This window comes from Notamacropus eugenii, chromosome 5, assembly GCF_028372415.1.
Source record: "Notamacropus eugenii isolate mMacEug1 chromosome 5, mMacEug1.pri_v2, whole genome shotgun sequence".
Lineage (NCBI taxonomy): Eukaryota > Metazoa > Chordata > Mammalia > Diprotodontia > Macropodidae > Notamacropus > Notamacropus eugenii.
In genome coordinates, this window is record NC_092876.1 from 219,304,640 (window position 1) to 219,406,958 (window position 102,319).

A 102,319-nucleotide genomic window follows, 5' to 3' on the forward strand; every position below is an offset into this window, starting at 1 on the left:
AGCTGTCTTAGGAAGATTCTGAAGATCACCTGGCAGGATAAGGTACCAGACACTGAGGTCCTTGCTTGAATTAAACTGCCAAACATTCAAACTCTGCTTCAGAGAGTGTAACTCCGACAGGCTGACCATGTTGTTTGAATGCAAAACGTACGCTTGCCAAAAAGACTATTTTATGGAGAACTCACACAGGGCAAGCACTCACATGGTGGTCAGAAGAAGCAATGAAAGGACACTCTCAAGGTCTCTCTTAAGAACTTTAGAATTGATTGTGTGACATGGCAGACATTGACACAGAACCACTCAGCATAGCGTGCCCACATTAGAAAGGGTGCTGTGTTCTATGAGTAAAGCAGAATTGAAACAACACAAAGGAAACACAGGCTGTGCAAATTTAGAGAATTGACTCCAAATGTTCACATGCCTGACCTGTGGTAGAGCATTCCAAGCTCATGTTAGTCTGATCAGTCACAGTCGGACGCACTGAAACTTCACTTCAGGGTAGTGATATCATTTTGGTCCTCTTGAATGAAGGACAACAACCAACCAAATCCTCCTCCCCAACCATCAGGGTATGGTAAAGAGATGGAAAAAGATAAGTCACCAAAGGAGGAGGCATTTTATGCTACACATGGAAAGGACTGTCATTCATTGAACGTTCATTGTTTAAATTACCATGTTTATTTAGATCAACACAAAAACACAACAAAATTGCTCACAAAAAAATCTACTTTCATGTAACTTAACTCTTCAGTCAACAGAAGTACTTCTTTTAATGTTTTGGCTTTTTCAAGGACCAGCCTTGGGACAAAACAATATTTGAAAATAGCAGAAAGACTTTATTTTATCCTTCACAACACAAATATACAAATACATGCACACATCCACACACATCCACACACAAATACATACATACACTCATAAAAGTTTTCTAAAGTACCTTCCTATAAATGAATTCAAAAATGTCTTTAAAATAGTAAATCCCATGTAGATATTGATGTATGATCAGTAAATATAACTCACACACAGAGTGAGACAGGTTTTTCCCAGCCTCTAAGTCAATTTTTAAGACAGGAAGCTAGACACTGAATGAATGCATGAATGAATGAGCATTAAGTGCTTACTGTGTTCTTACTGAAACACATCAATTTTATCAGGTTACTGTTTAGTAAGGCCTTGAGTAATTTTGCAATGGATGACACAGTAATGTAGCTCAATAAACTTCTAATTTACCTGGGTTACAGAAGTAATGGAGGGAAAAGAGGTCACTATGTAACGTGGCAAGATCTATTAAAAGATGAAGAAACCCATAACTAGTGAGCCCTTGACATTCCAATGACTATTTTTTTTATAGCACCAGCTGAGCCACTTCCTCTACCAATGCACATTTAGTCCTAAGTATCATCTTCATTCTCTCTTCCAATCCCTTGGATCCAATATCCAATCAGTTGCTAAATTCTATCAGTTCTACCTACCTAACATCTGTCTTATATATGCCTAATTCTCTCTTCTACTGCCATCACTGTAATGCAGACCCTTATCACACTTGGTAATTTATTGTCTTAGTTGTCTGGAGCACTGAGACAAGTTATAAAGGGTCACAAAGTCCCAATAACCTGTTCTATTAGATAATGGACAAACAATTAACCTACTAAACTGCTTCACTTGATGGTTAAACTCATGGTAATTGACATTGTGCAAGAGGAGCCTATAATACCTTCCCTGAATTCCAGTGGGATGTGTTTTCAATGCCATATCATTATTCTCATATACATTTTCATGTGTTGTACCTTTCACTCAACTGAAGCAATCTTTCCATCATTGTTTCAGGAAAACTATAGAGACCTTCACATCTGTGAATAATCCATAAATATCTCTATTTAGCCAAATGTATTTCTCAGATGTAAAGCAAAAAAAATCATTTTTGAATGGCTTATGAATGTTATCTACCACATCAAATTTATAAATTAAGACAGATATGATAAGAAATAAAGATAAAGAAGATAAAGAAAAAGCTATTCATGAAGGACTATGTTTGATTAAAAACCACGTTGGATTTTATCCTGTATAACTCATGTCCCTTTTTATATTGTTAGAACTCTCTGCCAGTTAAGTAACCTTTTGCTCTTAAAATAAACAATTTTTCCTTCTCACCACTCCTCCTCCCCACCCAAAATATTCACCAACAGATTTAGGAGTATAGAGGAGAAAATCTGAATTGTGGGGAAAGTGAGGATTTTATAGCCTTAGGTAGTTTAATACACTAATTAAATTCGAAGATCCCTTTATTTTTCCCTCTGTCTCTATATCTCTTTCTGTCCTCCTCTGCGTCAGTCTTTCTCCTTCTGGTGACTTCCTAATTTTTAAATTATTTGACTTCCCTTCCTCATGCATAAAACAAATAACAAAATCTTGCTTGCAAAGCATTGACATGAAGGGATATTGTTTGAATGCCAACTAGCAAGGATTTAGTAATGAGTAAAACTTTTGCTCTCTGCCTGTTCAGGCTGTTCCCAGTTCCTTCTTGCACTCACCAAAAAGAGGGCTGGAGTGATGTGAAACCCTAGCCATTGCAAACCCAAACTATTCTGGTTCAATTCATCTGCAGTCTTACAGCTGGTGATATTTTGAGAATAATTCCTTCTTAACTGGAATAATATCCAATCAATTGCCACTGGAATATCCCAATTTTATCATTTACAAGTGCCTTTGGACTTCCTCTAAGAATGTGGCCACTGTTTAGGAACATGAAGGTAATCTGTGCTGTATGGGTAGGTATTTGCAAGGTTTTATGGCTCTGCTAGGACAAAGACAATATTTCTAAAACAAATGAAATTCTAATTCTTCATATTTTTCACATGCAGATTTGATCCGCAGATACCTCATTCGGAGGATTTTTTTCCCCCAGGCATAAGCGCAATAGGTTTTGCATTCATTAACATGATCCCCAAAGTCAAGTCTTTGTTGTCCATAGGCCTTTTCTTAATTATTTTGAACCTGGCAGGCATCAGTTGCTAACCTTCCCACAAGTAAGGCTGATCTCAAAATGACCTATTATTATCTTGAGCAAACCTCAATTTATAGCAACAAAGAAATAAAAATTAAATCGTGCAGTTGACATTTTCTATCAGTGAAACAGACTTTTCCAGTGCATGAACTGCTAATGAGAATCTGCAGTAATGTCCATCTTTTGTTTTTCCTGGTGTTTATACGTTACATTTTTAAATGTACTTGTGGAGCCTCTGTACAACGGGTTGGTTCCCTGAAGAAGAAAAAGAAAAAAAAACAAGAAAGCTTCAATTGGAGGTACATAAATTTTGCTAGGATTCTATTTTGGTAGCTTTAAATAATTTCATTAAGTAAGAAACGTTTTGACAAGAAAAAAATCATTTTGAGACTTCATTTGGATCATTATATTATACTTATGTATTTTTCATGTAGACCTGTTATAAGTCAGAAATATACTGAAATATTCTGATGGATAGTTTAGGAAATCTTAACCTTCTTGCAATTGATTCATGGTAAGAAAACATCATGTACCCTTGAAGTATTATTAGACTTTAAAAAAATATAGAATGAACATACAGAGTGCTTTAATGAGGCTGAACTGTTCCTTGTCCAGAAACTCATCTTTTCTATGCTACAGCAGCATATTCTTGGCAATGCTATATGTGTGTCACAGAGCTCAACAATCTTCAGAGAAGCCAAAAGACAGGAAAGGCAATGGAGAGATGCATGGAAAGTACAAGGAAGTAGGAAATAGTCCATTACTAACCATGACTTGAATGCAAAAAATAGCTTGAGAGCTCATCATCTAGTTGATACGTGACTAGAGGAAGGAGGTAGATGGGTTATGTAGTAAGAAGGAAGGATAACAGAAAGTCTAACTAATACACTAGTATCCACAAAATATGAAATGATTTAGAAGAAGATTTCTAACATGAGTCAGTTCTTAAAGGATGATTTATGAAAGATCATGGTCAAGAAGCCTCAGAATGAAACCTGTGTATAGGTCACTATCCTATCATGGATGAAAAGATGAGACATTCAAGTTTATGAATACCAAGCAGTATACTAAATGAGTATTTAGTCTAATCTACTAGACTACAGCCAAATGTTGTAAAGTATGGCATCTTTCTCCAGGTTATCCAGTGTCAATCTAAGTATCCAATCTAAGTGTCATATTTACTCTCTCTCACTACCCAGCTCTAAATAATTTGCCAAGTCCTGTCGATTTCACCTGTATTACACTCCTCATATATGCTCCCTTTTCTCCTCTAATGCTGCCACCACTCTTGTCCAGGCCCTCATCATCTCTTGCTTGGATTACTGCAATGGTCTGCTTTTTGCTTTCCCTGACTTGTCTGTCCCCAGTCTAGTCTCTCAGACTAACTCAAGGCTAACAAAGTGCTCTTCCTAACGCAAACGTCTGAAAATATTAACCCTTCATATTCAATAAATTTCAATGGCTTCTTACTACCTTCTGGATCAAACAAACTCTTCTATTTAGCTTTTAAGGTCCTTCATAACTAGGGCCCCGCCTCCATTTCTGGTCTTTTTATATCTTGTTCTTATTCAGTCATTTTTCAGTTGTGTCTGACTCTTCGTGATCCCACTCAGGGTCTTGCCAAAGATACTGAAGTGGTTTGCCATTTTCTTCTCCAGCTCATTTTTTTTTTTTTTTTTTTTTACAGATGAAGAAACTAAGGCAAATAGGGCTTGAGTGATTTGCCCAGGGTTACACAGCTAGTAAGTGTCTGAAGCTGAAATTGAACTGAGGAAGATGAATCTTCCTGACTTCAGGCCTGGCACTCTATCCACTGTACCATCTGGCTGCCTTCTTACCTCTTACTCACCTCCATGTATAAGGTAGCTAAGTGGTGCTGAAATCAAAGGTTGGAGTGTTAGACTTGGAGTCAAGGAGTCCTTAGTTCAAACCTGACTTCAGACATTAACTAGCTATGTGACTTGGAGCAAGTCATGTAACCTCTGTCTGCCTCAGTTTCCTTATCTGTAAAGTGGAGGTGATAATAGCACCTCCTTTTCAGGGTTGTCACAAGGCTAACATAACATTTGTAAGGTACTTTGTAAACCTTAAGATTATTATTGTTTTTGTCAAGATGCCATAGTTATTGCTCACACTTTGGAGTATCCTTCCTGTTACACGCACAAAAAGTTCCATCTCCCTGCTCTGAGTATTTTCACTGGCTGTTCCCCAGACCTAGGGACTCACTCCCACCTCATCCTCACCTTCTGTCTCAGCTCAAGTTGCATTTTGGCAGGAAGCCTTTCCTGGTTCCCCTTAAAGTCTCGTGCCTTCTCTCTGAGATTTCCTCTATTTGATCCTGTATTTATCCTGTCTATTATACACAGTGGTTTGCATGTTGTCTTCTTTATTAGAGGATGAGGTTCTTTATGGTGGACACTGTTTTTGTTTGTTTGCTTTTTTGTTTGCTTGCTTCGCATCTCCAGCACTTAGCACCGTGTCACTGGCTCCTAGCAGGTGCTTATAAATGCTTGTTGACTTCTAGTCTAGGAGAGATATATGGGTAATTTGCCTTCTTTCTATGTGATCAAACTGGATATCCTGTGATGACGATTCTGGGTTGCTGAAGACACTCTTTAGTCATTTATTTTTTAGTGAATGGGGGAGGTGAAAAAGATGAAAACTTGATAAAATAAATAACACAATTAAATAATTTTAATAAATAATAATACAACTAATTAAATACATAATACAATCAAATACCTAAAATAAATAATGTAAAAATAATACAATTAAAAAATTTCCAAATTGGAAAGACCAGTATCTTCTAACTTCTCTGTGCATGTCATTGGGTTTGTCTGTGTTTTTTATCCTGGGATTACCCATTTCAAGTCAACAATTTGGCCCCACAGCACAGCACAGGCCTGTTCAGGGATGGAATTTTAGATTGGATATTGAAAAAAAATCATATTTCTTTGAACAGATTTTCAAGTTGCATATCTATCCCAGAAGTGTCTTTTAAAATCTGTCGCCTGCTCTCCAGTTCTGTTGCCAACATACCGGGCCAGACTCTCATTACCTGTCCTCTGGATTATTGCAATATAGAACCAACTGGTCTTCCTGTTTCCAGGCTCTTTCCTCTACAACCCATCCTCCACATAATTGCCAAAATAATCTTACTGATGCATAGCTTCAACCATATCACTCCCCTGCTAAAAAATTTCAGTGCTCCCTATTGCCTATGGGGGAAAAACACAAAGTCATTATGTGTTTCTTGAGACTCTCCGCAATCTGATCCCAATCTCATTTCATTCTACTACTTTTTACATACTTTTCACATACTCCCTACAGACTATTTAACTGTTCCCGGATATGATTCTGCCCCCTACCAGCTCTATAAATTCAGATGGGTCATATTCCATGCCAACAAACCACTCCCTTTAACTTTGTGGCAATGAAAGCCTAAGTCTTGCCTGTTAAGACTCATCTCATTGGCTGTTTCCTCGCTAAAGCCTTTCCTGATCCTCCTCGCAAGTCCCTACTTAAAATAAACTTTCCTCTCTCAAATTTCTCATAGTTCTTTGAAGATATTCATTTTATCAAATTCAATCTTGTGTTGTACTTTGTGTTTATAAGTCTTATGCCCCATTAGATGGTAATTCCTTGAGTGTAGATATTATATTGTATTTCATTTTTAAAATTTCATAACTAGTGTAGTGCCTGGCATAGAATAAGTTCATATTTGGAAAAATCAAATTTTAAGAAATCATACACATTTAGACCAAGAAAGAATCATACACATGGTTGAGTCTAATCCCCTCAACTACCAAAGGAAGAACTTGGGCCATATTGTTGCTTGCCCATCATTCTTGAAGAGCATCGTGACATCAGGAAGGTGATGCCATGACTTGCAAGTGAATTGGATTTGCATGAGGGAGGACCGTGCAATGTCACCAGCCTCATTTTCTTCTCCAGAGTCATCTGGGTCCAGTTACAAAACAGATCAGGATAACTGGAGAGGGCCCCAACCTGGGCTGTAAGGGTTTAAAGGCTCCCTAAAATCACACAATCAGCAGTGGATATAAGAGAAGTCATGTCTCCTGATGAACTCCAGGGTCTTTTTTTTGGCTGGGGGGGCAACATGATGTTACATGGGAAAAAGGCCACAAACTAGTTCTTTCTATTGAATAGTGATTTTTCTCAGCCTGTTTAATAGAGTTGCTGGAATGAATGGGGTCTAAGAGCCAGAGGAAGAAGATGCTTTGAACTTTGCTGTGAAGTGGGTCCAGACTATCTTGGAATAGGCAGGAGAGCTGAGGAGCCCTGTGATCAAAGTGGCAAAGATGACAAAAAAAGAGAAGCTGAATTTGAAACTCAGAAGTCCAGCTACCAGCTCTTCTGTCACATACTTCTCAGTACTGCCCTTTGCTAAGAATCACAATTATTAAAAGAGAGTTACGCGGTGAGACTAGAAGCACGTTTCTAAATTGAAAATATTCCTTTTTAATGTGGTAGGGTTTTGAAGAAATAAATGCAAAAATATTTATTAAGTGTTTAAAATTTGCAAAGCACTATGCTAAGCACTGGAGATATATGAATGTATACACACACGTGTGTGTGTGTGTGTGTGTGTGTGTGTGTGTGAAAACAGGCAACATATTCTCTTTCTTTCTTCCCAACCCCATGAAATTTACCCCATGGGTGGGGCAGGGAAAAAGTAGTATGACAGGTACCCAAATAAGTTTAGTTGTTTAAATGAGGCACAACCAATAAAATAAATAAAAGTTAGATTTTGGCTAAATAAATGTTTAGGAAAGAGATGTATACATATGAGAATGAGAGAGATAGAGAGTGAGAGATCTGAGACAGTATTGGCCAATTGCTGTGTAACCCTAAGCAAGTAACAAAATCATAGTCTTAGAGCTAGAAGGGATCATAGATGTCATCTAGTCCAACCATCTGACTGAACAAAGGAGATCTAGAAAAGTTAAATGATTTGGCCAAAGGCACGCAGGTAGAAAATGCACAAGTAGAGTCTAGAGTCTAGGTCCTTTGGCTCACAGACTCCAAATTCAGCACAGACTCTCTATCTCCAAATTCAGTGCATTTCTGCTGCACCATGTTGCTCCCTAGTCACTCAAACACTATTTGTCTCAGTCTCTTTATCTGAAAGAATGCTACTACCTATTCTTTTAGGGCTATGGTGAAAATGTTTTCCAAACCTTAATGATCCATATAAAGGAGCTATTATAAGTGTGTACGTGCATACTGCCCTCTTCAGTTCCTCATGAATAATTATTTTCCCCCTCAAAATAAGCTTTCTATTTGAAATACCACATCCTGGAATTTTCCCATTTTATGGAAAATCAGTAGTCTTATCTTTTTTTTTTTTTTTTAGATAAGATTAGATTCTTCTAGACCTTGAAGGTATGGCTCTAAGTTCATTCTTCATCAAATAGGGGTGAAGACACTGCTTTATAAAGGATGAAAGTTACACCCTTTAGGTTGCACTTCTCATTGTTGGTGTTGTTTAGTCATTCAATTGTTTCTGACTCTTTGTGACCCCATGGACACTGTGGTCCATGGGGCTTTCTTGGCAAAGATGCTAAAATGGCTTGCCATTTCCTTCTCTAGAGGATTAAGGCTAACAGAGATTAAGTGAATTGCCCAGGGTCACACAGCTAGTAACTATTTAAGGCCAGATTTAAACTCAGGTATTTCTGACTTCAGGTCCAGCACTTTGTGCCCTGAGCCACCTAGCTGCCTCTTGCATAGCTAGCAAAATGCAATTAACAGGACTTTTAGAAATGGGAAGAAAAAAAAAAACCCTGATAAATAGGAAAACTCTTTGTCATGACCCATTGATCCCTTAATGATTACCAAACTATAAAAAGCAGGCTTGATTTGCTTAGTGTGGCAGAAATCAATTCATGGCTAGAAGAAATGTCAAATGGAACATTTTTTCATCTCTCAGGTTAATAACTTGACAACCTTGAAAAAAAATTCTAATCAAAGATGAATTTAACCTCCTTCTCTTCATTTTTTTTTAATATGAAAAATCAGTCATAGCCATACACCAAGTATGGTCATGTCAAAGTGGCAAATTTCAGTCCTGTTTCTTCTATTCTGTTAAATAGACTTTTGGGACACTCCCTTTTTCTTCAGCTTGCTTTCACAGGCTTTGAGGCACAAACACCTTTGTCTCTAGAGGATCATAATAGCAGCTGGAGAAGGAGAAGTGATTGGTCACTGTCTTCCCTTGGGTTGCTAAGTGCCATTTTAAGACCAGATCAAATTCAAATTTTGAAGAAGAAATTGGTCTTGGGTAAAATTTGAATTGAATTGAGAACCCCAAAATAGAGGACCTGGAGACAAAATTCTGCCAATATGGCATCTATATTAGTGAAACGAGCTGAATTATGGGAAATAAATCTGTTTTGCATCTGAGTTGAGTAATCATTATCTAGTCAGAGCATGAACATTAAACATTTGTTATTCAAAGAAACTCAGTTTGGCAAGGAAATAATATTTTTCATTTCATTTATGCTTTATAATGTGTGGTGTCCCATTCTAGATGAATAAATAGCATAAAATTCAGCATTTGAATTTCAATCATGTCTTACATCCTGATTAAGAACAATGCATGTTTTGGAGAAAATTAACTGTTAATTAAAATATTATTTAAAAGATATAAATCTTTTGTTGGTACTTGTGTCTTTTTTTTTTATGAAAACATAAAACATGCTGATTAGTAGATATACATCATATAATTGCCCAAGTGTCTGTCTGCAGGACATGTGCTTATTATTTAATGGAGAAACCAATCAAAGGTTGTGTATGGAAGTATACACAGCGGGGGCTGGGCTTTTATGTTCCTCAAACATCCACCCCATGTGAGCATCAGTATTGAAAGTCCCAAAGTCTGAGCACAGGCTGCCTGTAATGAATCCCTTGGCATATTGTCCCATTACATGGGACATGGTGGCATAAGATCCTTCCTGTAATTATGTTGATGTCTTCTGCATATATGTATATAATCCAAGACTGTAGTCTTAAATTTTTTTGTTTGGGGGTAAATAAAGGCTGCCTTCCTCCTTTCTTTCTCTATCTCCCTAGGAAGAAGTAAACAGTTGTATGTTAAAGGCCAGTAGCATCAAAGGAAGCTCAAGTTACTAGAGAAAAGTAGAGGAGAACAAGGGAGAAAAGGTTTTACATTTATAAGATTTGGAGCAGATTTCTGGGGGAAAGACTATTTATAAAACTCAGTTTATATCCAGAAAAGCAAAGTAAAGTTTACTCAGAGAGCTCGACAAAAGGAGCCAGAATAGATAGGACTTGGGAGATGGTTAAGAATATCCATATAGAGGGAAGAATTCTAAGTTGGACAAGTCTGTACTCTGTATCTAGGTAAGCATATCTGTAATTGCCCAGGTGTATAGAGTTTCTATTCTTATATATTTTTGCTGGAAGTAGTGTACCAGAGATGAAGTGCTGGTTTTGGAGTCAGGAAGGCCTGGGTTCAGATCTTGATTCTCAAGTCCTGACTCAGACACATGTCCACTGTGTGACCTTTTGCAAAATTCTTAATCAACATGGTCTTCAGGCAACTTCCTAGTCCTTACAGATTAAGTCATAGAAGCCAGTGGAGAGAATTTCCACACACTCCCCCTTCCTCCCCTGTCAAAATTCCCAAATTCTCACTGAGAATTCCCTCACTGATGGAATCACAGGTCTGGATCAAAAAACAAAACACCCAACACTACAAATGCTTTTTAAACACAGCAAATCACTAGGGATAATGTGTTAAATGTAGGTGAGAGGTAAGCCCAACCCAGAGGTGGGACAACCTGGATTCAAGGCCTAGCCCTGGCATCTGGCTGTATGACTTTGGGCAAAAACATTCAACCTCTTATAGACTCCAGGTAACTAGCAAATACCTTAAATTGCAGAGTCCTTTTTGATCTGCATTGATAGAGGGAGTTTTCTATGTCAGCTAAATCATAGGATTGGTTTTAAAAAAAGATGGAGGAGGTTAGTGTGCTTTGCACTGTTGTTCTAGGAGTGGTAAAAGATTGATTCATGTTCTCTCACATGCTTTTCTTTGTGACCAATGCCAGGTGCTTATGAGGCAGATAGCTCAGGTTGGGACCAGGGGCGTGGTCATGAAGTCAACTGATGCTAACTGGCTCAAATCAACCACGTTGGTCTCTTGAACATGACATTCTAACCAATCACTCTCCCTATTACAGTTACATTTGGATGTCTAAGTGAATACAATAAACCCATTTACCATGTTCTTCTCCACATCCATGTTCTTCCCTACTGTGGGCATTTCTACCTGGAACATAAGATACTAGGCAAATCACATCATTCTGTATAAAACTGTATTACATATGGCATTGCTTGTCCTGTATTACATATGACATTGGTTTGAAATGATTACTTAAAATAGTCATGCCATAAAAATGTCCTTTCTCTCTTTATATTTATCTAATAAAGGAAATTCTACCCCCTTAAAGTATTAAAGACATTTTTGTGGTTGTTATTATTCAGTCATTATTTCAGTAATGCCCAACTCCTTGTGACCTCATTTGGGATTTTCTTGGCAAAATTATTGTAGTGGTTAGCCATTTTCTTCTCTAGCTTATTTCACAGATGAGGAAACTGAGACAAACAAGGGTCACACAGCTAGTAAATGTCTGAGAATAGACTTGAACTCAGGCAAATCAATCTTCCTGACTTCAGTCCTAGCACTCTATCCACTGTGCCACCATTAATGGCATTATAGTAGACCAAAAAGTATCAGGATGTAGAATTAAGGTGAGAAAGAAATATGTAGTATAAAGGATTGGTTGTGTTAACAAACCAATTGGAATGGAGTAAACTGTATGCTTTGATATTTCTCCCAATAATGTTATAGTGTTTTTTTATAATGTAAATTAATTGCTATTAGATAGATAGATGTAGTATGCATGGTACAGATAGGAAATTAAAGCCATGAAATTATTTCCATGGATCTCTAGAGATCTAATTATCTATTATAAGGAAAGTGTAAGAGAAATAAGTCAAAATTGAGTTCCATTAGATGCTTTTCTGCTGAGAAGTATAGCAGCTTAAATGTCACATGTACTTTTTTCAAAATTGATAGGTTTTCAGGTAGCTGTTTACAATATGTTATTCATTATAAACAGCTGGTTGATATCTAGAAGATTTTTAAAAATAACATTTCATTGTTTCATATTATGAGAAAAAGGAAAGCATTTCCATGGAGACTGGTGTGAACTGTCATGCCATTTACACACATGATAACACTTGCTATAATATAATCCCTTTGTGAAAACATTTATAAATGTCTTCTGTGCTATATCAAATGGAGTTCTGAGTCCTGAGGTAACCCCTTGGTGATCTGAAGATTCCTGCATGGAGCAAGGCCTCCACTTCCTTAAGGATTTCCTGAGACTCCCAGAAGGTAGAAGTCCCCATCTCACAAGAAAATAAGCAGAAAACATGAGAGTCATCTAGCCACTGGCTAGCCACTCAAGGGGATGGGATTTCCTGTTCTCCATACAGTACTGCAACAACTAAGAGAGATATCCCTTGGAATTTCTTTTGTGGATGCGATTAACGACAGATGGTTGGAAAGGAATAAGGGACTCTGTCTTCCTTACGTTAAAAAAACAAAACAAAACAAAAAACAAAAACCCTGAATGGGTTCTGGGATAGAGAGATTTTCCCACTACTTCCATTTCCCACAGGGCTTCTTCCCCTGACAAGGTAGAAAAAGGGACACTGTCAACGTGTTCCCAATTAACTGTCAGCAGCTCCTATGAAAAGTCACCTACCGTTTGCCATTTGGCTTTTGATCTTTCAGCTTCAAATTTGGCAACTTCTTTCCGGTCATGAAATGATACTAGCAGCTTCCATATGCAAAGCAGGACCACCCCAATAAGAAGAATGGCGAGAGATACTCCCAGCATGATCATTGGAATGTTGGGAGGTTCTGGACAATCTGTGGAAACAAAGCAAGTCACGTTTAGAATGTAGATTGTAAGTACATTTCCCCCGCTGACATTTCCACATAAGGATTTCCACTCAGCATTTCCAATTGTATTTTTCATAAAGTAAAGGGGAAAATAATGAGGCTCTGTCCTTCTGTTTCAGCTTAAAAATTTTTTAATGGACAGTTAGTTTGGGGAAGTATATCCCTCTATATTCAAAACTTTATCCTTAAATTAAAGAAAAAGCAAGAATTTATATATGCCAAACAATTCGAACATTTCCTTGATGGTTGACTCAGTGTTACTTAAAGAGTTTCCAATTGCCTATTGGCAATGCATTTAGTAAATTAATCATGAGTATGGCATGGTTCATAAGCTAAAATACAAATGTGTAATTCTAAGGATAAATGGACAAGTAAACAACTCAATATTCATTTTTCATTAATTCTTTGTTTTTCTTTGCCATATGAAAATCTAGATCATAGATTTAATGCTGGAAAGAAACTTAGAGACCAAGTAGTCTGACCTCTTCACTTTACAACTAATTTCAAGGATATGACAAAAATTCAAACAAGACAATACCTCTAAATATTTTGTTCTGGAACTATTAGTATCTTACAGCAACCATCTACTTAATTCCCTCATTTTACAGATGAAGAAGTAAGTTCCAGATTGATGAAGTGAATCCCTCAAAGACATTTAGCAAGGATAAGAACCCAAGTGTCCTGCTTTTTAATCCAGTTCTCTTCATATTATATAATTTCCTTTGGAGAACAGAGAGAAGATCATGTATTTCAAATTTTATTCAGTTTCCCCATTACAGAGTGCCATATGTATGAAGATACTCTTTAAATATTACTCTGGTTCTACTAATGACACCAAGGGTAATTTTAAATTCAAATAGCCCTTTCCCTCTATTATTCAACTAATATTGATGGCAGAATAAGCAATAATTCTCACAGTGTGCCTTGGAGATATGATACATTTCTTAATGAAACATTGTAATTAAACTCTTTTCCCGTTATGAAAATAAGATGTGAGAAATTGTCATGAAAAAAGATCTGCAGAACTCTGCAGAAAGTGAGATCAAACATGATAAATGGGGAGACAACTGTGCATGCTTTTTCAAACCTCTTGAACAATTCAATTGAACAAGCATTTATTAATAGAATGGAAAAGCATTTGTTAAGTGCTTACCATGTGCCAAACACTGTACTAGGTGCTACAGATGTAAACAGAAAAGTGAGACAGTCTATGCCCTCAAGAAACTCACATTCTAATTGCCCAAGACAACACATACAGGGTGTCAAACAGAAGAAGAATTTATGCTTTTGTAAAAATGAACAATTCGGAAAGCCCTCAGAACTCAGATCAGTATAAGTATCAATCATGGTTTCAGAAGATGTATGATAAAGAACGTTACCCAATTTTGGCAGAGACGTAGGCTAAATTGGACTAAATTGCAGAATGAGACATACGTTTTTGGATATCATATTGGCTAAATTTGGAATTTGTTTTACTCCACTATGCATATTTATTACAAAAGATTTAGTTTTCTTTTTTCTTTCCACCTAGTTGGGGGAGGGAAGGATATTGGAAAGGAAAGAGAACAAATGATTTTTATGAAAGAAAAATATAAGAAGGTTCAGCTTCATTGTTGATGGAAAGGCCAGTAGTACTTAGGGTCTGCCAGGCAAAACAGTGGACCTTGGGGATCAATGGCAGGGTAAACGATCCCCAGCTAAAGATATCAGGAATAGAATAGTGAAACCATAGGTTGGGATTGAATGGGACACTGGGTTACCTCAGGTGGAGGTTGGGATAGGATGATAGAGATTTTTTTATATAGAGAGGTTTTCCATATTTTATGCTCTCACAGAGCTCATAATATAACTTAGGAAAAATGAAACATGTACACAGTGACTACAATTCAAGGAAGGGTGTGATGACTGTAAAGGAATGATCCTAGTGGAAATTTTAGTAGAGAGAGAAAACTTTCACATGAGAGTTTGAGGGAAGGATTCATGGAAGAGGTCGTCCTTGAGGAACTCTAAGCAAAGGGAAGGATGGCAAAAGAAAGATATTGTGAGATGGCTGGAGAGTCCACTTCATCCATGGGAGATGACACAAGCAAAGACATAGAGGCAGCACATAGAAGATGAGAATGGGGCCAGAAAAGAGTTCAGTTTGGCTGTAATGTAGGAATTTAATGAGTAGTGTTATACATATAAAAGGAATATGTCATGCTGCTTGTATGAAAAAGGATCCATCGCCGTTCTAAATCTGGGTGGGCCTAATGACCCCCTAACAGCATGACGCCTGGTCTGTATCTTTTGTTCTCTAGCCAGAAGATTCATGTTTCCAGTAAATGCCTTGTGAGGGGATTATAAAGAATTAAATAAGGGACCTAATGAAAAGGTTTGGATCTGTATTGAAGATCTGAAGATTGCATTTCAGCAAAAATAATGAAATAGGGCTGTATTTAATGGGTTTGTGACACCACATTGAAGCAAGCTGCAGGTCTGTGTGTGCCACTGAGAACATGGGTACATCCAGCTGCAACACTACATCTCTGAATTAAGTAATGACTGGGGAGGAAGACACCATAGCAACTCCCAATAGTAGTAAAAACCCAGGAAGAATCGTACCTAAGCACCTGCAGTCAGAATATGAATTACAAAAGCTCTTCAGTACAGGAAAATGGGCTGGGGTAGCAGAAAATTATTCGTCTGAAACATCTAAAGTCAAAGGCAATTTCATCTACATCTTAAGAAAATATTTGAGTCTAAACATGGTTGTAGAAAAGAGACAGAGATATAGTCAAGTCAACAAGAATTTATTAAGTGCCTACTGTGTGCCAGCCATTGTGCTGAGCACTGGGATACAAAGAAAGGCAAAACCCAAACTGAACACTCTCCCCGACCGCCCAAAACAAAATAGTCACTGCTGTTGAGGAGCTCTCCATCACAGACACACAGAGGAAGAGAATTAGAGACAGACAGACACACAGACACACACACACACACACACACACAGAATGCACGTGCACAATACTCATTTCTATCCTTTATGTTTCCTTTTGCTTTTCAGAAACTAAGATTTAAGAAGCAAAAGTGTAGGGGAAAGAACACTGTACTAGCAGACCTGAGCTATAGCCCTGGCTCTATAACCTACTACTTGTGAGGCTTTTGAAGTATTCCTTCACCTCTCTGGGGCTTACTTTCCTCATCTGGACTATAAAATTATAGGTTTTTTTAAAGCTGGATAATCCTCAGAGAATATCCAGCTAACTATGCCATTTTATAGAAAAGTAATTTTCCTGATACCGCACAGGTTACCAGAGCTGACTGCTGGGTGGTACAGTGGATAGAGCACCAGGCTTGGAGTCAGGAATATCTGAGTTCAAACCCTGTCTCAGAATTTACTAGCTGTGTGACTCTGGGCAAGTCACTTAACCTCTGTTTGCCTCATTTCCTCACCTATAAGGGGAATAATAATAGCACTTGCCTCTCAGAGTTGTGGGGAGGATCAAAAGAGATAATAATTATAAAGCACTTTTTCTTCCATTAAGCAGCTTGTCTGAACATAAACACTGAGGTGGGTGGGTGGAATTTGTTTCTCAGGCAATGCTGTCTTTTAAGTTTAGATGTTTTTCTAAGGCATATTTTTCGTAGAATGTAGTTTGTAAATAGTTTTTAAAAGAAACTTCTTTTTATGAATAAATCTTTAGAAATTCCTTTCTATAGAATACTTCATTAACATTTATATGAGCTTTTTGCCGAGTATGATAAACTGTTATATTTCATTTGATTTTAATTTTTTTTCCTTTTTTATTTTGTTTTGTTTTTCCTTTGGGAATTAGGTATTGCCTGAAAAACACGTCATGTTGGTATAGTCTTATACAGAACCAAATAGTGCAAAAAGAAATCTATTTAAGATTAATTTGAAGATAACTCTTCAACTTTAATAACCAGCTCTTTGTTTTCATTCTTGTGTGATGTGTGTCTATGTGAGTGCATGCATAAGTTGTTTTTACTGTCATTTGTGAAGTGTTTCTGTGTTTTGTTATGATGTAATTTATTAATGTTTGTAGTTTTTATATTTGTATATTTCTTATGAGCTTTGTTTATGTAACCATTACCTGGATGAAATGTCCCTGAAAAGCAGCTACAGGAAACTACTAAGCCACATCCTGTTTGAGTGGGACATGGGCTAGGAAGACTGGGAGAATAGAAGAGTTAGTCTAATGTGGTCCGGACTTAATTAAAACAGGTGCTTTTAAAGCTTTCTTTGTCACTGTTCTTGTTCAGGATTTATATTAATCCAATCCAGGAATCAAGCTATTAAAAAGATTTTTTTTTGCAACAGGTACATTTCTAGCAAAGTTTATTGTAGCTATTACTGTGTTTTACCTACTGATTCATGCCAAATGGTCTTGTATCAAGTCCATGAAATCTAAGCAAACACATCAAAATTTTAAAAAGTAAAATATTTCAGGTTTTGTACAAAAAATAATTATAAAGCACTAAGCACAGTGTCTGACAATGCTTTATCAATGTTCCCTCTCTCTGCTTTGAATGATAGAGTTGTAGACTGCAGGCTAGAACAGACTTTGGGGGTCATCTCTTCCAACCCCATCATTTTTCAGATGAGGAAATGGACACCCAGAGATACTAAATGACTTTCCCATGGTCGCCCAGAGAAGGTAACTGAGCCAGGATTCATATCCACATCTTCTGAATTCAAACCCAATGCTCTTTCCCCTCCTTTATACTTCCAGAAGTGCTCTTCTTCCCCTTTGACCTCCTGGAATCCTTATTGCCCTCCAACACTTAACTCAATTCCTTCCCTGATCTTCCCCAATGGTTAGAGCTCTCCCCAGCCAAATCACTTTGTATAAAATTTGTATTTATTTATATACATTTGGGTTTATATATGTTCAGGTTTCTCTCTCCCCCTCAATAGACTGTAAACTCCTTGAAGACTGTTCCACTTTTTTTTGTATCCCCAGTACCCAGCACCATCCTATCTCCTGCCCTATTTCATCTACCGTCCACATTCCAGTAAATGGAGTGAGCCCAATGAAAAAGATGCCACAAAAAGTTCTTTCCCTCAATCCTCCTGTCAATTTCCCCCCCTTGTTTTCTCCTCCTGGCTAGATCCTGACACACATATCTCATGGGAAGCATTCCAGGGCCCCCATTCTGCTCTGTCTAAATTTCCTTAAGGACCTTGCTCCTATGGTTTTCTAGAGGGAGGGTGGTGACTATTCACTCAGCTAAAATGAGCAGGTACAATCCTTCTAGTAACATAGAAAACCTTGCCACTGTGCTCTATCGGCCATTGAGTCTTATTATCTATTCTGCCACATCCTTTTGTCCATCTGGCCTTATTATTCTCCCTGCTGCTGTGCTATTTCGATCCCTACATGTTATCATGGGGCCTACCAATGAACTCTTAAGAATCCCTGGCCTTTGCCATCACTCTGCTGCTGAAACGTTATGGGTCCCCAGGTCTTTCCATCCACTCTGCAAATGAACCCTTTACATATTGTCTTGCCATATTAGAAAGTGAACTCCGCAAGAGCAGGGATGGTTTTGCTTTTCTATTTGTGTTCCAAGCACTTAGCAGTTTTTGTCAGACAATAAATGCTCTGAGTGGTTTTTCATTTGCTCATTCATTAATTGATCATTCATTCATTCCTAATGTCTGGCACATAGTAGGTACTTATTGAATAAAGGTGAATGAATGTAAAAGCACTCAATCAGTGGTATAGCACTTATCTGTAGAATTAGATTTCTTAGAATATCTGATTTGAATTTACACACTAATTCATTTGTCTTTTGTATCATTGGTTAAGCTGTTAGTTATAATCAGTCCTTTCCTCACTGCATCTCCCTAGTTACATTGCCATTAACCAATACTCCAACCTACATTCCTATGGCCAACATTCAGGGTGGTACTCCTTATCATTTGACAAGTCGGACAATAGGGTTTTCTCTTCCTTCCTTCCTTCCTTCCTTCCTTCCTTCCTTCCTTCCTTCCTTCCTTCCTTCCTTCCTTCCTTCCTTTCTTCCTTCCTTCCTTCCTTCCTTCATTCCTCTCTCTCTCTCTCTCTTTCTTCTCTCTCCACATAGGGTATCACATCCTTACCTATGGGTGCTCTGCCAAAAGGAAATGTAAATTTTAATCTTATAAACTTTTTCGTTTTGTTTTTTTTCTCTTAAAGATCAGTCTTAACTCCAAATCACTCTGATCCCAGACCAAGCCCTACGTGGTCACTGTTTGGGCCCTGATTATCTCAGAATGAATGTAAATAGTAATTGTTTCTATTCTGGCCAGAAATCCTGGGGATCTTTCCCTCCCAGATCTATTTTTTTTTTAAAGAGGTCATTCTTCCTCTCATTTTTTTTTCTTTATTAAGCCTTAATCACTGAATGGGCACTGCTTCAGACAAACTGAGACCAGTTAAAGACCTTAGCGAGGTTGAAAAGACCAAAGTCCCCCACTGTATCCTGGGCCATCTTCAGTGGTCCTGATCTATATCTGGTCACTGGACCCAGATGGCTTCTGAAGAGAGAGGCTGGTAACTGCATAGCCCTCCCTCACTCAAATCCAATTCACTTGTATATCGTGGTATTACCTCCCTGATGTCATGGTCCTCCTCAAGAACGAAGAAGAAACAGCAGCTTTGCCATGAGAACCTAATCTTGTTAGCCTTTCTCATTAGGAGATCATTAAAAACATATCCAAGTCTTTGAATAGTGCCTCTCCATTCTTTGGAGGGACACATTCAATACAGTATTACACCAGAAATTTGGAAATGCTTTTCCTTGAAAGTGATTCAAAAATGTATACAAGTTCTTTTTTTCCTTTTGTAAATATTATCTCTGACCATTGACAACACATTTTGCGATATTTACCTTTCTGGTTTATGCTATGAAGGACTGTTCTTCCCTCTTTATCTGTAGTCATCAGGAATGTAATAAGACAGTCATTTTCCCCTTGCAAAGAGCAGGAAACAGAATTTTCCTTTGAGAAATCTGTAAGGAAAAAAGCCATCCATCAGGTCAAATGCAATTTAAAGGCTGATGAAGAATAACAACCCATGACATAGATGAGTATTAGATGAATACACAAAAGAGTTGCAGTTACAGTGTGGGAATAGAAAAGTTCCAGGAATAAGGGAGTTTTAATTCTACTTTCAACTTCCCTTTCTCTCTGATGTTTCAGGAAATGGTTCCAGGTGTCCCCCATCAGCACTGACCATCAAATGCCCCTATCAATCTGCTATATTCTGAATCTCAATGCATTGAAAATACTTCCAAAGCAGGTGCCACCATCTGCCTGGGGAATAAAATAGTCCTGATTACGGCAAAGAGTGAGCAGTATGTTCTCTTTGGCTGGGAGCTTCTGGAAGAATGCAATTCTTTGGGATTTTATTTCAGAGGAGATAATTCACTTATTAAACTGATACTGCTACTTTGAAAAGGGGTATCCATTTATTCTTCCCACAATGCAGCTCTAGAAGACCAGTGTGGCATGCACTGTCACAACAGTAAACATAAATTAATAACAGAAACCCGGGGATTGTGGAAGCATATGGTTCAAGGGCCAGTGCATAAAGGAGTAACCTGAACTAACAGTTTGCCCTTCATTTTAGTTGGCCCAGCACTTAATGCATTTCTGTAAGAGAATTCAATCCTGCTCTTCTCAAACTTCTCCCAAATGGTAAACCTTTCAGGCTGGGTTCATTCAGGAGAAAGGTACAAAAATTCAGTGCAGAAAAAGAAAAGAAAGTAATATGACTATAATCTGAGACCCAGGCTATATCTCTTTCTAGTTACAATATTCAGACCAATGACTTCTACATAGGAATTTTTTCTGAGAAACATTGTGTTAGATAGCTGTTTCCATATGACTGGCCTTTATAAACCAGAAGGTTATTTTCAATGTTTCTGTTACAAAATATGCCTTTTAGGCAACTTCCAATCTACTTCATTTATTGATTTGTCAATATGGTTTTCACTCAGCCCTTCTATGTAATTTTTTTCTGATGCCAAAGATGGAAGATTAAAATTTTTTTAACTTTGGATATTTATTTTGTTTGTAACTCCCAGACAGCTTAGAATGGATTTTTTTTTTCTTGCTGAATTTTTAAAAATATAAATATTCATTCTATCAAGGCTAGGGCATGTCAGGCACCATTTATCCCCCAAAGGACTTGATAAGATCTTAGGTCTAGAACATGATGAGACATGAGATGCCTTCATTTTACAGATGATGAATTTGAAGCTTGACCTGATCACACAAGTAGTAAAAACATCAGAGGGGCCAATCTGAACCTAAATCCTCCAAATTCAGTGCCATTTCTACCATATCCCACTGCCTCCAGCATGGTATAGTAGGAAACCCACCAAGAAAATTCAAAGTAAAAATAAGATTCCAGGACAGTGACTTCAACTTAGACTATGAACTGCTTTTGAAAACTTTAGAAACAATTCTTTACTTATGGGTGATTAATATTATTTATAAACTTCTTATATTGTCTTTAAAACAGAATCTAAGAAGCTTTTACCTTTCTTTGTACTTATAGCATGGAGCAAAGTACCTGGTATGTCATAAATGTTTAATAAATATATATTGACTGACTTTTCTAGCTAATACTTTGTTAACTTAATGGGAGCTATTGCCTGTACTGAAAAGTCACAGTATTGAATTAAGTATAGACTCTATTACTTCACTCATGTATGCCTCCATGTGGTGTGGAGCTGACCCTGGATTCTCAAAGGTTCTACCAGTGAACTACCAGCTTGATTATCAAAGATTCTACCAATGGAGTACCAGCTTGATTCTCAAAGGTTCTGCCAATGGAATACCAGTTCTAGCAAATGGCATCAAATTGTCAAGGATGTGTTTAGTGAGGAAAATGTCCTAGGACCAATCTAACTAAAATAGGATAGACTTATCACCAGATTAACTGAAGGGTGTTAAATTTTTTGGCCACAGCAACTCTTAAAGACTTTCTACTAAACGTTAGAAAAGTTGCCATCTTGATTGGCAGTGGGTTAACCAATATTGACAAAACTGTAGATTGCTGAAGTGTATATTCCATAATTCAGATTTTTCACTAATTTTAAATGGACACCTGCAATTATTCGGAAGCAGTGACATTTTCTTGTAATATAAGTTCTGATGAGTTAGTTAGTCACTCTCTCACTTACCATGGACCTGGCCTTCTTTCTATTTCGCTATTACATTCCTCTTAGTATATTTCATCTAAAACTAGGGAATTGCCTCATAGACTGGGTATCACAGTTCCCCTCAGTTGAGTGATATTAATCCTGTTTTTTTGTTGGAGGTTTTTTAAATGGAAAAATCTGAAGCAAGGGGAGGCTTAAATTACTTTGTCAAGATCATTTAGTATTAATGGAACTGGTAATATGACCTGTGAGTCCTTATTCCCGATAATGCTTTAATTATTCCAAGATTCTTTTTCATTAAAGTTACTCCTCCAGTTTTAGACTTTTTTTTAAGTGTTTGGTTATTGAAATGGGTGTAATTGAATGTGATACTCAGGATTCTAGCCTAGGCGTGGATTTGCATAATTAGCAACTGTTTTCTTTTGTATCTCCATGGTTTTCAGTCCTTTTTTCCACAGCTGTGACAGCCCTCTGCACTACTCCTGAATGTTACAGTGTAAACAAAATTTCAGGCAAGGATAATCAGGGGGAAAAAAGGGCCTATGGAAGATGGGTAAGAGGGCAGATATTGGGGAAGGGGTGTGTGGATGAAAAACTATGAAAATTTTGCTTTGCTGGATTACTGTAAACCTCCTTTAAAATCAGAAATTTCTACAAGGGTTTGGAGTACTATGGTAGAGGGATTGAATTTGAATTTAACTTCTGGTAAAGTTTGGTAAAGCATAAATAAACACTTTAAAATCACAATTATCCAGAATTAACAACTGTTGAAACTATAACAGCCTGTAGCAAAAAAGATACTTGTTCAGTGACTGTAACAGCACATGCTAGCTAAGAATGATGATTCAATTTACTTTATTATCTGTAAAAGGGTAGGAAACTGGGTTGCTAAAATACCTTCTGGGCTTTCAAATATCCTCTACCTATTTTCAAAGTGGATCCTGGTATATTTAGAGCTGGACGGGACCTCAAAGGGAACTAATTCAACCCCTACATTTTATTTATGTGCAAACAAAGGAGCACCTAGGTGCCATAGTGGATAAAATGCCAGACCTAGAGTCAGGAAGACTCATCTTCCTGGGGTGAACCTAGCCTCAGAAACCTACTAGTTGTGTGACCCTGGGCAAGTCACTTAACCCTGTTTGCCTCAGTTTCCTCATCGGTAAAAGGAGCTGGAGAAAGAAGTGGCAAAACAATCTTTGTTAAGAAAACCCCAATGGCATCATGAAGAGTCAGACATGACTAAAAAACGACTGCACTGAAAACAAAGGTCCAGCATGGTTCATTTATGTAATCATGGTTACACAAGAACTAAGTCACTGATGCAGGGTTTGAATCCAGTTCATCTGACTACAAATCCAGCTCTCTTTCTATGGTATTTCACTGACTCAGAGTAACTGTTTAGATAATTATATCTGTAACTTGAAAAAATATTCAGAAGAGGAACATGTTACAAAGCAGCCACTCAATTCATAGGCTTATAAATAAATCTGTCTTAAATTCATACACATTTCAAAGTGCTTTAAAATCCAGTTATCATTTCTACTTTAGGAGACAGAAATGAACATTAGTAAAAGGAATTCTTTTGAAGATTATTTGCTCCTTGTAATAAAAACTACACTCATATAGGACTTACATAAGCCTTATATCTCCCTTAGGAGCTTAATAATATGTTTGTTGCATTGAATTGAATTTACAGTTTCCCTCTCAGACAACTTAGAAGGATACTGCTCTCAAATTGAAGGATTTGATATATTAAACATAGTGAAATAACTTGTTCGATTACCACAATTTACATTTTTTTTGCAACCCACTATATTTCTTATACTGCTAATGCCTTGACTTAGAGCAATTTGTAGTGCATTTCCTGACATTTTCATTCATTTTTCAGAAATGGTATCTCAATTGTTTGTTGTGAAATGAACCTTGAAGAACAGATATTCCCTTATAAGGTACCGGCTGAAAGTCATGACAGCTGCTTTACTTGGTCTGGTCACATGCTTTGTCATTGAGGTTAAAGTAAGATCCAAGATATTCTTGCTCATTTATCCTCTCCCATTGTTTGAAACATCTGTCCTTCAGTCACCAGCAAAGTACAAGGGAGGGTTTTTTCCGTAGTTCTACTCTGCATTATTACTAATCCTAAAAGTTATTTCCTTTTTTTTCACCACCCAGGATCAGATGGCTTAATTTTTTTGTACTAAATATGTTGATTTAGAAACTCTGGAAATAGTTTTTGAAAGAATTTCTATGTTACTTAGTTGGTCCATCCCTCAAGCAGTGGATGCTTGTCTTTTGAATCCAGCTATTCAAGCTATAGTTCATAGATTATCATAAATTATTGGTCTAATGATTGTTTTTTATCATGAGATAAATTTCAGGTCCCATCTATCTGTAATGTTTTATGGTATTGCAACTACTCAGACTGAATAATATGTTAGCATGTAGGATTCATTACCATTAAAAATAAGATCTTCCCAGATTTTCCACTTAGAAAAAACCAACCACCTTACTTTTTTCCCCATCTCATGGAAAAAATACTTAAATATTGAAATGGATCTGTGATCTCGAAAGTGTGGGTATTCCTTCCAGTGATACAGATTAGAACCCATTTGGATCCTCTCTTCTTGTGTAACTCATGGAAATCCACAAAACAAAGATAAAAATATGATCTTGAAATGGCTTTCAACCTAATACAAAGACCCTTCAAATGTTTAGTAAAATGCTGCCTGGAAAAAAAAAGTCTTTAAATTTTAAATGATAAACCTAAGTAGAATCAGATTAAATAACAGGTCTGTTAAACCCTTGACCCTTGGTTTGTGGTCACATGCACTTTTTTTTTTTGCCCTTTATTAGGGCAAGGAGTATGAGAAGGGAGGCTGACAGACAGGGTGTATGAGTATACATAGTAATGGCTTGCCAAGTCTGGAAGCTGTGCCTCATGGCCTAGGATCATGGGAACTAATCCAGCTTTCTTTGTGTTCATTGCTGTTGGTCTGCCTTTGTGCAACCTTGAATCAAGGTCAACAGACAAAAGAGGAAGCTATCTGAACTTTGGGCTGAAATTCAGACCATATCCTGCTGCCCATCTGCATTTGCTATTTCCCATTAAAAGCAGTTTAGCATTTGCCAACAAAACTGATGCCAACTGGAACTCTCCTAGCCATGAGTCCATTAGACATACCAGGATACTGGGGTTAGACACACCATTTCCTTTCAATTTAAAAAACCCAAGTAAATGTGCTGAAGTCTTGGCATGAATTAGATCAAGTCATTGAAAATAGCACTATAACCTAAAATGTAGGCCCTGGTGTTATTTTCTAGGATTTAGAGCTAAAGAGGGCTAACTAGGCCAGTCTTCTCATTTTATAGATGAGGAAACTAAGGACCATAGAGGTTACATACTCAAATTTACATAGAATCAGGATTCCCATTCAGGTCCTCTGATGGCAAGTCTAGTAATTTCCCCGCTATATGATGTACTCTCTCCTTATGTGGCTTTAGCTATCATCTATAACCCGCATCAATTTTGTCCCTTAAGAATATTTGAAATACATGCAATGAATTAAAAAAAATTGAAACCTTCATCGCTGATGATTGCATCCACTAGTTTACATTTGTCAGTACATTCTCCTTTGGACCAGTCATCAGGAGATAAGTGACATTCAATGCAGCTCCTATAAAAAATATTCAAAAGAAATTATTTCGTGCTGGCTGACAATACTGATTAAACATTACTACACATACATACATGTATATATACATAAATTTATGCATGTATATATGACACACACACACTCATTGGAGCCTTACTATGATGCTGAGAATTCTTACCATGGATTTCCCTTACAATGACTGAACTAAATTTCCTCACAGGGAAAAACTCAAGTGGGTCCTGGTGTCTATGTTGTCCTTACATTAACCTTGCCTGTAACTATTTGCTTCATTGCCTACACCTAATAGTAGTTAGTATACAAATGACAAGTAGAATGGAATCTTTGTTAGGTGTGTTTTATTTTTTTCCCCTTGGTAGAGAGAAGAAGGCCCAGTCACTATAATATGATTGGGGTTGGAAAATGATTTCTGCTTCTTTGAATAAGAATTAACCAAATATTTAGTACCCTTCTTATGGTGGTTCTGAGATAGGTCGTGGAATCTCATAATTGGAGAGAGTCTTATGTAGGAGTGTGGTGTCATGGAATGACATTACATTTGGTATAAGAAGACTTGGTGTTAGCCCCAGTTCTGTGATTTGATCAAGTCATCTGCCCTTTATCCCCAGTTTCTTAATCTGTAAAATGAAACTGTTGGACTCCTATCATCTTAGTCCTCATTTTAATAATAATAATGATGATAACTACTATTTATACATTAAAACTTTGCTTGCCAAGTGCTATCTATACATGTTATTTCATCCTTCAATAACCCTGGGGTGCAGGTACTATTATTATCACCCCCGTTTTGCAGAAGAGAAAACCGAGGCAGACAGAAGTGACTTGTCTAAGACCGTACAACTAGTAAGTATCTGAGGTGAAATTTGAACTCAAGTCTTCCTCAGTCCAAATGCAAAATTCCATCTACTGCTCCATTTAGCTGCCTTCCCCTTTAAAGGAGAAGCAATTAATCTCCTATAGAGATATTTCTTGAACAAGGTTACACTGTTGGTTGAGGCAAGAACATAGTTTTCCTGATTCCTAACCGATACTCCATTGACTACCACATGTGAGCTTACAGGGTCCAGCATGGTCCTTTACACATAGCAGCCCTTTAAAAGTTTATTGATTTGTTATGGATTAAAAGGATGACAACAAAACAAAGAAAACCTCCGATCCAAACAAAAACAAAAAAGAAAGGACCTCTTATATTTCAACTTCCTGAAACTTCTTGTCTGTCTTCAGCCTCCTATTAGACATGGACCAGTGCCTTAAATAAAATGTCAGCCTTTTAATGAAAGATAGCTCAACATAGCAATGACATTTCCAAGGACAAAGTTTAAGAATCAAACATTCGAAGAGTGTTGATACAACAAAGGAATATTTAAAGCCTGAATTTATTTTTCACCAAAAAAAATAGGCTAACAAATTGTTTTCCATGTAACCTTGAAAAGCTATAGCTTTCCTAATAGGTCTGCACAAAGCAGGCCTAGCTTGTCTGAAGGTGCTACCAGAAGCACTGGATAGGGTAGCTGCTTAAAAGACTGCCCCTGTCTCCCCCCACACACCTTCAACCCATGTTAATTGTTCATTTCATACTTCATGAATCACATTTAAAATGTAATCACATTTAAAGAGAAGATGAAAATGGAAAAAAGAATATTATAGGAGAGAAAAACTTCAAAAGGAGGTACTAAGGGTATTTACAATCATTATAATCATGTCTCTAGCCTTTTTTTAAGTTTTCCTTGGCTTGGTGACAGAGAAGTTTTGACACGAGTCATATGTAGCTGCTGAGTCAATATTGGTGTTCTCCCTCTGTGTACATCAGAAATGCAAATGCCACCATTTGGGTTGCTGAGTTAATGAAAATATGAGCTGTATAAATATATTTACTGTGTAAAATGTGGCAAACATTTTTTTTCATTGTGTAATCTGTGGAAATGAGTTTGATTTGACCCACTAATTTTGTCCTGACCCCATTAAAAAGCTGGCTGGCAAGTAAAGAAACCATTCTGTGGTTGGAAGACAGGAAGATGGGCTTTGTTTGTTCATATGGTGTGAGAGAGTACACAGGGTTATGGCTATGTGCAGCGACTTCCTGAGAAAGGCCCTAAACAGTGTGTGTGACCAGTAGAACAGTGCTATTGTTGGGGAAGGGCCTCTGTCTCTAGCCATAGTAGTGCTATAGATAGAAGTGAATCAGAAAGGTCAGGCTGTAGAAAGTTGTGATAAGGAAGCAGCTTGTCTGTTTTGCTCTAAAAGGTATTGGCTACATGAGGGTGTTGTCAATCTGTCTCTAGGGCCTTCCTTATGTGTGGCTAGTATTGTAGCCCAGAGTGAATCTGATGTTATCAGTGTGGGACATCAGCTCAACTTCCCTATGTGAGCCCCTAGCAGAAATGTAGCATTGTGATCCTCAACAATCAAGACAGAGAAGGAGGAAAGTGAAAGGTAAAGCTCCAGGCTTAGGATCACAGGTGCATGCTGGCCACCTGCTTTCTAGTTAATATTCTGTGATCAAATGTTAAGAAAAACAAGCCGGGATCTGAGCCATTGAAATATCAATGTAACTTTGGTACCACATAAAGCTGACCCCCCAAGACTATCAGTGAATGCCATTACTCTCTAAATATTACCGTTTAGAATTACAGGGGTCACCACAGGTAGGGCATTGCTCACACCTAGACCCTGAGGCCCCAGGGTTGGTGCACACACATTTTCCGCAGGTACAGTTTCCTCTTCCACTGCAAAGCATGCCATCTTCAGAGATGCATGAATCAGTGCTGGTGGTACAGTTACAATATTCACCAGTCCATCCATCGTTGCATTTACATTCTCCACAGTCGCAGAGTCCATTATCTATAAAATATATCCAGGGACAACAAATCCTAATTAAACTCACAGGTAAGTGATTTAAAATGACCACCCATTCATCCTATTCAATGCTTGTGGTGTATGTGTATATAGTGTGCGTATGTGTATGTATATATATGTAATACATACATACATATATACACACACATACATCTATATACCAGATATATAGGTCCTTTTTGATAATAACGAGAAATGATCTGCCCTTTCATATTATTATTTCTCATTATTATAACAAGGGAGGGGGTAAAAAGGACCACATTAGCACACCCTCAAACAACAACAAAGGACAGTCACCAACAGGTATTTCCTATTTTTTAAAAAACTTTAACTAGGTATATGTCTGTGCATATCTATCCTGACATACTGCCAACTTCACCATTTGAGGGCATATGAGGCACAGCCAAAAAAAAGAAAAGAAAGGGAGAGAGAGGGAGAGAGAGAGAGAGAGAGAGAGAGAGAGAGAGGGAGAGAGAGAGAGAGAGAGAGAGAGAAATCAGACACTTCTTATCTTAATCAGGATTTTCAACTTCCCCCTAAAAGACAATTTGAAGCAAGATGATGAGTAGGTAACAAAGAGCCTGAGACAGTGCTGCTCACAGAGGTCCTGTTCAAGAAATATTGATGTTTTGCTCTGGCTTTGGCAAACTGAGAATTTGACCTGAGAATTTTTCACTTCCTTTTCTTTTTCTAACCCACTCTGTTATGAGGGTGCTCATGAGCCCTAAATGAGGGGAAAATGGGATTAACTAGTAGAAACAGGAAGACACGGCTAGTCTAAAAAGAAGTTACTAATTGGTCTTCCAGTTAAGAATTGAATGACCTTTTCAAGGTTAAGGTTATATTCTCAGCACACTGGGAGCACTCAGAGGTCGTGAAAAATTAATCATGACATTCAAAAATGTAACTAAACCTTTTCTACTCAAATTTGAAATATCAACTATATTTACTTCTTATTAACATGGACTATTTTTCATTTTCTTCTCTGTACCCCCAGAGCTGAACACGGTGCTTGGTGATAGCCCAAGGGTTGTTAGCCTTTTTTCTGTCATGAACCTTTTCTCAAAAAAATATGTATTGCCTAGATCTGTAATTGAAGGAAATGCTACATTTCAGTTAGAAGTTAGTGAAAATAAAGATGTAATTATATTTTTCTATCCAGTTTCACAGACCTTCTGAAATCTATCTACAGACCCAGGTCTGTAAATCCCAGCTTAATGAACCAATTTGATAATACAAAATGTTTATTGAATTGAATTGAATGCAAAATTTAAAATTTGTTGAAATTTAACCTTATCCAGAAACAGCTAAGTGGTTCAGTGAACAGAGTGCTGCAATTAGACTCAGGAAGACCAGAGTTCAAATCCTGATTTAATGACTTATTAGATGCGTGATCCTGGGCAAGCTATTTAATCTCTCTCAGCCTTAGTTTCTTCATCTGTGAAACGGCACCATCTCCCAGGTTTATTGTGAGGATCAAATTATATGGTATTTTATAAAGAATTTGTGAACCATAAAGCAGATTATTATTATTAACCCCTATCTTATTAAGATTCAGTTATAATAATAGTTCATCATATTTGTTTCTTTAAAAATAAAGTTGTTGTTAAAGATGAAGTTGTTCAGTCATGTCTGACTGCGGCCCCATTTGGGGTTTTCTTGGCAAAGATATTGGTTTGCCATTTCTTTCTTTAGCTTATTTTACAGATGAGGAAACTGAGGCAAACAGAGTTAAGTGTGCCTGGGGTGACACAGCTAAGTATCTGAGGCCAGATTTGAACTCAGGGAGATGAGTCTTCCTGACTTTAGGCCTGGTGCACTATCCACTGTGCCACCTAGCTGCTCCCAGGTCACATTAAGAAGTATAAAAATAATGATCCTTCTCAAGTGTGGAAACTCCCTCCATCAATGGGATCAGCACCACTTCTGAAATTTAGTCTTGAGACTTACTTGGGGCTACTTGAGAGGTAAAGTATTTGACTAAGGTCATATAGTATCTATCAGTCAGGACTTGAACTGAGGTCATCCTCATTCTATGATCTCAGCTGTCTCTCTAGCCTTTATTTAAGAAGTTAGAGAGTAGGACTTGGAGTCAGAAAGACCTGAGTTCAAATTCTGCCTCAGATACATTCACTTAATATTTATTAGCCTCATTTTCCTCATTTGTAACCTTATAAGCACTGTATATGATTATTGTAAGAATAAAGGAGATAATACATGTAAAGTGCTTTGCAAATCTTAGATGGTTATATAAATATAGCTACATCATAAATTTTTTCCTTGACTTTTCTTGACTTGTATTAGAGAAGCCAGAATTTTTTACACAAGTTACTTAAAACCATAGATTGTTACCTAGGATTTTTCATACTCAAAATGATTTCTAAAACCTGCTCAACCAAATGATTTTCAGAACAAATTATATACAGCATTAAATACGTAAAATTCTTGTGGACTAGGGACAACTACTAAGCATGATTCTCAAAGAGATGTATTTCTTGCCTCCAGGGGTCACTACCACTGTCTTAAGGAATAAGGATCCAGTGGCTCTTTCGTTTGTGGCTCTCCTTTTCTTTACTTGATTTAGCAGTTGCTGGATATTTTCCTTTTTTAAAATTAATTTATTGATTTTTAGTTTTCAACATTCATTTCCACAAGATTTTGAGTTACAAATTTTCTCCCCATCTCTCCACTTCCCGCATTCCAAGACACCATGCATTCTGATTCCCACAATCTGCCCTCCCTTCTATCACATCCCTCCCTTCCCTTATCCCCATCTTCTCTCTTTTTCTTGCAGGGCAAGATAGATTTCTACACCACATTATCTGTATTTCTCATATCCCTGTTGCATGCAAAAACAATTCTCAACATTTGTTCCTAAAACTTTGAGTTCCAGCTTCTCTCCCTTCCTCCCTACCATCCCCACTGAGAAGGCGAGCAATTCAATATAGGCCATATATGTGTAGTCATGCAAAAGACTTTCATAATAGTCATGTTGTGAAATACTAACTATATTTTCCTCCATCCTATCTGGTTCCCTATTTATTCTATTGTCCTTTTGACTTTGTCCCTCCCCAAGAGTGTTTACTACTAATTATTTCCTTCTCCCATTTGCCTTCCTTTCTATCATCCCCCACACATATCTCACTTATCCCCTTGAACCCTACTTTCCCGTGGTTTAAGATAGATTTTCATACCAAATTGAGTGTGCATGTTATTCCCTCTTTAAGGCAAATGTGATGAGAGTAAGCTTCACTTTTCCCCTCTCACCTCTCCCCTTTCTTCCCTCCATTGAAAAAGCTTTTTCTTGCCTCTTTTATGAGAGATAATTTGCCCCATTCCATTTCTCCCTTTCTCTTCCCAATATATTCCCCTCTCACCCCTTAATTTTATTTTTTTAGATATCATCCCTTCCTATTCAACTTAACCTGTGCCATCTCTCTATATATGTATATATAATCCCTCCAACTACCCAAACACTGAGAAAAGTTTCAAGAGTTACAAATATTATTTTTCCATGTAGGAATGTAAACAGTTCAACTTTACTAAGTCCTTTATGATTTTTATTTCCTGTTTACCTTTTCATGCTTCTCTTGATTCTTGTGTTTGAAAGTCAAATTTTCTATTCAGTTCTGGTCTTTTCATCAAGAATGCTTGAAAGTTCTCTACTTCATTGAATGACCATTTTTCCCCTGAAGTATTATACTCAGTTTGGCTCTGGTTTTAGTCCTAGTTCCTTTGACTTCTGTAATATCATATTCCAAGTCCTTAGATCCCTTAATTTAGAAGCTTGTGTTATCCTGATTGTCATTCCACAATACTTGAATTGTTTCTTTCTAGCTGCTTGCAATATTTTCTCCTTTACCTGGGAACTCTGGAATTTGTCTATAATATTCCTAGGAGTTTTCCTTTTGGTATCTCTTTCAGGAGGTGATCAAGAGATTCTTTCAATATTTATTTTACCCTCTGGTTCTAGAATATCAGGACAGTTTTCCTTGACAATTTCATGAAAGATGATATCTAGGCTCTTTTTTGATCATGGCTTTCAGGTAGTCCCATAAATTTAAATTGTCTCTCTTGGATCTATTTTCCAGGTCAGTTGTTTTTCCAGTGAGATATTTCACATTGTTTTCTATTTTTTTCATTTTTTTGGTTTTGTTTTGTAATTTCTTGGTTTCTCATAAAGTCTTTAGTGTCCATCTGCTCCATTCTAATTTTTAAAGCACTATTTTCTTTAGTGAGCTTTTGAATCTCCTTTTCCATTTGGCTAATTTTGCTTTTTAAAGCATTGTTCTCCTCATTGGCTTTTTGGACCTCTTTTGTCATTTTGGGTTAGTCTATTTCTTAAAGGTATTATTTTCTTCAGCATTTTTTGGGTCTCCTTTAGCAAAATGTTGACTAGATTTTCATGATTTTCTTGCATCACTCTCATTTCTCTTCCCAATTTTTCCTCCACCTCTCTTACTTGATTTTCAAAATCCTTTTTGAGTTCTTCCATGGCATGAGACCATTGTATATTTTTTTGAAGGATTTGGATGTAGAAGCCTTGACTTTTATATTTTTCTCTGATGGTATGCATTGTTCTTCCTCTTCTGAAAGGATGGAAGAAAATACCTGTTCACCAAGAAAGTAACCTTCTATAGTCTTATTTTTTCCCTTTTTTGGGCATTTTCCCAGTCAGTTACTTGACTTTTGAATCCTTTGTCAAGTGGAGGGTAGACTCTGAGGACCTGTAAGTTCTCAGTTCCTCCAAGATGGTACAATCAAGGGAGAGGAGCTTACTCCTCTCCTGGCCTGCACTCTGTTCTGGGAGCAACCACAAGCTTTTCTGCCCAGGATCTGGGAGTAAGATTCCCTCTCCAGAACTTCCACCAGCTCCACCAAGCCAGCACTCCTCTTTACCCCAGGTCCGCAACACAGGGCTGAGATTCAGATCAGCAGCTCAATTCCCCCAGAATCTTTAGGCCAAGGGCTCCAAAAATGGATGCTGCTGCCACCTGGCGTCAGGGCTAGGGCAAGACCCTGCTCTCTTCTCACCCAGGTGAAAGAGCTTTCTCACTGACTTTTGAAATTGTCTTTGGCATTTGTAGATTGATAAATCTGGGAATTGCAGCTGCTGGCCTTGATTCCACACCCTGAAGCCTGCTCCAGTCCTGTCCACGTGGTACCATGCAGCCAAAGCTGGGCTGTGCTCCTCTCCAAGCTTGGTGTGATAGACCTTTCCTGTCAGCCTTCCAGTCTGTCTTGGGCTGGAAATCTCTTTCCCTCTGTCATTTTGTAGCTTCTGCTGCTCTAGAATTTGCTTAGAGTCATTTTTTTACAGGTATTTTATGGGCTAGGGGAGTAGAGCTACACTAGGTTTGTCTTTCTACTCCATCCTCTTGGCTCCACCCCTGGCTGATATTTTCTTATCTTCCTTTCTCATCCTTCCAAAGGACAAAGGAGCAAGTTCAAACAGTAAGAAACAACTTTATTTTTTGGGATGGGTGCTTTATCTATAATTTTATTTGAGTGGAGAACAGCTGCTCATGTGAAAATTTCCCAACCTTTCTTGAACTGGAAGTCTTAAAATGTCACCTGAAACACTGAGAGGTGACTTGTCTATGGTGTCATGGCCATGTATGAGATGTAGGATTTGAACACTGGTTTTCCTGATTTCAAGACCTATCCCCTGATTGGGCCACACTGCCTCTGTGACTTTTGACATATAGTTTTATACAAAAGTCTTTGATTGCATAGTATAGTCATTTGTTTCAACAGAAGTCATATACCAAGAGCCTTTTCCCACTATTCCTTATCAAAAAACTCAGGAAAGGGGGAGAATCTGAAAACAAGATGGAACCTGGCTCTTAGTGTTAAGATCTAGAAAGATTTTGAATGAAAATATTCTCCTTTACAAATAGGTGATTACATTTATATTAATGTATACTAAACTATACTTTTGCTAAATTATACTCTAGAATACTAAATTATATTTTAACTATATTAGCCTATTTTCATAAGCTATGCAAGTCATAATTTAATTCCAACTAACTTGATTTGTGCCAAAATGAAGTGAGGCTTGCAGGGCTAGAAACTGTTTATCACTTACTCTAAGAGTATCCAATTATTCATATATACTGTACATGCTGTAGCTTAGTCTGAATATGCAAGCTAGTAACTAAATTAAATTTTCCTTTTCATTCCCTACAAAAGAGTGCTACTAAATTTTAGCTAATGGAGGAAGCATCTCTACACTGTGAGTGATTCTGATGAAAGTGATTTATAAATGCTATCAAATAAAAGTACTCAGGTTCTAAAAGGGACTTGGGAATAGCGACATATTCTTCTGGAATACTATTCTCAGTAACTGGAAATGTATATTGTCAGAAACTTTTTAAAAGAAATATGGAGGCCATAAGGCAATTTCTCCAGTAGAGAAATTATTTGAACAAATCTCTTTTTAAAGGAGAAAATGAAAAAACTTTAGAATGTCTACGAAAGAATCAAGAACGCTATACTTTTGTACTTAGAAATTGATGGACCAATTTACAGAGATCTCTGATATCCAAATCTCAGTCAAGATCTTACAGAAGTATTAAGGCAAGGAAGAACAAGGAAGATCCACTGAAGAATGTGTCAGGCATAAAATATGGGAAGTCCCAGAGAAGACAGAGCTGATTGATAGTGTAGATAGCATTAAAACAACATTAATGAAAGGTCATGATGGATGAACATGGACATGCTGCTTACTATGACCTGGATTCAAAAGTGACTTAAAGATTATCTAGTCCATTTTATAAATGAGATAATTGAGGTTCTAAAAGTGACTTGCCCAAGGTCACAATGACAGAAAGTAACAGAGTTCCTTAAAAATATTGTGATGTTCTCTGAAAGATCTGTTTATAGAAGAACAAAGGATGCTCCATAAACAACTCATTTGTGGCTGATATCTTCAAGTAGCAAAATGAAGAATTAAATTCTTAAGTGTAACTTGCTTGGGGTGGGATGGGGTGAGGGAATGGCAATATCCTTTGAGGGTTAATTAAAATAAAAAGAAATTTCTCTAGACGTATAAAGACAAAAAAGAAACCAACATGAGAATGAGTAGGGAAACTTGTCTTAATATAAGCAAGTCTTCAATTTTTACATGTTCATGAAGATAATAAAAATACTGTATTAGAAGAAACAACATCTTGATAATGGTAGTTAAAACAACCTTCCCTCCTTTGCTTCCTCCTTCCCTTCTTCTCTCCTTCCTTTCTTTCCTCCCTCCCTCCCTGTCTTTCTCCCTCCTTCCATCTCTTTTTCCTTCCTTCCTCCCTCCCTCTCTCCCTTCCTCCCTTCCTTCCTTTCTTCCATGTTTTTAAGTGCTTACTATGTCCAATTACATAAGTTCCATGGGAGACAAAAGTTGCATTTAATGAATTGGTCCTTTGCCCCATAAAGTTCTCTCTTAAAAGGAGCTCTTTTGTATTTTCTTGACACATCATGCAGAAAACATGACTTCCTTTGTTTTATAATGCTGTTAACATGTTTTTTTGTTTCTAAGATTTTGCTTGCCTCTCATTAAATGGCAAAAATGAAAAGATACTAGATGTCTTAAAATTAGTTCAGCTGCCAACAGCTCCATTTTAAAGCAATACTTTAAAACACTTAAAAAGAAAACTCAAGTAGTAAATTTTCCTCTACTGTCTGAATCAAATATATTTTAAAATGTAATATAGCAAGCCCAAAGTGATAGAAACTTCACATAGAGTATTGCATATATTTTAAATTTTCTCATCTTTTATATTGTTTTCTTGCCCTGTTCCTTTGGGGAAGAAAAAAAAGTGATTTGATTTTTTTTCCTGATAATTTCAAAATTTCTACAGACTTTATACTTTTGGACTTTGAAAGCATCTTTTACATGTAGATTTCAGAAGTATGTAATTTTGTTAATATTGTCATTTTCAGTCAAGCCTTCCTTATATAATAGCTCCTCTGTTTTTCTATTCAGGAGAATAACCCCTTAATTCCTTTCTCTTTGTGTTTACATTCCAACACCTGTCCTTGCCTCTTAGATGGAAAGCAGAGATTGAAGGGTAGGATATGAAATTGAACAAGAGGACCAAGATGGAGCTGGAAGAATTTAGTGTCTTTCCATTTCACAATTCTGTATTGGTTGGGTAATAATAGTATATTGATGATGATAGCAACGTTAATAATAGGTACATTAACATAGTATTTTTTGTGTGTGTTCAGACATGTCTGACTCTTTGTGACCCCATTTGGAGTTTTCTTGGCAGAGAGACTGGTACGGTTTGCCATTTCCTTCTATAGCTCATTTTATGATGAGAAAACGGGCAAACCAGATTAAGTGACTTGTCGAGGGTCATATAGCTACTAAGCATCTGAGGCCAGATTTGAACTCAAGAAGATGTATCTTCCTGTCTCCAGGTCAGGCACACTGTCCACTGTACCATATACTTTGGTTCATTTACACTGGATTTAGAGTCAGAAACCATTGTGCATGTGATCTTGGGGAAGATACTTATCTTTTCATGAATCTTGGTTTCCTCATCTATAAAATGTGTAATAATGTATGAGCTGCCTACCTCATAGAATTATTGTAAAGATAAAATGTATCTTTTCTGCACCTTTCAACTCAAAAGTGTTATAATCTTTCAGCTCTGTGACAATGGGATCTTTTATCTGCTTAAGCACCAAGAAATGTTAAAAGAGAAGATAAAGTGTAGAGTAGGGTAAAAATCAGAATGCCCAGTTGCAGTGGGACTGCTTTGAATTCATCCAATCAACCATCCCCACCCACCCAGGTATGCTGGCAGCTACTTTGTCCTGGGAACTGGGATAAGTGTGGTCGGGATACACTGACTTAAAACAGGTAAAAGACAACTTTAAAGGGAACCTACCTCCACATATCAGTCCTTTATGTCTCACACAGGAAAAATTGTCACATTCACAGTAGGTCCCATAAACCTGTCCATATGTAGACAGATGGCAAATGCATTGGCCACAGTAGCAGTCTCCTCTTCCACTGCAGGAGGCATGACCCAGGGTGTCTCTACATGAGTCGGTGCTCAGGGCATTCTCATCACATTCACAGAGAGGGCCCATGTAGCCAGGGTTACAAATGCACACCCCACACTGGAAGGAGCCCTTCCCTCCATTGCACCTGAAACTGTTCACTTCTATGTCCTTTTGACAGGTGCAGCTGCACTGGGGGCTAATCTCAATTTCTAGGGCATCTGCCAGGCCCACAGGCTTGATGGTGATGTGCCTGCTTCTTTTCTCACAAGTTGATAGGCTTACAGTCACATTGAATGTTGCCTGAAAAAGAAAATACTCATCATCTGCTTCTTTAGTCTCCCCCTACCTTATCTCCGCCAAAAAAATTATTTTCAGAAGCAAATGCTGTATAAGGATCAGCTTTGTAAACACACACATGGCACAGAATAAGCATGTTTTAGTTATTGCCTGGAAAACACTCTTGAACTTCTTGAAAGAAATTAATTAAAGACATTGAATGGAGAAGTCCAGCTTCAGCATCTCAAATAAAATTTCCACTTATCAGAATAGTTTTCAAACTGAAAATTTACTTACTGTGCCTCCTACTTTTATGTGAGAACATTTTTTTTGGTGTGGAAGAATGGTGCCATTATTACAGATAGCAGTGAATGACAGGCTGAGTCCCTCTGTATCTCCCAATACCTCCAGTTCCACTTCTGATCGCAGCTCCTTTGAGAAATAGACAACAAAACTGTATGAGTCAAAAATTTCACTAGAAAAGTGAATACTGATTTGTGGGCCTGAGGCTTAAATAAGCCAGGTTGTGGGCCTCACAAATTCACAAGAGCAATCAGTCGATGGACATATATTTTATTGAGTCCTTAAAAGTACTGAGGGGCAGGAGAGGCAGTGTATTGAAGAAGCCAAATAGTTAGGTAGACCTGGATTCAAGTCCTGCCTTTTGAGGCATTTGGTGGCTCGGTGAAGAGAGTGCTCTTCCTGGAGTCAGGAGGACAGGAGTTTGGCATAAAATCTGCAATTATGCTGTGAAATATGGTATTTAACCTCAGCCTGACTCAGTTTCCTCAACTGTAAAATGGGGACACCAATAACACTTGCATCCCAGAATTGTTGAAAGGATCAAGTGAGATAATATTTGTAGAGATCTTTGCACAGCACCTTGTCATACAACAGTCACTTAATAAATAAAACTTAATAAAAACTTGTTCTTTTTTTCTCTTCACTTCCCTCTTTGACACATATCAATGTTTGCCTTCCCCTCCTAGATCACTGCCTTGTCATGACAGAAGGGATTGTATAGTTGAATGAAATAATGAGCAATGCTGTATAAGGTTACCCAAGATGAACTGGTGGAGAGTTCTGACAAGAGATTATCCACTGGAGAAAGATATGGCAAACTACTCCAGTACCTTTGCCAAGAAAAACCCATGGACAATGGGGGAGGATAGAAAGACCTGGCATGCTATAGTCCATGATCAGACAGTGAACTACAGGATTTGCCACAGACAAGTCACTTTGCTTCTGAGGTCCCCAGGCAAATCTCATGAAAAGCTGACGGTCATCATTGTGGTAGGGAATTTCCATACCAGGGAATTCCCACACAGGGAATTTCTGACTCTTCCTTCTCTCCTCTTAAAAAAATGGTCTGGGTGATTCATGCTTTAGTTAAAACTGAACCTTTAGTACCTCCCATCATGAGCTACTCATTCAATTCAGTTAATGTTTACTGAGTGGTAATAAGAAGTGTGACACTGGATTGGGTAGGATGGGTCATGGAATGAACGTGGCTCATTTACATTTCCTTGTCAGATGGACAAGAAATCCTTGGAGCTTACTTGCGGAGTTTCATTAGGAAGCAATGGAATATCATTATTGCTTGACATTCTACTTTAACCTTGGTCACACTGAAATTTTTTCTTAGCATTCACTCTAGCTATTCTGTTTTATTTTATTTTTATTTTGAGCATTTAAATACACATTAAAATTTACATTTTTCCAGGTTATGATTGCTCTGTCATCAGAATGTTTTCTTAATTTTTTGATCCACTATTACTTAATTGGGTAAATCCTACATTTCTCTACCTTCTCATTTTCATCTTGCCCCAAATAAAAACACCTTCAGTAAACAAATCCCTGGTGTTTTTTTTTCAAAATGTGCTATGTACTAGAGATTTAAATATCTTTTCCCAGTCTTAATACATATTACTTTATACATAATTACTTTACATAACTGCTTTAGTTTTGCTTTTTAATTTTTTTCCTTTTTCTTAAAATATGTTTTATTGATACTTTTTGTTATTTAACCTCCTATTACATAAAACCCTCTCTTATGAGGAAGAAAAACAATTAAGCAAAAGAAAAAGTGGATATAATGATTATATTTGACTATATTTGACATATATTCTTTCCTAGTGGCCTCCTGCCACTTTGTCTTGGTGGGGCACGGGCATATTTCATAATTTGTTATCTTAGACTTTCATCATTTTTCCCCCAGTTACTTAGAGTTCAATTTCCTTTTAATGATCGTTCCATTTACACTGCTGATTTTATGTTCTGGTTCTTTTGAGTCTACTTATTTAATAAGATCAAGACTTTGGACTTTACAAGCCATCAAGTCCAATTCTCTCAATTTTCAGATAAGGAAACTGAGGCTAGGAGACATTAAGTAACTGCTCACAATCCCAGAGCTAGTAAGTGTCTGAAGTGGGATTTAAGCTTGCCTTTCTAACTTCAAGACTAACACTTTAGCCGATGAGCCACCCCTCATAAATCTTTCTCTGTTTCTCTGAATTCCTCATATGTGTTCCTCTCTCTCTCTCTGTCTCTCTCTCTCTGTGTCTCTCTGTCTCTCTGTCTCTCTCTGTCTCTGTCTCTGTCTCTCTCTCTCTCTCTCTCTCTCAACGTATTTACAATATCAGTACAGTATATCTTGTTTTAATAGTATACTTTATGGCCCTTCACAGATACTGCCTTTACTTTTATAAACAAATTGAAGGTTTGCCTATCAGTACCATTTTTCCAACAACATGTTCTCATGTTGTATCTCTGTGTCACATTATGGTAATTCTTTAAATATTTCAAACTATTTCAATATTACTTTATCTGCTATGGTGATCTGTGATCAGTGATCTTTGATGTTACTTTTTTGTTTTGAGGCATCACAAACCACACCCATATAAGACTGTGAAATTAATTGATAATGTTGTGTGGGTTCTGACTGTTCCACCAACCAGTTATTCCCCATCTCTCTCCCTCTGCTCAGGCCTCCTTGTTCCCTGAGACACTACAAAATTGAAATTAGGCCAATTAATAACCCTACAATGGGTTATTAAGTGTTTAAATGAAAGGAAGAGTCAATTGATGTGGCAAACTTCGTTGCTATCTTATTTTAAGAAATTGCCACAGTCACCCCAACCTTCAGCAACTACTATCCCGATCAGTCAATAGCCATTAATATCAGGACAAGACTTTCCACTAGCAAAAAGATTGTGACTCACTGAAGGCTCAGATGATGGTTAGCAAATTTTTGTAGCAATAAAGTATTTTTAACTTAAGGTATATACATAGACTATTTTTTTAGACATAATACTATTGCACACATAATAGCCTGCAGTATTGTGTAAACATAACTTTTATATGCACTGGGAAACTAAAAAATTCCTATGATTCATTTTATTGCGATATTCACTTTATTGCAGTGGCCTGGAACAGAATCTGCAATATCTCCCAGGTATGCCTGTAAAGGTTCCTAAGGGCAGTGGCCTTGTTTTGTAGTGATATTGTATTTTCTAAAGATATTTTGTTGGCTCATGTGAAATTTAGAATGTAACATCCTCTATAAAATTTGCAAAAATATATGTTCTATCCCAATTTATCTCTCTCTCCCACCCTGTCCTTCGGTTTCTGTCTCTTACCATCTCTCTGATTTCAATGATTAATACATTTGTATTGCTTCTCAAGAATTATAGTCATAGAGAGTGGCTTGGGACAGTGAGAGGTCACATGATTTATCCAGGATCATACAGCCAACATATGGCAGAGGGGGCCCACTTAAATCTGGGCACTTCTGACTCCAAGGCAAGCTCCCTCATGCCTTAAATTTTTTTTTAACCAGTTATGGTTTCCTAATCAATTTAGTTTCAAGCATAGAAATTAAAGGATGAAAGGATTCATGAAAAGGAAGGAAATTTCATCATAGAGTAATTGGAATAGAGTATATTTAATTTTTTTGTTTTTGTCAATTTCAATCTAAATTTCACATGGACCAAAAAAAAAATCTTCATAACATTTAATGTCATCACACAACAAGGTCACTGGTAACTACCCTAAGGACCTGTTCACTGATGTCCTCAGTGTTCATCCAGATGAATGCCTGTCTAGTGTTTAAATCTCCTTATCACTTTGACAATGGAATGCTGTTAACCTCATCGAACTCCAACAATAAATGAAAAGCCTCAGATCTTTTGGTATATCATAAATCTTTTTCAGCAAGTTAGAATGCATTTTATTTATTAGCACTACATGGCTCTGATTTTTACTTTGGACTGTAAAGAAAGATTGCAGCATAACAATTGCGGTGATATTTTGGGCTAAAGCAAAGATAGAACACTAAGAATGTAGTTTTGAAATAACTTTATCTAATTGTGTTTAGTCATGTAGGACTCCTCATGACCCCATTTTTGGGCTTTTCTTGGTAAAGGGACTGAATTGGTTTACCATTTCCTTTTCCAGCTCATTTTACAGATGAGGAAACTGAGGCAAACAGGGCTAAGTGATCTGCTCAAGGCCACACAGCCTGGAAGTGTCTGAAACTGGATTTGAACTCATGAAGACTCATCTTCCTGACCCTAAGCACAGCACTCTATTCACTGCACCTAGTTATTCTTTTAGATAGTAACTATAGCACTTCTATAGTCCACTAAGGTTTGCAAATCACTTTACAAAAATGATCTCGTTTGATCTTAACAATAACCCTGGGAGGTAGATGCTATTATCCCCATTTTACAGTCAAAGATTGAGGCTGACAGAGGTTAAGTGACTTGCCCACAGTCACACAATTAGGGTCCGAGGCTGAATTTGAACTCATTTTCCTAGCTCCAGTTCTGTAGCTCTATCCACTGGGCAACTTAGCTGCCTCAAAGTTTAGGTTAAAGAACATTAGGAATCTGTAGCTTTGTCAGAGTAAGAATTCCCTCCTCTGACTTAAATGCAATCCACCTATAACATAGTTTTTAAAAGATTTTCTAAAGATTAGAAGAACTAAACCAGGGGGAAGTGGAATGTTTGAAACTAAGTTCAAATTCTACCTCTAATTGCTTCCTAACTCTATGACGTAGGGTAAGTCACTTCTTCTCTGTGGACCTCAAGTTTCCTTATCTGTCACAGAAGGAATCTGAATTAGATTGTTCTTGAGGTTCTTTTCTGCTCAAGATCTTTGGACCTCTGATTTTTTGGGGGAATAATCCCTTCTACTGAGGCAGATGGATGTAATACATTCATAATTTATAATCTGAGAAAATCATCTGAAATTCAGAGAAGTTGGGATAGTGGAAAGAAAATGGCCTATAGTCTCAGCATCTAAGTTCAAGTTCCTTTTTTGATGCTTCCTACATGTTTGATTTTTGGGAAAAAACTTCCCTGGGTCTCAGTTTCTTCATTTGTAAAATGAGGGTGTGTGTGAACTAGATGATGTCAGAAGTTTCTTTCATTCATATTTCTTTGCTAAGTGTTCATCTCTGGTCACAAAACTAACAAATGTGAGAACCAGAACTTTCTGACTCCAGATCCAGTATTCAACCCATTGGGCCACATTGCCTCTTTTTAAAATAACACTGAAATCAATAAAAGATCAAAACAATAATTTGAAACTAGAAAATAAGGGAATACCCATCAATTGGGGAATGCCTTAACAAACTGTGGTATGTAAATACAATAAAATACTGATGTGCTGTAAGAAATGATGAAAGAGATAATTTCTGACAAACTTGGGAAGATTTGTATGAACTGATGCAGAGTGAAGTGAGAAGAACCAAGAAAACAATAACCACAACAATGTAAAAGCAACTTTAAGATTAAAAACTTTGATTAAGGCAATGACCATTTGCAATTCCAGAGGACCAGTGATGAACAATTCCTGTCAGAGAGGGGATGGACTCAATATACAGAATGAAATATATAGTTTTGAATAAGGACAGGTGGAAAATCATTTTGCTAGACTATGCGTATCTAAAAAGGTTTTATTTTTCTTCTCCAATGGGGCAGAAGTGGGAGAGAAAATGAAGTTTGCTAACTGAAAAAAATTTATAAATCTTTTGAAAAGAAAAATAATTTTAGCCTCTTCTGAGATCTATTTCCTGACTTATGATTGTCCTTACTTTTTAAAGATTTGTGATTGTTTAGAATTCGGATGGTTCAACAACAATTCTAAATCAATTCCAAACTTTCCATAGAGTATATGCTTATCTATACTTTAGAATATTTGAATATAATGGGGGCTTAATTCAAGTGATCAACAATTTTTACTTCAATTACCCTCCAATTTACATTTGCACTTTCAGATCATAAAACACACACACACACACACACACACACACACAGTCTTAGTACAGAACTTAACTTTTGTTAAAGCAAGCAGGGGCAAGATCAGAGCAGGCCTCGAATAAGACTTGAGGAAGAGGGAATATGAGAATATCTTAAAATAAATATTTTGACAACTCACTCTTTTCCAATTTCCTTAAATCCTTTGAAGGTTTTAGAAGGAAACTAATTTGAAAATGCTGGAGTAAACTAATTGGAGTGTGTTCTCATTCAGTAAAGGATCACCTTGTGTTTTTTATTAGATTCTACACATTAAAACTTTAATTACTATATGGGCAGAGAAGAAGGTTTTTATAGTGTTGTTGTTGACTGGCTTTCCTGCCTGAAAGAATTTCAAGCCTGAGCTAATGTGGTGATAAATTTTTGATGTGAGCCAAGTGAACTGAAATTTCAAAGGATGGCAGTGTAGGCCCTAACACTGCATTTGACTTTAACCAAGAAGACAAATTTGTGTTTAATTCTTTGTTGGAAGAAGATATTTGAGAATGAATGATTGTTCAAAATCTATCTTGAATTGGGAGTGAGTTGTGTAGGGGGGAGTAGTTATAGATCAATTGCTGGGTATAGTTCATTTGCTGTGAAGTTTATAGTGTCAAAAATTACAAAACCAAGCTATTTGTGACAGAGTGAGTTTTGATCATCTCTTTATCTACTTCCTTCTCCAGGATTAGGAGACGTATCTTTTTTATATCTGTAATTTTTCAATTTTTTCTCTAAAGAAGAAAGATAAGGAAAAAAATTATATCATGAAACCAGACCTCAAAAAAATCAATACTGTAACTAGTAAATTGGTGTGCGCCTTCAATGAAGGGAGAAATTCTATTCTCAGGGTCACAAACTCCAATACAATAATTGTATATCTATAAAACCAATGAAAACCTCTCCTGGTTTCAGACAGCAGAATCTAGAACAGAGGTTTCACTGGTTTGACTTTGGTGATTTTTTTTTTTGACGATTGCTTTTTTTAAAGATCCATTTGAAAATGCTAAGTTAAAGGTAATGAGCGATATTTTCTTTTGAAAAAAATGGTAAATAGTATTTTATTTTTTCCAATTACATGTAAAGATAATTTTCAACATTCATTTTTTATAAGATGAATTTCAAATTTTTTCTCTCTCCCTCCCTCCCATGGATGGCAAGCAATCTGATTTAGGTTATACATGTGCAATCATACAAACATATTTGCACGTTAGTCATGTGCAAGAAACAGAACAAAAGGGAAAAGCCACATGACCCACGCCTCCACCCCAGAAAACAACAAAAAAGTAAAAATAGCATGCTCTGATCTGCATTCAGAATCCATAGTTATTTCTCTGTAGGTGAATAGTATTTTCTATCATGAGTCTTTTGGAATTGTCTTGAATTGTATTGCTGAGAAGAGCTAAGTCAATCTAGTTCATCTTTGCACATGTTCCTGTTACTATGTACAATGTTCTCCTGATTCCAAATGAAAGGATTGTCAATTACTATGTCAAAAAACAAACTAACCAATAACCAAAAAACAGCCAACAAGAAAAAGCCACACCACCTATCCCATGTCTATGTTAGCTCTTTAGGTATTCTCTTGCATTACTACACAATGCACAATTATTTCTCAACAAATTGTCTCTATTTTTTTATCTGTAGTTTTGAGAGTTTCCCCCTTTTATGCAGAGTCATTAGAAGAGCCTTGAAGGAGTGCTATGACTGACTCTCACAATACACAGTTACAGTCAGAAAAAGAATTTCACAATCATAGCATTTTGTAGTTGGATGCTATTTTGTGAACAAGTACAACTCTAGGACCAGACTATGAGTGTGTATGTGAGTTTGTGTGTGTCCTTGTGTTCCCTGTTTTAGGGAATAAAAAGATGGGAACAAAAGCACCCTGTGTACCATCCAGCTTTGGGTATTCATGACAGAGGCCATTCAGTGGCATGAAAACATAGCTTAGCTTTAAAACACACACACACACACACACACACACACACACACAATATAGAGACTGGAAGGTACCATACCTTGTAAGCTGCAATGATCAACTGAAGGATATTTCCAGAGTCTTTCTGAAGAAGCCCTACTGTAGCTCCAGGAATAAGTTTGGCATAATTCTGTAAAAAAAAGAAGAGTAAAAATGTCTTTGTTTGCCCAGTGGTAATTGAGAAACGTGGTTCAGCTTGCTGGCTTTGATCATTTCTATTCAACTGGCCAGTGAAAACAGGCTCCTGATAATGAATGAGCATTTCCATTGAAATTGTAGCCCAAGTCATGTATACGGCTTCCTGTATTCAAGTGGGAAATGTATTGGTCAGAGCTGCCCATGGGGAAATCTAAAGGTTCTGTGGTTAGCTTAGTCAAAGGCTGTACTTCTATAACAGGAAAGGAGTCATGTCTTATAATAACAATAACAGTAATAGAACTTAGTCCAAATTCATTGAACTCATATTTTCCCAAGAAGCCCAAAGCATATTTTCCTATAAATCTCTGCTTAGTTGGTATTAATTTTCTCTTTTTTATGGTTAAGGGAACTAAGTAAAATAAGCAACTTGACCAGGCTAGAAGAGTCCCTAGATCTTAATGACTAATCTCTTGGTTGCCCTTTAAAAGGATGAATTACTTAGGTAGTTTCTATTGATTAACTCAGGTGCAGCCTTCCTCTGCAGCCTACTGTGAGCATAGGAACAATGTCATAAGCCTCAGAGGTTATTGAGGTATAAAGGAATGGTTGCTCTTGACCTTGATGGCCTCTAAGTTGTTCATTCTTGAGTGTAACTGTACAGCTTTTGGTTTCATCCTTTCTAGTTAAAAAATTAACTGTCTCTTCCCACGGCACTCAGTGATAACTGACAGTTATCTTTCTGCTATCCATTACTGTCACGTTCTAATTTGGATGAGAGGTAGTATGGTATAGAGGAAAGACCACCAGCCTTGGAGACAGAAGACCTGTGTTTGAGTTTGGATTCACTTATTCATTTGGTAATTAGTTACATCATTTGATCCTCTCAACTTCAATGTTCTCATGTACAATGTGGAAACAATTTGTTCAGTCGTTTTCAGTTAAGTTTGACTCTGCACGACCCTATTTGGGGTTTTCTTAGCAAAGTACTAGAGTAGTGTGCCTTTTCCTTCTCCAGATCATTGTACAGATGAGGAAACTGAGGTAAACAGGCTTAAGTGATTTGTCCAGGGTCACATAGTAAGAGTCTGAGGCCATATTTGAACTCAAGAAGACTCATCTTCCTGACTCCAGGCCCAACACTCCGCTGTGCAACCTAGCTGTTCCTAGCCATTGAAATAGTCGATAGTGTTCAGCTCAGAATTAAGAAGTTCAAGTTCAAAATCTGATGTCTACACTTACTGCCTGTGTGGCTATGGGTAAACGACAGCTCTCTGAGCCTTCTTTTCTTTACCTATAAAATGGGGACAAAAATTCTTGTAGCATCTTTCTCACAGAGTTGTTGTGAAGTTCAAATGAGGTAATGTACTTTTAAAATTATACACCTCATGGGTTTGTTGTGAGGAAGACATCTTGCAAACCTGTTAAGCTACATAAGTGTTGGGTTATTAAAATTTTTCTGATCTCTAAAATCTAGATAACTGATCTTGTTAGAAAAGTATATAAGATAGAGCAAATAGTCTTTGACTGAGATAAAAGTCTTCGATAGTAAAATGTATGTTACGTAGTGCATGGGTTTTGTCATAGATGTTTCACCATTCAGAGGGATATTTTCATTTACTTGTGGAACTATAGATATGTTCTCAGGAGCTGAGATTGCCAGAAACCTGACTTCTGTTTAAATGGGGGTATTGCACTGATCATGTGGACCGAAGCACAGATAGCATTTTTGCATCATGGGCCATATTGGACAACAACCATCTAACTTTCATTGCTTTTGCATAATGCTATCTATCACAAACTCTATGTTCTAGTCAAGTCAAGCCTCATTTGATGACTAACTGCTCTCTAAACTTAGCACTTTATCTTCCATCCTTATACATTTGCATGAGCTTTTGCTCATGCCTGGAATTTTTCTCCTTATTTTCAGTATCTCAGAATCTTCAGCTCATTTGCCACATACTGTATAAAAACTTTCCTGCTTTTTCTGCCCAATTTTCTTTATATTATACTTAGATTGGAGATCACAGGGGCTACTCCCATCATATATAAGTTTTCAGAGGACAGCGACTATCTTGCTTGATTTTATTTGTAGTCCTGGATGTTAACACGTTGCCTACCACATAATAAGCACTCAATATATCCTCTGTCTAGTTTAACTCTCTTATTTTAGAGATGAGGAAATTAACTTCCCCAAAGTCACATAGGTAATAAGCACCAGAGAATTTGAACCTAAATCTTTTAGTTTCAGAGACAGTTAGCTTTCTTTTGTACCATGTTTTACATCTGCATTTTAATTGCCCAGGTAGAATACAAACTCCTCAAGAACAAGTCCTATTTTTGTAGCACAGTGCCTTGAACATAGTAGGTGCTTAATAAATGTTTGTTGAATTGAATTGAATTACTGACTCCCAGGCTATTGCCATAATTATCTTGAGTCAAGCAGTACAAAGGCCGTGGTATTTCCACCTACCCCAATCCTTGTCCTCGTATTAGAGGACTTCAATATACATGTTCATAACTCCACAAACTTCCAGGCTTCTTAGTCCATTCTTACACTTCCCTAACCTACACTTTCACTCCATCTTTGACATAAGTAGTCATGGTCATATCCTTTATTTCACCATCAAGTATAACTGCTCTCCTGTCATTTCCCCCCAGAACTCTTAAATTCCTCTCTTTTGTCATAACATGTTATCCTTCAATCTCTTCTTCTATCTCCTTCCTCATATAATTATTTATTATCCCTGTGACTTATAGTCAATTTTTATTTAAGACGACCCTTGGCAGTTCAATTGCCTGGAATATAAGCCTCCTTCAGGTTCTAAAGAGAAACAGTTGATAAATTCACTTTTCTAGGTCATAGGTCTATTGATCTGCCTTAGAGAAGCAGTTACTAAGTTAAATGAAACTTAAACGTTCTGAGACAGCAGTTACTTGTTTGAATATGACAAGCTGTAGAGTACTGGAGTGAATGGATGATGAATTTATTGCAATAAATGCAAATTTATTAATTTATATAGAAAGAACAAGAGAACTTTTAGACTCTTAACTGAGGAGGCTTAGATGTCAGAATTGTTTTGTGATAATGGGACAATATAAAATTATAGACAACATAAGAACTTGTTGCTAACTATAAGCTAAGATGGGGATGTTTGTAGAAAGGACCTAGCTGTTAAACCAAGGAAGAAGGGGAACTATATGAAAGGGCACACTTCAGAACTGCATTAAAGAGAATGTAATTTTGTCTCTGGACCGTCACTTCTTATTAGGCATATTGGTTGCCCAAGGAGAAACTGGAGCTCTATGTCTGTCAACTGTTGCTCAGAAGAAGGAATATGGAGAACATACTCTGTTTTCTATTATGATATGTTGAGAAGAAGAGAAAAGACAGAAGATACTTCTTTGCTTTGCCACCCAATGTTGCTGAGAGGTGGAGAAGGAAAAGGATTCTGTAAAGGAACAGTGCTGGAGACACTAGGATAAAGGACAGGATTTTTATTTTTTGGGTAAAAGTCATTGTCTTTTCCTAAAAGAGTATAATATTACTTGATTGGAAGGCATAAGTTAAATCCGAAGCTAAGAATGATTGATACTACAGTTTCTGCTAAGGAATAAGCTCATTAGAGAAGAGAAATAGCTTGGAAACAGAGAATAAGACAAGATTCTGAGTGGAGTATAGAGCTGTCTAGCTGAAATGCTTTGGCCAGTGAGATATTCTTTGTTAAGCACTGTATGAACCAGTTCAGTTGAGCAGCGTTAAGTATCTGTTAAACACAGAAGATACGCATATGAAAAAGCTTTCATTAGCAGTTCCAGGGACAGGAAAATGACACTAAGTCTACAGTTGTAGAACTGTGAGTTTCCCTGGCTACATGTATTTCTTTTATGCTTCATAACTATAGGATTTTAAGTATATGCCCACTATCCCATTTACAGTATATGCCTTAGTGGGAGAGTTTAAGTGAAATTTATTGATAGAATATTATGTGTTTGCTTTGTATTTTCAGCAAAATTTTGATTGAATGTGCTTATTTACAAATGGGAAATACAACAGTGGGGGCTCATGAGTCTTTAACATTTGAAAATGCAACATCTAGTTTCCGTGGGAATAGTAACATACAAAGATTACTCCTTGGGCCCTGGGATAATTCTCAGTAGGGCAGTAGTTCATGGCCATTCCTCTGAGCAACCACCTCAATTTGCTGAAGTAGGTACAGGTGAAGTGAGCAAACCCACCCCAACCCAGGGAGAGAGAACCCAAGAATTCCAGTTGGGGCCATGCCTACAGGCAGCACCTCCCTCTGTGCTGTTCCATATTATTACTTCTGCTCTGGCTTCACTTTCTTCCCAACATATTTGTAACTGCATAATCTACAAGTTCACACTTGTACTTTGTCCTCTGCCTTTGAATCCCTTGGCTTCTTCCCTGCCACTTATAATTATGCCCATGTCTTCCAAATCCTATAAGTTCTTGACTTGACTCTCTCATCTCCTCAAGCTATCATTTTGTATCTCTCTTCTCTTTCATGGCCAAGCATTTAGAAAAAACTTTCTACACTCATTGCTTCCCTTTCTTTAGCTCTCATCCATTTATTATCCCTTTGGAATGTGTCTTCCAAACCAGCCATTTGACAGAAATTGCTCTTTTCATATCTACCCATGATCTGTTAGTTTCTAAATCCAATGACGTGTTTGCACACCTACTCCTTGACCTTTGCATAGCTTTTAACACTACTTCACCCTGTCTAAAAGGAGACATAAGGGGCTTCCAAAAATCTGTGCTGGGATTTTTTCTCTTCTTTCTCTATATTATCTCCTTGAGGAGGTCAAGAGTATTTATGGGTTTAATTATTATCTCTATACCACTGATTTCCAGACCTATATATTTAGCTCTAATCTGGGCAGTTAGGTGGTACAGTGGATAGAGCACTGGACCTAAAGTCAGCAAGAATTGAGTTCTAATCCAGTCTTGTAAACTTACTAGCTGTCCTACCCTGGGTAAGTCATGATCTCCGTCTGCCTCAGTCTTCCCTTCTGTAAAATGAAGGGCCTTTGGTTGTCATAAGTATTAAATAAGAGGGTATTTGCAAACCTTAAAGCACTGTATCAATACTAGCTGTTATTATTATCATCATTATGAGCAACATTGGTTGGTTGGTTGTGGTTGTCCTTCATTCTTGAAGAGGACCAAAATGATCACTATGTTAGGGTCAAGTTATAGTGTGTCTGACTGGCTGATCAGACCCGGATAAGCTCAGAATGCTCTACCACAGATCGAACACAAATAGGTCATGTGAACATTTAGGTGGATTCTCTAAATTTGCACACCTTGCATTTCTTTTGCGCTATTTCAATTCTGCTTTGCTCATAGAGCACATACCTTCTCTAATGTGGGCATGCCATGCTGGGCGGTCCTGTACCGATGTCTCTGATGTCACACAATCAATTCTGAAGTTCTTCAGAGAGGCTTTTAGAGTGTTCTTGTATCAAATCATATTAGTATTAAGAACAATCTGAACTTTGGCCATATGTTACCCACTTCCTCTAGACATCTCTACATGCTTGTGACATAGAAATCTCAGGCTCTACTAAACCTGTGCCAGTTCTAAACTTCACTCTGCCTGCTGGGAGCACCATCATCCTTCTAGTTATAGGTTCACCAACTTGGAACCATCTCCGAGTCTTCACTCTCCCTTCTGTCCCACATATAACCAACTGCCAAGACTTGCTGTGCCTATCGCCGTTACATCTCTCAGTTCTGCCTGGTTCTCTCCACTCACACAGACATTCACCCTAGGTTAAGCAGCTAAGAACAGTGGATAGAGTTCTGGGCCTGTAGCCAGGAAGACCTGAGATCAAAGCCAGTTTCAGACACTTAATAGCTCTGTGATTCTGGCTAAGTCATTTAACCTCTCTCAGCATTAGTTTCCCATAAAATGGGAATAAAAACAGCACCTATTTCCTAGGGTTGTTGCGAAGACAAAATGAGATAATATTTGTAAAGCATTTAGCACAGTGCTTGGCACATGGTAGGTATAATGCAAATGCAAACATTGCTATTCTCATTAAGTTTCCTCTTTCTTGTCCCTGTCTAGTACATCCTCCACATAGTCATAAAATTAATATCCCTTAGACACAAATATGATCATACCATTTCTCTTCTAAAAAATCTTTAATGTTGCTTCTATAATAAGACACAAACTTCATAGGTTAATGTTGAAAACTCTCCACAATCTGTTTCTTCCTCCCCCTCCCCCTTTCACACCTTTCCAGATTTATTTCAAATTATTTCTCTTCATACACTTAAAGTTTCAGACAAACTGGCCTACTAGGTTTTTTTTGCAACTTGGCATTCCATTTTCCTTCTCTCTGCGGGTGCCTTTACACAGGCCATTCCCCATGCCTGGAAGGCACAGCCTCCACCATTTTCTTCAAGATACAACCCAAGAACTATCTCTCTCTTAAAGCCTTTCCTGATCTCACCAGAGGGTTATCATTCCTCAAATTATCTTGAGTTTGCTTTTCTGTATCTGATTAGTATCCTTAAAGTAAAATGTAAAAACCTAGAGGGTAAGAAAAATTTTTCATTTTTACCCCAGCACCCAAGGTTGCTTTGCATGGTGTAGGTATTGTTGTTCAGTCATTTTTCAGTTGTGCACAACCTTTCATGACTCCATTTAGGGTTTTGGCAAAGATTGTGAAGTGACTTGTCATTTCCTTCTCCAGTTCATTTTACTGATGAGGAACTAAGGCAAACAGAGTTAAGTGACTTGCCCAGCGTGACACAACTAGTAAGTGTCTGAGGCTGGATTTGAACCTGGGAAGATGAGTTTTCTTGACTCCAGGCTCCATACTCTATCCACTGTACCACAAAGCTGCCATGGTATAGAAACATAATAGTAATAAAGATACTTCATAAATCTTTGTTGGATTGCATTTTTTGACTTTTCACCAAAGGAAGTAATACTGTTGGTTGTGGACAATAGTTCAAAATGTCACACAAATACATATCACTTGTATGAAGGCATTCAGTAAACATTTTCCCCATAACATATGAATATAATTATGAGCCTAGATTTCTAGATAGAAGGGACATTCTAAGTCATCTAGCCCACCTTTGACACATGTAGAAACTGAGGACTAGAGAGGTTGACCATAGTCACTTGCCCAAGATCACAGAGATAGTAAAGCAGAGCTGAGATTCAAGCCCTAGATTCTCTATTTCAAAATCCAGGCCCCTGTCCACTACACCAAGAGCCCATCTTCTGCAATAATAGGAGACATGAATCTTGGGCTAACGTTGGACTTCCTCACAGAAGCTGGAGAGTATGCAAATTTAACTGGTCCCAGGAGAAGAGAAGGTGGGAGGTAGCTTTTAGTACCTGGTAAAGGGAATCTTAAAGTCTCTAAGAAAAAGGATCATAGACCCCAAAAGCTGTATGAAATTGTCATACCTGATACATTTATGGTAAATCATAAATTACTAGTGGAGGTATAATGGATATTTTCCAAAGACAATGGTCCAACTGGTCTTGTGAATTTTGGTCACCTCTCTCTGGGTAAAGGTAAGCTGATTCACTTCTCTTGGCACAGTTATTCCCTTTCATGTGGGACAACATTTATCGGGAGGCTATTAGAACTTGGAGCTAACATTAATCACATTTGCTGATAACCACTAGTGTGACAGTATAAAGGACTTGTCAGTCAGTAGTAGTGCCAAGTAATAACATGGAAAATTGTGTAGAAGAAAACTATTAATTAAATTCTGGATGTTGGTTCCCCAAAAGTATTTCAAATAATTATCTATAAACATGGACAATTTGGCTTCCTGGCTTAATGCTGTTAAAAATTATACTTTAAATCTCCAGGAGCGTTACGATTCCTTTAAATATTATGTATCAAATGCCTCTCTTTCATTACAACACTAAAGTGCTATTGTAAATCAGCATGATTAAACATGTTTTACAGCAGAGAAGGAAGACTTTGCATGCCTGGCTGTTATGAATTACAGCATTGTGTCTTTAGAAGATTATTCTTTGAAATTAGGAATCCTGGGGTTGGTAAACAATAGCAGAGAAGCTGATTAGGAAAGCAAACTAGTGTGCTTGGGTTGGAATTTCTATCACTCATTTCTCAATTATCAGTCCATGGGCTATCCTAATTATGGCTCATGGGTGTGCTATGGGGCCACCTCCCTATGATGCCACCCAGCAGGTTCTAAGGCCTCTTTTCCTGGCTTAGACATTCTGGGCTACATTGTGTGTGCCTGCTGCTCTCTTCAATTTCTTTTTGCAATTTCATAAGATTCCCAGCCTTACTTCTGCCTTTTTTATTTGCTTTTTTTCCTTGTTTAAAAAAATGTTTCATTTGTCACTCAGATTGTGTTTGTCTTTTCAGATTTTTTATAGTTATTTATTAAGGCAAGGTAAGGTATCAGCAAAGGGTCATTTAGAAGGCTGGCACCAAAGGATAAAGAGGAAAACATCTTCATTTGCCACCTCTATTCTTTGCTGAGATTGCCTGTTAAGGTAGGAGATGTCAGGTATGAGCCATTGACCAGGTTAGGAAAAAGAAACTAAAAAAATCCCATAGTCCCCCCTTCAATCTGGCCTTCCCCAAATAGCTGAAGAAAGCAAGGGACTTGAGGACTTCATTGGTTCAACATTAGCCTCTATGTGTAGCTTGTCCAATATTCCCCAACCTCTGGCTTGATCCTGGTTTTGGATACTGAATGCCATTTGGTTAACATTTCATCCACTGGCTAACCAAGGCCGAATTAGTGCAGTGATGATGCTTGCTACGGAAATTGTCCTCCATGATTATTCCTCTTCTTGTTCCTGACCTTGACCGTCTACCTTGGACTTTGACTCCTGTTTAGTGGATCTTTGTTCCAGGTTTGATTTCCTGAGGCTCTGATTGTTCCCAGTCTATCATACCGTTAGATCTTTTCTTTCTCTCTGGGACTGGAACACATGAAGGAAGGATGCCCCCAGGCTCAAAGCCAGATAATACCAATGTCCCCTCATTAGTGTAAATTATTAAAAGTTGACTGTACCAATGGCAACTTTTTACTCAGTAGCGTACAAAAACCAGACACAGAGCAGCACCCTAATTCTCTTTGGGCCTTGGACGTGGTACACGCCCTCTTAATGTACAGCCCAAAACATATCAAGAGGGAGCAGTCTATTTTCATTATTAATGAATATAAAGTTCTAGCCTTAAGTATATGTAATGAGAAAGTTAGTTTCTATTGACTGAGAAGATATGATGTTATATAAATTTAAGGAAATATTTTTTCTTAGTTGTTAAAAGGATCTCCACCCCTCTGCTCCCTACCCTATTACGGACAATCTCTTCTGTTAAGCAAAGGTTCTTAACCTGAGGTTCATGAACAAATTTTAGAACATCTGAGAACTTGAATAGGAAAAAAATACATCTTTATTTTTATTAACTTCTTACTGAAATTTAGAATTTCTTCAATAGTGAATGTAAGTGACAAATGATATTCTGAGCAGGGATTCATAGAGGTCAATGACATACAAAAAACTCCCCAAACCTTGAATTATGTCACATTTGCTTGCACTTGGTCTATATTTTTGTCTTTCCATACCTCCCTTCCTCTCTGTTTCCCTAGACCCCCCCTGCTTTTTCCCCCTCTACTACTCCATCATTTCCACCTTCTCTCCTTTGCTTCATCTGATATTGTTCTACATCTTAATTTGAACCCACGCCTTTTACTTAAAATATTCCTTAAATTCCATACTAGCTTATTCTCAAAATACCTTATTCTTTTCCACAGGCCATGCAATCTTTAACGAAATTTTTGTCACTGTCAGATATTGAAGTGTGAATTTTTTATGTTGGTTGCTAAGTGGCATAGTGGATAGATCACTGGGGTTGGAATCAGGAAGACTCATCTTCCTGAGTTCAAATCAGAAGTCTGACACTTATAGCTGTGTGATCCTGGGCAAGTCACTTAACCCTGTTTGCCTCTGTTCCTATGCAGAGAGAAATGGCAAACCACTCCAGTATCTTTGCCAACCCCTGCCTCCACCCCGATTTGGTCACAGTCAGAACCAACTGAATGACAGCAACCAACAATTTTGTTGAATACTCAATGGATTATGTTGAAAAAAGGTACTATCTCTGTTTTCTAAGTTTATATTTTAAACAACATTGAAATACATGCGTAGTAGGAGTGGTCATCCTGTTATTATTTCTTCTTGTGGTTCAAACATTTTCAGCTGTGTCAGACTCTTTGTGATCCCATTTTGGGGTTCTCTTTGCAAAGATACTAGAGTGATCTGCCATTTCCCTCTCCAGCTCATTTTAAAGATGCAACAGCTGAAGCAAACAGGGTTAAGTAACTTGCCCAGTTCACACAGCCAACAGGTGTCTAAGGTCAAATTTGAACTCTGGAAGATGAGCCTTCCTGTCCCTAGGCCTGGCTCTCTGTCCTCTGTGCCACCCAGCTACCTATTATTTCTTTACATTTTTACGGTTTTAATTTATAATGTTTTATTTGGACATAAGTAAGTTTAGATAGTTCTTATTTACATTTTATCTCTATGGAGATAATCCAATTAATTTTGGTACAAGTGGGGGATGAAGTTTCTAAATATGACCCTGTCACATTGTTTGGAGATCTTTCTCCAGTATTTCAGTATATCTTCCTAAGTTTTAGCAGGTGGTCGTTGTTCTCTCTTTCACTGACCAATTTATTCTGGTTACAGTCTGATTTATTTATTTGTTTTGCAAGCCAGGCACAATTAAAACAATTACTGTTAATTATTTCACTTCTACTTCTTTCTGTGTCAAAGGGATGCTTTTACTTACATCTTTTGGATGATCCATATCTTTGTCTTTAACTCTCTGATATTCTCTGCCATAAGGCTTTGTTGGACCATTTTCTAAATTAATTATCATAGTTAGTGGAGTGTGGATAAAGGTTTAACAACCATCTCTCAAAAATAAAAGTACACTTGACAAAGTTTTAAGTTCAATCTGCATTATTAAGATTTTTCTCCATCACTTTTCTTAAATCAACAACCAACAAAACAGTACTCAAGCCTTGATCTGTAGAGTTTGATGATTTCTGAGGTATAAATGTTCACCTTGAAAATTTAATGATCAGATCTTAAGAGACAGTTTGAGCAGGTTCCTGTACACCCCTGAATATATTAGAACTACATATGCATTTACAACATAAATCTTATTGCTTGTACTTAAGAAAGTTTTAAATGTATTTTTACATTTAATGTAAGTAATGCTTTCTTAAATTTTGATGCAGTTACCGAAGGCTAAATTATGCACATCTCTTTTGGGAGGGGGAAGGAAGGGGAAGGAAGTGGTGCTGATTTAGGCAGTTTCCAATCATGAAACTTCTTTTTCTCCTGCTGAAATGCATAGCAGAACAAAGCCAGGATGCTTACCCAACTAATTATTATAGCATGCTTTACCAGAGTGATCTGGATTTTATTTACTGTTTGGATCGGTGATATTAAATGGAACTTTTCCTCAGAGAGATCCCCAAATATTCTGCACATGTTTTTTTATTTTTATTTTTCAAAGGGAATTTAAAAAAAGGTATTTTTCCTTACGTACTTCAACCTTCTTTGTGAACAAGCTGTTCCTGAGTATATATGTCACTTTTTCATGTTTAAGTTGCAAAAAATGTTAGAGCTAGAGGGGTTCCCCTAGAGAACTTTCAATTTAATTCTCCAATTTTATAAATGAGCAAACAGAGCCCCAAGGAAGTGAATTCCTTGTCCAAGGTCACACAAACATAGCTTTATATTACAGATGATTTCCATACCCTGCTTGCCCCCTCCAGATTTAGAAGGAAACTTATTCCTTCTGGTCTCTCATGACCTTTGTTTTCTAAGTTTTTGATGCACTTATCACGTAAGATAGTGTATTCTAGGTATCTATGTTTATGTACTATTTCCCTAATAGACTGATGACCGCAGGGACTGTCTTATGTAAACTTTGTAACTTCTTTAAAAGCTAGGCTAGTGCTTTGCGGGCCATATACTTAATAGATCTTTTGGTTACCAACTTAAACTGACCCTCTACATCTTTTGCAGAAGCAAAATCTGACTTCCTGGACCTTACACTAACAAGAAGATTCTCAGGATTTTATTGGTGAACCTTAGAGCATGAGTGGAGAAATGGTCTTTGTTGTTCCTGGTGGAAAAAAACCTTCTGTTGGGGCCTAGGAACTTCAACTGTCCCAAAAAACCAATGCAATTAAATACCAAAAACTACTATACAGTTATCCCTTCCACATCATGACTTTCTTGATGGGGAAACATCTATTGTGGGTCGGCATAAGAAATTAAATGGGAATTTGGGGGAGTTTTGTGGAAGCTGCAGACATGAGAATGTCACTGAAAAAGTTTAGAAACTCAGAAATGCATAAAACATATGTATAGTATTGTATAATATCAGCATATTTTATTTTTTAATACCATAATAATTCAGACTTCTTTGGTATGAAGGGAAAGCCAGACATTTTACACGGATTATCCATATCTCAGGGGCACTGTACCCCCTAACTGTCCCATGATGTGGAAGGGATAACTGTATATTGATACCCACATGGGTATGAATCATAGAATTCAACAATGTTTGCCTAGTGAATTAAAAAACACTAAGATTATAATTCTCAAAACTGGGGAAAAAAGAGTTTGAAAGCCAGGGAGGAAAAAGTAAAAGTTTAGGAGCAAAAGTAATTTTCTGTGGAATATACTATACTATTTATCTGGTTAAAGGAATGGTAACTCCACTCTGGTGAAGTCCTCTTTTATAGGAGTGATGTATATGTTCTTGAGCCCAGGGGCGAAAAATCAGGTTGACTCTCAAAGAAGGTCCCTACTTCTGAAATAAATCAGAAAGCTTTTCTTCCCCAAGAGGCTTTTCATCCTCGTGGGTTATTTTCCCCCTTGCCAGTTCTTACATTCATTATCTGTAAACGCAGGGCTCCTAGCTTTATGCAAGAGATCCCCCCCAGGCCATACTGTGTTACTAGGACACCCGGGATTCCAAGAAGAATGTGTAATTGTTTCTGGCACTAGTGTAGCATGAATTTCTTTCATTGTGCTGCATGATATCTCCTTTGCCTTTAGGCTTCCCATTGTCAGAATTCCATGGTGATGTAGGTAGCTATGAGAGTGTGCTAATTAAATCAGGGTGCTTAGATTGAAGTTGGCTTCTGCAATGACTAGGTAGGCTGAGAAATTTTCTGGGTGCTGCCTCCTTTTCTCCCAGCCCGTTGTTGGATGTAATTATCTTGTCAGCCAAGATATTCTTGAATTCAGCTGAGTGTGCCTTCAGAAGTAGCTAGGAGAATGATAAGGAAAAAAAGAATGGGGGCCTAATAGATCACTCTTCTGAAACAAGCAAACATACAGGACTGCTTGTATTTAAGAATCAAAGAAAGGGGGCGATGGACAAATATGTGTTACTAGAGCTATTTTAGATCCTCCCTTAATAATTTTACTTGTGTCTTTGGAAGGACTGCAGATTTCTTCCAGCAGTGCTGGTCCTAATACCCATAAAACTCTAAGAGGAAAAGATCTGGTTCAGTAACAGCCTATGTGCTCTGCAGACCAAATAGCAGGTAATAAAACTTGGAAGGATAACTCCTAGAAAAGATCTGAAGGGAGAAAGAAAACAGAAAACAGGTGTGCATGTGTGAGGGCTATTAAAAAGGTGTTTGCATGCTCTGTTTCTTGGTGTTCTTTGTACATAACACTCTGAAGCCTGTTCCTGTGCCTTTTCCCTGGCCACCCCAAAGGTCTGTAACTTCCTGCGTGCTCGCCTCTGTCTCTTAGAATCCCTGGCTTCCTTTAAGACTCGGCTCAAAGGCCACCCACTTTCTGCAGGAGGCCTTTCTTGGTTCCACCCAGTTGCTAGAGCCTCCCCGCCTCCACCAAGGTTACTTTCCATCTTCTTTATTATGCGTGTTTTTTGTGTTGCCTAGTTATATAGACATTGTCTCTCTGTTGAAACATAAGCCATTGAGAACAGGGGCCATTTTTCCTCTCTGTATCCCTGCAGTTCAGCACAGTGCTTTACATATGCTTAATAAATGCTTGTTGATCGATTAACTCAAGGAGGGTTATGGCAACTAGGAAAGCGGAGGCTACGAAGTTTGCTTTGGGTTTATCCTTTTGGAGGCAGCACATCCACAATTGGGGTGTGTTATAGTGGGAATTCCTTCCTGGCATGGCTTGGACCAGCTGACTGCTTGAACCCTTCCCATCTCTTCAATTCTATGACTGAGTCTTCAGTCTCTCCGATATCTGCTGCTGTATTTTCAGGCTGATGCCTTTAACTATTTTAACTGCACAACATAGCCCCAGATTCCACCTTCTCCTTTCCTGCAGTCAGTCTCCTAGGTGAAGGTCTAGGCTGGGCCACAGGAATTTTGACTATTTCTTCACTACAGAATTTGCCTTCCAAAGGTCGCTGGGGAAGATCTTGTGCAGCTGCTGTTCTGTTTTGGCTTACTCTAGCAATGCCAGCAACAACAGAAAAATGAAAGCCTCTCAAATTGCTTTTGATCTGAAGCACCTTTCATTTTAAAAAATTGCTTCCTTTGTGCAATTATTCAGGATCTAATGACCTAAAAGAGACCTTGCATCGATCTACGGAATATCTTTTGGCATCTTAGATAGGAGTCAAAGCATGTCCCAGTGCTGGCTCTGAAATCAGAAAGCCTGGGGGTCAATCTGCCCCTGTGGGGGCACAATCTGTGGGACCTTGGGCAGGGTTCTTAACTTCTCTGGGCTTCAGATTCTTCCTGTGTAAACTGAACTGTATAAACCTCTAAGTTCCTCCATGAATCTCCTGTCAGCCGCTGAGTCAGGGTAGCTACCCCTGCATACTCGAATAGATTTGTATTAACATTCATGTGAGTATTTCCTGACATAGCCAGGTGCCAAATACAAAATAACATGGAGTCAGGTGGAAGAGTGGATAAAGTCACGACGGGCCTGGAGTCAGAAAGACCTGAGTTTACATTGACTTCAGACACTTATAAACTGTGTGACCTTGCACGTCACTTAATCTCTGTTTCAATTTCCTCAACTGTAAAATGAGGATAATAATAATGTCCTGAGGCCGTTGTGAAGATTAAATGAGAAATATTTGTCCAGTGCTCAGCACATATCCTAGGCACTTAAATGTTTCTCCAAGAATTCAGATCATAAACTGTACATGCACACCTGGTGCTACTATTGTCCGCATCCTTCTATAGAAATTATGATTAATCTCAATTTTCAGATTGCCAGACCTAGACCCTAGTAGTTAACATGCATAAAATCCTAAGGGGATAGAGGGAACTGATTTTAAGAGGAGTATGTTGTTATGTTGCACTTAAAGAAATAAAACAAGGATAATTAAATGGTCCTTAGCATTTTGAGACTCTAAGGGAGGTTGGGCACAGACTTGGGAGTCAGTATCAGACAAGAAAGCTTGAGGTTGGGGAGAACTGGAAAGAGACAGGAAAGCTAATGGAAACATAAATATATATATATATATAATATAATGTTATAAAATAGAAATATAAAGCATATAGAAATTATTTGAAGATATACTTCAAAAACTGTGACCCCCCCAACCACATCCCAAGGCTTAGTTCATGTTGGCTCATTGGCATGTAGCTCAGTTTAACACAATGGTCTGTGTCCTTATTGTACCCTAATTTTTAAAGTTGGTAACATTATGTTTGTGTCTTATAAATGTGCAGCACAAAAAGAGGACTTTTTAAGTAGTCAGCTTTATTTTATCTTCCCAAAACACTCCTTCTCCCCCAGGGCTGGGGTAGACAGGAGGAGGTGTTTGGCATATGGCAAGAGAGTGGGGTGGAAAGAGTCCCAGATTTGGCCCTGGGTTTTAATCCTGGCTTTGCCAAACAACTAGCTAGCTATGTGACACTGAGCAAATCACTATGTCTCTAGAGGCTTTAATTTCCTAATCCCTAAAAATGATGGTATTTGACTAGATGGTCTCCAAGGTCCAATTTCCCACTAAATCAATGATCCTAAGAAATAGAAGGTCAGAGAAATGGAGGATACCAGGGCTTGAATATAAATGAATGAAATGTTGGTGGGCTTGTGGTGAATGATATCTAAGAAGCAACTTTTCAAAGCAGTAAGTTGAACTTGGGACTCATGAATGAATTGATCTGTTCATTTTATATCAGGAAAGCAGGTAGAGCCAAAGAGACTGACACATAAAAGAGTTTGGAGCAAATTTTACATTCGCACGCATTCTCTGGTATGTTGGATAGATCACTGGGCCTGGAGTCAGGAAGACCCAAGCTCAAATCCAGCCTTGGACAGTTATTAGCTGTATGACTCTTGGGCCATCATTTAACCTGCCTGCCTCAGTTTGCTCAATAGCACTTACGGTGAGAATTAATGAGATAATGTTTGTAAAGTACTTAACAGTGCCTGGCACATAGTAGACACAATAAATTCTTGTTTTCTTTCTCCTTTCTAACCTTGATTTTGCATCTGCCCAAAAGAATCTTTGTATCTCAACAGTGTCATTAATTAACCAAAAAAGGTTTACTGAGGACATATTATATGCTTAGGCAAATCTTCTCAATGAATATTTCCAGTGATCTGATCACTGGTATGGGTGGTCCTTGCATTGACACAGGTCACATATCATAACAGATAGCCTCATAATAGATAGCACTTTCCATTGGCCAAAAACAGTCATCATTTGGTGACTCTCTTTCTGGTGATAGGCATCTTCATACTTAACTAGTCTTTTCCTAGGACAATGGTCACATACCAAATTATTTGATCCACTGGTAGAATGCACAGAGTTTGTTATCCAAGGACACAGCTTTCAAATGCTACAGGGTCACCTTCACATCACCATGAGGTTATCAAAATAAGAAATTTTATGATGATTAAAAAACATTTTAGGGTAAAACTAGTTTAGATTCACTTATAGACTATTAAAGACTTTTAGGATACCCCACATATGCCATACAGAATTTTTAGGAAAGTGAGTACAACTTCTGACAAACAGAAGGTGTCAATTTCCAAAAAGGATTGAAATTATACCTCCAGCACTTCAGGACCCAACATAGTTAGCTATGAAGAGTACCAAAATTTCATATGTGTAGACAGTACTTCATGCTTACAAGACAGCATGGAGGTGATATGAGTATGAGAGAAATTCAAAGGTCCCTATTAATTAGGCACCTATTTGTGCAAGGCAGCTAGGTGGCACAGTGGATTTAGTCAGGAAGACCTTTTCACAGCCAGCCTCAGAAACTTCCTAGTTATGTGATCTTGGGCAAGTCTCTTAATCTCTGTTTGCCACTGGAGGAGGAAATGGCAGACTACTCCAGTAAAGATACTGAGAAGCCCATAGACAGAGGTTCATGGTGATGAAGAATTGGACCAGACTGAAACGACTGAACAACAGCAACGTACAAGGCACCATGTATTCTCTTCAGAGTGATGCATGTGCCAGACTTATTCCTGGTTAATGGCCAAGGGAGTGAAGAACAATAATTAAATGCAATAATTGTTCTTTTGTTTACATGTGCACTCCCAGATTTAGTTAAGCAAGAGGCTGGTGCTTAGTAAATGCTTATTAAATGAAAGAAATCATGAATGAGTCTCTGCGTTGATTACAGTCATTAATAGACATTAATAAATGAATGTATTATTCTTGTAGCCAGAGGCAGTACAAGGTAATGGAAAGAGTTCTGAACTAGGAGTCAAAAGAAATGGATTCCAGGTCCAGCTCTGCCATTAACTAACTGTGTGGCCTTGACCCACTCATTTTGTTTCTTTGGGTCTGTGTTTCCAAATCTGTAAATGAGGGAAGTCAGATCATCCTTAAAGTTTCTTTCCCTTCCAGCTCTAAATTTTCATAATTCCATAATCTTAACAATATCTGCTGATTGATTCATTTTCTTTATGCTTCCTCTTCCAACAGAGAAAGCAGTAGTGGAAAGGTTAATCTTGTAATAAAACCTGAAATTCTGGGCCACAAAGCAAAATGGAGCAAAATGCCTCTCCTACAACCCAGCACCCCTTGAAGTGTTTTCTCCATTTTCATCGGGGAAACATCTGCATTTTTGGGGCTATTTGAGAGGTAGTTAAGCCTAGAGGTAAAGCCCATCTTGTTTCTGGTTTTGTGAATTATGGAATTCACAGTAAAGTAGTATGTGGGGTTTCTATAGAATATGGACACTTTACTCACATCAGCCGTTACAGTTTTCTTGACAGGACCCAACTGATTGTCTGCTCATTTTTTCCTGCAGCTTTTAAAAACTGGATTATGGGACATTGAGCTCCAGAGGAAAAGTGCTATATATAATCCAAGTCATAACTGCTAGTGACATTTCATTGTTAGAACTACTGGATAACATTGATTGGACTGATTCATTGTCTTTTAAGAAGTAGCATGATTCAAACCACTCTGCCCTTGTAATCAGAGGGCATGAGTTTTATTTTCGCATTCTCTCTTTTGGAGAGAATTATTGCTTTAATGGAGAAATAGAAGGCAGCTGGCTCTCATTACATCCTTTGTTCCCAGATAGCTTCAACTACCGCTGTCAAGATCCCTTTACATCATACTTAAAGCAAGTGTAATTTGTCAGGCTAGATCGAAACTTTCCATATTCTGGAAAGTTGGCTCATTTACTCCTAGATGATTTTATTTCCTACCAAAAATAGAAAATTGAAATATCATCTTTATTGGAAAATATATTTAAGGGAAAAACAACTTCCTAGGTCATGCCAAAGAATGACTTGCATGATAGCCATTTATTCTTTACTAGCTACCCGGAGATAACTGAAAGCCACAGGAAATTCTCAGTCTCACAGAATATGAGAGCTGGAAGGATCCTCAGAAATCAGTCCAAACCTCTCATTTTAGAGATGAAGAAACCAAAGCCTAAGGAGATGAAGTGAATTGCTTAAAGTCTAATCCATCCTCCACACAGCAGCTAAAATAATCATCCTAAAACATTGGTCAGAACATGTCACACTCAGGAGTATGTTGATAAATGTTTAACAATCAGCTCTTGGGGTGGGGGGAAGATGTATACAGTACATAATTTTAAGTTTAATCTACATTATTAATATTTTCTCTTTTACTTTCTTTAATCTAGCCCTAGGGATGGGGAACTGTGGTCTCGAGGACACATGTGGCTCTCTAGGTCCTCAAGTGTGGCCCTTTGACTAAATCCAAACTTCACAGAACAAATCCCCTGAATAAAAGGATTTGTTCTGTAAAACTTGAACTCAGTCCAAAGGCTGCCCCCAAGGACCTAGAAGGCCACATGTGACTTCGAGGCCACAGGTTCTTCACCCGTGGTCTAGACAATCAACAAAACAATAAGTCTAGCCCTGATTTGTAACATTTGCCAATTTCCAAGATGTAAATGCTCACAAAGAAAATTTACAATTGGTTCTTGAACCAGTTTGATCTGGTTCCAGCACATCCCTGACTGTGTTCCTGCACAAGAATCTTTCTAGAATATTTCTAGAATAAGATACAAAATCTTCAGTTTGACATTTAAAGACTTTCCGTCTGGTTCTCACAACCTAGTCAGACTTTGATTTGTCCTGAGACAGCCTGACTAGTGTTAAGTAGTTTGGAATCTAATCAACTTAAAATTGCTTAATCTATAAAGTATTGTTATCTTTACAATTAAACAAACAAGAAATAAAATAATAATAAATTTATTAAAAGCAACTTGGCAAAGACTAGGTTCCATATACGATATATGTGATATCTAATAATTACATGATAATAGTATGCTACATAATATACATTGTATACCACACACACACACACACACACACATATATATATAGTGTGTCCCAAAATTCTTAATGAAATTCAAAACTTAAATAACTTAAAACTACATTAAGACTTTTGGAATATCTTTTAAAATTTAGTTATATATCTATCTGATATTTTATTGAACCAAGAAATACAAAGCACTGACAGGTCCTTGTTGTTTAGTCATTTCAGTCATGTCCAACCCTTCCTGACCCCACTTAGGGTCTTCTTGGCAAAGATACTGGAGGGGTCTGCTATTTCCCTCTCTAGTTCATTTTACAGAGGAGGAAACTGAGGCAAACAGGGTTAAGTGACTTGCCCAGAATCACATAGCTAGTAAGTGTCTGATACTGGATTTGAACTCAGATCTTCCTGACTCCAGGCTCAGTGCTCTATCAACTGTGCCACTTAGCTGCCCTTCCAACCTTAAAAACACAAACTACGTTTCTATTGTCCAAGGACCAGTCTGGTTAGTCTCATTTATAACCAGAAAATCTGACTACTAGGTGATTTTTTAAATTTTTTAAAATTTATTTTCAGTTTTTCTTCTTTCCTTTCCTCTCTGCCTCCTTCCCTTCCTTCCTTTCCTCCTTTCCTCCTTCCTTCCTTCACTTATTTATTAATTCTTTTCTATAGCCAGTCAATCTACTAAGGCAAGAAATAGTTACAATGTTACTGATTGAGTGGGGACTCCTACTAGTGAAACTTCAGAAATGACAATCCTTTCCAGTGTTACAATGTTGCACTATAGTACTCTGCAATTGTGGATTTTAAAGTGTTACAACAATGAAAGGAATGAGTCATTCTTACTATTATCCCACAAGATAGTAACTTGCTTGGCATGTTGACAGAGCAGTAAATGTACTAAACTAAGGCAGTATCTTTAGATTGTAATCTTTACTGCTTCTAAGAAGCTATGTGTGGCCTTGGACAAGTCATTTCATTTCTTTAGGTCTTACTTTCTTCATTTGGGGCAGCTAGGTGGTGCAGTGGATAGAGCACCAGTGCAGGAGTCAGGATGACCTGAGTTCAAATCTCACCTCAGACATTTGAAGCTCGCTAGCTGTGTGACCTTGCCAAGTCACTTAACTCCAATTGCCTCATCCTGGGTCATCTCCAGTCATCCTGATGGATATCTGGTCACTGGATTCAGATGGCTCTGGAGGAGAAGTGAGGTGACCTGCACAGCCCTCCCTCACTCAAAACAAAGTCAAGTGCAAGTCATGTCAGCACTTCCCTGATGGCATGGTTTTCTTCAACAATGAAGGACAAACATACACTTTCTTCATCTATAAGAGTTAAAAACCTCTGGGCTAAATGACGTATGAGGTCCTCAAGATATAACTATAAACCATGTTTGCTGAGGATTTCAGTGCATCTAAAAAGACTGGTGAGGGGGTATACTGGATAGAAAGCTGGGTTGGGAATCAAGAAGACCTGACTTTAAGTCCCATTTCTGACACATATTATCTGTGTGACCTTGGACATATCATTTGACCTCCTACTGCCTTCATGCAACTCTCAGGGACTGCAAGAGTCCTTGTTCTCTGCACTGATAGATGGAGTTTCCTCAAAGGAAGTTACCTATACAGTGAAATCATAGGTTGCCCCCACCCCCACCCCCCATTGATCCTAGCAACTTTTACTTCTACCATTGTAGCTAAGTAAGCATGCAATTTCGCAATCTTCTACTTTTATAAGTAACTTCCCTTCTGTAATTTCCATTACATTTACCCTCTCAGTTGGTTTACTTTATTCTTATCAAGGGTTTCAGTTTTCACTAATTCTTCAGTAGTTTATTTTCCTCATATCAAAGTTATCAGTCATCAGGTGATATGCTTTTGTTCCCAGGGTTCCTTTTAAGGAGATTTAAGCCTTCTTGGGACCATTTGCAGTTTTCTTTATCATCAAAATGGGGTATCAGCATTTTGATGTTCCTATGTGGCTTATTTAGTGCAATGTTGTCCCTGGCCTAGAGACCAGTACTGGATTTAAACAGAGACACATTGTCTCATCTAACAGGCCAGCAAAAGGTGTGAAGACTGGTCAGCGAAACCCCAAATATAATAATGAAAGTCTCCTGTAACACACCCCAATTTTAATCTTTTTCTCATTGCTTATGAACTGGTACTGAGCAGTGACTGTCTCCTTTAATTTGGTTGACAGCCAAAGGACACTGAAAAAGACTCAAGGCAAATTCCTCTCTCTGTTCAGACACAAAGGAAAAAGGACCAGTTTGGGAGTCTAAGGTTCTGGGTTCGAATTCCACTTCTGACACCTATTCCCTTTGTACCCTTGGTCAAGCTCTGATCTCCCTAGGCCTTAGTTTATTCATCTGTAAGAATGAATGTTGCTTTATTACCTTGGACTTGATAGTCTTCCAGGTCCTTTTAATTTTATGACCTTAAGATCATAACGTGGTGGAAAGAAAGAGAAAATACACACCCTGGTGTTAATTTGGGGGATCTTGAACTTCCATCTTTTCATCAACCCTGGGTTCTGGGAAGGAAGCTCCATTGGATATCTTCAGCTTCCTTTGTTGCCTTTTAGTGATTTTTCATTTCAACCCCTCTTATCACTACTTCCTTTTTTTTTCCCCCTTAAATGCACTCATCAGGAGGCATAGAAAGGGCCAGGTATTTTTTTTTAAAAGACCATTTTAAAAAATTGGCTTGGGAATTCAATGTTCAGGGTCATTGATCATATTCTCCCGACTGTGCTTTGAGAAAGGCCTTTGTGCAACTTGCCCCTTTCTAAACACGAGCCCCTGCTGTGATAGGAAGCTTCAGTCTCCACTCAGAGCTCACCCTGCCTTAGCCTTAAGGATCAAAGCCAGAATAGACCCACCATTGTATTTGGCAGTGTTTTTATCTTGACCGCAATTCCACCACTTAAATCACTGGAAACAAGTATCACACTTTAGAAGGCATTAAGAAAATGGCCAGATCAGGTGCAGCCACATGATTCTAGAAAGGAACAAAGCCTTCTCAGAACATGTATTATGACAGGGGACTTCCTTAGTTTACAAGGAAAGGCAGTCTCACCTTGGAGTTCACTGCTGTCATCTCATGAATAAAAGGTCAGATCTTGGCCTAGTTTCACTCTGCAGAACTTGTCACTAGTTTGGGGGTGACTGGCTTAAACAATGAGTTACAATTTAATTCAATGCCTTGTGTTAAATGAGATCAACATTTCCAAAACCCTACAAAGTTAGTGAGTTATCCACGACTTGGACCCTGGGCATTCTGACTCTGGGGTTGGCTTTCTACCTGCCATGCCCTTGTCTCTCCACATGAATGAAAAAAACAACCAAGAAAATCACCTTCTATACTTTCATCATGGATAACTTGACCAAGACTCCCTTGCCCAAAAATCTTTCTGTGCCTATGTTAAATAAAAAAGAAATAAAAAACCCATCCTGCAAAAAGGGGTAGATTTGGAGGAGAATATTTACTAGCGTGTATAGTAGGCTCCTGTCATACTGGCAGGGTTTTTTAGATTGTTAAGAAATAGGCTTTTTATAGCTCTACACTCAGAAAACTGTGAAGAGTTGAGTGGAACCAATTATCTGGTAATTCAATCCTAAACTTGAATTGCAAACTCAGCTAATTTAGTTTGGGGGAGGGGATGAGTACGTTGGGGAAGGGAGCTGAATTTTAAATATCTAATTCCCTCAATTCTCTGCCCCATTTGGCCATGGACACCACCATGAATTATTTCTATACTTATGTTATGCATACAGATATGTGCATGTCTATACACACACGTATGACTACATATAGTCATACGTGTGTAATTGATTTGCAAAAATGTCAGAGGAAGAAACTAAGCACTTTTAATGAGCCAGGCACTCTGCAAAACTCTTCACAAATATCACTTATTGCATTTGATCTTCACAACAACAGGAGGTAGGTACTATTATCGTCCCCACCTTCCAGCTGAGGAAACAGACTAACAGAGATGAAATGACTTGCCCGGCATCACCCAGCTGCTAAAATGTCTGAGTCCAGATTTGCACAGGTCTTCTTGACTCTAAAACCACCGTGCCATCCACATTGCACTACTTAGCTGCCTCCACAAGGATCAGAAATGTCTGTAAGGCAACCCCCTTAACATTCTCTACCCTCTTCCCCATGTACTTAATTCAAGTAAGTTTACTGTCCGCAATTGCTATACTATTAACTAGTGCTATACTCTTTTTGTTGTGTGAATTCTCTGTTTGCTGAGACTTTCCACCTTCTTTTTTTGTATGCAGCTTGGCTTTTAATCAGCCTCCACCCTGCCCCCCAATCCATGCCAAAAGACAAGCAGAGGGAAACTTCAAAGAAAGAGATCTCATTTTTCTTCCTTTCTGGTGACTTGGCCTCATATTTTCTTCTAACTTGAATAATAATAACACGGGCCTATTGTAATCAGTGTTCCGCCCCACATCATTCTTGTTTCTCCTTTCCACACCCCTGGTCTATTTCATGAAGTTTCCAGTGTATTTTTATGTTAATGATTATCTAATTGCTTTTCCATGTGTGAAACTCATAAAGTTAATGCTAGACTGAGGCGTAACACCTCCCTGATGGAATTCTCCAGAGTTAAGCTTTCTTACCTCATATAAATGAACTTGCTCCTTTGTCACAGCAAAGATCAATAAAACATTGTTTTGCACCAATTTCTCTATAAGTTGTCCAATTGTTGGATATTCCTGGAAAGAATACAAAGATTTAAACTGAATTCATGTAATATTGAATTATGAAATATGAATTACAAGACAGATTTGGGAAGTTTTGGTTAGGATCACTTAGAATTGAGAATTCTCATAACTAATTATCCAATAAACAATCATTAAATGTTTAGTACAGTGCCAGGCACCGTACTAGTCATTGTGCCTCCCATTATGGATATAGATACATAGATATATAAATGTACTATTACAGGGTAGGTATTTATTTTGCTAATAACTCTTTGTAATGAACATTTTAAGAAGTTTTTAACTTCTTAAAAAAAATTTTCAATAGCCCATGTGTTTTGTCTTCTTCAGTGGGTCACTTGACATTTAATTAGAAAATTGGAAAAGATTTGTGGTAGAAGTGATCCTTGAGTGTTATTTGCAAAGAAGGAAAATATTACTCCCCTTATTAAGTGCTGTTTGGCAGTCAAGGAAGAATGCTGTGAAGGGGGGGTGACGGGTAAGTATGGGGAGTGGCATTCACTGCTGGAGGGATCTCACTGCTGCACGCCTGAGACTCTAACCACCAGTATGAGAAATGGGGGATGGAATGGGGAGGATCCAGGCAGAGACAGCTGCACAAGGAAATGAAATATTGTCTTTTTTTGTCCCATCTTATGTGACATGATCCCTGTACTATTTCATTGGTTGAGAAAACTGACTTTCCTGATGTCATATCTTTACTTTTATATGATTCTGCTGTCCTTTTTCCAGGGCCACTGAAATACATTTCAATTCTACGTTGCACTAACTAGCACATTTCTAGGAGATGGGGCATATTTTTCTTTTAAAAATATTCTTAAAAAAAGCTATTGAGAAAATTTGGAACTCAAAATCATATAGAAGTTAATGTTGAAAACTAAAAATAAATATTAAAAAAAGAGAAGAAAAGCTATTGATATTCATTAGCAAGTCTATAAATTATCCTTTTCAAGTCAGGCCTATTTATTCTGTAAGGTTGGGGGTTGGAGGAGGTTTTTCTGTTATGATGCTGTATGAAACTGAATATAAAGAAGACAGGCTAATGGGCAGAAAGGATTCAAATGGATGGAGAGTGCCCATGAAGGTAAATGAGAATGGCTCATGTCGTTCCAAGCTAGAAGATCAAAGTAAATAAGCCACTCTGACAAGTGCACTGACAAACATCTGGTATGATCATGTGTTCCTGAGTTTTCTTGGATGTTTCAGGCTAAAGGTCCTATTTTAGATATGGATGAAACTTCAAATGCAAACATATTAAGTTTTGTTTTGTCTATACTTGGATATCGAAATCTGACAATATTGTATGTATTTTTATTTAATTAGTTCATTAGTAATAGAGGTGGTGAATGACACAAAAGCAAATTCATATGGTTTCCCTAAATCTCTCATAACGCCAGTTCACCCAGAACGTATAGCTTCCTTTTACCTTGTGAAGCCTTCAATGTCCTGTTTTACTTCCTTTTCCTCTATTTTTCATTACAGTCCAATTGACCTGCTGACTTTCCCAGCTAGCCCCTATTGTGTGTTCCTTTGCCTCTCTACCATTGCAAAAGTGATTCCCCATGGCTGGAATGAGTCTCTCCTTCCCTGCCATTGCCTTGCGGAATCCCTAGCTTTCTCCAAAGCCCAGCTCAGGCAACACCTCCTTTAAGGCTTTGCCTTATCTTTTTCCTCTCTCTACCAGTTATTAGCACTCTGTTGAAATTACTTTTTTTGCTTTCTATATATTTTGTATTTATTTCCTTGGGTACATGTTGTATCCCCACACTAGCACATAAACTCTTAAGAGAAGGTGCCACTTCATTTTTTGTTATCGCAGTCTGAGTGCCCAGTACGATGCTGGGCACAACATAGATATTTAATAAATATTAGTAGAGTTGAGTTGAATTGTCTAGTCTAGTCTGTACAAAGGCTTCCCTAACTCCTCTAAGCCTTCTCTCTTTAATAACTTTATGTCTTTCAGTCTCTATCACAAAATTTAGCACTTAGTCACACACTGTCCCATTTTATATGGGACAGTTTTTATGTTTTATAAAGACTGGGGCTACTTTTTTGTGTGTCATAGACACATTTGGTAGTCTGGTGAAACTTGGTGACTGCACAGAATATTTTTAAATGTGTAAAAAACATACGTTGGATTGCAAAAGAAACCAATTATTTTGAAATAATTATCAGAATATATTTGCATTATTAATATTTTTAAATTAATTAGTCAAAATTAAATATTTTAATGTTTTAAAAATTAATTAATTAAAATTAAATATTAAAAAAATAAGTACAAAAGTCCAGGTAAAGAACACTAGTCTAGACAGTGGCTGTGAACCACTAACCAAAATTATCCCTAAATAAATTACTTCATTCTCATAATTCAACAAAAATTTATTTGGTGCTACTGTACTGAATGCGGGAAATGTAAAGCTATTGATAACACATGTCCTCAAAGACTTTACAAATGAATACTTCCTTGTCTAATACTTGCTGCCTCGCTTGCTGCCTTCTCTCTGCTTTCCTGTCCTTAACAAATGAACAAGAAGCTCACTTGCCTCTGTCATTCCTTAAAGCTATATATCTTTATTCCTTTCACAACCAGACTCCTGGGGGAAAACACACACACACACACACACACACACACACAGATACACACACAGACACAGATACACACACACACACACACGCACCTGCTTTCTCTTGCTCCCTCTATTCCCTCTTCCAGTTCTCAGCCTTTTCAATTGTGTTCTTCTTATTACTTAATTGAAATGACTTCCTCCAAAGTTACCAATGATCACTTTTTTGCCAAATCTAATGGTTTTTTTTTAAAAAATCAATCTTCACCCTTCTTGATCCTGTAGTACTTTACACTGTTGAACATCTACCACTTAACCCTTTGTTGGCTTACTCCAAGGCTTGGTTCTGGCCCCTGCTTCTCTTGTCCTTCTGTATTCTCTTTCTTCATGACTTCATTCCACACCTTTAATTTTCATATTTATTAAGATGACAAATCAGTATTCTTAGCCTGAGCTTTTCTCTTGAGCTTTGGTCCTTCCTCACTAACTGCCTTTTGGATATTTGACAATGGATGTATACTAGGCCTTTCAGACTCAACTTGTCCAAAATAGAATTCATGATCATTCCACCTAAACCACCCCTCTTCCAGACTTCTTTTTGATTCTTGCTGGTACCATCATACTTCCAGTCACCCAGGTTCACAACTTTGGAGTCATTCTTGACTTCACTTTCTTTCACCTCGTATATCTAAGCAGTTTTCAAGTCTTGTCAATTTTGTCTCACCAACATCTTTCATCTACATCCCCTTCTCTCTATACTTAAATGGCAGCATCTCTGGTTCTGGCCTTTATCACCTCTCTCCTAAACTCTTACATTTGCTTCCTAATTCATCTCCCTTCTGCCAATCTCTTCCTTCTCCAACTAAACTACTACACAACTGTTAAAGTGATTTTGCTAAAGCACAGAGATGAAATCACTCCTCTACTCAATAATCTCTAGTGGTTCTCAATTACTGCTAGATTTCAATACAAACTCCTCTGTTTGGCATTTAAAAATCTTCACAAGCTGATTCCAAACTACCTCTTTATCTTTCTTGTTATATATTACATCCTGTCACAAGCTCTATGTTCTAGCAAACTGACTTTCTTATTATTCCTTGCATACGATAACCCACCTCCCATTTCTGGGCCAAGCACAGACTGCCTTCTTCCAATGCACTTCTTTCTCATTTCTACCTCTTAGAACCCCAAATTTCCTATAAAGTTCAATTCAAAAGACACCTTCTACATGAGTTTTTTTCCTTATCCCCTTAGTTGTTAGTACCTTCCCTCACCTTTACCCGTGACCTGGTACTTATTCTGTATATACTTATATTTTACATGTTGTTTCCTCCAATAGGCTGTAAGCTCTTGGAGGACAGAGACTGAATAAAACAGTCTTCCCAGTGCCTGATATGTAGTAGATGCCTAGTAAATTCTTATTGATATTGGGGACAAAGATATCTATCCATCATCTATCTATCTATCTATCTATCTATCTATCTATCTATCTATCTATCTATCTCTCTCTCTCTCTCTGTCTATCTGTCTATCTATCTATCTATCTATCTATCTATCTATCTATCTATCTATCTATCGATCTACATAAGAAACTACAACAAAAGGTACCATAATACCATAGATTTAGAGTTGAAAGGGACCTTAGAGGTCCAACCTCTTCATTTTAAAAATAAGGAACTGAGACCTAGACAGGACTTCTTCAAGGTTGTACAGCTATTCATCTAGAGCAGGATTTGAATCCAGGACAAGTCTAGACCACAAGTCCATCGTTCTATCCACTATGCCATGTTGCCTCTCAGTAAAATATATGTAAAAAAGAGGTTGAAAGAAATTTTGATGAGAAAGTTGAGGGAGAGATCACATAAAAAAGGGCAAGTTTGGGAGTGAGGGAGAAAAGTTTAATGGAGGGGTAGTACCAATCTGGTTTAGCAACTAAATGCTTTGGAGTTTGAGATACAAAAATAATACACAAATGCAACAAGTGCACAGCTTGTAATGACCTTGAAACTGAGAGGTATGGAAAACTCTTGGAATAAAGGAGGGTTGGGGAAATTATGTACCAAAGCAGAGGAAAATGGTCATTTTCATATAGAAAACTTGGCATGAAAAGGTACTTTTGATATGTACACAATTCTGCTTTTCAGATTTTTGAAGGAAAAATGTCACTAGCATTGATATTTGTATGACATAGAAAGTCCTAATTCTGTAGAACCCAGCTTGGTAAACATTGAATTAGGAGAAAATTATGTACAGAAGGGAAAACGAGAACAGAACACAATGGAGAGAGATGTGAAAGTAGCCAAATGTCTTTTGTTCTCCATATTCTATTTCTCAGTTTGAGAGAATGGAATAAATATTAGTTTGACCTTTCCTTGATTGATGATCCAAGAATTATGCTAGTCTTCAATGATTTATTTAACATCCGTTCCACAAAAATTTATTGAGTATTTATTATAAGAGAAGCGCCATGATAGCTGGTGGGTGCTATCCCCTCTGTTATTATTTTTGAAGTATTTGCTACAGTGCATATGGGTACTGAGACAAAACATCTAAGCAAAAACAAGGCAATAAATCATCTCTCAGATTTCTCATTCAGTAGAATGTAAGTCCTTGGTAGCTGGGGCCATTTGGTTTTTGCCATTATGACTCCAGGGTCCAGCACACAGTATGTACTTGAGATGCATAGTAGGTACTTAATATTTATTTGTTAAATTGAATTCATTATAATTTTGTTATGTAACTTATATAATAAAGTATTGGAATGATATTGGGAGAGGAGAGGCAGGATGATAGAACATACTTAGAAATTTGGAGTATTATTAGTCATAATCAGGAGGAAATATCTATCTTGACAAATTTTAATTTACCCTGTTAATATCACAGTTAAATACACTATACTCCAGTGCTTCCGTGAATTCATAATCTCATTGGTGTGAGTATTTGCTCAGCTGCTGCACACTACAATCTATTGCTTATCTGCACAGTGTTGGCTAATGAGAATAATTGGAGCTTTGATTTAGAAGACCTGGGTTCTATTGACAGACAAACAATTAGCTAGCTTTATAACCGTAAGCATGTTTCTTAATTGCTCTGTCTCAGTTTTCTCATCTGACAAATGGGAACATGATTCATAAACAATTGTTTGCATGACCTTTATGGCAGAGGAAAACGTTTTGTTTAAAAAAGATATGGCTTATTGGACACCATTTGCAGTTAACACTAGGGTTTAAGAATGTTTGTACCTCTCTTTTCATGGCAGTTCAGGACCGGACCACATGATGTAGTAGAAAGAGTACTAGACTCAGAAGATGAAGGTTCAAATTCTAGTCATATTACTCAATGTGCACCTTTGAGCAAATAGCAATCTCTCTGAGCCTCAATGTTCTCATTTCTAAAATGGAGGTAATAATAATGCAACGTACTTTATGGAGTTATATGTAACCATGTAAAGTGCTTTGTAGCATTAAAGTGTATCATAAATGTTTGCTACCACTAATATACAGATTCAGAACAAAAAAGGACGATTCTTTGCTGTCCTCAATTGGTTTCAGACAAGAGACTCTCCGAGAGGCTAGGTCAATTCCAGGGCCACAATGGAGTGGAGGTAAAGTGATCTCCAAGGTTCCACTACCAACAAGACCTTCTGAATCTAGTTTTGAGGTGAGCAAGGAAAAGGAGGTGAGGTTCACAGCCCCAAACACAGACTTCCATGATATTTTTGTAACCTGTTTTGTATTATGTAATTTCAATGCCCCCCAATGATGCCCTACCTCTGAAATCTCATCATAGCATACAAATGACCCTAGATTCTCAAAGGCTAGGTCAGCAGACTACATGAAAGTTTCCCAAGTAGCACTTAACTGATTTTTATATCTGAAAACCAGCTTAAGTAAGTTCAGAGAAGGTCATTGCCAATATGAAGGCTTTCCAAGTAGCACTTAAAACTGATTCTTATATTTGAAAAGCAGCCTAGGTAGGTTTAGACAGGGTCATTACCAAGGAACCACCTTGTGGGTCCAAAGCATCTCTTGCAGACACTCCACTCTCCGCATCTACCAAAGTGTGGAGAGATTGTAATCTGTGCGAGAAAAGAGAGCCCCAATATTCCAGTAGGGTCTAAATTTTTTGAGGATGAACACTGGTTTATTTTTATTTTTCCCTCTGTGACTATGTTGCTTTGATCAGAGTAGATGCTTAATAAATATTTGCTAATTTGAACTGATGAAATCATGAATGTATTGAAGATGTGCTTAACTGTCATTTCTCATACTTGATCCTCTCTAGAATATTTAAGACTTAAATTAATATGGAACACATAGTATGTTACCAGGACAGTTGACATGGAGTACTCATTCTTGCTGTCCAAGTGGCAAACTCCATCATTGGGGATAACGATTCCGGCCAATTTACTGTCCATTCCAAAATGAGAATCCGCATCACTCACAAACACAAGAAGATGGAGGGAATCATTTCTCCACCCAATTTGTTCCTATAATTAGATTGAGAAGTTCAGGGTGTGTTTGATTCAGATAGACATCTGTTGAATGTAGATCAGCTATACTTAGAACTGTTGAGAATTGATAAGACTTTACATCTGCTTCATTTTCTCCATTCAGTTATCTACTAAATATTAAGCCATATAAGAAACGCAGAACACAGTGAAATGCTTTCCTGCTCATTTTCTCAGGATTCTCTTTTAAGAGAAGATGTGGTTTGGGTTGTTCTGGTTATTTATGCAGCAGATTATTTTTAAAAATCATATTTATATTCTGTCTTTTCTCTATTCCAACTACCCTCCCCCAGCACTACCATACCAAAATCTTAAGGTCTTGCAGCATGAAAAACTATGTTAAAATATACTGCAGAAATCTTTCTCTATCATGTATTTGCATTTTAAAGAAATTGCCATCACTTTCTTTGTACTTTATACATTTAGTCCATTTAATTTCCTATTTTGATGAAAAATCAATAGAATTAGCTTTTGTAAAGCAGTCTAGAATGTGAGCTCCATTTTTTGGGGGAGTCATAGTAGCATTATCCAGCATGATATCCTACCTTACAGACAGCAGCTTGCATAATTGCATCAAATCCCCCCTCTGGAGTGTCAATATTTGCTGAAATTTTCTGATTCTTCACGATTTCATTGAACTTTTCTGCATCGCTCGTCAGCGGTAGAATGTGTTTAAATCCAAAGGTAGGTAAGCAAAAATGGGGAACACTACTGCAAAAGAAGATGCAAAAACATACATAATAAAATTTATCAGAACATAATTTATTTATAAGGAATAGCTTCATCAGAAATTCCTTAAAAATGTTCGATTTTCAGAAGGATCTGATTTTTTTGAATCAACCTTGAATCTCACCATTGGTTCTAAATGACTGCTTTCATGCTCAAAGGATCTTTGATGTCATTAATGTGGATATTTCTTGACATAATGTAGATGTCAACCCTTTCACACTTTCTCATCTGATGCTATATTGTCCACACATTCTCATTTGAATCCTCCACATTATATCAGTTTATAAAAAGTCAATAATGAAATTGTTAGAGTAAAAATTGTTTCTTACAGCTCCTAACCACATCATTAATTTTTGTTGGGTCCTTACTGTATTAGATGTTACTAGGATAGGAAGCAGGAGAATTTCTATCTCCAGTACACAAAATCTGACAATTTACAAAGGGAAAAAGGACAAGCACAAGTCAAATTATACTATATTGTCCCTATATACTATACTGAAATGTAAAACCCTACCCAACTCATTATAGTACTGCAGAGGTAGAGAGGAACTAAATGAATAACTGAAATCATTGGAGCTAGCAACAGTTAATCTGGGAAGTCTGCATGGGAGAGGTGTATTTGGTGTAGCATCTAGTCTGATGTAGTGGTAACTGAGAGTCAAAGATCTTCCTTACCCATTAAGGGAAGTTTGATTAGGGGAGATTTGTTTTGTAGGAAGGCCCACACCTTTTGTTAATTTCTAATAAGCACTGATTCTCAAGGGTTGTGATTCCTTCTGGCTCTGCAAAGTGTATAAATACTCTGAGGTGGTTTTACTTTGGGGCTTATTCATTGGAATTGTTTGGCCAGATGAGATTCTGGGTAGCCCAGAAAGCCTCTTGGCTTTGAAAACCCAGATGTCAGTGTTTCTCTCTCTGATAACTATGTATGTATTGCTTATGGTCAGACAATGGGAAGCCCTGTCTGTTGATTTTTATTTCTCTGTATTTTCTCTGAAGTTCAGAGTGCTGACTTTTTCCCCTGAACTAAGTGAATGATATATACGTTTGATTAAAGTAGGTTACTAACCCCTCAAAAGTTGCTTTCCTTTTAGAAAAGCAGATCTAAGGACCTGTACAGCAGGCCCTCCTGTGTATATTGGGGTCTTTGCTGTTACATCTGGCTACAAGGAAGAGGATGGTATTCTGGAAAAGAAATGGTATGTGCAGTATATTGGAAGTGCGGTGGGACAGTTTTATTAGAGGGGGGAATAACTAGTAGAATTACTGAGCTAAATGGAAGGACACCCATTGGCCACAGAGTAGGGGGTAGAAACAGTGAAGTGTAGTAGAGAGAGACCAGGGTTTGATTTTTGGCTCGCAGACTCACTAACCATGTGATGCTGGCCAAGCCATTTTAATTTCTTTGTGCCTCTCTGTTCTCACTATAAAATGAAGAAAAAATACAATGTAAACCTTAAAGGCCTACTGAAATGAGAGCTGTTTTGCTTCTGAGGACAATTAGGTAATGGAAAAGGGAACAAGGGATCTTAGGTAAGGGAAAGTGGAGCAGTGTGAAAAGAGTAAACTTAGTTTAACAAGGAACTTTAAGCTGCTGAGAAGGGAAGGAAAGCAAGTTAAATGATCAAGATGATTATAGAGATAGATGGCAGCTGACCAGGAGAATTCAAGAGAGCAAAGGCTGGAGGCAATGAGGTCAGCAAGGAGTTCACTGTCATATTTAGGGTGAAAGGTATTTAAGGCTTGGATGTAAGTGCAGAGCAGAATAGGAGCACCAACAGACAAATGTGTGGGTGACTGCCTTAAGTACTTCTTCCCCTCGCATCCATCACAGCATTTCATTCATTCATTCATTCTTTCATTCATTCAACAAGCATTTATTAAGCAAGGGCCAGGCACTATACTGGTTCCTGGAGAGATAAGGACAAAGATAAAACAAAGATGAGATGTCCTCAAGGAGTTTCTATTCTGTGGGAGAGAGGGAGAGCATGAATATACATAAAAAGTACATGCTAAGTAGTTATTGAGGGGATTGTTGCTCAGTCATTTTCAGTCATGTCCGACTCTGTGTGACCCCATTTGGGGTTTTCTCAGCAAAGATACTGGAGTGGTTTGTCATTTCCTTCTCCAGCTAATTTTACAGATGAGGAAACTCAGGCAAGCAGGATTAAGTGAATGATTTGCCCAGGGTCACACAACCGGTAAGTGTCTGAGAGACAAATTTGTTCATTTAGGTCTTCCTGATTCCAAGTCCAACACTCTCTCCTAAGCCACTAACTGTTATGTAGGGACTTTGGAAAATTCTCAGTGGAGGATTCATGCAATGTCTTGGAAGCTTTCCTGCATATCATTCTAGAAGATTCCAAAGTAGGATTATAGATCTATTGTTTGTCATTCTTTTGGTTTGACTGGCTCACCATCTCTTCCAGGCATACATGTCCTTAATCCTTTATTCTACGTCATTTTTCAATTTTTATTGGAATTGAGATAGTATCTCATTTCCCCAACAATTAAAACACTACAGAAATCCAAAGTAGAGGTTTTAAAAAATGGAAATATGATTTAGAACCTCAGAAAAGAGACTATACCTATGTTCATTTACTTGATGCCATATGTTGATGAGGGACATTCCCCAGGAAATGTGCCCCCTTCTCCCTGGGGAATTGAACTGACACACATCAGAGAGCTAAAAGTAGCAATGTCTTATTTTACCAGCACTAGCCAGATGTCAAAGGTATATCCTTGCACATATCACTGAATATGTGGAATCAAGGATACATAAATTTGTGCGTATGCTGCTATTATCTCCACATTAAGAGAACCAAATGTCACAGGTAGGAGGTAGTAATCATCTCGCTCCCTTTGGCAGAATTTTTGGTTTGTACCCATCACCTATATGATATATACCCTATCTTCTCTCTAACCTAAAAGCATCTTCCTAAAATGTGTTGCCCCAAACTGAACATAATATGCCATATGTTGTCTGACTAGGGCTCTCTCACCATACCCCCTCTCCAGGAGACCTATGTCACACAGTTGCTTCCTTGGGATCTTACAGTCCAGTAAAATCTCAAAGAACCTGGTGAGGACATTCTCATCCTATGCTGGTAAAGCTAAGTTTTTGAACCTAAGTGTAGAACTTTATATTTACTCCCATGAAATGGTATCTTCCCATCTCTGAAGCTTTCTTTCTCTTCTATACCATGCTGCCTGGGCTCAGGTCCAATTTCTGACACATTAGGGTTGCGTTACAAGTCACAGGTTCCTATGACTTGAGGAAGTACTTTAAGAGGAAAAACTGCAGAGTGGTTACCTATCTGCATTGACTGGTAGAAGGTATTTGCTCATAGGGCACACTTTACATCAGTGGAATCATAAATTGAATACAAAACTAAATAATTTTTCCAAAAAGTTATTGTTCATCTTGTTTGATTCAAACTATCACTCCAACCTGGCCATATACTTTTAGATATGAACTCTGTCACCCACTGTGTCAGCTCTCTCTACCTTCTGCCCCTATCCCCTGCCCATCCTCACCTTCACGTTATTTGCCAGTTTGACCAACATGCCATCTCTGGTTATATCTGCCTAATCACTGATAAATCAATCAATAAGTAAACATTTACTAAAGGCCTACATGGCAGGTGGGGCAGCTAGGTGGTACAGTGGATTGAGTGCCAGACCTGGAATCAGGAACGCTGAGTTCAAATTTCCCTCAGACACTTACTGTGTGACCCTGGCCAAGTCACTTAACCCTGTTTGCCTCAGTTTTCTGAGCTAGAGAAGGAAATAGCAAACCACTTCAGTATCTTTGCCAAAAAAACCCCCCCAAAAATAGGGTCACAAAAAGTTGGACACAACTGAAATGACTGACCAACAACAACTGATGGAATCCTAATAAAGCTGCCCCCAGTCCCAATGAAAGAATCCTAATAAAGCTGCCCCCAGCCATAATATTCTAACTTTGTTATGGGCTCCACTGAACAGTAGGCATGTCCTGATTTCACCATACAATCTGACTTTAACCACACCCGAGGCCCCCAGACTCAATACCACCACTCCCTCTAGCCAGCTGCTGCCCCCAGATCCAATTCACATATTTGAACAGGTGTGTTCTTGTACTCAACCATAATCACATCATCCATTTAGCCCAAGACAGGACTGAAATACTAAGCATCCATCTTGACCAGACAGGACCAACACAACTAGGATGTTTGACCACCAAATCATAGAAGGGAGCCCTTCCCCTATTATCCATTCCCTTGACAAACCCCACCTCCCTTTTTAATATTCATAATTTCTGTAATGCAATTGCACTTCATAAAAATCCATCTTGCTTTCTCTGAAGTTGCTGGCTCCTTTTTGAACCTAGCCTGCTTCTGAGGGGCATCAAAACTCAATAAGTGCCTGTACTTGGATTAGACATAATCTGACTCTGAATTCTTTGAGACACTGCTGACATGACACAGGAAACTGCAATAACAACTAAGAATTGAATGCGCCTGTCTTCAGAGGTAGAACCATAGATTTTGGGATGGCTAGGTGGTGCAGTGGATAGAGCACTGGACCTGGAGACAGAAGGACCTGACTTCAAATCCGGTTTCAGACCCTTACTAACTGTATGACCCTGGACAAGACACTTCACCCTGTTTGCCACAGTTTCCTTACCTATAAAATGAGCTGGAGAAGGAAATGGCAAACCACTGCAGCATCCTTGCCAAGAAAACCCCAAATGGGGTCACAGAGAGTCAGACATGTTGAACAATAGCAACACATCAGGCACTCAAAAAATGTTGAATGGTAAAGGACCAATGACATGTCCATGGACTCTCCACTAGAGCCTTCCCTCTATGTTGTCATCAAGTCATTACCGACTTTTCTTTAGGCCCAGCCATTCAAATAGTTCCAAATTCACTTTTTGCTACCTTTTACTGTCATCTAGTTCAGGGCTTCTTAAACTTTTTCCACTGGTGACTCCTTCAGCACTTCTTAAACTGCAGGTCGGGACACATATCCCAACCCACAGTATGAGAAGTGCTATTCTAGCTCATACCTTCCTCAACAGCTTGGTATAACCTGCCTGTGTTTGTGCAACACAAACAAGGCCTTCTAGCCCCAGGGTTGCCTTGATACCAAGATGATGCGTCAGATTGAAACCTCTTTGCAGAGTGCCTGTCCTCAAAAGAAAATCCTCTGATACAAGTACCTTGCAGCATAAGCTAGAATTAACAAGTGTATGGGAGGGCTTATAAATAATATTCTAAAAAAACATTTTTAGAGAGATATCTGGAAGGATCAGGGAAAGCTTCATGGTGGAGATAGCTTCCAATAAGACCTAAAGGGATGGGGAAGAATTCAAGTCAGAGATGGAGGAAAGGAGTGAAAGAATTATCCCACAAGGCTTAAAAGACCCAGCATTAGAGGAATTGGTGTCAGTGATTTTATGGGAGCTCTCAGGCTCCTTAGAGAATGCCTTCCTCACCTAGAAAACTAGCTGCCACCAAGGCCTTGAAGTAGGAGTGCTTTGTCTCACTCAACATCCTGTTTTAACTTGAGAAATTGTATTCTTTTCATCTCTTATCAGTCAAGTTGTTTTTATTAAATTTTTATGGTTCATGGGTATGCATTATGCATTCAAGATACTTTGCTAGCACATATATTAAAACAATTGAGATTATTAGTTTAATTGTGTTCTCTAGTAAACCATCATACTGATTATAATAAACTTCATGACACTACTACTTATTCATAGTCTTTCAGTTTGAACTCATCCAAATGTATCCCCTTGGGGCAGAAGTTACTCAGACATAACCAGCTAGGTCTGCCCTTGGTAGTTTGTGGCAGGAAAGGGAAATGCATATAAAAACTAAAAGCTATTTAGACTCATGCTATTATCTGTACTGGCAGTTTAATAAATAGCTTTGTTCTAAATAATTAGAAGTATGGAAGTTCACACACAAAGTTTCCCTTACCTTACAGTGAGTCAGAGTACTGCAAAATTGGTGCCGTCCTTGAAATTTGTTCTCACCTAATCCTGAGGCTATGCCAGTCATTCACCCAGAAGCCAAGCTGTCTTGTACAAGACCTCAAAAACTTTATTTGGCCAGGCTCCAGTTGAAAAACAACTTACAGTTTTGAAAATAGTATTTTAAAACTTGTTTTGCTTTTTTTACTCCCTAGTGATGCTGTATATCTGGGAATCACAGAACACCAAAGGGACATGGAAAAATGCATGTTGGATATACATTGACTTTAATGTGCAGTTATAGATGACTTAAGGGTAGGAGTAGTAGAAAAAGCTTTTTGATGGACAAGTATGACTAGGAAAGAAGATGGGAGCAGTTATGTGGGGAGAATGAGAGACAAGAGAGGGATACCCCTGAGGTATTAAAAGAATCAGAGGAGAGCCTCCAGCATGTTAGATGAATGATATCACAAATCTATTAAAGTGTCAAAGTATAAGTTTCTCTTTCATATATGCTGGTAACTTTGATGTATAAAAATGTATGTCAAATGCTAATATGAGCTTGGAAAATGGTCTTATAAATACTAAGTGCCTTTGTGCATTTCAAGGGAGTTAACATTTGAAAATGGATAATTTCAATTACATTAAATTAAAAAGTGTGCTTTACATTTCTCAAGCAAGGTAAATAGTGTCTCTTGACAGATGTGTGCATAATCCATGTTTTAGATTGATGATTACATTATGATATAATGGACTTACAGAAATCACTTTCCTACTGAAAGTTGTTAGTCATTGGGGTTTAAATAGAAGATAAATAAGGGAAATTCACATTTTCCCAAATAAGTCACAGAAAGCTAAAAGAGGACAAGAGATAGGCAGAGAGAAAGAGAGAGACAGAGAGAGACAGAGAGAGAGACAGAGAGAGAGAGACAGAGACAGAGAGACAGAGACAGAGAGAGATGAGACAGAGAGAGATATTTTGGCAATAGTGAGAGTGACTGAGCAAGATAATATGAGTGGGTGTGGTTCCTTGCTCAAGTAACCTCACTAAGTGGAGGTCATTGTAGCAAAAGGCATCTCTAGGACTCATCACAGTCCAGTAAAACCAGTACTGAGGGCCCAGTTTACCTCTGGCTCCAGAAAAACAGAGCTAAGTTTGCCACATTCGAATGTACATAAGGGGCCCTTTCAAATTCTGCAGCTCTGAGCTTCCCAGTTTCATGTGGCTAGCAAAATGTCATCAAAGTGATCTCACATTTGTACCAAGCAAGAAAACGCCAAGCAAACCTACCAAATAGTAGATGAATGCCAAAGACCTGGAAAGTGCCTGGCAGCAGGAACTCAGAAAGGTGACTATTTCCACAGAAAAGCAGTACGTATAATACAAAGATGAGAGAACTCTCATACTTACCTGCAAGGGTTGGCTATTTCTTCAGGTGTTGTCTTTATAAAAGGAGAAACTGGTTTTTCTACGAAGGAGCCAAAGCCCAGCTTGAAGTTGCTTGTTAATTTAGACATCTCTTTGGACAGCGTGGAGCCCAACTCCTTTATTGTATTAAGGTCATCTTCCATGGAAGCTGAGAGATCCATGAGGTAATACAAATCTACTGGATAATCCTCAGTCTGGCGAACATGAACTTGTAATGTTTTCTCATTACCTTGTAAAACCACAGCAGGAGAAAAAATGAACACATTAAGCTTTGTATCAGATCAGTCACTGGACCAGTATATTAAGTTATTTCAGAGAGATGTTCCTAAAGGAATGGCTGGTAAAAACAGTGACAGGATACATTTCATAAGCTGATATTCCCATGCAAACTCTTACCAGTTATGTATAGAGCTACAAAAGGACATGTAAGGCAGGATATTTTATATCATCTTGGGAAAAGCAGCATCCATTTAGATTTAAGATAATCTGATTTCTGTGGTTTCAAAGAGGTGAAGCAAACCAAATGACAGACTGGAGCTGCATTCAAATACTCAGAGAAATGTGAAACAAACCTCAAAGGCATTTGCATTTTTTTCTATTTCTTTTTAAAACTTAAATACAAAATAAGAAAAGAAAAAAAAACGTCATGTGCACAGCAGAACCTGAGAGGATTCAATATATAGCAATAAATTTCCATGTCAAGAAAGCCCATGTAATAAATACTACTAATTGTATTGAGAGCTATCCATCTTTTCTTTGCTTCCTTGTAAGTTTTCTTTTGTTTTCTGCTGCGCACTTTTTACTCTGTTCTCCCCACCCCTTCCTCTCTGCCCCCCAAGGCTACAATTACACATGGATTGTTTGTTTGTTGGTTGGTTTTTTACAGGGCAAGGGCAGAGTTGTTGTTTGGTAAGGTTTTCAATTCTATGTTAGGAGCACTAGTAACCCACCTAAGTAAAGACATCGTTGTTGGTTAGTCTCCATTTATATAAAAAGAAATCGCTTGTGATTCATAATTATAATTGGTGCTATGCAAGCCTAAACACATACAGCCTGCTTTATATAGGTGACACTGGAAACTTTGTTGTATGAATCAATGGAAAAAAAAGAAATGAGACTGCAACATCATGTTAACAAGGGGCTATAACATACCTGGTCGCAATTTTAGAACTAAGCTTTGGGGTGAAATTTGTACAATATCCGAACTATTTTTCTGACTTCCTATACTCAGTGGCTTGTTTCTAAGTATTTCTATTGAGGAAGCAGGATTTTCAATGGCATGTGGCAAACATCCTTTAGCCAAAAGATTCTCTGCAGTGTCACACCTTTCACCAATTCCAGATGGATGGGTAAAGTCCTAGAAAAGCAAAGAAAAGTCAAGACTGATGAAAGTAAGTAGAATCTTTGTTTATTTATAGAATAATGAGGCATGATTTGTGTAACATGTAATATTCATCTTTCTCTCTCCATTCAGGGATCAAAATACTCTCACATCTATTATACTTATTGTATGTCCAAAGTTAATTCAAATTAGAAGGCTGACAGAGCTCTTGATAAAATAAGAAAGCTTTCTTTTTTATTTCAGCATTGTGGTTTCACATACTAGTTTTTCAATTGTTTCTTCTTCTCAAACATCTTTTCAGTAGTTAGATACTGAATCTTCTACAGGATTAAACTATTGACATATAAACACATATTTCAGGTACAGTAAAATCACTAATTTCCTATAAACTGTCCAGTGGTAGGAACTGTGTCTTCTCAGCATCCAGGATCTGATAGAGTATCAAGGACTATTTACTGTTGGAGGTATTATGACATCATATTATAATTTTATAGCACCTTTGGCATCTCTCCTGGACTTTAAACTCTAGCTCTTCAAATGTTGCCTATTTAGCAAATTTCACTTTCTCACACATTCATTGCACAAGTAAGTATAACAACCCCCTTTTGTTGGACAGCAATGGTTTCCCTTCTTGATTATTAGCTATTACTGAGCTCCCAATATAATTTCTCTCTGGTTGGCAGAAGTTGGTGATCTGGGTGATGGAGAATAGAATCCAGTTTATGCCATACTAACAAGTGCCAAATGTGGCCACCAGGTACTAGACTAGTAAGCCGTGAAGTGTCAGTCAAATGGGAGAAGGGTTAGTGTCTATTCATTCATAGTTTATGAAGAAGGCAGCTCATTGGATACATAGACCACATCTGCACTAGAGCTGTGAGGCTGCCATGTGGGCATTCGTAGATTTAGAAACCACTAATTCTTTGGTGCTAAGCATCACCTGTCAGTAAAACTACTGGTTTGTTATAATTGGATAGCCACTGAAAACAGTATTTAAAAAATAAAGTTTAAAAAGTGAGCTTTCTGGTCTTGGGATGCTTTTTTATCATAATTTCAGGATAAATGCTGCCAAGATAAGCTATCTTCAATTAAATCCCAACCTTAAAATTTTATGTCTATCTATCTATGTTAGAATGATATATAGATTAATCTTTTTAATAGTATGTACTCCTTTGTATTTGTTGTTGTTGAGTTGTGTCTGACTCTTCATGACCCCATTTGAGCTTTTCTTGGCAAAGACACTAGAGTGGTTTGCCATTTCCTTCTCCAGCTCATTTTACAGATGAGGAAACTGAGACAAACAGGGTTAAGTGACTTGCCCAAGGCCACACAATTAGGAAGTATCTGGGGTCAGATTTGAACTCAGGAAGATGAGTCTTCTTGACTCCAGGTCTGGCATGCTATTCACTGTGCCACCTAGCTGCCCTACTCCTTTGAATATGTATTGCTTACCTTGATAAAGTATAGCCTCCTTGATGGTAGGTGACTTATTTTTTCTGTATATTTCCAGTGCTTAGCATATAATAAATGCATATACTCATATATGGGGGCAGCTAGGTGATGCAGTGGATAAGAGCACCAGTGCAGTAGTTAGGAGGACCTGAGTTCAAATCTCACCTCAGACACTTGACACTCACTAGCTGTGTGACCTTGGGCAAGTCACTTAACCCCAATTGCCTCATCCTGGGTCATCTCCAGTCATCCTGATGAATATCTGGTCACTGGATTCAGATGGCTCTGGAGGAGAAGTGAAGCTGGTGATCTGCACAGCCCTTCCTCACTCAAACCAAAGTCAAGCGCAAGTCATGTCACCATTTCTCTGATGGCATGGTCTTCTTTGGCAACGAATGATGAACACATGAATGCTCATGTATATCCATACATATATGTATATGTACACATATATTCACATAAATACAGTTGTGTGCAAATTTGTATACATACATATATATAGGGATACAGGGCTTTGACTGCTATAAGTACAAATAAGTAAAAATCTATATGAAATATACTTTTTTTCCAAGCTTGTATGTCAAAAGTAGGATTAGAATATGTGGGGAAGCAGGGTGGGGTGGAACTAGCTCTTTTGGAAATTAACTCCATGAAGAAGAACTTCTTAGTTTCAGTGGCGATCATGTTTTTATGGTTAAGTCTGAAAGTACACGGAAGTAAAACTCCTGTGGTCCTAGGTCTAGACATACTTGTGGATTGGAGGCATCATATCAAGTATCACCTGTGGTCAGGCCAATGAGAGACAGAGACAGAGACAGAGACAGAGACAGACAGAGAGACAGAGAGAGAGAGAGACAGAGAGAGACACACAGAGAGAGAGAGAGAGAGAACCTGGTCACAGTGTTTCTTGCTTTGTATGATCTGACAGATGAACTTGTGTCCTATGAACAAAGATGGATTAGTAACCTAGGAGCCCTTGAAGGAAAGGATAATCCTCTTTGTTGGGATGAATAGAAAATAATCAGGATATTTCTGAAATTTTTGCACAGGAATTCCCAATTTCAATTTTTGTTGCTTTCTGTGAGATTATTGCAGGCTAAGAAATGCTGACTCCTTTATGTCATGATGGATGTTTGAGGTGACATTTGGTTGTCCTGGGAAGATGCTATGCTGTGCCAAACTGACCTTCATGAATTTGAATTAAAACTGGAATTTGGGTTTTACTTTTTAAAGCTCTTTCCTGATTGGAATTCAAGTGCCTTTCCAGTATGATCCCTTTCCAAAGGATGTAGATCTTTGAACTATAGGTTCTGTAAGTAACCACACAATTACTTTATACAATCCATTATATAGAAATGGAAACATGAACAGCAGTCCCTTCTAGTACATCTGGAGGAGTGCTTTATCTCATTAATCATTTATTCATCATAATTTAGTAATATGGGAATAATAGTATTTAGAGAATAATTATAATAATGATAAAGATATTATCTAATAATAATATTTGGATTTTAGAGGGTAAACATGAAACATTTTCCTAAGCCATCTTAGTCTTATCATTCCAACCCTAGGGGTCTGACCAAAAGCTATGATTCTTATCCCTTGTTTTTCCTCTAGGACAATATCTGATTTATTTAACTCACTAGCTGCTGAAAAGTCCTGATATTGATACAGGGTATCCCAAAAGCAGTGATGCAGGTTTAAACTCTTAAAGCTTAAAAGTGCAAGAAGAACTTGAGGATACTCTCTATAACTCATATAGCTCTATAAAATGCGTAGATTATTTGCTTATATACATTGCTGATTTCTCACCACTAGGTAACATAGATATTACTATTACCATTTCACAGATGAGGAAACTGAGAGATAGGGAAATTAAGTAATCCCCAAATGTTATATAAATAATGAGTAGTAAGGCTATTATTTGAAACCAAGTCTCCATTGTTCTTCCTATACCTGAGCTGCCACTGAATGTAGTTTTGTTAGAACTATATATTTTCCAACAAGTCAAGTTCTTTCATTTTGTTGTCAGTGGGTCATTTCAGTCATGTTTGACTCTTTGTGACCCCCTTTAGGGTTTCCTTGGCAAAGATACTGGAGTGGTTTGCCATTTTCTTCTCAAACTCATTTTACAGATGAGAAAACTGAGGCAAACAGGGTTAAGTGACTCACCTAGGGTCACACAGCTAGTTAGTGTCTGAGGCCAGATTTGAACTCAGGAAAATGATTCTTCCTGACTCCAGGGAGAGCACTCTATGCACTATCATGCCACTCAGCTGCTCTTCTTTCTAGAAATGAGCTGCAATTGAATGTAGTTTTATTAGAACCATCTATTTTCCAAGAAACCCTATTCTTCCATACCTATCATTTAAGTCCTTTTTGTGAACTTACATGTTGCAACAAAAGTCACGTAAGCACAAGATTGGCAGGACATTCATAGAACTGTATAAACTATGTTTTGGAAATGGGTAAAAAGAACTTTATGAAAAAGCAGAATATTCTAATGCGAGAGGTGGTAAATTGCACTTTCTAGAATAACTTAACATCCCTTCTCTAACAAATTTTTCTTAAAATTAAGTAAATGAACATCCTATTAGCACTGCTAATGGTCTGCTACCAGGATTTTAGAGCAATTCTCAGCGCTGGTGGAATGAATGCAAAAGCTCACACAAACACTTCTGTTGGAAATTCTTTGAGATTATTTGCTTTACCTCTTGAGAACACCAGGAGCAGTGTGGTCCAATGAGCAAGCAGTCTTCACAGGTCTCTGCATTACCCACAGCACAGCTCCCTGTGTTTAAAGCCAGAGAGAGGCAGGAGATTATGCATTTACTCATTCTCTCCATAAGGCTTGTGGTGATTCAAGCACTGGGGTAGGACAGAGCTGAAGTTTATCTTAATTGTCAGTAAACAAGTTCTTTAAATGTTAGTAGTTCTTATGGACCTTTAATTTTCCACATAAATTGGTTGTTAATATTTATGGCAAAATCTCCTTACCTTATGTTAATAGTAATGTTCTTCTTTTAAAAAATATGTAAATGTGTATAATTTTAAATGAAGCTTGATTTTATTCATCATTTAACACTTGTCATTTTTAAAAGAGTTATTGACATGTGAAGATAAATGTATTGGTAAATAGTTTTTATTATTATAAGACTATCTAGCCAAATGAGATTTCTTTCTCTTCCGAGATTATCCTTGGAAAAACAACATGTCATAGTTTAGAGAGGGAGTCCTTGGAAGCAGGAAGAGTCCCATTTTTTGACACATATTAGCTAAATGACCATAGACACTTTACTTAACCACTTAGTGTTCCAAGCCTTTCTCTAACATTATAATTGGCAGATGAGTTGATTTGCAAACAGTAGAGGGAGTTTTCACACAGAATTCCTACACTGATGATTGGCACTGTCCCCCTCCGCTAAAGAAGTTATCCTTAACAGTAGTGATTTGATTTGCTGTGTGTCCAAATCATTTCAAGAAGATTCCAACTGGAGGAGAGAGAGGAGGATATTGGGGAATGGCAGTAATACTAAAAAAAAAAAAAAATCATTAAAATATATTTTAAAGTTTCCAAAATAATTATTGTAGCTACACAGGTTAATTTTTTGTGCATCAACTCTATTGTATATCTTGTATTAAAGTACCGAAGCAACTTTGCAAGTCCTGTAATCCTTCAGGGTACCCTGTAGAAACAGATCCCCAAAGCTCCCCAGTCCTGTATCTGAGGTCCGTTAAAGCATTTTCCCTCAAAGGCAAGGGCTGTGGGATAGACCAGTTCAGAAACTTCTCCCCATTTCTTGTTAAAGACAGTGTTGCCAAACATTCAGCGACAGAAATGGATGTGAGGGCTGACGAGTCTTACCTTGAACATGGTTATTCCTTCCCAGAAATAGAAAGAACAGGCAAAGCAATTCAATCCCCATTCGTTTTCAGTTCTCGCTGTGCAGACAGATTAAAAAGTGAATTACCTTCAACATAGCAAGATCAAAGTTGAACATTGTAAAAGACTTTCTTTCTTGAAGCAGAAAATGGTAAGTACTACTTACACTGCTTTGAACAGAAACTCTAGATGGAAAGGGCAAAAAAGTTTTCATTAAGACTGAAATGAAAACAGAGGCTACCTGGACAGGTAAAGAAGAAAAGCCCTGCTTAAGAGCAACTTGAACATGATTCACTTCCTTGTTCTCCTTATAAGGAAGGTAGGTGTACAATCACTAAGAAGGTGGGGAAACTCATTCAGGTAGAAATTTGGGTGTAAATTCTAGTAGTCTCTCTGGGTCCTAGAGAAAGTCAATATTGCAAATGAATTTGTAATCAGTGAAATGATGAGAGAGCAATTCTTTAAAATGTGATTTTTGTGTATTTCCTATATAACTTTGATGTACACAGGAAAAGTAATAAAATACTAACCATAATGCTACATTAAAGTAAAATATAATATTTGTGAGAAAAAAGGATACCTGAGACTTAAAGATTCCATTTCTTTATCCAGATCTTTTTTTTCTGAGTTTAATTGAGGCAAAATTATCTCTGAAAAAGAAAAAAAATCACCACTAACATCAAATTGATAATCAGACCAAAAAAAAATTAAAATAATGTGATCTGGTTTTTTGCAGATTAGCAAGGTGATTTTTATGGGAATAACTAAAATATAACATAAAATATAACTATTGGAATAATTAAAATTCTTCATGGGATGTACTAAAGTAAGCAGTTTTTTTCTTTGATCCAAATACTTTAGCAAGTATGTTCCAACCCAAGATAAAAAAAAAACACAGAAAGGACAGTTTATAGAAACTATCTATAAACTAGTAGCACCCACTGACTCAAAGAATTAAGATAAAGTCTACATTGTTAGACAGTTAGGGTATTAAGTGAAGATCCTAAACAGTCAGGTGACTTCTGACTTGTTCACTTGCCCCACTGTCTGACCTTAGAGTAATGGGAACTCCTGGAATGTTAGGATTGTTTCAGTCATCATATTATTACCTCTGGCATCTGGCACATAGTAGGCTTTTGATATTTACACGGTGATTTTACACAGATATTACACAGTGATTTACAAAAAATTTCTTTCTTTGGGCATTACTTTCCTCCCTCCCTCACCTTGCAAATGTATCTTTTTGGGGCTATCAAGCAGGAAGTAAGGACTGGAAATATTACAAATAGTCCCTCTCTGTGGGGAGCAATGTCATTTTGAGCATTACACTGTAACATGGTTTGGGAGAATAAGAGAGAAACCCAGGAGAGAAAAACGAAGATTAGAATTTAGATCTTTTGAAAGTAATGGCAACAGTATAGATTTACACCTTATTTTGTAGTTACAATACCTTTTCACATCCACAATTTTATTTAAGTATCACAATGTTTTTGTGAAGCAGAGAATGTAAGTTTCATCATGTCTATTTCACTGGATTACAAAATAGAAATGAAGTGACTGGTCCTAGATGAGACTCAAAAATAGCTTTCTACTCCAAATCCAGTGTTCCTCCTTTCTTCCATCCAGAAAATAAAACAAAAAAACTTTGCAAATTGGTATTATTTGGTATGAGGAAGGCCAATGGCATTTTTCACATTCCTCCCTTTTTTTCTACTTACCCAGTATCTACTCTAGTTCAGAACCTGGTGACCTCTCTCCTGGTATATTACAATAGCCTGCTATTTGTTTTCCCTGCTTCTCATGTCCCCTCATTCCAATCATCCTCTACTCAAATGACAAACTTATTCCTTAAACCCAGATTGATTATATTATTTCCTTACTTAAACATCTTCAGTGTCTTCCTAATTGCATTGAGGTAGGATAAAATACCAAAAAAAATTTTTTTTAATTAGCTGATTTTTAAAAGTTCTCTACAATTTGACTCCCATTTTCTCTTTACAGTCTAATTTCATATACTTCCCGTTAGGCATGATCCATTCCAACCAAAGTGGTCTACTTTTGTTCCCGATATGTGATATTTCATTTGTGACCCACGTACCTTCCCTCAGGTAGCACTCCAACTCGGGAAGGCACTCCTCTTTTTACCTCCAGCTCTTAGAATCTCTATCTTCCTTCAAAGGACTGTTGAGGGGCTGTATCTCCTAATTAAGTCTTTCTTGGTCCTTTCAATTGTAAGTACTTTCTCCCTCTTACATTTATTTTGTATCACCTCTTTTTTTACTTATTTGTCTATGTATGTGTTTATTCTCCAGTAGAATGTAATCTCCTCAATGGGAGACTTTAATTTTTGTCTTTATATCCTAGCACCTTGAAGAATGTCTTGAGCATAGAGGGAGCTTATGGAATTGAATTAAATTGAACTTTGGAAAGTATAGTTCACTTTGGCACTTGTATTATAGCTTAACAGGAAAAGGGAGAAAATGGCAGCAGGGAGACCGATTAAAAATCTTTTGTAATCATCCAGGATGAAAGATGATGAGACCCTGAATATGGATACTGACTATGTGAGTGGAGAAGAGAAAGAACTAAACATGTCTGAAATGGAACTCATTGTTTCTCCCCCTAAACACTCCCCTCTGCTAACCTTCTCCATTACCACAAAGAGCAGCACCATCTTCTCAGTTCCTCAGGCAAACAAACTAGTGGTCCTCTTGGTCTCCTCATCATCTCAACTCCTCTTCCTCTTCCACCCCCCCCATCCAATTTATTGCCAGGGCTTGTCCATTTCACCTGTGCAACATCTTTCCTATATGTTCCTGTCGCAACCTCTGACCATACCACCACTCTAGTGCAGACTGGCATCACCTCATTCCTCAACTATCATAATATCCTGCAAATAGATTTTCCTGCCTCAACTCTCTTCCCACTCCAATTCATCTTCCACTCAGTTACCAAAGTGATTTTCCTAGAGCACTGGTCTAACCATGTCCCTCCCCTACTCAATAAACTCTATTGCCTCCAAGATGAAATACAAAATGCTGTTTGGCATTCAAAGACCTACATAATCTAGCCCTTCCTCCCTTTCCATTCTTCTTATACCTTATTCCTTCAGACATATTCTTTGATCAGTAACACTGGTCTCCTGGCTGTTCCACAAACAAGACCCTCCCATCTCTTAACTCCAGGCATTTTCCCTGGCTGTCACCCATGTCTGGAAAGGTCCCTCTCTCTTCAATTTTGCCTACTAACTTTCTTGACTTCCTTTAAATCCCAACTAAAATCCCATCTTTTGCAGCAAACTTGTCCCCATTCCTCTTAATTCTAGTGCCTTCCCTCTGTTAATTATTTCCTGTTTATCTTATATGTAGCTTGCTTTGTATGGATTTATGGGCATATTGTGTCCTATGTTAGATTATAAGGTCCTTGAGGGCAGGGACTGTCTTTGCCATTTTGGGGGTGTATCTCCAGTTCTTTACACAGTGCCTGGCACATAGTAGGTGCTTAATAAATGTTTGTTCATTGATTTATTGGAGATAGAATTGATAAAACTTGGCAACTGATTGGAGACCAGAAATGAGAGAGTGTGACCAGTCCAGAGCTGCAAAGTCAAGTTGCTGGAAAAATGGTGTCAGAATAGGGAAGTTAGGAAGAGAGGTGGATTTGGGGGAGAAAACAATGAATCTGTTTCTTCAACATTTTGCATTTGAGATACTTATGTGATATAAAAGTGGCAGGACCAGGAAGAAGCTATTGATATAGGACTAGAGCTCAGGAGAGAGAGGAAGACTAAATATATGGATTTTGTATCGAGATGATAATTGAACCTACGGGAGAAATGGCAAAGCTATAATTTGAATAGAGTTTGTAGGACACCAAACCCTAGACATTTTCAGCTCTGCTATCTGGTAGGGTTATTTTTTAAGTGGGGATGATGCCATTTTCACCTTCTGTTTTCTCCCTTCTAACTTCTGCTTCATGGATCTATTCCTAATTCTGTCACAGAAAATCACAAAGGGTTGAGTGTCAACCTTCACCTTTGCCCTGATGCCAAAGTCCCACCAGGAAGCCAAATAAACCAACATCACTGAGATATTTATGTCAATTACCAGACCCACCCTTGCTTAATTTTGGCCCTGCCCAGTTGTAACTCTGAACTCTCCCTGAAGAAATTCTCATGATTCCTTCTCAGGATCTAGGAAATAAGAGCTAGGGAGAGAAAGGGGAAAAAAAGACTGTACCAAATGAAAGTACTGCCACCTATTAGGAATGAGTTTCTTATTACAACCTGCCTTATTTCAAGCACATGCAAGTCAGTTAGCAAGCACTTACTAAAGTGCATACTGATAATAGATAGATAGTGGCTCAGTGGATAGAGTGCCATCCCTAGAGTCAGGAAGATCCAAGTTCAAATCCTACCTTGGACACTTACAAACTATGTGACCCCCAGGTAAGTCACTTGACCCTGTTTGCCTTGGTTTCCTTATCTGTAAGATGAGTTGAAAAGTTTTGCCAAGAAAATCCTAAATGGAGTTGCAAAAAGTTGAACATGACTGAAAAATGACTGAACAACAACATGATGCATATATCACAATATATCACATTTTTGTCTGGTTTGTATGCATATCAATAAAACAAAACCTATCAATCATTTCTCAAAATATTTGAAATTTTGGTTCCTTTTTCTGTCCAGACCCAAAAGAAACCTTTGTTATTGCCTTCTGGTTATAGTTATCTAAATGAGATGGAAGAACAGATACTAGAACTGAAGACCTTTGCCATCCTAATTGATTTAAACCCCATCACTGCTACAAAAGAACAGTTCTGCATTTTTCATTGATGATAAGGAAATCCCACTTCTGAGACTGATTTTCAATGCAAGAAGGGACAATTCAATTTAGTAAAAGTTAGATAGAATTTGTGAAGCTCCTACTTAATAGATGGCAGTGCACTATGCTAGGTAGGGGCAATTAGGTAGCTCAGTGGATAGGACAATGGTCCTAGAGTTGAGAAATCCTGAGTTCAAATCCAACCTCAGGTACTTACTAGTTGTGTGACCCTGGGCAAGTCACTTAACCTCTGTTTGCCTTAATCCACTGGAGAAGGAAATAGAAGACCTTGCCAAGAAAATCCCATAGACAGTATTGGTGTGCTACAGTCCGTGGGGTCACAAAGAATCAGACATGATTCAACACATGCTAGACACTGAGAATATATAAAAATAAGAATTTTTTAATGATAAAATATTTATATTTTTTCTCTCCCATCTACTCCCAAAAGAAGAAAAAACCTCTTGTAATAAATGAGATATACAGTATTTAAAAGCAAAACAGCCGATGGCCTCAAAGAGATTAAAATCTATAAATTGAGAGACATACATAAAAGGACAGTATTAAGTGAAATGTAATGGGGGCAAATGAGAATTACAACCTTGTAGTAATAAAATCTGAATGGTAGGCATCTCTTCGACTAGGAGCTATTGCTGCTATTGGATGTAGTCCTTCACATTTTAGAGAAATGCTTCAGTTGCAATGATTCCTTCAGTCAGGCTTTTCAAAAATGTTTTGATCTCTATACCAACATAGTAGCACTGACTAAGGAGAATCCTAGAACCCAAATAACCTTTATTGGTCATTTGGTCCAACTTCCAATCTGAATAATCAATCCCATCTATGATATCCTCCCCACCAAAGTGGTTTCCCACCTTTTCTTGAGTACTGTAAGCATTGAGAAGTTCACTACCTGAACAGGCAGGCCCTCCTACTATGGAAAAACTCTAATTTTTAGGAAAAGCCTTCCTTATAATGAACTAAAATATGCTTCATTGTAACTTTCATCGTTAATCTTAGTTTTGGTCTCTCTGGACAAGCAGAATGTCTAATCTCTTGTCTAAATGACAATATAAGATATTTGTAAAGAGGTATCATTCTTTGCTTCCCCCAACCACATTTTCTGTTCTATAGGTTAAACATTCTGAGTCACATCAATTCATCCTCATTGAAGGCATTTTCTGAGTTCACTTTGGGTAGTCTCCTGTAGATTTCCTTAAGTTTTGCCAATGTCCTTCCTAAGATGGAACATGATGCTCCATGAGGTCTAACCAGTACTGAATACAATAGGATTATCATCTGTCTCTTCTGATCACTGAACAGTGACTAATACAAGCAAAAAATTAGATTTTTTAGCAATGCAATCCTACTGTTGATTCATATTAAGCTAGAAACTCACTATTACCTTTAAATTTATTATTATGGTCTGTTATCTAGGTATATCTCTCCATTCTGCAATTGTATAGTTATTTTTTAACCAAAGTATGAGACTTTACATTTGTTCCTATAAAATTTAATGCTTTTAAAGTGGGCCAATCTTTCTATCCTATTGACAACTTCTGGAATTTCAGACTGTCTTCCAATATGTTAACCATCACTTTTAGCTCTATGTCATCTATAAATTTTATAATTCCTATATAATTCATTTATGGAATTGATGAATGTTAAAGAGAACAAGGTCCAAGTCAGAGCTCTATGGTACATCACTAGAACTCTCCTTTCAGAGTGGTATAATTTCTTAATCAGGTCATTTGACTAATTCCAAATGCACTTAACTATACCATCATCCAACCCACCTCCACATATTGTCCAAAGCTATCACAAGATATTCAGTTGTTGTTTTTATAGTCAGAATACATGGGCCTGGAATTCAACTCTTTTTCTCTGTATTACTTTGACAGTAGGAAGTTGGTTTCCCTCCATAGTATGGTTTCCTTGTTAGTAAAATAAGAAGCTTTGGCTAGATAATCACTAACATCTCTTGACTTTGTCAAACACCTTGCTAAAATTGTGGCACGACATCTTTATGGCTTTTCACTAATCCATTAGTCTATTCATCTGGTAAAAAAAGAGAAGAAAATGAAGTTAATCTATAATTTAATACAGTGAACCAACATTGGCTCATAGTGATCACTATTTTCCTTTCTAAGTGCTTACAACTTCCCTACTTCAATGGATCTATGATCTCATTGATATTAGTACTTCTTTCACATGTACAAATCTCAGCCTTCTCATCCTACATTATTGCTTAGTGTTCTCCTATATGTTTTTCATTAAATATCTTCCCAAAGCACTAGAGACGTTACTATAAGCATCGTTCATCATTCAATCATTCAGTCATGTTAGACTCTTTGTTAACCTCATGGATCATAATACTCCAGGCCCTTCTGTCCTCTATTATCTTTCAAAGTCTGTCCAACCTCATGTTCATTGCTTCCATGATACTGTCTATGCTGTCCTCTGTCATACCCATCTCCTTTTGCCTTCAGTCCACAATGATTCCTGTCTTTTCATTATGTGGCCAAAATATTTAAGTTTCACCTTCAGTATTTGTCCTTCCAATGAGTTGTCTGCATTAAAGTACTGAAGGATCACCTGAATTAAATTCACCCATTCTCATCCATTTAAGTTCATTGACACCCAAGATGTTGATGTTTAATCTTTCCATTTCCTGTTTGACCACATCTAGCTTACCTTGGGTTCATGGATCTTATATTAAAGGTTCTTATATTAAAGATTTGGCAGCATTAGGCTTTCATCACCAGACACATTCACAGCTGAACTTGCTTTTGACTTTCTCTCAGACTTGAGATCCTTTCTGGAGCTATTTGTAGTTGTCCTCTGCCCTTCCCCAGTATCACATTGGACACCTTTGGACCTGAGGGGCTCATATGCCATCATTTTAATAGTGTTCATGGGGTTTTCTTAGCAAGGATACTGGCTTACCATTTCTTTCTCCAGCTCATTTCATAGATGAGGAAACTGAGGCAAATAAGGTTAAGTGTCTTGCTCAGGGTCACGCAGCTAGGAAGTGTCTGAAGTCAGATTTGAACTCAGCAAAATGAAACTTCCTGATGCCAAGTCCAGGGCTCTATGATGCCACCTCGCTGCTCTTGTGGGAAAATAGCCTTCCAGAATGCATCATGGTCTGTCAGGTAAAATGTGGTTTGTTGTTGTGTTTCCTTTTAATTGATAAGGAATAATCACAATATAATATTGAATTCTCTATATTTTTCAGTACTTCAAGGCATTTCCAAGCCAGGCTGTTCACACTCCAGCCATCTTTCTCTTTTCCTTTCCCTCAGAAACCTGGACTTTGCTCCTGGAACTCTGGATGCAAATCAATGAGTTTTTATCTTACTGTGCCTGGAACCAGGCCTCCACATTACTTCCCAGCCATTTCTAAACCCTGCCCTCCCTTGAGTACCTCCCTCCTCTCCCTTTCAAATACCCACTTTCACCATTAGAATGTCTTCCTTGTAGAGTCTATGCTAGTAAATGTTCAATAACAGGATTTCTTGGGAAAATTGTACCAAGATACATTTTTATATTTAATCTATATTATTAACAGTTTCTCTATCACTTTCTTAAGTGTAGACAATCAACAAACCGAAAAAATCAAGACCTGATTTTCACTGATTTCCAAGGCATAAATGCTCTCACTGAAAATTTAACAGTTGGCTCTTGGGAGCCAGTCTGAGCTGTCTCCAGTGCACACCTGCTAGAGACTGTCTTGTCTGTATTTTTAACCAAGTGTTTGGCCAGTACCTGGCACACAGTAAGCCCTTAATAAGTGTTTTATCATTTATCCATTTGATTATGTGACTGTGAAGATTTGTCTCGCTATAGAAATTTGTCTTTAAAAGCCTGACTGTTTCCTTCCTATGTTTCCTGTGTAAACATTTCTTGTAAAAACTTCATAGAAATGAGAAATTAGGCATATGGTTTGGTTGTTGCTGTTGTCTTCTTAGTTGTCTTTTATTTTGGTAAAAATGCCATCTGTGATTTTTTTCCATTTGGGCACAAATTGCCCAAATGCAATTCAGCCAAGTCTCTTCCTTCTTTTTATATACCTCAGAAATCAACTTATCAACACTTTCAAAACTGTTTTGCCTTAATTCTAGTGCCTTCCCTCTGTTAATTATTTTCCATCTATCTTGTAAGTTCTACATACATAATTGTTCACATGTTGTTTCCCTCGTTAGATGGTGAGCTCCTTGAAAGCAGCAACTATTTCTTCTTGCCTTTTTTTCCCCTTTGGAATCTTCAGGACTTAGTGTAGCACTTAACTGATACAGTAGTAGGCACTTAATAAATGCTTATTCCCTGATACTGGCTTCTGCTATCAATTTGTCCTTGGTAAAGTCTAGCCTCTTTTCCAGATCATATTTTTAAGTGTCCTTTCTAATTTCTCATCAACCAATCAATTCATTGACAAGAATTTATTAGATTCCTACTTATGGGAGATGCAAAGACAAGAATAAAACAAGCCTTGCCCTCAGGGAGCATTCAATTTATTAGGGAAAAATGTGTACATATATAAAGAAATATGATCTCTTCACTCCTCTTTCTCTCTGTCTCTGTCTTTATGTGTCTCTGTCTCTCTGTATAGGTATATATACATTTACATACATACATACGTACATACATATATGAAGTAAATATTAAGCAG

General features: G+C 37.6%; 1 protein-coding gene across 3 annotated transcripts; it reads right to left on the bottom strand.

Annotated features, from left to right (window-relative positions):
* Positions 1 to 655: 655 nt before the first annotated feature.
* ITGB6 (integrin subunit beta 6) lies at positions 656 to 93,422 on the bottom strand. 3 transcript variants are annotated; one of them, XM_072612133.1, is made up of 16 exons: positions 93,402 to 93,422; positions 92,804 to 92,880; positions 91,650 to 91,729; positions 87,297 to 87,501; positions 86,127 to 86,373; positions 78,567 to 78,732; positions 77,839 to 78,000; positions 70,846 to 70,941; positions 46,318 to 46,407; positions 38,294 to 38,428; positions 37,603 to 38,020; positions 28,477 to 28,699; positions 25,767 to 25,861; positions 19,905 to 20,024; positions 12,826 to 12,992; positions 656 to 3,259 (listed from the first exon to the last, which is right to left on the bottom strand). In XM_072612133.1, the coding sequence occupies exons 2-16, from the start codon at positions 92,862 to 92,864 to the stop codon at positions 3,158 to 3,160; spliced, it is 2,367 nt and encodes a 788-aa protein (XP_072468234.1). In that variant the 5' UTR covers positions 92,865 to 92,880; positions 93,402 to 93,422; the 3' UTR covers positions 656 to 3,157. The 3 variants fall into 3 exon arrangements, with proteins under 3 accessions (XP_072468234.1, XP_072468233.1, XP_072468235.1); XM_072612132.1 differs by lacking the exon at positions 93,402 to 93,422 and adding an exon at positions 92,988 to 93,104; XM_072612134.1 differs by lacking the exons at positions 91,650 to 91,729; positions 93,402 to 93,422 and adding an exon at positions 92,988 to 93,077.
* Between the last annotated feature and the right edge of the window lie 8,897 nt (positions 93,423 to 102,319).

What these genes read in the sequence shown, in the direction of transcription:
- ITGB6 (XM_072612133.1), bottom strand. Translation starts at nt 92,864, where the DNA reads ATGGGGATTGAATTGCTTTGCCTGTTCTTTCTATTTCTGGGAAGGAAT. An exon ending in GAAATAGCCAACCCTTGCAG is followed by an intron (nt 78,733 to 86,126) that starts GTAAGTATGAGA and finishes CTTCTTTTGCAG; the next exon opens with TAGTGTTCCCCATTTTTGCT. An exon ending in TGCAATCATCAGCGATGAAG is followed by an intron (nt 20,025 to 25,766) that starts GTTTCAATTTTT and finishes TTTTCCTTACAG; the next exon opens with ATTTCTCAAAGGAAAATTCT.